Source organism: Furipterus horrens, unplaced genomic scaffold (assembly GCF_987537825.1).
Source record: "Furipterus horrens unplaced genomic scaffold, mFurHor1.1.pri manual_scaffold_11, whole genome shotgun sequence".
Lineage (NCBI taxonomy): Eukaryota > Metazoa > Chordata > Mammalia > Chiroptera > Furipteridae > Furipterus > Furipterus horrens.
The window spans coordinates 80,277,281-80,412,783 of record NW_028327181.1 but is presented as its reverse complement, the minus strand read 5'-3'; the positions used below and the strand labels follow the sequence as shown (position 1 = coordinate 80,412,783).

The window sequence follows — 135,503 nt, the reverse complement described above, 5'->3', positions numbered from 1 at the left end:
TTCTAGGACAATGCTGTATGCATTTTCCCAATGGAAGGCAAAGATCATATTTCCACTCACCCATTACTTCGGTCTGTTAACATTGTTTATTTCGCTAAATAAAATGGGCCAGGACACTGCTAGGCTGTGAGACAGCACTGCCTCAGAGCCTAGAAATATAATGTGAGTCACTCATGTAAGTTAAAATCTTCTAGTAGCCACATTAAAAAGTAAAATGGGTGAAATTAATTTTAATCATATTTAACTTAGTTTCTCCAAATATTATCGTTTCAACGTGTCATCAATATTTTAAAATATTAATGAGAGCATATGCATTCCTTTCTCATACCAAGTCTTTGAAATCCAGTAAGAATTTTACACTTCCTGCACATCTCAATTCTGAGGTGCCACAGTTGCAGTTCTGAATAGCTACATGTGGCTAGTAGCTCCTGTATTGAACAGCGCAGCTCTGGGAAATCAAAGGTAAACAGACTCAAGTTCTCTGGTCTCAGGGGGCTTAATACTGGGGAAAGTCATCAGAAAGTAAACTTACAGCATTATTACAAATTTTGATAAATGCTAGGAAACATGGCTGATACAGAGAATAGCAGGGATCTAGTTTAGATAGAGTGGCCAAGGAAGGCCTTTTAGAGGAAGTAACAATTACTCTGAGATCTGAAGGATGTAAAGGGGTTAGCTTGGGAAGAGTGAGCAGATGAGCCTTTGTGAGCGGATGAGCCTTCAAAGGTACAGGTGCAACCCAGGCAAATGCTTTGGGGAAGGAAAGAGATTGTCCTGTTGAAGAAATTGAAAGACTAGGGAGCTAGGGGTGAGAGTAGGAAGTGGGTTGGAGAGGTTTGTTAGGAAACGTTGGATTAAGTGCAAAGGCAGGTCATCTGATTTATATTTTGGGGTTTGGGGTCACTATTGCTGCTAAACATTTGTCCAGGGCAGGCCTCTGTACTAAGTGCAAGAGAAATGGGAATATGCAGTTAAATGCAGCGTGACTGAGTGTGGCCTTTGGAATCAGGGCGACCTGGCTTCAAATCCCACCTCAGCTCTTTACTAACTGTGATAGCTTGGTAAAATTACTGAAATGCTGAGTCTCAATTCCGTCATCTGTCAAGTGGAATTTTAGTCACTACTAATAAGTAATATGCAATGTGTAGGGTCGTTGTATTGGAAATCATATGCATTTAAAATGACTAGCACAGTGCCAGGACACAAGGCAGGCACTAGACACATAGTAGCCATTGTCAGATAAGCTGTCTGTTAGGGTTTAGCATGAAGAGGTTACTCTTTCAACTATGTAATTATCATCCCTGCTTTCAGACTCAAAGTCCTTTTCCACTTATTCAACACTATATACAACATAGCCTATACCACCCATCTTGCTTATTAACATCTGTTTCCCCCCTTTTTCCTCTGTTTTCTATTAACACTTGTTCCTAGTTAATGTGAATTCAGATCTGGAACTTCAGGAATGCTCTCCCAAATTAACTTCACCTTATTCTTAAGATTTTTATTTATTGATTTTTTTTTTAAGAGGAAGGAAGAGAGAGAGAGAAACATTGATTTGTTTTTCCACTTATTTATGCACTCGTTGGTTGCTGCTTATATGTGCCCTGCCCAGAGATCGAACCCGCAGCCTTGGTGTTTTGGGACAATGCTCTAATCAACTGAGTTACCTAGTCCAGGACCTCTTCACCTTATTCTAAGTATGCCATTACCCTGCCTTTTTACTTATTTATTTTTATTGTTGACACTATTATAGACGTCCCCCTTTACCCCAACTTTACCAGTTCCACCTAGCCCCCTCCTCCCTTACCTTACATTTCTTTCAGAATTTATAATTTCAGCTTGAAAACTTAATGTTTGTACTTGTTGAAATATGGCTTTGTTCTCAAATAATTGTGTTTTGTCTTCTAGTACGTTGTAAGAAGGCAAACACACATTCCCTCTTTATTTCCATGCCTTCTCCCTTTTCCAGATATTTTATGTAATACTCCACTCATTTATTCAGTGAACAGTTGTTGAGAACACTACTTTATTTACCAAACTCTATTCATTTCTGTGTGCTTATGAATCAAATATAATCACTGATGACTGGTCTCACTTTCAATTTCATGTTCACAAATCTCAAATGGGTGCACAGCACTGCCTGAGATCTTCCTACATGCTCCTGGCAAGTTTACTCTTCCACACTCCAAGTGACTGTCATACCTTCTTATCTCCCTAGACCTTCAGTATCCCTCTCCTGCTACCTCCAATTTATGGTCTTGGCTTATTCTTCACTGAGAAAACAAGTGAATGAGAGCTTCATCTTATCACCAAAGCTGTTAACCTGAAATTACTTTCTGTTTTTCCTCCTCGTTCATTGAAGGAAACATCTCTGTTCCCATCAAAAACCAACTCTTGTGCTTTGGAACTCATCCCCTTTCACTTTCTTGAGATCTATGCTTCAGTGATTATCTGTCTTTTTTCCTGTATTACACTTATCACATGGTAAATATCTCCCATTTTGAGAAAAATCCTCCCTTGTACTCAGATTCCTCTCCTGTGTTCTTTCTATTTCTGTGCTCTTATTTATGGCAAGACTTCTTGAGCAATATTATTGTCACTCTACTTCCTTGTCCCCCATTTACTCCAATCCACTCTAATCAAGATTTCCCATTCCACATTCTCACTGAGATAGTTCTTGCCTGGTTTCCAGTGACTTCCATGTTGACAGCACCTGTGGCCACCTCTCCATCTTACTTGAATCTCTCAATAGTACCCAACACCTATATGCTGATGGCCCTAAATGTATTTCTTTAGTCCTGACATCTGAGCTCCAGTTGTCTACTTGACATCACTGTTGGGTAGCTAATAGGTATCTCAAGCATAATGTGGCCAAACCAGTCATAGAGCTGCTATGACTCCCTGTCTTGGTAGCATGGTCCAATGTAGTAGATGTCCTTTAGGGTCCAGTGTCACAGCCTCCCATATCACCCAAGCTGGGTACTCTAGGTGTGTCCTTTGTGTGGGCTGAGTACACCCTCCTCTTGTAGTTGAGCCTGGGTTGCTGTTGGTAGGTCAATGGGAGGGATTTACCCATACCAGTCAGCTGTAAGGGCTGGCTGTGACCACTGACCACCAACCTCTGTCCTCCGTGGAGGATCAGCTGTGTGGGGGCAGGGTGGTGGTGCGCTGACATAGTCTGTAGCTGTCCACTGGGTGCGCAGGTCCTGGGGTTTCCTGGGTGGTGCGGGCCTAGGCCAGCTCCCTCCTCTGTTCTGCCTGGGACAACCTGCCTGAGCTACAAAGCAATCTGAGATGGCTGCTACTTGTATCGGGCTTGGAGATTCCCAGGCGAAGCCAACCTGTGAATCTAGGCTGGCTGCTGCTAGTGCCAGGCCTGGGGCCAGTTAGCAAGAAGTACAGGGTCTAGGGGCTCATTGAGGCCAGCTGTTGCTTGTTTGAGAGGATTTAGGAAGTTGTGAAGCACGAGTCAAGACCAGCCATTCATATGGAAAAGCAGCTTGGGTGGGCCCATTGGGTGGAAAACAATTGCTAATTTTAATAAAAAGATATGAAATAGCCATATTCTTCATCAGTAATCCCAATAGTGAGGCTTTAGCTTAAGGAAGCAGTCAGCTCTTTAGTGCAGCGTTATTGTAATTACCAAAACTGGAAGCAATGGAAATTTTCAGCAACATAGAATTATGTTGTTAGTGCACTTGATGTGATGTGGTGCAGCCATGACAATTACAAAAACTAGCAATGTGGAAAAATATTATGTATTGTTAAATTTTAAAAGCAGGATACAAAAATTGCAAATAAATATAAATACAACCATGTTAAAATACATAGGAAACTCATTTTAATGGAAAACAATAATTATGGAGTGGTGAGATTATGGGTAATTTCATGGCACTATTCCCCTAACTTCCTGTATTGTTATGTTATCTTTCTGTAAAAGTTTAATTTTGTTGTAAATTAACTATAGGCTTGCTGTTTAAAAAAAATAAAAGATCTAACAATGCAGTGTGTGAAGTAAAGTCTCTGTACCATTGTCCAGTGAAAAGACACTGCTTGCTGCATATCACTTCATATAACATAACGCCATATCATACAACATATCGTGTATTATTTTTTGTACAAACGGAATCATACCATGTATACTGCCTGTAACTTTTCTTGTTTCAATTGACAATCATCTCTTGCCTCGATTCATGCAAAAACCTTGTAACTGGTCTTCCTGCTTCCTCCATTTCCCATCTTCAGACTACTCTTAAAGTAGTCAACCAAGTTTACTTCATTCTTTTAAAAAATATATATTTTATTTATTTTTAGAGAGAAGGGAAGGGAGGGAGGGGGAGAGGGAGAGAAACATCAACCTGTGGCTGCCTCTTACATGCCCCCAACTGGGGATCTGGCCCACAACCCAGGCATGTGCCCTGACTGGGAACCGAATTGGCAGCCTTTGGCGTCACAGATGGGCACTCAATCCACTGAGCCACGCCAGCCAGGGATACTTCATTCTTTTTAATGGTTGCCTAGTCTCCTAAGTAAATAATACCATAATTTATTTAAACAATCCCCTATTATGAAGGACATTTAGCAGTGAAAATTCTTATACATATATATTTGATCACTTGCATATTAACAAAATTCCTAGAAAGAGACTTTTGAGCCAAAGACTATGAACACTTAAATTTTTGATACACAGTTCCAACTTGACCTCCAAAAGTATTACAGTATACTAATTTACACTCCCAGCCAACAGTATTCTTAAGTTCCCCAAATGATCATCAACAGTACATGTTATCAACTGGTTCACCCTTTACCAATCTCATAAATGAGGACTGCCTCACTGAAGTTTAATTTCTTTTGACTTACAAGTGAAATGAAAAATATTTTTATTTCTTTATCTTGTTTTTCTGTGAGCTGTGTTTTCATATTCTTTGCCCATTTCATACTGGTCTATTGGCATTTTTATTGATTGAATAGAGTTCTGTATATTAAGGAAATTCACCTTGTAGCTCACGAGCTGCAACTGTTTTCCACATTTTTCTTTTGTAATGTTTTTTTTACAGTGTCTTTGATGGTTACAAAAGTTTTCATTTCTAAAGAGTAAAATTCAACATTCCCCTTCTTGGCTTCTGATTTTCATGTCATGCTTAGACCTCCACTCCAGTGTTAATAAAAATATTCAAGCATGCTTTTCACCTAGTACTTTTAATCATTGTATTTTTGATGCTTGGAACTTCTTTTGGTGTAAGCAATTAAGTAGAAGAAGATTCAGCTCACCACTATAATAACGGCTCTTTGGCCCCATTTATCACTTACTAAGGAGTTCATTTCCCCACCAATTTGGAATACTACTTTATCACATACTAAATCCTCCTGTATACTTGAACTCTTTGTTTTTGAACTCTTTGTTTCATTGGTCTCTGTATTCCTGCATATCTTTATATATTCCCATATCTGAAATGCTCGACTTTCCCTAATAATCGAAATTTTATAATATAAAACACAAAGTTAACCTCCCTTCCAAGTGTGTCTACCACTCCCTCAGGGGCATTTGAAAGAAAGCCCAGCTCTCCCAAGAAGAAACTTTTAAAACTGATACTGCAGAAAGAATTGAAGTGGTTCCTCTCAAAAGTGGTAAATCTGAACAAAAGTCACTGAATTCGAGAATAGCGGAGATTCCTTGTTCTCGCTCACCTAGGTCCTCCACTTCTCGCAACCTTCGCCCACCCGCCAACGCCGGCGGCGTTTCCCGGCTGAGCCTCCAGGGGCCGCAGTTCGGCCCGAAATCCGGTGGACCAGGACAGACCTCACTGGCTCCTCCTGCAGCTGCAGCCGTCGTGGCGTCACGTCCGGTCAGGGCGGAAATCCTCCGCCGGCCGACCGGGAAGTAGCTGGAGACTGGGCGATGGCAGTTCTAGAGGCCTCGCTCCGGTGCAGACCCGAGGCCACGGTGCCCCCGCGGTAGACTGGACCAGGGTGGCGGGCTTCGGGCCCCGAGGTGAAGAGCGTCGAGGGCTGAACCGCGCGACCTTAGAAGGGAGCCTGGGAACTCTGAGGGCCCCTATTGAGTCCCTCCCTTACTTGGCTGTAAACTGCCTTTGCCGGGACTGCCCTGGAAGCAGGTCCACCTGATATCGTACCGGTGCTAGAGGGAACGGCGTGGGCGGGATTTCCCACCTTTACAACACCAGCAAGGCTGGTGGCAGCCCCGGAACAGGGGTTCAAGGGCGCCACTTCTTCCTATCATCGCCTCCTCTCCATCGCCTTAGGAATGGAGGGATCTAAGACGTCCAGCAACACCATGCAGGTGAGCTTCGTGTGCCAGCGCTGCAGCCAGCCCCTAAAACTGGACACGAGCTTCAAGATCCTGGACCGTGTCACCATCCAGGAGCTCACAGGTCAGCGAGACCCTTGCAAAGAGGGTGGTCAAAGTCGTTGAAAGAGGACAGCTTTGGAGATATAGGTCTTAAGGTGTGTCTATCCGTGTAGTCTGCCACAGACTCCCGTGTAGACCTAAGAAAGTCAATCTCTGGCTTCCTGTTTTCTCATCTGGAATGTAAAGGAGTTCTGACACTGTGCTTCGGAGAGCTTTCCATAGTAGCAGGGAAAGGTCCATAGTTTTTTACTCCTTCTGATTCAGAGTAAAGGAATATATTTTTATATATAGGCATTTTCTGAGAACTTACCATATACCAAGTGCATTACATGCATTTTGACTCAATATTTTCCTTGCCCTTAGCTCCGTTACTTGCCACAGCCCAGGTGAAATCAGGAGAGACCCAGGAGGAAGAGGCTAACTCAGGAGAGGTAGGAAACAGTGCCAACCGAGTTTCTGCAGGGTACTTGGTGCTTCTGTAGCCCACACACTTTTGGGATCCCTGGTTAATAAGAGACATCCTACATGATCAGACCACTGTGGATCATTGGAGGTACAGAAGTGCACCTGAGGTCACAGGGTTACTGAATGAGGCATCCATTAAAAAATGTGGGAAGTGGTTCTTTATCTGAAGCAGAATTGTAAGTTATTATAGGTGCGAGATGGGATGACCTATGTATCCAGGTCATCTAAGGGCATTCCTGGTTTACATCTGTTGTCTTAGGTAATTATTAATATCCAGTCCTCTCCATTCTCAAAAGTATCTTGGTTTGGGCAATGAATTATATGATTACTATAGCGAGAAGGGATTGTCAGTGTTGGAGAACTATGATAACTTCAGTGATCATTTTCATTGCCAAGGACAGATATCATACGTTTTTTTTTTGTTTTGTTTTTTAAGATTTTATTTATTTTTAGAGAGAGAAGAAGGAAGGGAGAAAGAGAAGGAGACAAACATTAGCATGAGGTTGGTTGCCTCACACTCCCCCTTCTGGAGACCTGGCCTGCAATCCAGGCTTGTGCCCTGACTTGGAATTGAACCAGCGGCCTTTTGATTCACAGCCCGGTGCTTAGTCCTCTGAGCCACACTGGCCAGGGCTATCATAAGTTTTTGATCACATTAAATTATTTCAAAGTATTGAAAACATGGAAATTACCTGCTTTTTTCTGTGCTACGGCACACTTCATTGTAGTCTGATCTGGCTTTTTTGTTGTGCCATGGTATTTAGGGCATCTCATCCCTACCCTTAAGTAAGTGAGAAAATGCATATTTAATTATCGTGCAATTCAGTAAACATACTTAGGAAATGATGTTCCCCACAAAAAATCAAATGGAACTTGGGGTGTGTCTATACTAGGGGTCCTTTCTTAGTATCCAAGGATTAGCTATATAATACTCATTTGTTAAGTCTCTGTGGTTTATCAAGTCTTGTGATTATCAGTCAAGGGTAAAGCCAAATAGTTCTGAAGCTGTTTGGGAAATAGACTTTACCTCTAAGCTGTCAGAATTCTAATGCCTTTTTATTTCCTTCCCAGGAGCCATTTGTTGAAACTCGCCAGGATGGTGTCTCTCGCAGATTCATCCCCCCAGCCAGGTGCCTACTATTCCTCAGCCCCCTGCTCCTTGCCAACGATTAGTAGAATTTTAACTGAACCCAGAATTGAGACCTGGTGATAGAGATGAATGATTACCTAGTCTTTTGGCTCTTCCAGAAAAGATGCATTCCCTTACACTAGCCCATCACCTTCCAGTACTAACTTTTTCCTGCAGCCGTTCACACATAGGAAGAGATAATAGCTCTCATGATAAGTAATTGGGATGAGTCAAGGGACTGATTGACTAATAAAAGAGATGGACTCCTTGAAAAGTTTAAAAGTAGCAAATGTTAGATGTTCAGATTCTTAGTTATTGATACATGTGAAGGTGGCTGGCAAGGGGTGTAATATTAAAAAATGGTCTTTCCAGATTCTCCTTCCTTTTCTGTTATAGACACACACAGATCAGTTTTTGATGCCCCCTCTCCCTCCTTAGTCCATCCAGGCCAATCTTCGTGCTGAGTGCCCCTGTGGAAGACCAGCATGGCCTTCCCTTGGGACAGAGGTACCCTTGGGAGGTCAGTCGGGCTAGAGTGGGTATGCACCTTGAGGCCCCTCAGCTGGTGCTTGAGAGTCTCTGCCACTGGCATGGCAGTAGGTGGAGGAGGCCTCTCTGCTCCCTCATGTGGCCCATGGGCGGGGGGCTGTCTGCAGGATGATGTCTACAGAAAGTGCCAACAGCTTCACTCTGATTGGGGAGGCATCTGATGGTGGAACCATGGAGAACCTCAGCCGAAGACTGAAGGCAAGTCGGCCTCATTCCAGCATCAGCTAGTGGGCATGGCTGGTAGAGGTGGGTGTCTGGGCAGGTAGCAAGGGGCAGGCCCTACCCTGACTCTCTCACACTTCCAGGTCACTGGGGACCTTTTTGACATCATGTCAGGCCAGACAGATGTGGATCACCCACTGTGTGAGGAATGCACAGATACTCTTTTAGACCAGCTGGACACTCAGCTCAATGTCACTGAAAATGAGTGTCAGAACTACAAGTGAGTGACTCCAGAGCCAGGGCCTGGGAAGTGACGTCTGGGTCTCAGAACTGTCACTGTTCTGAGACTGCCTGGCCCTTGCCCAAGAGCTATGCTCCACTCAGGTAAACAGAATAACAGGTTACTGCTGGTAAGCAGACTCTGTGTCCCTGGCAGACGCTGTCTGGAGATCTTAGAGCAAATGAATGAGGACGACAGTGAACAGCTACAGATGGAACTAAAGGAGCTGGCATTAGAGGAGGAGAGACTGATTCAGGAGTTGGAAGATGTGGAAAAGAACCGTAAGATAGTGTCAGAAGATCTCGAAAAGGTCCAGGCCGAGGCTGAGAGACTGGATCAGGAGGAGGCTCAGTGAGTGATCACCCTATTCTTCTATTTTCTGCCCTCAAATCTCCAGGAGGGGAAATGGCTTCTAGATGAATATATCTGATTAGTTTGTAAGCTGCAGCCAGCTCTCCTTCTGCAGCATGTTTGCTCTGGATTCTGCATATTGTTTCCAGGCCCTGTTTCTAGAGGTTTGTTTGAAGGATTATGTATGAAGGATCAGCATGATCAAATGGAAAAAGTGTGTTGATTAAGTAGAGTGAAGAGCCAGGGTTGTAGTAAGCTCTGTGCTGTATGGAACTGGGCTCATTTGGGTAAGTCAGCACTGCAACTGGCATTTTCCTCTGGAAAGATGAACATATTGGCCTACATTTGTTCTTTCTCAGCTCAGAAATTTCATTGGTGCTCTTGACCTGAGAGAACCCTCTGTATTTGGAGCAGACAGAGTGTCCACATTAACTGAAATGGGGGAAGTGAAGGACAGAACAAAAAGTTAATTTTTCATGGAGTGGTATAACAAGTTCCATTGGAAATGGTGTTTACTGACTATTTAAAGGACAATAAGTATATAGAGGTGAAGTTATAGAAGTTCAGTTATAGCCAATCCATGGAAGAAGCCACTCTTGACCCACTCACCTTGCTTCTGGAAAAGATCAGCCATCCAAAAGGTGTTTGGCTCTAGTTTGGAGAGTCATTTTTATCTCACTTTTTTGCATACGGGCAGCTGGAATTTGAGGCATTCCTGTCCTTCCCAGACAAAACAACTGGGGCAAGTATGTTCCTTTCAGTGGGATCTGTGCCAAATCTAAGAGATGCTATAACTAGATATAACTTTAATCACCAAGAATAAATCATTAAGGGGGGTGATAACAGAGAAATTTTAGCCCCCAAACTAACAGCCTTCAATGGCCATCTTGGCTGCTCACAGGTATCAGAGAGAATACAGTGAATTTAAACGACAACAGCTGGAACTGGATGATGAGCTGAAGAGTGTAGAAAACCAGATGCGCTATGCCCAGATGCAGCTGGACAAGCTGAAGAAAACCAACGTCTTTAATGCAACCTTCCACATTTGGTAATGAGGGCTGGAGGATGAGGAGCATCTGGGAAGCACTATCTGGACCTTAGCTGTTGACCACTAAGCCAGGGTGCCCACCTCCCACAAAGTAGGACTGTATATTATTTTCACCCCATCTAGGTTTCTTTCATTCCTTGTGATGGGCTAGGCACATTCAGGGGATTGGAATTCTAGAACTTAGTGCCATATACTTTTTCAAGGAAAGGGAAAGATCTGAGCCTTCCAGCCACATTAAATTCTGGTCCTCTGCCTGGAGCTGATTTCTTACCTTTAGGATCATTTATTTATTAATTTATTTGGCGTTTTCTCCATTTAACTAGTATCTGTTGAGCATCTGCTGTGTGGTAGGCACTATTCTAGGATGACAATAGCAAACCGTATGCATTTTACCTTATAGTTGCTTACAGTCTCATGGAAGAGATGGATAAGTAATAGGCAGTTGTAACACAGTGTGATAATGGTGACCAAGGGTGCTGTGGGAACACAGGGCATTTCACCCAATGTGGGGAGGTCACATGGAAAGTTCCCCTCAGAGGAGGTTGATGTTTAAGCTGAGATGTGAAGTAGAAGTCTGCAGAGGAAGGGGGGTTGTTCCTGGCAGAGAGAATGTCATGGGCAAAGAACTCAGAGAACTGAAAGGAACTTATTGCGACTGGAGAGTAAGTGTAAAGGGGAGATTGACAGGATATGAAACTGGAGAGTTACCAGTCCTTAAAGTATCTTGTAGGTGTCATGAAGGGATTTGGACTTTATCCAAAAGGCAGCGAGAGCCACTGAAGCATTCTAGGCAGGGAAGTGAATAATTATGTTCGCATTTGTGATAACTTGACCTGCAATGTGAGAAATGACTTGAGGGAAGGGGGCAGTATTTTTGTTAGTAGGAATCTACACAGGAAAATAGAGTAGTGGCATTGAGTTGGGGAGAAGTGGACAGATTGGAGAGATTTAGGAGGTAGAATCAAACAGTTTGGTGCTTTCTTGCAGGGAGCGAGCTGAGATAGAGCATTCAAGGTTGATGCCCAGGTTTCTGCTTTGGCATCTGAGCAGCAGGTGGAAAGATGACTCATGTTTTAGACATGTATTTAAAGTACCAAGTAGGTATAAGAATCTGGAGATAAGGAGAGAGATTTATCCTAGGTTTTAGGTGAGAGCAGGAAGTCTCAGAAGTTGCTAAGTTTTAAGTTCTCCCTTATTTTTCCCTGCCCTTTGCCTTCCTCTATAGGCACAGTGGACAATTTGGCACAATCAATAACTTCAGACTGGGTCGCTTGCCCAGTGTTCCTGTGGAATGGAATGAGATTAATGCTGCTTGGGGCCAGACAGTGTTGCTGCTCCATGCCCTGGCCAATAAGATGGGTCTGAAATTTCAGAGGTAAGAAATGTAGCCTTTTCTTAGGGTTCTGTTATGTCTTTGATATAATTTGCATCTCCATCCTCCTATTGCTTTCCACTATGGCTAAAACCCTTGCTCCCAACAGACTGGGAGTTGACTCTCTGTGGAGGTTGTCTGCTTCTGGTTTTCCTCTCACCATAGTGCTCTTCCTACTGATCAAGCAGCCCTTGACCTGCATGACCATGGCAGTGGTCCCCAACCCACTCCAGAACTTTAGTGTTCCTCAAGCTATTTTTAGTTTTTGTTTTTAAATCTAAACCAAAACATACATTTGTCCACAAAAGCCCCTAAATAATTACATAATAAGTGTACTTTGTTCGGTAAGCAAAATCTTAAACATGGAGCCTGTGGGGAGGTGTGAGAGAGGGGTGGGAATAATAAGAGAGGTAGGATGAACTCTGAAAATCATTGGGTTCTGATATCTCAGTAATCACTTTAGAAGGTGTCCTGTATCCATCTCTGTATGCATCTCCTTTTTAGGTATCGACTTGTTCCCTATGGAAACCATTCATACCTGGAGTCTCTGACAGACAAATCTAAGGTACTCTGGGAAGCTCCATTTTCACTGGAATACAGAATTCTTATACCTCGTAACAAAATGATTTACTTTTGATAATGGCATTATTCCGTTTCCTCGTCAGACTGAGATATTTCATGAAGAGCCAATGTCTTTTCTAGTTTAGGGTTAGCTCTTTGAGTCCTATAGAGAAAATTAGTTTTTTACAGTCTGTTGAGGAAGGTTATGGGTAGATCAAAGGAGAATGTGTGCTTTTGGATGGGGAAGGAATCACTGTGAGGTAGATGTTTAATACATTTCCATTGATAGTAAAACAGGTCTAGGTGCATTGTTATTTGCCCAGGGTTACTGTTTTTAGTGGAATACAGAAAGAACATGACTTGAAAGATTGACAGGATTGGGAACAATCTCTGACAGCCTGTCTTAGTGCCATACCCATAGCCATTTCTTCTTCTTGAGCAGGAACTGCCGTTATACTGTTCTGGGGGGTTGCGGTTTTTCTGGGACAACAAGTTTGACCATGCAATGGTGGCTTTCCTGGACTGTGTGCAGCAGTTCAAAGAAGAGGTTGAGAAAGGCGAGACACGCTTTTGTCTTCCTTACAGGTCAGTATCCCCCAATGCTGAATGAACGTAGAGCAGGACCAAATCAAGCAGAATTGAAGGGATAGTAAGAATGGAGGCAAAACATAGTGTAACTGGCGGGAAAGCAGATAATGGTGTAAAATCATATGACACTGATGGGCAAAGACTGATCAGCACTGCAAGTAGGACAGAATGTGACCACCTGGCTCCTAGAGAAAAAGACTGTCTCAGGTGGTTTGGGGGTTTTCTTGGCACAGAGCTCAAGCCTGCTCTCCAATTTCAGGAAGGTTTTTCCTTAAGCCCTTGGAAATATACAGCAATGCTTCCAGTGGTGGATGGGGACCTCAGTTCAAGAGAGTAAGGCTGAGCAGCTTCTATCACCCCAAAACAAAGCCTTTCTTTTCTTCTCCCTCCCTTCTCTCCCCATGAGTCCAGGGATGCCTAGGAAAACAGTGAGGAGTACTGTAACCCTCGCTTACCCTCTGCTCCAGGCTTGTCATCTGTTTGGGTGTGTGTCCTGTCCCTGTACTCCACACTGACAATGAGGCTCTTGTGACAGCCTTCTTGATTTTTGGCTTTCAAGCAAATCCAAAATACACTACCGTTGCTCGCCAAGAGTTCTTTAATAGATAAAATGACGTGAATGGTCCCATGATTAAGTCCCTGCCCATTTGCCTGAACTGACTTAACTCAGATCTCAGTTACTAATGAGCTCTGCATCTGCAGGATGGATGTGGAAAAAGGCAAGATTGAAGACACAGGAGGCAGCGGTGGCTCCTATTCCATCAAAACCCAGTTTAACTCTGAGGAACAGTGGACAAAAGCTCTCAAGTTCATGCTGACGAATCTTAAGTGGGGTCTGGCTTGGGTGTCCTCACAGTTTTATAATAAGTGACTTTCTTTTTTCCTTAGGGGGCTGTTTGCCTTAAAGGCTTTAAATTTTGTTTTGTTTGAAAAAAAGATTTTAAATTAAATTCGGGTACTATTAAACAGCACATGTTTACAATACCAAAAAAGAAAAAAAAAATCTACAAAAGCCACTTTAAAATATCATATGACAAATAGTTTCCAGAGCTACACATGCCATGTATAGCGACCAACCTTTGTTGTCATTTTGACTCTTAACCCCATGCCTTTCTTTCCCTCTGTCCCCTTAAAACAACTAATTTAAGTTGGCTTTTTTTTTTTTTTAACTGAGTTGAATTGAAATTGATGTGTTTTTCAGTGGATTTTATCTCTCTCAACTTCCTGCACTTAACGATATTAAATAGAAACTTTTGTCTCCAACGAGACGATGAGATGTATGAGACACACAATAGGATAACGTGAGAAAATGACATACAAGCTTTGGTCACCATATGATGCGATCAGAAGCTTGAAATTTAACACTTCTCACTTGGTTCTAGTACCGAATGCCTGCTCTGCTCTGTGTTAGAGACATAAAATGGTGTTTGATAGTGTTTGAGACCTTATGGAGAGATTTAATTATTTGTAATAAAAGATTTGCTGCAGTCTAATAACTGCCCAAGGTGCACTGTTGGGTTTTTCTTTAACTAAAATAGAGTACTTCATATTTTGGGAGAATTGAGCTCAAGTGCAAGTATGTGGAAATTCTGTTGAAACATGTTTAGGGATGGGTTAGTGTTACTTTTTCAAAAGACTAGTGGAGCCCTGACTGGTGTGGCTCAGTTGGCTGGGCGTCATCCTGCCAGGCGAAAGGTTGCTGGTTGGATTCCCAGTCAGGGCACATGCCTGGGTTGCAGATTGAATCCCTGGTTGGGGCGCATATGAGAGGCAACCAGTTGATGTTTCTGTCTCACATCAATGTTTCTCTCTCCCTCTAAAAATAAATAAAGTCTGGAAAAAAAAAAGGCTAGTGGAAATAGCTGTAGAGAAAGCTCTATTTGTGCAGATCTGAAAAACAGAACAGGGATGTTAAACTAAGGGATATATAGGCTGTCTTCTTGCTCAGTCAAAGTTACCCAGATGGTCTCAGTTTTTGAGCCCCTAGTTAATACTGATGTTCATGTCTGATGTTCTCTGTTAATGAACAGTTAAAGAAAAGGCATAAATATCTTGTTAAACAAAAGTGAATCAACTTTACTCATATTTCTATCTCTCCCAGCTTTTCACATTTCCAGTCTGATATGACAAAAAGCACATGTTTATCCACCTTAACTCTTTATGATGCAGAACAATAAGCATAAAGTTAGAATCCAAAACACAGTTCAAAAGATACTTGAAACTTTTGTATCCTGAGTATTAAAGTAAACAAAGGCAGAGATGAGTGCAGTGATGGAAGGCTGTTTATATTTGGCAGATTCAGTCTGTCTCATGTGTTGGAGGAAGCAGCAGCCCTCAGAGTTCTGGCCACCAGGTGGGGAGGAATTGGCTGCTGTCGCCCGGGAGTGTTGGCTCCTACACTGTGAGTCAGGATTGCGTAAGAGAAGGCAGCAATGCTCTCCAAGGCAATGCCAGTGATGCTCTGCAAATGCCCCACAACCTTCAAAAATAGAGACAGACTTTTTTATTACTAAGTCATCTCATGTTTTAGTGCATAGACAAATAACTGTTCTCTCAAACCAAAAATTATTTTTTCTTTTCTCTGGATTTACTGAGAAGATTAAATCCAGATCCCAGTGTTTACCAATAGCCAGATAACATTAGGATACCTTTGCCCTGATGGTGTTAGTGTGGAAAGTTTCTGCTAGACATTTCACTCAACTGGAGATAAGTTTTGTGAAATATGAGAGGGATATTTGAGCCTTGACATTTTCTCTATTTGGGAGGATATATTTATTAGACTTTCACGTGATAGTGAGATATCATGTGAAAGTCTAATAAAAGGAAATGAACATAAAGGGAAATGAACAAGCTGAACTTGGACCTCCATTTCCAATTTCATAAGAGGAAAACTGGAGAACATTTTTCAGTCCTAACCTAGTTTTCCCTTTCCCGAATCCTGCTGCTCATTCATTTTAACCTTGGGTCTTGGCACTTACGTTTTATAGGTTGTCTTCCGTTTTCCTTTAACAAATGGGAGAATGCTTTCTATTAAATGAATTCTGACCATGTTGGTCCTGCTCAGTGGTATGTACCTGGCTCCAACACTCATGGTTTTGGATGAAAGCACTTGCTGCAATGATTCCTACCGCCAATAGCATGAAGTCTTCCTTCACTGAAGCAAACTTTTCCCTGAATGATTAAAACCATTATTAATTTTGGAGCTAGAATGAAATTTGATCTTCCAAATCTTAGGATCATGGAACTTCAATTGTTTATGTTGTTCATTTGGATTTTTTAAATATGGAAAGAAATGGTCAAGTAATAGCTAATTGACCCTTCTCCCAGCACCCCTCCCCCAACCAGATCATCTGGGATTAAAACATGAGCCTCCTGTCTGAATGGTTTATAGGCCTTTTGTTGTTCCATCTGTCTCCCTAACAAATGTAACTGTGAGGCTTTTTACCATTCTGACTTGACAGTAATCAAACACTTTTGTCCAAGTTGCAACCTTGTGACTGGCTTTTTTCCCAAGTGCCTACAGAAACAGCCCAGTAATCTCAAATTATAAACAGCTATAAAGAAAGAACTAGGAAATAATTACTTGAAGTCATTTAAATTTAAAAGTAAAAGCATTTAGGGTTTTGCTGATTGGGCTCAGTCATCTGCATCCAAGCAACATACCAGATGTTAATTTGAACCAGATAACCTGTGGAGATTATCTGTGGACTGGATGCCTTGCTAGATCAATTCCATGACCATGTTCTCGTGCTGCCTTCTAGATTCCCTGTTTCTGGAAGGAGCCTGCACTAAAGGAGTTGCCTTACCCTTGCAACTGACTGGGTGTGGAATTCTCAATTGAAGCCCTCAGTAGGCTCTCGTATACGGGTTCATGCAGAAGATAGACGAGGTCAAGCAGGGTTAGGCAGGTTGGGTGCAGCTGTGTGGCTGGGACTAAACAGCCATTGTATCCTAGATGGAGTGTGAGCATGATAAAGAGCATTATTCGGGTCTTTTCTGATCATAATCACAGTTGTTAATGTAACATAAAACTGTTGAGCTGCTAATGTGCTTCCTGGTTGCATAGAAAATTTCTTTTGCAGAGGTCAATTTCAAAGGACAAAGGGAAAGGTAGAGAAATCGCCATACTGTATACAATCAGAGTGTATTTCTTCTTCCCCTCTTATCTCATGCCTCTCTATAAATTAACTCTTGATCCATTAAGAGATTACCTAGTGAGTCAAAACAGAAGCCAGGTGCTGAGACCTAAGTTTCTTTCCCTGACAGGTACCAGAGAGGGCCCTTTCCTCAGTCATTACAGGCTTCCTTCTGTTCCTCATTGGTGGGTTCTGCCCACTGCCCCCAAATTCCTGGGTACATCCTTACTGTCTTCCATGGAAGACTCCAACCCACAGTCCCCGACACACTTAAGTACCTAGAACCTCCAAGAGCATCTCCACGTATGCCAGGGGAGTAGGCAGATTGATTTGGAAGTTCAGAGACTTCAAAACATCAAGCTCTGACTCCAGCAGTTCTTCTTTAGTGTGTAGATATCCTAGAGCCTGGAGGAAATTCAGGACTGTAACGTTGCTGATTATCTGAGCAAGGAAAAACAAAACAGTGAGGGGGAGAAAAGTGTGTCAGAGTAAAAGTCATACGTCTTGGCATAGTATACAAAGCCCTTCCCAATCCAGCCCATGCCTTCATATCATCTTCTCTCAGTAATTCCCTCGTTGACTCAATGCTTGTCATACTGAACTTGCACTTCCCAGACCCACCATGCTCTGCAAGCCTCTCCACATGCTGTTTACTGTATCTGGATCTCCCTTTTCCCTCCCTTCTCTCTCTGCTTTCCTTAACCCCTCTCTTCCCTTAGGATCAACCCATTTTCCATACCCCACCCCCCTTCAAGAAGTAATTTTCTCTAAACACACTTCCTTCACTCTCCAAAACTGATAAAAGTACATTTATAGCCCTCTGTATTTACACTAATCAGAACACTTTCCCACATTATTTGCCTGTGTATCTTTTCTTATTGGATAATAAGTTCCTTGAGAATACAGACAATATTTTTACTGCTGCAGCCATGGCACCTAGTGCAGCATCCGGCCATAGAAGACAACAAATATTTGTTGAATGAATAATGCTTTGTTACACAGGCATTGGGTAATGAAGTGGAAAAGTTTTATCCTTTATAAATGTAATATTTGCCTTTAATACTGATAGGTATGTTGGCAATTCAGACATTTTATGTAAACTGTCCTTGAGTCCAAGGGGAGAAAAGGTGACCTGCATGAATAATGGCGTCTGTCCAGCAATTTTACTTTGGGAACAGAACTTCAGGCTACTTAATAACTGCCTCTGTGTGACTGTGTGTGTGCACATGCGCATGCATGTGTGCGTGCGTGGGAGGTATACTTTGGAAGCATAATTGCACTCTGGAATTTCCACATGAGTAGTATCACCTAGTCTAGCAGTAGGTTTCTCACAGTCACCTTCGGATGAACTGGTTTCTTTCTAACACTCAGGTGCCCATGAGCAACCCCAGCTCCTTACCTTGTGGTGGAAAGAAAGTTTGCTTGCCAGCTGAACACATGACACAAGACGCAGGATAAACTTGTTGAAAAGCTGCTCTTTCAGAGCCCTCCAATTCTGAGGTTCTGTCTTATCTCTTAGCTGGATTGTGGCTTGTCTGCAGATATTCTCCGCCTGCTTAACCATAAACCTATAAAGAAGGGAAGGGGAGAGTGAACAATCCACACTCATTCAAATTAAAAGCAGTTTCTGCTTCAAAGTATGCTAAATCTTATCCTCTCCAGTAGCAATTGCTAGCAATAAATTTACATTTGCAATAGAGAATGCAAAACCAGGTCTCGTGGTAAGGGACACCTAGTACTGTTTTTTATTTTAAGACTTGGGTACATTAGCCACTTTGAGAGGTACCACTTACAAAGGCCTTATGCACAGAGCTTTACCTTTCTAGGATTTCTACAGCCTGGTAGCTCACAGATTTCTCCAGACACCATTGTTCAGACAGGAGAAAAACAAACTCTGCCAAAACAGGAAAGAAGAACCTAATTCACAAGGTGCAACCAAAACCACTCTGTGAACTCTTGGCATTGTGTAAAAGCCACGATGGGGCTGAGGGAAGAGGGGCAGGAGGTGAGAAAGATGAGACTGAAACAACCCAAGCTGAGCTTCGTTCCTTTTGGTGCCAATAGGCAGATCAGAGGCATGAAAAGGAGGCTAACAGAGTGCCAAAGACTGGACTTACCAAGCCCCCTCAGTGACCCTGGAACCTTCCTGTGGGTCTCAGCTGATAAAAGGCTTAGCCAGCTACACACAAACATACCAGCTGGTTTCATTGGCCTCTACACCATGCTGGGAACCCCCAGCTTAAAGAGGGATTCTTGGATGAATAAAAACCCTAACCTCTATATTCTGTTAGCAGTGGAATGTTGGCAGGAACAGAAAGGTCCCTCCTGGGGCTTTAATATTCTTTATAATACTGTTTGTTTAGTAACCACCCTCTGGAGAACTCCCATTGCTTTACAAACACGATTCACCTTACAGCTGGACATCATCTCTCCACCGCCAGTTTGTTGGGTAAATGTGTGGTAGCTGAGCCTCTCCCCAGGAGCAAGTGTGTTACAGTGGAGTGGCTTGTTTTGAAAAAACATCATCCAAATCAGGGAACATAGCCCAATTTGGGCAGTGGGGAAGTCACTGGGAAGGTGGAAAGGGCAAGATACCTTGGCAAGACTTGAGACTGTCTGTTTCTCTTTGAAAGAACCACCCCAGATAGAATTTTATTTAGTTTGCAATATCATTAGAGGGTGGAAACAAGGGTAAATGTTAGTTCTCAATAAAGAAAGCTGCAGAACTGGGAACTTTTAGCACTGATCAGCAAAGAACTACATACGATCAAATTACAGTACGTCTTCAAAGAAAATTTGACTTCCTTAGAAAAAAACTATAAAAGTCAAGTTAGCACAAGATAACAATCTGCTTAACACACATTACACATAGGTATATGTACAAACTTTATCATTACAGAGACTAAATAAAGCCCTACTAGCAGTGTCCAGTGAAGAGGATTAGTTTAAGCAATTAAGCAAAGTACCCTGGAATAATTGTGTTATTAGCCAGTCCTTTCATTTGTGGAAGTTTAGGCTTTATTTTTATTTTTTATTTTTCTCTGCGTGTGTATAGTTATTTGGTTTGGTTTTGGTTTTGGTCTGAATTATTTAGGCAATCGTTTCTATTTTCCATTTTTATTTGCCAAGAAAACTGAGCTTGAGTTAGGTGGAATAGATGAGGGCATACCTTTTCCTTGCTGGCTCCACCTCCTGCACTTACAAACATACTCAGATTTACTTTTAACTAAAAGACCCTCCCCCTCTATCCTAAGTTAGGGCTTTATCTAATCTCTTGAAAACCTGGCTTACACCTACTGCTTCCACTTCATCATTCAATTCCTAATGTTCTACAATTTGGCTTTTACTTTATCCAACTTGTTGAAAGGATTGTCTCAAAGGTGAAAAAATATGTCCAAATTGGTAAATATCACGGCCTTTTTGCCATTCTCATTCCCATTGTTCATATCCCTGAAGCATCCGAAACTGCTGACCATCATCCTTCTTGAAACCTTTCCCTTGGCTTCCAAAGACCTCTTGGTTCTATTCCTATCTCCCAAACCACTCCTTTTATTCCCTCATGGGTCTTCTTCCTACTTCAATTTTTTGAACACAAAATGTTTCCCAAGGAATTGTCCTTGACCTTCTCTTTTCTCCTTCTAGTAGTTCATCCTCTGCCACAGTTTCAATAGTAACATTACAGAGATAATTCCCACATCTTTATCCCTAGTTCTGACCTCTGTTCTGATTTTTTAAATAGCCTGCTAGAAACCTTCCTCTGTTTTACAAGCACCTGAAACAGCAGATTCAAAACCAAAGCAATTATCCTTCCCAAACAAAAGTCACACTTCCTTTTGTTTTATTATTTTTAACGTATGTGTTTCCCTTAATGGCACCACTATATTCCCAGTCTCCTAGGCTCAACTCTTTGGCATAAACATCTTTGCCTTCTTCACTTCTTAAGTTCATCCATTGTGGAACCCTATATTTTACCTCTGAAATGTTTTAAGTCCATCCTCACTTTAACTCCCTCAGCCCTATTACCTAAACTACAAACACAGACTCTACTGGTCTATCTACCTTCCATCTCTCACTACTCTAATCCATCCTTTACATCACAGCCAAAATATTTTTTCTAAGGCAAAGGTTATAGTCATATCACACCCGTATTAAACTTTCAATGCCTTCTTGTTTTCCTATTAAGCCAAGTATAAACTCCTCCCCTTGGCATCGAAGTTCCACATTGAATGTCTCCAAACTACCTGTCTGATCTTGATTTCAACTACTTTCCCAAATGCTCTGGCCAACCTGGACTACATTTATCCTCGCTTATTCTAAGCATCCCTAGTTCCATAACTTTACTCATGTTAGAATTGCTGACTCCCTTTACTATCTATCAAACCAAAATGCCATCTTTCCTTCAAGGTCTACTTCTATTTCCATAGTTTTTCTCATGCTAGAAACGCTGACCACCGTTCCTCTTTTACCAAACAAAATGTCATCTTCAAGGTCTACTTCAAATGCCACAATGCCCAGAGGCTCCTTTAATTCTTCTTAACCCTACCTCACCCCATCGCTCCTTTCAATCCCCATAGTTTTATCTACTATATCATTTATTTAACCATACTTGTGCCTAAGTATTTGCAGGTTTGTCCTAATATTCTTCAAGGATTATACACGTGGTTTGAAAACAGGGACTAGATCTCTATTTCACCTTATCTTTATACATGTGGAAATCGAGGGTAGGGTACTGTTGTGGCACGCTCATCACTATATCCCCAGCACCTGGCACACAGTAACTTATTTGAATAAAGTAAACTGAATCACAAGGTCGATGCCTCAAAGACAGACGCCCAGGTCTCCCTTAAACCCGGCTCCCTGGCCCTGCGTTCACACCCACGATGCGGGTCTCCCTGAAGCTGCCCATCCATCCCGCAGACTCCTGCACTGCTTGCTCATTCTGCTGGGCCAAGTGGAGCAGGGCGTCTTCTATTGTCTCTGTAGCAACAGCTCCAAACTGAAACTCGCTGAGAGAGGCCAATCTTGGTCTCACAGGTCCGTTCATTTTCAGAAACCTTTTTGGACACCCAGATGGCTCACTGGATCCATAAACCGATCCCCTTAGCTTCTTTCCAGAGTCTTCTGCCACACTCTGGATACGTTCTTGCTTTCTGTGTGCTTGCTCTCGCCTCACGTCTGAGGAAAACCCAATTCCCACCACAGCCTCGAGCCCTCCAGTCTTTTCCCGCGCCAACGGCCGCGGGCCCCTCAGCCAATCAAAAAGCACGGCATCTTCCCGTCTCCCCCGCCCATCCCCTAAGGCCAAGAGCCGCGCTTTGTTGGTGGAAGAAAACGCGGACTACAGCTCCCAGGGGTCCCTGCGGCGGCCAAAGACCGCTATTCCCAGCAAACTCCGCGCCACGCTAGTGCGAAGAGTGGAGCGGCAATATGGCGGCCCCCGGACCTGGTGACCCTCTGGATGCTAAGAGTGGCCAGGCCCCTCTGGCCCAGCGCATCGACCCGACTCGGGAGAAGCTGACTCCCGCACAGTTGCAATTCATGCGGCAGGCTCAGCTTGCCCAGTGGCAAAAGACGCTGCCACAGCGGCGGACGCGGAACATCGTAACCGGCCTGGGCATCGGGGCCCTGGTGTTAGCTATTTGTATCCGTCTGGACTGTAGATTCAGGGAGACCGCATATGGAGGCGGGGAGCGGGCAGAGACGCGTAGTGGGCAGTGTTGGGGGGTGGTAGAAAGAAGCTGAGTTGTGAAAATCTGACGCTGAGCCAAACATTTAATGTACCTTACTTTGTGATTTTTAAGGTGCTCTTTTAATATAATTCATTAATAATAATGGAGTCGGGGTCAGGGCTCGGAAGAACAGAGGGCAGAAGATCAAATCACTGATTTGGGAGGGTGAGAGATTAACAAGTGTAGTGGAAGCAAGTCTAGGAAAAGGGAATGTGCCTTTTCCAAGTGGTTTCCCTAACCGACCTTCGCAGATGGTTACACCATCTACTCAGTGTCCCAGGAGCGTTTCCTAGATGAGCTGGAGGATGAGGCCAAAGCTGCGCGAGCTCGAGCTATGGCAAGGGCATCAGGACCCTGATCCAGCTGGGCATTGCACATCTCCAACCTACTGGGGACCCTTCACAAGATGGATGATGCCCCATGACCTTGCAGAAGTTGAAGCCAGCTCACAGCATTGCTGGCCACCTTATCTTGGACAATGATTCAGCCCAAGAAGCTACGGATTTATGCATTTGGCCATCGTCAAGGGGACATTGTCCACCTCACTCACTGTGTGGGGCAGCTTAGCCCTTGTAGTTTGGTTTTTCTTTTTTGAAAGGTATCAGCCTTGGCCTTTGCCCAGCTCTCTGACTTGATGGTTTATCCCCTTCAATTCCCAGAGGCTGGGAGGAAGGAGGACGAGAGGTGGGCTGTTATGAGAGTGGGTGTGGCAACTCTGCAGTACTGGATCCTATAGGAAAGATGGGGTCAAGTTGAAAATAAACAACTGAATGAGTCATCTCTCTTGGAGTCAGAGGAGTGTGTTGGGGCTGACACTTCATGCTGGAAAGCTCCACAGCCAGTAGCTGCGCAGTGGCATTGCCCCAGGGAGCCATAAATGTTTAACTAGAATTACTTTTTCCGTGAGATCTTTCCACCTGATTTAAGGGAGAGCTCATGGTGGGTCACTGGGCTCTTTGAGACTGAACCATATCTTCAGCTGGGGCTGGGGGGAGGGGCCGGTCACTCGTCTTCTGCCCTCAAGAGCAACACATTGTTCCAACTTTACTGCCTTTACCCACCCCTAGAGAGAAAAGTAGATGAAGGATGAGGGGAACACAGCTTTCATTTTTTTAATTTCCATTGGGGCCTGCCTGTGTAGACCTAAGGTGGGATCTAGATGGAATCTTAGTCTTGGTGAGGTGGATCATTAACCTTGCAGTTTACTCATGAACTGCTGGCAGGAAACCAGAAGGCTGGGAAGTTTCTACCCCTGCCTTCCATTGTGAGAGGAGTCCCTTCTAAGTCCTAACCTTCCTTATTTCACAAGCTTTTGCCCCGAGTTCTTAAGGCCCAACATACAAATTCAGAGTCCTGGTTTACAGCATTTTTATTGGCTGCTGCTAATTCTGTTGTGAGAACACTGTCCACTTGCATAGCTGCAAATATGCCCTCTGGAAGCATCTGCACTTGGGTGGGATTGCTTTAGTGGTTGACTCTTGGCTGGGGAGGTAGCAGGGATGAGGATGGCAGGCTGCAGAATTTATACCTCTACACACAGCAAATAGTTCTGACATGTCTGGCTCTTCCCTATAACGGAACAGCACTCTCCGTTGCCCCTTTGCCCTACTCCCTCAGTGCTGAGATCTTCCTTGCAGAGTTGCGTTGGTCAGTAGATTCTGAGAGCACAACCTCCATGGTGGTTCCTGGTGTAGGGGAGACACATGGCTTCTGTTCTGAATTCACTGGAGGGACAAGAAAAAGCACTGAAGAAACCTCCAGGGTGGGAAAAGGGTGAAGCTGCAGCCAGTTACCACTCCCTGGGCTCTCCCTCCCTTGGGCCTGCCCTCACCATCCTGCCAACATCCCCGGCGAATGTCACCCCCTTGCTTGCCCGCTGCTCCTGGGAGCCGGTGCTGCTTCCACTCAGAGAGTTCCTTCGTATGATGCCTGGGTGCAGGATGGGGAGGGAGAGCACTGAGTGAGGGAAGGGGCCATGGGGAAAGGGGGGCTAGTCCCCCCCAAACCAAGGGCAGACCCCCAGGGCCTGGAAGAAGGCTGCATCACTAGGGAAGGGGGCTTGGGAAAGATGGGAGCTTGGCAACTGCAGTCTCACCAGGGCCTGGAGGCTCGGAGCGCTGCAGGCTGTTGCGTCGGGAGGTGGGGAAGCTGCCCTTGGAGAGGCGGCGCTGGCGGCTGGACAACATAGCAGCGGGAGCCAGGATACCCGGTGGGGGCTGCTTCCCAAGCCTGCTGTACAAGTCCTCAATTTCCTTTTTCTGTAGTGTCTGTAGCGCCTCCACCTCCGACAAGTGCCTAAGAATGCACCAGGAGCATAAGAGGGCAAGCTACACACTGCTCTGCCAAGCCCTCATGTCCTCCATCCTCCCCAGACTCACTTCTGCCGAAGGCTCTGCAGCTCAGCCCAGAATTCCTCATCCTCCCCACTGCTCTCTGATTCCTCACTGCTCAGACACAGGCTGCTATAGGAGTAGTTCATCCACACTGGGCTGGGATGGCTCAGGGGTGGAGAGCTGTCCCCCATTTGGGGTTCCTTCCCACTGTCCCTTTCCTCCTCAACTCCGGCCCCCAAGCCCTTGGCTGCTCGGTCACTCTCCGCCAGAGCCTCCCTGGCCTCTGGCCCGCCTCCAGCACTATCCTCTGTGTCTGAGCTTTCTGAGGACAGCTGAGGGGTTGGAGTCTTCAGGGAACCAGAGAGAGTTGGGGATGTTGGCTGCAGGGGAAGAAGCTCAGCTGGTTCCTTGGATGAAGTCACTTGGAAACGCCCAACAAGCTGGGGCTTTCCCTCTGTAGAGAAACAAGGAGGGAGTCATGGAACGAGGGAGGGAAATCAGTGGCAGTGCATAAAGTAGATTGAGGATAATGGACAGGGGAAGGTGACTGGTCAGAGGCCTCACCTTCAGAGATGGGCGCCAGTCTGGCTTCACCCAGGAGTGGCCGAGCAGGATTTGGGGAGGCCTAAAAGTGTGGATCCATCAGATAAATTATTCAAAATGGAGCCCCCTTAATAATTCCTCTTGGTTTCCCACTCACCTCACTCTCCAAATCAGCTGCCAAAGATGAAGGCCTCTCCTGGCGACAAGGAGCAACAGGAGGGGAAGGGAGCAGGCTTGGTAAGGGACCAGGAGGGGCTGGAGGAGACTGGGAAAGGAGCACAGGTGAGGGGGACAGCAGGGACTGAGCCACAGTCATTACAGCCAGTGAGAAGGCACTAGCCAGAGAGAGGAGAGGAGCTGCTGTGGTGGAGGGCAGGGGAGATGCAGAGGAGCACGGAGAAAGGGAATGAGGCATAAGAGTAACCGGGGGACAACCAGGAGAGAAGGTAGGTGGAGAACTAGAAAGGCTAGAACTCTGGGGAAACTGAGAGGATGGGATTGGAAACTGGGATGCGCTGGGGGAGAATGGAAGTGGAGAGCTAGGGGGATGTGGAGAGAAACTTGAGACCTGGGAAGAAACTGGGGAGAATGGGGAGGGGCTGGGGTGACATGGGGAAGAAGTGATGGGGAAGATGGAACTTGGGAATACTGGGGTTCCAGGAGAAAAGGGCATTCCAGGAGACAAGGGGGTTCCAGAAGAAGATGGGGAGGTGGAGAAGGCTGTCCAGCTGCTATGCTCCAGGGAGGTATTACTCTGGAGCTCTGTTGGGGAGGAGGGTGTGTTGAAATTCCAATCCTCCATTTTCTGTGCCTTTCCCAGGAGCAACCCAAAGGTTGGGAACGGTAGGGACAGAACTCAGTACATACCACCAGATGGGTTGGGGAGGGGGCCCGGGAGGACAGGCAGCGGTACTGGCTCCTCCTGAGAGAGAGAAGGGGGCCCACAGTCACAGTGCAGAAGAGCCTAGTCTTAGATGGAAGGTTTCAGACCGAGGTTAAGCTAGAACTCATGGACTTCTAAGAGTTCACAAATGAATTCCAGGAATTCGAAAATGTATTGCTGAAATATTTAGAGGTAGAGGGGCATGATATCTGCAACTTACTCAAGTGATTCAGAAAAAGAAAATGTGCACACAAACATAAGGGGAAAAGAGAAAGAAATCTAATGTGCAAAACAACTGGCAAATCTAGGCTAAGAGTGTCTAGGATTTCTTTGTACAATTCTAGCAACTTCTCTGTAAGTCTGAAATTATTTCAAAGTAATATTTTAGAAGAAAAGTATGCACTGAACACATTTTTCTAAAACAAGGGTCCATCGCTTTCATTGGGGGCTAACAGCCACTGTTTTAGGTTCCCAGAGATGAAGAGGAGTTAGATCCAAGGCGACGGGTGAGGCAGAGAGTAATGAAGCCTGGAGCAGAGTCCGTTTGCCCCTGGAGGTGTCCGAGGGGTCTGACCTGAGGGCCCAGGGGTTCTTCAGCAGCCTCCACAGGGCCCGTATCTCTCTTCAACAGGGTCTCCACTCGCTGGATAATCTCCCGAATCCGGCTCAAGAATCCGGCTCGCTCCGAAGGCAGAATGAACTCATTATACACCTGGCAAAGGTCAGCAGGAAGGGGAGGGAGGGTTCAGTTATCCCGCTCACCTCTCTCCCCGCCCCAATCCTTAAACGCCAGCCCTTCACCACACTGCTTCTGCCAACCACCAACCTAAAACAAGTATTTAACACAGATCTGCTGTGTGTCAAGCATTGTGTGGTATTAGCTACTTTCATCTACAGCTTAGAGCAGTGATTTTCAGCTGCAAGAGGCACACTGGTGTGCCACAAGGATTTATGAAACATGTAATACCTGGTCATTTAGTCAGGGGCACTGACTTCTCTTCCCTTAGACTGTCAAATACAAAAGTGACAACAGCGAACACAATATATATGGCTGTCTGATGTGAATGAATCAAAATTATACTTATTTTTTTGTCAAATGGCAAAAAAATAACATATTTTTTGGTGTGCCACAGAATTTTAGTAATTAGTTTATGTGTGCCATGATATGAAAAAGGTTGAAAATCATTGGCTTAGAGGAAAGTAGCTCACATTCATAGGATGCATGTATATACCACAGGCTTTACATACCTTATCACATTTAACACCAACAATAGCATTCTGGAGTCTGTATTAACACCTCCATTATAGAGTTAAGATAATCAAAGCTCACACAGTTTAAGTTCAGTCTGCCTAAGATCGCAGGATTTGCACCCAGATCTGTCTACAGCCAAACTCTTTCCACTGTTGCTTTTGGACACAATTCCTGCTCTTATAGGGCTTATAAAGTACACCACACAGGTGTATTGCATGCGTATGCCTGCACACACATACACACTTAAATAAAAATAAGGCAATAAATGGTAAATACAACATTCAATTCCACAAACATTTGTTGAGCACATCCTGTGTGTCAGGCATTGTGCTAGGTACTGTGAAGAATACAAGGAAGCATAAAACAAGGTTTTGGTTTCAAAGAAGCCCAAAATCTAGTGGAAGAGACACATATATACAGAACTCAATACACTGCAAATCAGCCCATGGTAGTTATGATTGAGGGATAATAAAAATGCTACTCCAGGCAGGGTAAAGGGAGAGTTGTTGTTTAATGGGTATAGAGTTTCAGATTTGCAAGGTGAAAAAGTTCTTGAGATCTGTTTCACAACAGTGTGTATATATTTAATGCTTATGAACTGTATACTTAAAAAGGGTTAAAAGGGCAAATTTTATGTTACATGTTTTTTAACCACAATTTTCAAAAATGCTATTCCAAAGAGAAAGCAGGTTATACCACCTCGGGGAGGGGGGAGGTGGAACTGGGGGAGCTGGGATGGCATCCCAGAGCTGAATCTTGAAGGATGAGTAAGAAAAACCACCCTTTTTGAGCATCTATCATGTATGGAAACTTCTCATATATTATATTATATCATTTTCCTTCACATTTGTATTATATCACATCTCATAAATTATATCAGAACATCTTGCAGAATAGGTATTATCATCTACATTTTGTTGATAAGCAACTGAGGTTCAGAGAAGTGAAGAAACTTGCCCAAGATCACTGAATAACAGAGCTGTATTTGAAGTCAGGTCTTAGGTAAAAGCCTACCCTTTTCTCTGTTCCACACTGTTCATCAGGAAGAGAAGGGCAGGGTAGGAAGAGAGAACAGCAGGAGTAAGAGCTTTGAGGCATGAAAAGGCATGGTTCATTCACAAAATACTTAAGTATGGCTGAGAGTGTGGTGAACTTTTAAGGCCATGTTCCAGAATTTGGGCTTTACTCTGTAACCACAAATAGCCACCAAAGATTTGGGGACAAAAGCACAAGATCAGATTTAAGTCTCAGGAGAATTCTGCTGTAAGAGGAGTAGAGGATGGACTGGTAGGGAGAGAAAAGAGGGCAATGGATCCTGGGTTCAGGGGGCGGGGTCCCTGTGTCAGTATGAGATCTGTGTGGGCTTGAAAGCCCAGTAGAGAAGGCTTTCAGGCAAGAGATGAGAGACCCCTGGGCAGATGGAGCAGAAACAGAAATACACTCAGCCTCTTCAGGTGACCATTAAGAAACTTGGGTGACTGGAGGGAAGATTCTGGAAGGGTCAAGTAGTTTGATGGGAGGTGATAAGCTTGCATGCCAGGTGATATATTGTCTTTGGCCTGGACACAAGGTGAATGACATGACAGAGAAGTTTTTCAGAAGTGAGTGCCTGAAGCCTGAGGCCCATTCCCTGTCCTCCTTCACCCCAGAGGCTGACACCCACTGCCCTCACTCCACTGAAACTATTCTCCCACAAAGACCTTCTCCTGACAGAAGCCAGTGTGATACTGCCCTAGGCCTATGCCACCTCCTTGAAGTTGCATCCTCCACTCAGTTTTTACTAACATCTTTCATGCCTCCTCCTACCTCTCAGGCTCCATCTCTGTGTCCTTTAGGGTGTCTACTGAGACACACTCTCAGGTCTTCTATGCCTCTGGTTTGGCAGGCCCATCTCCCTTCCCTCTCAGTCTCTCTCTAGCCCTGCCTGACCACGTCCTGCTTCTATGGAGAATCTTACATTGCCTGTCCATCATTCAAGCTCATGGTGACCCCTAAAAAAAAGCCCACTTTCATTTCCAACTTTCCCTCTCCTTTGATGGTCTACTCCCAATAGCTCCTCTGCACTAAAAGTCACCCTTGATATCCCCTCTCCCTAACACCCTATCATATCAACTCAGCAAATATTTATCGAGCACCTACTATGTATATTGTACAAAGTCAATAAATTACTGTGTTACAGAGTAATTTATTTTCCTGACACCTCCTTCACCCTCCCATATAATCTATCCTTTCCAGTCCACACCTGACTTTTTGTACCCACCTGCCAACTATATTTCCTACCCTTAACCCACTCCCACATCCCGTGGCAGATTGGCTTTCTTATAACCTATTCTCACCATATTACTCTCTGCCTAACTCTTTTATTTTTAAAGAAACTGGATATTTTTAAATTCATTGATTTTTAGAGAGGGAAGGGAGAGGGAGAGGGGAAAGAGAGATAGATTTGTTGTTCCACCCATTTATGCATTCTTGTATGTGCCCTGACCAGCGGTTCAACCCACAACCTTGGCGTATCAGGACAATGTTCTAACCAACTGAGCTACCCAGCCAGAGCAACTGTGCCTAACTCTTAAGACCATCAATAATCCAGGCCCCTCTACATGCCCAACCTCACTTCCAGAGGGCTCCTATTGGAACCCTTAATTCCAGTAGTCTCTTGAAGAAGCCCTCCCATCACCATATTCTAGGTCACCACTACTTCCATGCCTTCACTTATGCTGTACACCCACTAGACATGCCCTTTGCCCCCTTCGCTGCCATTCTTACCCATCTGTCAGACCTTGCATAAGTCCTACGTCTTCCCCCTCCTGTCCCCAGCCCATCCCTTGCTTACAGCCACAGTATCATGTGTTTAGCAAGTACTTCATGGTAGCGCTTGCGTATACTCTGTGTTGGTCTCAAATTGCTCCAACTGAGTATCCAAACCTCACTGGATAAATAAATCTCCTCCAAAACAAAGAGATTTCTTCAGTGACATTGTGCTGAGTGCGAAACAGTGCTTAAAAACCCCTGCTGTTGGATGGTGGGGATGGAGGTGGAGTTCAGCACCAGGCCACTTCAGAAGGAACACTCTGGTCCCAGACCCAAAGACGCAGTCCTCATCTTTCTCCCCCTCACCATGGCAGCTGCAATCTCTTCTGGGCTGTCCCCATCCAGGTCGAATCGAAAGGTCACCATCTTGCTGTTGTGCGTCTGTAGCTGGCACTCAACCACTCTGTCATTCTGGTCTGAGACCTTCAGATTTAAATTCAGCAAAAGGGAGGAAGTCAAGCCTTCTGTCCTCATCACATGTTCCCAACCCTCTCCAACCAAGTGATATGGCTGGATTGGAATTGAAGAGAAGCAGACCTCGCTCCTGAAATCTGGTATTAAAACTGTCTGCCACTTGCGTACCAGTTACACACTGTTACTCCCCCTTTCTGGCTGACCTCCACATCCTCGTTACAGTTGCCTCGTGGCCCTGAAGGCTGTCCCCCATCTGCTGCACCTCTTCCTTACATTAGTGACCCGAAGTCGGGATCGAGGTCTGCGCCGGAGATTTCTCCCTGCAGGTCTCCTCATCCGTATCATCCCTTCACCCACGTCGCTAAGGCCTGATGCAGCATCTGAGGCACAGCTACCAAAAGAAAGGAGATAGATGGAGTGTCACGGTGGACACCGAAACCCCGGAGCTCCAAATGTCTCACCTTAGCACCCCAGCTCATACCAGAACTTACCTGTCTCCAAGGGAAAAGTCACTGCCAGGGCCAGAACGTGGAATAGATAGGGCAAAAGCCTGTAATAGGATATGGGTTCTTGAGGTCAGGGAAAGATCATTGTTGCAATCCAGGGAGATGGTTTCAAGGATGCTGAGGTACTAGGGAGATGGAATTAAGGAAGATGAGGACAAGAGTGGTGGATTTCCAGGGACATGGGGCCAAGTCATGCAGTTGGATTTCATAAGGAGGGAGCTAGATCACAGGCTTGGAATGGCTGGGAGCCCCCCATGTGACCCTCTCTCACCGAGGGCAGGCGGAGATGGGACTCAGCAGGGCTGGATGGCATCCCCCTAGGGGGCTGAAGGGCAGGGTCTGAGGCATCCAGGAAGCCGGAGGAGCTGAGGTAGCCATCAGTCTCGCAGTCCGCTGGTGCGGTAGGGGATCAAAAAAGAGGATATAAAGGAGAGTAGTGGCAAAGCAGGGGGGCTGCCTGAGCAAGGAGGGGCCTGGAGTTGTCCAGAAGGGACTCAGTGGCTAGATGTAGAAGGCAGGGTAAGTGACGGTGCTGCTGGTTTGAACTTCTAGGCGGGGGGCAGAGGCCAAGGGTTCTGGGCCTAGATCCCAAAGTCAAAGGTGACTTACAGGTGGTAGATGAGTAGCTGGCATGGCGGAAGAGAAACGGCTGGTGCTGGTCTGCCTCTGGCTCTTCAGGCTCAGGGGGGAAGGAACTGGGGAGACCAGCAGTTATGGGGACAGTTGCTGGTGGAGGTTCTGGCTCAGGGGGGAGGGCCTCCAACTCCCTAGCTTTGCGCAGCTTCTCACGCTTTCGTTGAATAGCAGCCACGCGTTCACGTACTGCACGGGCCACTGGCTGGTAATCAGCTTCGCAGACTAAGCCCAGGGCCACCTGGAATAGGAGGGTGAATAACACAGTTTTGGACCCCTTCCCCCTCAAAGACCCATCAGAACACGTTCTTGGGGCCTCCAGGATATGGGAGGAAGGGAACCAACATTTATTGGTTGCCTATTATACTCATTAACTGGCAACTCCTTACATTATCATCATTAAACCCTCCCAATAACCTCCTGAGCTAGGTCTTATCAACCCCATTTTAGAAAGAAGTGACCAGTTCATGGTTATACAGTAAGTCACTTGCTCTCATTTGGGGTGTGGTGGAACATTTGTCAAATTTGGAGAATTTTTTGTTGTCATAACTGCGGGTAGGTCCTACTGGCATCTAGTAAATAGAAGCCAGGGATTCTTCTCCACATCCTACAATGCACAGGACAGTCCCCAAACCAAAGATGTCAGTAGTATCAAGGTCGAGAACCCCTATTAGTAATGGGTCAGGATTTTATGTCAGGCCAGTGCTATGGAGACCTGTTCTTATGTCACATTTCAAGCATTTTCTCAGGTTCTTGACCCAGACCCACAATAAATGATTCCCTACCCTTTCAACTTGCATTTTTCTATTAAAAATATTATTCTCTCCCTTCCCCCTCAGGGCTTCCGAAACCAGCCCCCAAAGCCTCTTCCCCCACATCTTCTACCTCTCATGTATACCTCTTCTGGTCCGCCAGCTTCTGTTTATCATCTTTTTATTCATTTCAACAAGATTTGCTGGGCACGTAATGGAGGTAGGGCAGGGTGCTCTGAGTTAAAGGCTAAACAACCTGAGTTTAGATACAGCTCCACCATTTACTTGCTTGGCACCTTGGACAAGATATTCAACCTCTCTGACTTTCATTTTTTCATCAATAAATCAGGATAAAATCATTCCATGTAGGGGTAGTAACAATAATTAAATGCATGTGAAAATGCCCTAAGCCATGTACACATGTGAGCTATTAATGAGCTCCTACCATGTGTCAAGCACTGTGAAGATGGAAAAATCAATAACACACAGTCTCTGCCCTCCGGCAGTTTATATATAGTCTAGTAGAGAAGACAGAAACCTATTTGGGTGGAAAACAAGACCGATAGTGGAGGGCCCTTTAACTGAGGACCTGATGAAGTGAAAAGAAGCATTTAATTTTGGCTCTAGAAAGATTGGCTTCCTGAAATTGATAGTTCTGAGCATGGAGGAAGAAAGAGGAAAAAACAAAACAAAACAAGAGCTGGGGATATACAGAAAAAGAAATAAGTAAATAGGTCAATAAACTGGAGAGAAAGGCATTCCAGAAACATCATCAGCTCAGCATAAAGTAAAGCAGGGTGGGAGGAGGGCCCAGAGTCTGTTCCAGAAAAGAAAATCTTCAACGTGCTCAACACAGGATGAGTGTGTGGGTGTTAAGAAGGAAGGGCGGAGGAGGAAAGGAAAGGACAAGAAAAAAAGGGAAGGAAAGAAAGGGAAGGGGAAGGAAAGGAAAAGAAAAGAAAGGGAAAGGAAAGGAAAGAAAAAGGAAAGGGAAGGAGGAAGGGGAAGGGAAGGGAAAGGGAAGGAAAGGAAAAGAAAGGGAAGGGAAAGAAAGGAAAAGAAAGGGAAGGGAAGGAAAGGAAAGGGGAAGGGGAAAGGGAAGGGGAAATGAAAGGAAAGAAAGGGAAAGAAAAGGAGGAAGGGGAAGGGAAGAGAAAGAGACACTGGCAGGAGATGCTGAGAAGGGTGGGCTGGGCCACTTTCCCACCACCTCGGAGCCCCTGACAAGCCCACTGCAGGGCAGTCTGTCCTCTGCTCACCATCTCCTGCGCCACCTCCTCAGCAGCATCACGACCCAGCTGGAACAGGAACTCGATGGCCTGGTTGTCCCGTGGGCGCCCCCCGCGGCGCGCATCCTCCATGCGTAGCCATAGCTTGAGGTCGGGCTTTTCACCGTCGTCCTCCTCCGCTAGCTCCACGTGAACACCACGCTCCTCGCGGAAGAAGGCGTGAGCCAGAAGGTCCTGGATGGTGAACCTGGGCGGAGCAGCAGTGAGCAGAGCCTCCGCAGCCGCCCACTCTTGCGTCCCACCCCAACCCGGCTCCCTGCACCCCACCTCTCATTCTTATCCGTGCGGATGCAGCCTTCAATGATCTCCTTCACTTCGGGTATCTTCACCTTGTAGAAGCTGTTCGGCTTTGTGCCCTGGGGAACCGGCTGCATTAGCCTCTGGCTCTCTGTGCCTGACATGCCCGCACCTACCCACCCACACACGCTCCAAGGCAGCAACACTTGGCAGTCACAAAAGCTCCGTGACTCCTCCTAGAGATGTTGATTTCGAATCCCACCCCCCCCCCAACCCGCCCTGCACACCTATGGACAGTGTGACCTTAAACAAATCTGTCTCAAAGTCAGTTTTTTGTTTTTTGTTTTTTTTTTCCATTTGTAACACCCCGCGGGGCAGCTGGGAGGATTTGATGAGAGATTGAAAGTGGAATCATTTGTCAACTCTAGGGAGAGCTACACACACATCATTATTCTAAATAGCTTGTATTGGAGGGAGGGTGTGTGTGTGTGTGTGCATCCACTATCCTTCCATGTAAACCAGGGCATCTTTGTGCCTAGCCTGTTTTCATTAAGGGAGAGGGCATGGACCGCGGGCTGGTTGGGACAGGAAAATGGGAGGGGACCTGGAGTTCCCTCTCCTCCCTCTCTTCTCTCACCGAGGTGACCTTGCGGTAGATTTGTGCGGCATTCTGGCACTCTGAGTAAGGGTACTCAGAGGTAGCCATCTCCAGCATGCACATGCCAAATGCGTACACATCCACAGCCTCATCATACTTTTCCTCGTACATCTCTGGGGCCATGAACTCCGGGGTCCCTGTAGGATTCACAGAAGGAATAAGGCTGCAGGGTCTTCCTTCTGGCTTGTCCCTCCCCTTGGAGGTACAAAGGGTAGGCAGCCCTCCAGTTCTGGAGTGCAAGTGGCCGACCCTTCCCACCGTTGTAGCGGGGAGAGGGGATGCCATAGGTCTCCCCATTTTCCCTATGGTCTTCTAACTCTGTGGAATTCAAAGGACCCTGCTGGGAAGTAGGGAGACCCCAGGCTCTTTTCTGACATGGGAGAGGTAGGAGTGGGAAGGACCTTTCAGGAGGGACTCACCGATGACACTCTTGGCAAAGGAGGCACGCTTGAGCGTGGCCAGACCCAGGTCCCCGATCTTGACGGAGCCTGTAGGGCCGGTGATAAAGACGTTGTCACACTTGAGATCTCGGTGAAGGATGGGGGGTACCCGGGAGTGTAGGAAATGAAGCCCCCGGAGGATTTGTCGGCTCCAGCGCTGAAGGACTCGAGGCTTCATCTCACGGAACCGCCTCAGGTATCTGGGGAGGGTGCACAGCCGGGGTTGTGGCAGGGAAGGGAGCCCCCACTGGGAAGTTCCCCCCTAGTCCCACTCACACCATTGCCTATGCATCTTTTGCTAGCATCCCAGCCTAGGTCTGCCCCGGGATCCAGGGAGAAACAGTCACGAGGTGTGGTAGCTCCACATGAGGTTATAGGGCTGAGGTCAAGGTGCTGTGGAAGCACAAGAAAGGATGATTAACTGTCCCAGCGTGGGGGAGGGCTCTACAGAGGAAATAGCTTCTGTGTTGCATCCTGAAGGATGAGTAGGAGTTCAAGGGTGAAAAGGGGGAGGGATGGAGACTTTCCAGGCAGAGAGGACACTATGCTCAAAGGAAGAGAGACAGCAAGCCACAGAACAGGGTGGGAGGAGGTGCTGGGAATTCAATTTGTGTGGAATTTAGGCTGAAGATGAGGCTGGATCCTAAGGACTGTGAACAGGTTAAGAAGCGTGGGCTTCATCCTGAGGGCTGTGGGAGACCCTGAAGAGTTAAGAATGGGAATGATAAGGTCAGATTTGCAATGGAGAGAGATAACCCTAGACTGCAGGAAGATAGGATAGCTTGGAGGGAAGGGACAGAGTGGGGGAAGGCCCTTTTGGGGTGGGGGTAGGTGGCAGTGATGGAGGGATGTAGGTATGGCAGTGAAAGCCAAGGGGGGAGATACAAGGAGGAACTTGAAAATAGACTAATGGGGGAAGGAGGTGCACAGAGTGGACAGAGAGGAGGCTCTGGGAAAGGTCCTTCCCCCAGGCTCTGTCCCCCCTCCCCCTCCTCCCGTCTGAATCTGAAGCTACTAGCACAAACTTAAAGCCCACAGACGGGGTTCAGTGCCTTTGGTCTGGAAAGGGAGAGCCCAAGTTTTGGCTGCACTGCTGAGTGGATCTTGCTGGTCACCAAGGCAGGGACATAGGAGGGGCGGGTGAGAGATAGTGAGCCTGGTGCTGAACCTAGATACAGAGTTTGAGGAGCCTGAGAGAAGTTTCAGAAGCTATAGGACCTTCATCACCCACCCTCCCACCAACCACTACCACCAGGTGCAGAGCTCACGTCTTGAGTGTGCCGGAGGTCATGAGTTCGGTGACCAGCACGATGCAAACCTGGCCCCTCAGCACTGACTTCCATGAGTCATAGAAGCGGACAATGTTGGGGTGCTGCAACCCCTTGAGCATCTCCACCTCCTCTGAGAATCGCTGCCGCTCAGCTCGAGACAGTTTCCGAGTCTGTGGGGTAGGGGATGGGGATCAAGGTCAAGTCAGGCCCAAGAACCAAGGAGAGGGGGGCTGGGGGGAAGGTGAGGGTTGAAGCTGTGGGATGGGATTGGGTTGGTGGGATCACTTGTCTAACCGGCTGCAGACCCAGAATTCCAGGTCCAACCTCCTCAAGCTGCTCCAAGAACACACCTATCCTGGGCCTGGGGCCGCCCCCTGGACCCCCCTCCCTGGACACAGGCGTCTTTATGCGGTAAAGTCCAGGAGCGCTGAGCTCAATAGCGCCTTTGTGGCCACCCGGCCAGGCCGTGGGGCGGGAGGGGGCGCCCAGGGGCTGGCAGCAGGCTGGCAGCAGGCAGGCAGCAGGCAGACGTCAGGCAGAGAATTGGGGCTGGCAAGGGGGTTAGCCCCAGAAAATGAGAACTCTAGAACCAGAAAGGGGGCGGAGGGCTGCAGAGGGAGGTACAGAGAAAGAAAGGAAGGACCAAGGACCAGATGCCAGACTGCCCCCTGTCCCATGGCTGTCCCACCCCTGTCTCATCTCCCTCCCTCACACCCCTCCACCCCAGTTTGGCCACCTCTCCTAGCCTGGCCTAGAGCCTGGGGCACGGCACTGGCAGGAGCAAGGGGCAAGCCCAGAGCCAGGGCTCCGGGTAAGACCCTTCCCCCAGGCTCTGCCTACCATCCTGAATCTGAAGCTGAAGACCCAGACTTAAAGCTCATGGGGCTCAGTGCCTCTGGGTCTGGGAAGGGAGAGCCCAGGTGGGCAGTGGGATGAGGAGCAGGACTGGATTCAGGCCAGGGCCGGGGAGCTCCTTTTCTCCCTCAACCCTCAACTGTGGAGAAGTCCAGAAGTCTAAGTCCTCCAGAAGGGGCCTGGGAGGGCCCCATCCTGCCAAAACAGCCCTAATCTTATGGGAGTGGAGAGGACCCTGCCCCACCTCCTGGCTACCATCAGCCCAGCCTCCTGCAAAGATCCAGGTTGAAGGAACAGGAGGACCAGGGTCACGCTGAGGGGGAAAGTAATGAGGCCAGCCACTTTCTCATACCTGAACTGGCTCACTACCTAATTGCCCACTCTACCTTCTACTTCTCAAAGTTGAGTGTGGAAACTTTAAAGTGAGAATGTACAAACCCATAAGGGAGCCACCATACACCACCTGCCTGAGTTTCTCTTTCTGCAGCCCAGAGCACCAGATACATAGATCACCCGAGCAAGTGAGAGCAGGAGTATCTGGACATTTCATGGAAAAATGCATCCCTCTCTTGTTGCTGTCCCCTGGGTCTCCCACCCCAAGACCTTCAAAGGGTCCCATCCCAAGGTGCCACCCAAGGGGCACCCAGCCACACCTGCAGCTCACACCAGGCCACCTCCACCGTGGTGTCTGTATCTAGTCCTCGATACACCGTCTTGAAGGAGCCACGTCCAATCTCAATATCAAACTTGAGGTATCGGCCGTCCGGGGACGTTGCCACAGCCTGAGTCTCCATGTCCTCCTTTTCCTCCTGCTCCCGCCGCCGCTCCTGGGCCGAGGCTTCGGGGACCCTTGGCGGTTCCCAGGACCCTGGGCTTCCTGCGGAACACGCGAGCTCTGGACGCGCAGAGCCTGCAACCTTCACTGGGGCTCCCCCAATCCACGGGCCCTCGGGGGGCTCTTCAGAGCTAGGTAGTGGGCTCCTTGTGGGGTCGGGACCAGCAGAGTCCGGAGGACCCGGAGGATCTGGAACGGGTGAGGCTGGCTGGGACCAAGAGCTCAGCAGCCCCAAGTCGACTGAGCTTCGGCGGCTGAGACGGGAAGAACGTGGCCGGGGCTCAGCTTTCCCGGAGAAGCGGCGCGCCCGGCGAGGAAGGGGCCCGAGGCGGGGCGGCCCAGGGGCAGCGAGAGGGGGCGGGGGCTTCAGGGCCAGGTCAGCCTCAGCCTGGGACATGGGGACCGCAGTCTCTGGGGCCATGGGTGCCAGCATGAAGAAGGGTCAGACGCCGCAGGGCGGCTGGAGAGGAGGCGGCCTGACAGGCAGACTGGCTGGGTGCGCAGCACTGGGACTGAGCTACTGGGGCCCCGGCCCCTGGCTTGCCCGCCCCGGAGCCCCGCCCCCAGGCCCCGCCCCCCCAGCTGGAAGCCTTGTCGATTCTGGTGCACAGCCCTTCACCTCCTTCACGGCCCCGCCCCCCCGCCAATACCCCTCCCCCTCCCCCACCACACTCACCTCGCACCGCCTACAGGCTCATTCCTGAAAGCTGGTGCGAGGCCGTGAGGTGTCCTCCTGCTCTAAGAGTGCAGGAACCTGTTCGGGGCGGGGGCTGGATAAGGAAAGGAAACATGACCTCGGCTCCTCGGCCCTAGAAAGGGGGGGTGGCTAGGGGGAGGCTTCCACCCGCCTGTACGCCCCGGATAAGGTAGCGCCTTATTTCCTAGTTGTCCGTAGTAGCACTAGGGTGACAATACAGAGGTCAATGGAAAGGTTTGGTTTTCTCCAACGCCACCATCCCAGGCTACACAGGGATGGGTGTGTGCATCCTAGCACTAGCCTCACTCCCCAAACCAAGGACCCGGTCACCCATCCCTTCCTCCTCCCTACCTTGACCGCAGCTTGGCCCTGAGTAGTGGCTGTTTTTACTATGTGGGCTCTCCTTCCTCCCCCTTCTGTTTGCCAAAGTTTCCAATAAACCAAAGTCCACGTCCGGTTTACTCCCCCTCAGCTCTTCTTGGCCTCAACTACCTCACCCACACCAGATGGGTGGAGGGAGGGGCTTCAGAGTAGTTCAGGACTTTTTGGGGGGAGGTGAGGCAAGGGGAAGCCATTAAGTTACTCCAGTTCAGACACAGAAAGCAGTCTGTCCCCAAGCTGTGTTCCATCAGCACTCCCCCACACAGCCCACCCAGAAGATGAAAAACCACAGGCTCACTGGAGCCAGCCAGCACTGGAGGACCTTTTCATTTCCAAAGGCCATAGGCCTCTCTCCCCTCTTCTAAGCTTGGATTTGCTGGGGGGGTGGGGGAGGTAACACTTCACAGACCTCCCCAAGCCCATTCCAGTAGTAACATCAGAGGCAGGCAGTGGGGTTGAGCTTTTTAATATCGTAAATCACTGTCTGGCCCCGCCTCTCACTGCCCCAGCCCCTTCTTGGGCCTCCTATCTTCATATTGCCTGGAAGGCTGCCTGCAGCCAGGGCTTCCACCATCCCCTGGAAAGGATCCAGCACCAGCCTGAGAGGCGAGGCAACAGCAGCTGAAGGGGTGGGAGGGGGGAAGAGACAGAAGCTTGTATAGGCATGTGTGTGTGTACTTACATATGTGAACACATGTAAAGTGCTGGATTTACAGACCCTGACTCAGGGACAATCTAGGACAGAAGGAGGTAGGGTCAGGAGAAGCATATCTTTTCTCAGTGGCACCTCCGCCTCTCCCTATCCCAGGGACAAACACATGGGGTAAGTGGGAAACCCATCCCTGGACTGAAGCCCTTTTGAGTCTGGTGGAGTCACAGATCCAGTCTGTGGGGACACTGGGTCTGCCTCCTTTTGAAAGCCCTGGAAGGGTGGGAGGTAAGGCGTAAAGAAAAACAGGTCTCTGCTAGAAGAACTTGACGCCCCGGCCATCGCTGATGGTGATGATCTCCGCCTTGTGCTCCTGCTGTAGGGCCTGCAGAGCCCGCAGTAGGGTTGCATCATCCAGCCCATGGAACTCTGGACAGGGAGATAGGAGCAGTCAAGGACACTCAGTGCCTTGGGGCTCCAGGCCTCTGAGAAGAGCAGTCTAGCTGGAAGCTGAGACCTGTGAGGCCAGGATATACATGTGCCATCTACACTGTGGCAGCTGCAACCCACCCTTCCTGGGTACTACCTAAGAGTAAGGGTGGAATGCCCTGACCAGGTAGCTCAGTTAGTTAAGAGTGTCATCCTGATACGCCAGGGTTGTGGATTCAATCTCCAGTCAGGGCACATACAAGAAGCAAGCAATGAATGCTTAAATAAGTGAAACAACAAATCAATGTCTCTCTCTCTCTCTCTCCCATATCAATTAAAAAAAAAAAATAAGGGTAAGGGGTAGAAATAAGCTTTAGTTAGCATATGAGTATTTATGCTTATTTCCCCCTTCTTGATTCTTCTGTCAGACTCAGTCCCCATGTACACCCCAATTAGTGTCTGCTGCATAAGAGTGATACTGTTTGCTCTTGGGCCAGAGGGCCTTGACAATCAAGCCTAGGGAGGTCAAGGCCCTTGTCACTGGACACTGACCCTAGTTGCACATCTGTACCCATCATGAGAACCTGCCCTAACACTAACAAGTATAGCCATACGACTGGCCAGGAGATTGTTAAGGTCCAGTACAGATATCTGCCCTTTCCTAGTTCAAAGGAACCAGGCTGGGAGCCAAGGGCCAGCTGAGTGTCTGGAGATATGACAATACACTGCAGGGAGATGAGCGATACAGGAGGCAAGCCCTAACAGGCTTGCATACCTTTTCCCCTGCGGGGGCCCAGCTCTCGAGTCAGGAAGCTTGCTTTCTGAGGAAGCCTCCAGCTTTGCCCAGCCTGAGTGGTGGGCTAGGCAAGGCTGCAGCACTGAAGTCATAGGTGATGGTGGGAGTAGCAAGCAGAGGCCTGCAGAGCAGGAGGGAAGAGCCAAGAGCTATAAATTCTGCTGGGGCAGTCAGGTCCTCGCAGAAAGGGGAGGCACCCTCCTTTCCCCAGCTATGATTGGAACTTTGGGTAATCCTAGGGATCAAAATGTAAAGGCAAAAATAAAAGAGCTAAGAGAATAGTCATACTATGTAAAAATCAAATAGTATGCAAATCATTGCCTTGCCAGAAAACAAAGTATTTAAAAGGGCTGAGGGTGTTGGCCCAATCCCTTCAGCTAATGCCCACAAATCTTGAACCCTCTATAAGAATAAAGGGTGAAAGAAAACCTGAGCCAGCAAGGAATGAGATTTCAGGCTTAATCTTCTGCCCTGGTTCCTCATTCGGTGTCTACACTCCTAATTCTTAACTTTTCATGGATCACAGATGCCCTTGAAAATCTGATAATATGGACTCTATCCCTAGAAAAATACCATATATCCCCACAAACAAAATTTAGGGTTTTCTTTTTATGTGTATCCAGGTGGTTTATGAAAATAATGGAGATGAGTTAAGAACCCTTATATTATGTAGTATTTGGAATTCAGAGGCAGAGAAATAGAAGTCTGAATATCAATTGAACAAGGACTGGAGAGAGGATTCAGATGATAAAACTGGGGGAAGAGGAAGGCATTACCCTCATCCTCCGTGTCTTCTCCATTGGTCAGTTCATACAGGGTGAACACAGAGTTGTTCTGGCCACTCCTGGAAACCTATGGACAAGAAAACAGAGATTGAATAAGGATCAGAAATCTAGGAGAACTGGCCCGCTCCACCTCTCTGACCCAGGAATGGTACCTAGTCCCAAACCAGGGCTGTCACCTCTGCAGAGAAGTGGCTAAAACCCACAAACCCTACCAGTGCTATATTTATATGTGTACACACACATTCGGAACCACTAAACCACAGGTCTTCACGTGTCTGAGAAGTGACCTCTCATTCTGGTTGTTTTCCTGTTCAGGAATGGGTGGTATGTGTTTGTTACATTTGGGTTGTTGATGCTTCTTCCCCTCCTTTCTCTCTTGGAAATGTTTAAAGCTGGTGGTGGCTGGGAATTTAGGGAACAGAGTCTGTCCCCACACCCACAATGGTTCAGAAGGTCAACTTCATATTGTGGACAGCCCCATAAGGGTATGGTGGGGGAGGGGCCCCATGGTTTTTTTTTTTTCTTCCTTTCCTCATTTATCTTCTGTGGCCAGAGGCTCCAGCCAACAATAGTACTGGTGGTTCCCAATACTGCATTCTCTAAACATAGCCTCATGTAGCCTCTGGTCTCCTACAGGCAAAGAAAGGGAACTTCTGTACAGCCATGGAAATTGAGTCACTGAAAGAATCTTGCCTGGAATACCCATACTTCCTCTTTCTGCCCCCTCCTCCTTTGCTCAGCCTGGATCTGGGAACACCAGGTATCTGCTGAACACAGATACAATTCTCCTTTGCCATGCATCTGTCATTGCAGCAGAATAGTCTCACCCACTGATAGATGAGTTTCCCCCATTCTTCTGGTCTCCGCCACATGATCAGGAAGCTAGACTTGTTCTTATCCAACCACTCGAGGTTCCCTGCAAAACAGATACTTATGAAAGCATCATGACCTAACAAGGGACAAAAAGGCAAAAACCAAGGTGGAATAGAAGAGACTCAAAATTTGTTTTACTACTGCTGTCTGTGAGGCACTACTTCCCCTCCTACATCTCTTCAGGTCTTAGGTCACACAGGGAAAGACTTTAACTTTGTATACCAATGGAAGAAAGGACCTGGGGAATTGGGCTGTCTACTGTACAGAGAACTCTGAGCTTCAAGCCAGGGGAGGGAAAATGTTAAAAAAAAGTGTTAATCTGCCCTCAGAAAAACCCAAGTAGGAGGAAAAATAAGGAATCTGGGGAACTGAACCCACCTTTCTTCCTCAGTTCCTCTAATACAATCTGGATTGATTCCATAGGGAGCTTCCCTGGCTTAAGGTTAAAGAAATGGCATTAATGGAATAAATTGGGTCGGATAAAAATTCTCACAGCCAAGGTTAGGGACAGAAGAAGGATCAAGCAAAAAAGAAAAAGAAGAGAAAGAGAACTCATGGACACAGGCAACAGTGTGGTGACTGCAGGGACGGAGGGAGATGGGTAGAGGTGGAAGAGGGTATGGAGGGATAAATGGTAATGGATTAAAATTTTAAAAAATCACAGAACCAGTCTCATGCTGAGAACCACCTGCCCCCTACCTCTCCCTCCCACATACATATATGTGCAATTCCCAGTGGGATATAAATTGGCATTTCCTGGATACTGGGGCGTGGGGGATAAACTAATCCAATTAAAAAGGAGAGCTTTACAAAATGAAAGGGAACTTTGTTTTCTCATCCTCTGTCCTCTCTCCTTCCTGCACAGATATTTTAGGTATGAATCAGGCAGCAAAAACAAATTACCCTTACTTCCTGGGAAGAGGAGAGTAGGTGGAACAAATGACTAAAGGTAGTACCTGAGATTGAGCCTCACAATGACCAGGACTGGAAATTCAGTCAAAAGGGCTCAGTTTGAAAAGTTTGGAACTTGGCTTCAGGGCAGAGGTTCTAAGACCATCACTGTCTAGGATAAGAGGGTCTGGTTCTGCATTTGGGTTTGGGGGGTAAAATGGATGCCCGATCCATATACCTGCTCTTTCCCAAGACCAGTTTGGATGGGAACCTGACTGCTGTGGGTGAACGGGTGTGTGTGAAGTCTGGGCATGTGGCCAATTGTGGAAGTGCATGTGTGTGGGCTGTGGACGAGCCTGAGGGAGGATACGCTGTAGCTTCACGTTGTTGAAGAGCGGGCTCTCCTGAGCTTCCATCACCGTCATGCTGGACTGTTTGTGCAGGCGGCAGAAGGACAGGACCAGCGAGCACCAGGCGGCCAGCTGCTTCTGCCGAGTGTCCACGTTCGGCTGTAACCTGTCGGGTGAAGGAGGAGGGTTGCAGAATTACAAGGAGTGGGAGGGAGAGAGGAAGCACTTGCCGGAGGCGCGTTTGGGGAAGAAAGTGAGGGGCTGAGAGTGGAGGCGCCTGGGTCCTTTCTCCCCCTCCCCATGCGAAGGATCAGGGCTGAGCCCGGGGTCCGGTGAGGGAAGGGAGGCACATTGGGGCTTCTCGGGGTCTAAGCCTCACGTAAAGAAGGGCGGGAAGCGATACTGCCACGGCCACTCGAAACTCATCGCCATCGTAGTAGCCCAGGAAACCCGGAACCTCCGGGCAAAGGACTTCCGGTCTCCGCTTCCGCACCTCCGGGTAGAAAGCGCAGCAGAAAGGTTCCGGACCCTTTTCGAGAGAGGGGGACCAACCTAGAGGAAATTATCTTCCTTTTCAGCCAGTCTCTTAATGTTATCATATAAATACCATTTAGAGCAGAAAGGGCCCTGTGAAGTCTGATTCAAATCCAGAGAAGGGCAATGAATTCTTCACAGGAGCACAATTTGTTAATAGAACTGCAGGTAGAGCCCCTGGTCTCCAGACGCTAGTCTAGGCTTTTGTCCACTATGCTAGGCTTATTTCAATATTAACATTTAAATCAAACGCTTCACAATTCCCCAATCTCTTCAATTCCTATGACCTTCAACTCCACCATTCCTCAGTTTCCTGTAGCACCCGTGGGAGCGCATTTGTAACTTTTATCAGTAGAAACAATCCTGCTTCCATGATTCAGAGCTACCATTTTTAACCACAGCCATCCCTCTCTCATCTCAAGCCCTCACCTTCCTAGCCTCAATTCCAAGACCCCTTTCGGTCTATCTGACTCCTTAACCAGGCGAGACTACTCAATTCTGTCCCCTTGCCTACATACCTGCTGCTGGTCAGTTTCCAAAAGAGGACTGTTGCTCCCTGCCCATCTACACCCCCCTTTCTTGTCATTCCTTGGCAGGGGAATATTTTTTAAAAATAAAATCACTGGAACATGCTGACTGAGCCCCAGATTCCTTAACTAACCTCACTGCCGGGCTCTCAGTGCAGTCAGTGATCCTTTGTCTTTTTTAATTTTTTAAAGTTTATTTGAGTTTATTTGAACCAAACTGACAACATATGCCAGGGAGCAAGATCTCAAATGCTCCCGACTCTTTGTCTTTTATTAACTACTTGTCACATCCTTCAAGGTAACTCTTCAAACTTTTCCACAGTCATCAAGCCATTCCACATGTCTCCATCAACACCCCCCCCCCTGCAGAATTCCCTTTAATTGTATTTTATGAGATTGAGGCCATGCATCTTTCCCTCTTCATCTGTCATCACACTCGATTCATCCCTCAAAAATTCATCTTCATTTTTACTCCTTCCTTCTGTACTCAAAGGAAGAAGTGTTGCTCTTCCTTTCCAAGGCCAACCCCTTGTCATATTTCCTTGCCTCACCTTTTCAACTTCCTCCAGGACTTCTCTGTGCATCATCTTCCCTCCTTTTCTTTCCCCTACCTCCTCTCTCCTAGTCTACAAATATGTGGAGGTCATCCCTATGTGAAAATACATAGTTAGTGTCCTTCTAATCTAAAAGAATTGATGCACCCCTTTGTTCATCGCAGTGTTATTTACATAGCAAAGATATGGAAACAGTCCAAGTGCTCATAAGTAGATGAATGGGTTAAAAAAACTGTGGTACAGCTCTGGCTGAGTAGCTTGGTTGGTTAGAATGCAGTCCTGATATGCCAAGGTTGTGGGTTAAATTCCCAGTAAGGGCCCAAACAAGAATCAACCAACCAATGAATGCATAAGTGGGTGGAACAACAAATTGATGTTTCTCTCGCTCAAAATCAATAAATAAATTTTAAAAAGCTGTGGTATAAGTTGTGGGAGAGGTTAGGGGATAGAGGGATTGAGCAGAAAGGAAAAAGAACTCATGGACATGGACAACACTGTGGTGATTGCAGGGGGACATAAGGGGACTAAGGGGTAATGGAAAAAATACAGTTCAAAAAAGCTGTGGTACATATACACAATGAAATACTACTCAGCCATAAAAAAGGAAATCTTACCTTTTGCAACAGCATAGATGGACCAGAAGTTTATTATGCTAACTGAAATAAGCCAAAGAAAAGCAAATGCCATATGATCTTACTTATATGTGGAATCTAATGAACAAAATAAACTGACAAACAAAATAGAAACAGAGGCATGAATACATGGAACAGACTGACAGCTGTCAGAAGGGAGGGAGGGTGGGTAACTGGATGAAATAAGGTGAAGGGATTAACCAAAAGACATATATATGTAACACAGAGACACAGACAATAGTGTGGTGATAGAGGGGAAGGGGAGGGGGAGGGGGAGGTGGGCAAAAGGGGGACAGGGGGCTCAGAATGAGACTTTGCTTGAGGTGATGGGCACATGAGGCAGTGTGCAGATGATGTTTTATTGAGTTGTACACTTGAAACCTGTATGTTTTGGTGAACCAATGTCACCCCAATAAATTCAATTTATTTTTTAAAAATATTTTATTTATTTATTTTTAGAGAAAGGGGAAGGGCAGGAGAAAGAGAGGGAGAGAAACATCAATGTGTGATTGCCTCTCATATGCTCCAAATTGGGGACCTGACCACAACCTAGGCATGTGCTCTGACTGGGAATCAAACCAGTGACCCTTTGGTTCACAGGCTAGCACTCAAGCCACACCAGCCAGAGCTAAATTTGATTTTTTCTTTAAAGAAAATATGTAGTGTCCTTGACTTTAACACTCTCTCAATTTCCTGTCTGCTCTCTAAAACTTCATGGTGCACAGAATGCACAACAAATATTTGTTGAATGAATGAATGAACCATTCAGTTGCTAACATTCATTCAAAGGGCACCATCTCCTTTGCTTCCAAAGCACTGTTTTATCCTTGTTCTCCTACTGTCTCTTTAATCTTTCCCTTTGTCTCCTTTTTTTCCCTCATTCTTTAAATGTGGGTTTTTCCTAAGTACTTAACCTCAGTTTCTTCTTTTCAATACTCTTTCACTCTTAGAACTCTCATCTCTCTCATGGCTACACATGGCATTTCTGTGCAGAATACTCCTCTTGCCACTGCCAGCCCATTTCTAACGCACTGTGAGATATAACAGCTTGTTCCATTCTCACCTCATATGGCATATCCCTTTCTTCAGGCTACCACCTCCTGTTAAAGTCCCTTTTCTATTATGACTTCCATTACTGTCCGAGTAACTGAGGTTCAAAGCCTGAGTCAGCTCTAATCTCCCCTCTTTGTCACCTGCTTCATATCCAAATCCTGTTCATTCCCTCCCATTTTTAACCATCTCTCCTACTTTTAAATTATTTTTCATTTCCCCATTCACCACGCTTTTGGTTCATGTCCTCCTTTTCTCAAGTCTGTATTATTACAGTTGTTCCCTAACTCATCTCCCTTTCTACTCTCCCCACCAAGGGAATGCACTCTATCTAAGGCCTACTCATGTAGAAGTTCCACAATCACCCTCCTGTGATCTTACCTTCTGTGATCACACCTCTGCTAGATGTGGCCATTCCTTCCTTTGCACTCATACAAACATTTGTTTCCTATTCCCTCATCACACACTCCATTGTTTTTGTTTATTTGTGCACATCAGCTCCCCTAGTAGATGAAAGCCACTGAGAGCAGAAATCAAGCCTTATCTAACTTATCTGTCCAACATAATATACCATACAGTGTCTTATACCAGCATGCCTTTGATGTACATTAGTAAGATTCATGAAGGCAAATATGGACCAAGAAAAACATAGATGTATCCTTGGATAAGACATATGCACTCATGGGAACAGAAAAGATTTATCTCAGTTGAAAAAAGGTGTGTCTCTAGACAGACAGATATGTCCCAAGAGGAGAAGTGTGTCTCAGAGAATGAACAGATACATTCCAGGAAGCACATGAGTATACATCTATGGAATAGACAGGCATTTCTAGAATATGTGTATGCATATACTCATGGAGGCAGATATTTCAATAAGGAGGAGAGTTCCTGAAGAGACTCTAGGTGCCACAAGGAATAAACAGGTGCCCTTATGGAGAACAAAGTTGTTCTCTAGATTTTCTTAAAAGATTTATTTATTTATTTATTTTAGAGCGAGGGGAAGGCAGGGAGAAAAAGAGGGAGAGAAACCTTGAGGCAGGAGAGAAACATCCGTCAGCTGGCTCCCCTATGCACCCCCGACCAGGGACCAAGCCTGCAACCCAGGCATGTGCAGGGAATCAAACTGGCGACTTTTCACCTGGTGGAACAACACCCAACCAACTGAGCCACACTGGTCAAGGCTCTCTAGATATTCTTGATGGCCTGGTAAGTTTGTCCAAAGGAGAACTAGTGAGAACTGAGCCTTACTGTCCAGGGACCTACAAGAGTGTCCTTATACTAAAATGGTGAGTCACAGAGACTAGGTATGTCCCCAGAAAGTGGTGTGGATGAGAAAAGGGAGCTGTGATAAATCATAAATTCCTAACTGGGCAGGTCATGGTGGGTAGTCACGCCCCAGGCATATAAATTTTTAGTAGAAGGTTTATTTTTGCCTTAAGCAAGCTCTGTCCGTTGCTTCTGTGTATCTAGGTTAGCACACCTTTGAAATGCCTGTTTTCAAACCCCTATTTCTAAGATATAACCATTCTCAAGACAGCAAATGATCTTAACTATCCTATAATCCAATCCCCACCTTGCTTTCTCCCACCGTCACACAATCTTCCTATGTCCCCTTCTTAATTTCAAGTGCATAAAAGAAACTGCGAAACTGTAATTCTTCAGAACATTTGAGAGCTTGCTGCTGGAATATGATGTCAATTTTGGCTCAAATAAACTTTTATAAAAATTCTCCACATGTTTGGACATTTCTTATGTCAACAGTGGGGAAGTATCTTAAGGGAGCATAAGTATGACTCAGGAAGCTGATAGAAGAGTCCAGTTAAGAAATAGTGTTTGCTATGGAGATGACAGGTCTCCAAACTCAGGATCCAATCTTCTGTTTTGAGCTTCTTCCACCACCACACATCCATCTTCTGTTTGTTTGTTTTTTGCTTTAGTGGACACCAGGGGGCAGTAGAGCTGTAAGCCACACCCCCCGGGGTCTAGACCAATGTAAGATGAGGGCCAGGAACTTGGAGGGGGGAGTCCTGTGGTGAACCTAGCAAAGGGAGCCTCCACTTTCTTTGTCCTTAATCTTGAGGTCCTTAGGGGTGGACTCCAATTCCTACTCCCAGTCTCTAGGAGTGAACATGAATGAGGGGAAAATTCAGAGCTCTTGGGCAGCCCCCTTCCTTCTCGCAGGAACCACAGCTGGAGTCCTCTCTCCCCCACCTCCCCCACAGGTCCCCAGCAGTTGTCCAGAACGGAAGGGAGTCTCTTCCTGCATGTTTCCTGAAGCTGAGTTTGGATAAGAGCAGGAAAGGCCCCACCTTGGGAGGAAGGAACATAGGAGTGTGGCTTTGTGTGTGTGTGTGTGTGGTGGTGGTGGGTGGGACTGTGAGGGGCAGGTAAGTGAACAAAACAGTGGGGCTATCCATATTGTTCCAGCTCTGCAGCCTAGAGCTTAGGGCCTGTGGGAATATCAGACTCTGGGAAGGACACAAGCCCCACAGGAATGGGGAAGACAGTGTACAAAAGAAACCTTTTATTTAGAAGATTACAGAATGTGTGCCATGACCCCACCCAGCTCCATTTCCACCAATCTAAGGCTCTGTGTGGGGTGAGAGAGAAAGAGGTAGGGAGACAGGGAGAGAGACTGGTGGTGGCAGGGGAAAGGAGTAGGATGGGTGCTGAGAAACTCATGCCACCTTAGGTTTGGGCTTCACTGTCTTTACTCCTCCACACCACAAGGGTGACCAGAAATGGGATGAGGCAGATGGGGGCTATGATCATGGCCAGAAGCACATCCTCTGGGGGGTCTGAGAAGGTGGGTTGCACCAAGGAGCAGTTGGCAAAGTGGATATGGTGAGTCTCCAAGATGACCTCTTCCGCCATGGAATTGGGGAAGCCCAGGCCAAAGTGCTCTGCAGTCTGTTCCAAACATTCTTGCAGGCTGCTATAAGGCCTGGGGGCAAGAAAGGGCTAGAGTGAGGGAGGGGTTGGGCCCATAGAGAGGACTGCCCCACATTTACTAAGGTCCACCCACAATGAGCAAGCCCCACCCCTGGCCCAAACCACCCCCCAGCACTGCCCCTACCTGCTAATTATGGTCCAGTTGCACCAGTCTCCTTCAATAGAGTTCATATAAATCACATAGTTGTGCCAGCAATGACCAATTTTCTCATCATACTCATCCATCATTTTCCCTGTGGGCATTAATACAGCACGTTGACGCCACCCCTCCCCTCCCTCCAAGCCCTCTGGTTCAGGTACTTCCATCCAAGAGCCACTGTCCTTGTCTTTAAACATAGGAACTGCCAGGACAGCCTCAGAAAGTTTCCCAAGCAACACACTATGGCTGAGGAGAGAATCCCAACTCAGGAAAGTGTTAATGCCTTCCATGTACACACAGCACTTCCCAGACTAACAAGAGTTTCCACATATACTTTTTCTAGGGTCTTCTAATCCACCTGTGAGGTGGGCCAGCTTAGAGGCCTGCCTTGTAGGAAAAAAATCCTCCCCACTGACTTGCCTTTTTTCTTGCCCCAGGCCACCTTCCCTCTGCTGCTGGCTACTCACCATCTGACTCCAAGCTGCTTGGGGTGGTAAGAAGCTGAGCCTTGGACTCCTGGGGCTTCCCGATCGCTGTGGGCAAAATGGGATTTCTACATATACTTTTTTGGGGGTTTTCCAACCCACGTGTGAGGAGGGCCAGCTTAGGAGTCTGTCTTGTGGGAAAGGGACCCTCCCCACTGACTTACCTCTCCTCTTGCCCCAGGCCACCTTCACACAGCTGCTGGCTACTCACCTTTTGACTCCAAGCTGCCTGGGACGGTAAGAAGCTGAGCTACGGAAACCTGGGGCTTCAGGATAACTGTGGGCAGAAAAGGGAAAGGAGATGGAATAGCTGGGATCTGGGCAGTGGAGCCTGGAGGATGGGTGTAAGTTGGAGGCTTAGACCCTTGAAAGTCAGAGCTACTCTCAGAAAAGAAGGAGGAATAATTCACTCACGGGGTACATCAGTGCCCAGAAGAGAGGGGCTAGTACCAGCTCCTTCCCACTCACATTCAGACCCAAACCTCCTCGCTCCTCGCCAGCCCCAGACCTCCTAAGATCTCTTCGCGGGGCCCCCGTTCAGGTTTTCCCCAAGTGCTAATCAGTTTGCGCGGCGCCCTTACCGAGGTGGGGCCCGGGACAGTCCTAAGGACAGCGCTGTCCGCACCATAGCCCGGGGGCCGTTCCGGACTCAACCCGCCAGCCCCCTCCCCTCCAGGGCCTCCCGCGCTTCCCACCCGCGCCCCGGGGCGCTGCGCTCACCGCCCAGCAGAAGGAGGAGGCGGAGCGCTGAGGGTCGCCCCGCGCGGGTCGACAGGATCCACGGGCCGCCTGCGGCACTCTCTGCCCGGATCGGGGCCATCGCGCGCGGCAAGCAGGCGAGGAGGGGCGGCGGCGCGGCGCGGAGCCCGAGCGGGGGCGCCTATATCCCCGGCCCCAGCCGCAGGAAGCCGCGCCGCTTCCTCGCAGGGGCTGGGACAGCGGCGGCCACGTGGGGGGCGGGGGCGACGCCCGGAGCCGGCGGGCTGGAGGGGCAGTCACAGCCCCACCCGGCCCTGGCGCCCGCCGCTGCCTCCTTCTCGCCAGCGAAGGCCCACCCTTTCTTCCAGCTCACCCTGCGGGGCTGGACAGCTCCCCTCGTAACCCCAGAACCCGGATCCATTTCCTGGTCTCGGCCGCGTGGCTACCAGGACTCGCCCGAGTCTCCCAACATCCGCTCCCGGGACTCTGGTTGTCCCTTCTTTTTCGATGGGAGGCGGACAGGGGCGGAGGTTGGTTGGGGAGCGAGCCGCCCTCCAAGAGACTTGGAGAACGGGAGCTCAAGGGGCCTCTCGACGCCGCAGAATCTAAGGCAGGGGGTTCAGGCTGACCCTGGCCGAGGGGTAAGGCTACCTGGAGCTAGGCTCCGTGTTCCCAGTTTCCCTGGGAACGCCCACTGATGTCAGCCCGCCTGCCAAAACCAGGGAGGAGAAGAGAGCTGGCCCTCTGGAGTCGGTAGAAGGCCCGGGGGTAGAGGTTGAGGGAAAACCTAAGTCCTAATACCTCCCTTCGAGGGACCTTCTGGAGCTTAGACCCACAAACAGGATTGGGGAGAAGGGCAAAAATAAGATGACTATTCCCAGATGGAAGGTGGCCCCAACTTTTCAGGACCAAGGTTGTGAGAAGGGAGGTGTTTAGAACCTACAATGTGTGACTTCATTCATGAGATGGGTACATTACTATCCCCATTGCAGAGGGAAATAAACAAAAGCTGAGGGGAAAGAGCCCAGAACCTGGAGTTCAGAAGCTCTGAGTCCTAATTCCATCTTTCCACTCTCCTGGAATGACCCAGTTACCTTCATAAATTCTTAGTGTCCTCCCATGTAAAATAGCGACATGACCCTCTTCACTAAACGGTAGTGAGGATGACCTATGGGAAAAGGCATTGCATTCGCTCAGTAGATGCTAGCCTCCTTTCCTCCTTCCCTAAGGCCTCACATAAGATCATACTGCTGGCAAGTAGCATGGGGATCCTGGGGCCCCAGGGGCCCTGTCTTTGGCCATGCACAACTGTCTTTGTGTCCTGAGCCAGAGCTTCATTAGCTTGAAACATCGGAGGAGCCCAGAAGCTGGCTCAGCCATGACATTTCAACTTCAGACACAGCTGTCAGCACCGGACTTTCCTAAATTACTCCCAGACACTGACCCCTGAACTCAGCTGCTGCTGTTGTCCAAGTTTACTGATCCCCGCCCACCACGAATTATCTTTCATGATCTCTCTGCAAAATCTTCATCTCAGGGTCTTAGGCTCTTGAATCATAGCCACTGATAACCTGTGGCCCTCCTCCATAGCTAGGGTCAAGAAGTTGCTTTAGAAAGACATCCACAGGGACAAGGGAGGTGGCTCACGTGGCACACCCCAAAGCCCTCCTGCAGGGAGTCATCTTTTACAATGTGCAGAAAAGAGCCAGGCACCTCCAAGCCACTTCAGGCCAGGGAGGAAATCCATCCCTTCCCTTCCACCTGTGATTGCCCATTAAAAGAAAAAGAAAAAAGAAAACATGGCCAAGAGGAAAATTCTAGGATGGAAAGGAGGAAGCAAGGAAGGACAGAAAGCAAAACCAGCCATTTCCACTGGGCTGGGGTCAGAAGCACTTGAGCCCACTGTGGTTAGGACTGGGGTTGGGGTCAAGATTAAAATTGACAAGGTTTCAAATAGGGCAGTGTAGTAAAATGGATAAAAACAAACATGGTTAGGATTCTGAAAGCAAGTTCTGCCTCTGCCTTGCTGTGTAACCTTGGGCAGGCCATTTCATGTGTTTGGAGCTCAACATTTTCATCTGCAAAATGATCTCAATACACAGGTGGCTTGGTAGAAAGTGTGGTATTTAGCCTAGAGTTGGGGTTAAGCTTGCATCAGGATTGGAGACCTCCAAAGGAGAGCTTGTTGTAGTCATCCCTGAATGTGGAAGTCCATACTCTCCTGTTGCAAATTCTGGAAATTTTCTCTTCTGATTTTCCTCTTCGTACTTTTTCTTAACAATTAGATGTTTGGATGTTTTCACTGACCCCTGGGAGTGTTCTGCTAACTTGTGGTCAACTATGGGGACCCTGTGGAGCTGAACAGGTACTGGAGGCCACACCTTCTTCCAAGTTGCCATAGGAGATAGTCCTACATTCTGCAGCAAAGGGACAGAGAGGGACTTCACTAGGGACAGGTTCTTTCATGGGAAGTCCCATTTTCCTCCCTGGGAGCCCTTAGATTCCTTTTCTAAGCCCACTCATGCTTTAAACTGTATCATTTTTGCTATAAAAATATACTTTTTAATTGCAAGTACATGCATAATTATATACTTGTGGCATAATGTATTTTTTCTTTCAAATCACTTAAATAACCTGTCAGTGAGTCAAAATATAAAAAGAAGATTCAAACTTTCTCCCTTTAAGGGGGATGCTCCGATGATTTCCTCACACAAGCGTAACCAAAGGCAATAATGACACTGGATACCAAAAAGCAAGGCTGGTTAAGAAAACTTAAGGGCTCACAGATTAAAGAGCTTGGTTTTGGAAAGTCTCAGAGGGGTAGCAGGGGACAGGAGATACATGAAATTTAAGGGAGCATCAGAAGACAGGACAGAATTTCTGAGTCATCAACACCTTGAAATGTTTCTTGACGTGATTCGTGATTTGGTGTGGAGAGTATTTGTCTTCTGGGGAGAACCGAGGAGAGTGGGCTGAGTAGGTCCATTGTCCAATAGGGTCAAATTTCTTCAGGGTATAGACCCAGTGTCCCTATTGTTGAGGTAATATTGGAAAAATATGACCACACTGAAGCCAGAGTTTCCAATTCTGTCTGCAGTTCAGTCTCTGCTGCAAAATATTTAAACGCAGAAAAGTTTACAGCCCCATTCCTTTCTCACTCACCTCCCCACATATTTTGCACTTAATAAAAAAGTGTAAGTGTGATTTAATATCTGTGTTGTTCAGTGATTTCTTTTTTTACTTAATAACATGACTTAGATATCTTTCCATGATACCATATACAGATATGCCACTTTCCTTTTAACTGATGCATGATATTGTTTTTAGTCTCTTTTTTTTTCTTATATCCACTGGAGTCTGGTCTTTATGTTTTCTATACACTCCCTTATCCCTCTGTCCCTGTCCCACTTCCACCCCTAGTGTTTGGGAAGAGAACAATATGGTTCTGGTCCAATTGAACATTGACCTGAGATTTCTGGCTCCAACCTAGATTGAGTTCCATGTGTAGGGATCCTACAGTCATGTAAATTTCCCTTATTACAGGCTAAGGGCCAGCCTGCTGAGAGCAGTGGGAGAGATTTAGAAGTGCCATTTCTAGTCCTCAGCCTACCCCCTGCATACACACACGCACGCACACACACACACACACACACACACACACAAGTCCAGAACATAATGGGAAGTAAAAAGCACTAGGGGCCTCCTGCACAACGAAATTACATGTTGAACATCCTGGAATTAGTGTCTCTACCGTGGCGTAGAGACATTCACACATGCTGACCTCTTCCCCAGCTGTCTGCAAAGTAAAGAGAGAAGCACAGGAGGAGATGTGGGGGAGAGTCAGTGTCAGGGAAGCCAGAAGTTCTGGCTGGGTGGGGCTGATCTTTCCAAGCTGGAGAGAGGAGACAGACATCTTCAGAGGGCAGAGAGACAGCAAGGAGAACCAGGAGGGCTACAGCCAGGGAGCCAGCTGGCTAAGGAGGGGAAAACAAATGGATAGGACACAATTACTCATCTCTCCCCAGCCTCCTCATCTCCAGAATGATGGCACATGCAGTATTAGGAGCATGAAGACCTCTCAGAGGGAAAATGGTTATCAAGAAAACTTTGGCTCTTGGATTGGTAAAAAGCATTGAAAATGGTCAAGGGATATTTCCTGTTAACTGCTGAGGACTTAATAGTAGCTACCATTTATTGAACAATTACTATGTGTTGTCCAGTGTGTTCTCTGTCACACGTGCTAAATGCTTTGCACAAATTCCTCAAAATTTTACCACTGTAACACCAGAATTATCTCGTCCATAGGTGAACTGAGAAAACAGGAGTGGTTTGCCCAAAGTCTCAGAGGTAGTACTTGGAAGAGCCAAGATTTGAACCCAGAACTGTTTGATGCTAAGATTCACATCTTAATCATTATGATTTATCACTTTCCTATCACTCTAAATCAGAATATTGATTCTCTCTTGGGTCTTGAAAGGAAGGGAGAAGGATAGAGTTTCTCCCAAGACTAGATTGACCTGTCCAGAAATAAGATCCTCACACAACTTACTCCCCTCCTTCCGTGACCCAGGCTGGACCATGACATCACATGTGGAGGCTGTTTTTTGAAAAGAACCCAGGCCAGATTTACAAGAACAGTGTAAACTGTTCAGACAGTGTGACTGAAGAGGACCGTGGCCAAGGACCACAGCACACGCCCAGCAGGGCTGAGAACACTGCTGGTCCCTCAGCACTTGAGGCTGACTCATGTTTGCTGTCAGGACCAAATGTCAGATACCAGGATCGCTTTCACCCTTCCTCCATTCCTGGACTGTCCTATGACACCATCCCCAGGGACGCATCTACCCTCTCCAAACACTCCAGGAGGCTGGATGTCGTGTAACGTGAGGATGCCCTAAGGATGCCAGGCAGTGTGCTTAATGTCTCACACAAAATGTCTCATTTAAAACTCACAACTCTGTTAAATAGCAATGCACTTTACAGATGAGGAAACTGAGGCTCAGAAAGGTTAAGTAACTTGTCTAAGGTCATACAACTAATATTGATACACAGGTCTTCTTAATCCTGAAGGCTGGCACTTCACCTCTGCTCCGCAATACCTGATAGAAGTCTACCTGCTGGCCAACTTGTTAGACAGAGCCAAACAGGAAGGGATGATGAGAAGTGGCCAGACAGGTAACCAGACAGGGCTCTTCATGCCACAAAGGGCCTTCCCCACTCAGTACAACCCCTCTCCTTCTTCACCTACAGATAGTAGCTTTTCACGTCCTTTCCCTCAAGACCTTCATGCATTAGATCAGTGATTTTCAACCAGTGTTCTGCAAGAATTTTTAAAACATGCGGGGGCCCTGCACTCATTCTTCATCTAGCTGTGACCAATTGAGGTGGTGCAGTGGCACAGGGATGGTGGCCTCACGTGATTGGTATGTCCATATAATCCAAAAAAATGGAAACTGAACAGCTAGAGGAAACCATCCTCAACATCGAAACCAATGGTGGCCCTGGCTGGTGTCACTCAGTGGATTTAGCGTCAGTCTGTGAATCAAGGGGTCGCTGGTTCGATTCCCAGTCAGGATACGTGCCTGGGTTGTATGCCAGATCTCCATTTAGGGGTGTGCAGGAGTCGACCACACATTGATGTTTCTTTCCCTCTCTTTCTCCCTCCCTTTAAAAATAAATAAAAAAAATATTTTTAAAAAACAATGGTAGCCCTGGCTGGTGTGACTCAGTGGATTGAGCACTGACCTGTGAACCAAAGGGTTGCTGGTTTGATTCCCAGTCAGGACACATGCTTGGGTTGCAGGCCAGGTCCCTAGTTGGGGGGTGCATGAGAGGCAACCACACATTGATGTTGCTCTCCCTCTCTTTCTCCTTCCCTTCTCCTCTCTCTAAAAATAAATAAAGTCTTAAAAAAAAAAAAACTGGTGAATTTGGTAAAAACCCTGCAGAAGATATGGAAGAAGAACTAGCTTTTAAAAGATCTAGAAACACTGATGAGATGATTGAATTTCACATTCTGCTTCAGAGCAAGAATGCTGGGGCAGTGATTGGAAATGGAGGGAAGAATATTAAGGCTCTGCATACAGACTACAATGCCAGTGTTTGTCCCAGACAGCATTGGCCCTGAGCACATATTCAGTATCAGTGTTGATATTGAAACAATTGGAGAAATACTGAAGAAAATCATCCCTACCTTGGAAGAGGGCCTGCAGTTGCCGCCAGCCAGCTGCCATTTGAATCTGATGCTGTGGAATGCTTAAATTACCAACGCTATAAAGGAAGCGGTTTTGACTGCGAATCGAGACTGTTGATTTATCAGAGTCTGGCAGGAGGAATTATTGGGGTCAAAGGTGCTAAAATCAAAGAACTTAGAAAGAAAACTCAGACAACAATAAAGCTTTTCCAGGAAAGCTGTCCTCATTCCATTGACAGAGTCGTTCTTGTTGGAGGAAAACCTGATAGGGTTGTAGAGTGCATAAAGATCATCCTTAATCTTGTATCTGAGTCTCCCATCAAAGGATGAGCACAACCTATGATCCCACTTTTTACAATGAAACTTATGATTATGGTGGCTTTACAAAGATGTTTGATCACTGCTGTGGATGTCCTGTGAGATTTCCCATGTGGGGAAGAGGTGGTTTTAACAGAATGCCTCCTGGTTGGAGTGGGCATCTGATACCTCAATTTAGAAGAGATTATGATGATATGAGCCCTCAGCTAGGACCTCGTCCCCCTTCTCCTGGATGAGGTGGCCAGGGTGATAGCAGTGTGGAATCTTCCTCTTCCTCCACCACTACCACCTGGAGGAGGAGATCTAATGGCCTATGACAGAAAAGGAATACCTGGGGACTGTTATGAGGGTATGGTTGGTTTCAGTACTGACAAAACTTGGGACTCTGCAATAGATACAAGGAGCCTGCCATAATGGCAGATGGCTTATGAACCACAGGGTGGCTCCAGATATGATTATTCCTATTCAGGGGGTCATGGCTCATACAGTGATCTTGGTAAGCCTATTATTAGTTACATAAGTAACTATTACCAAAGATTTAGCTAGATCTATTATTGGCAAAGGTGGTCAGAGGATTAAACAAATTCGTCACGAATCAGGAGCTTCAGTAAAAATTGATGAGTCTTTAGACAGGTCAGAAGATTGGATCATTACCATTACAGGAACCCAGGACCAGGTACAAAGAGCACACAGTATTTGCTGCAGAACAGTGTGAAGCAGTATTCTGGAAAGTTTTTCTAAGACTAGTGAAGAACTGAAGAACTCCTGCATTTTTGTTGTTGTTGTTGTTGTTTGTTTTAAAATCTGTTTCTATTTTAAAAAAACAGCATTCCACCCTCACTGATGTGGCTCAGTGTATTGAGTGCCAGCCTGTGAACCAAAGGGTCACCGGGTCAATTCCAGTCAGGGCACATGCCTGGGTTGCAGGCCAGGTCCACACTTGGGGGCGTGCGAGAGGCAACCACACAGTGATGTTTTTCTCCCTCTCTTTCTGACTCCCTTCCCCTCTCTCTAGAAATAAAAAAAATTTAAAAAACAAAACAAAAGAGCATTCCTCTGCCTCATAGATGTTCTGCATTTGAGGTGTAGCGAAACCTTTGCTATTCACCGAATGTGACACACTGTGTGTGTGTATGCAAACACTAACATTGAAATACTGAAACAGCAGCAGAGTGAGTGAATTTTACCTTTTCTTCATTGTTGGCAGTTAACAGGGAAAATTCTCCTTATGTAATTATTTGTTCCTTTGTTTCTTTCTTCTTTTCTAATTCTTTTTTTCTTTTTCCCCCCCATATGTAATTATTGTGAATACTTTGCTTTGTGGACACTACTATAACATTTGAGGACAGGGGTTGGGACAGGGAGGAACAGTAACCATAGTCCATATGTCCCTGGCATCTATTCAGAGTAGTGTGCAGAATATAATGTTCTTTCATAAAAAATACTTTATGATTTTTAAAATAAATTTAGTGAACCTAAAAGATTATTATTATTTTTAAAAATTATTTATTTATTTATTTGTTTGCTTATTTATTTTTAGAGAGACAGGAAAGGAGACAGAGAGGGAGAGAAGCATCACTGTGTGGTTGCCTCTCACTTGCACCCCCAAATGGGGATCTGGCATGCAAACTAGTCATGTGCTCTGACTGGGAACCCAACTAGTGACACTTGGCTTGCAGGCCGACGCTCAAGCCACTGAGCCACAGCAGCCAGAGTTAAAAGATTATTTTTTTAAGAATTTTTAAAACATGCAGTCCTGGCTAGTGTGGCTCAGTGGATTGAGTTCCAGCCTGTGACCCTATAGGTCGCCGCTTCAGTACCCAGTCAGAGCACATGCCTGGGTTGTGAGCCAGGTTCTCAGTTGGGAGCATGTGAGTGGGAGACACAACTGATGATGTTTCTCTCCTTCTCTTTCTTCCTCCTTTCCTCTCTTTCTAAAAATAAATAAATAAAATATTTTTGAAAAATGACAACAGCCAACACAACCATAGCCAACTGGTATGAATGCCCTGTCTTGAACCATAAATATACAGGTCATATAGTCATATAATAGAGTTGCAACTTATTGGTCATGTCTCATAATAAGTGTGCATGTGATTGGTTACCTCTTGGTACCAGGAATCCTTATATACCACTGTAGACACCTGATTTTTTAAAAAGTCACTTTGGAGCCCTGACCAGTGTGACTTATTTGGTTGGGCATCATCCCGCAAAGCAAAAGGTCATCAGTTTGATTCCTGGTCAGGACACATGCCTGGGTTGTGGGTTTGGTCCCCTACTGGGAGACAACTGAGAAGCAACCACTGGTTTCTCTCTCACATTGATGTTTCTTTCCATCTCTTTCTCCCCTCCTTCCCCTCTATCTAAAAATAAATAAATAAATAAATAAATAAATAAATAAATAAATAAATTTTTAGTTACTTTGGAGCAAAAAGGGTAGGTAATTACTATATTTTTGTAAATCATTTTAAATTATACCTATTTAAAAATCAGATTAGCAAAATAAGTTTGCTTTGGTGTGCTGCAGAATTTTAGTAATTAGTTTAAGTGTGCCATGCGATGAAAAAAGGTTGAAAATCACTGCCTTAGGTGGACAACGAAAAAAGCTAGGGACATTATGAAATAAATCATTTTCCTAGATAATAACAAGGATCCAATATATGCTAAGCAGATATGACACTAATAGTGTATATGTGTTTTAGTATGTGTAGTGTTTGTAATGTGTGCTTAAGAAGTATTTTAAAAGGCAATATTTTCCTCATCTGTAAAAGCCTTATACATTATAAGGCTTAAAGCACTGAGAGCAGTACTTGGCCATAGTTAATGTATATTATTATTATTTCTATTGCCTTAGTGGTTAAGAGCATACACTTTGGAGTCAAGCTAACTTGAGTTTGAATCCCAGCATCATCACTGATTTAGCTGTATGTGACCTTATGCAATTACTTAACTGCTATTGTTTTTCCCTTATCTGTAAAAATGAGGTTACTAGCATATACCTCACTGAGCAGTAGTGATAATGCATGTAAAGCATTTGGTCCAATGCCTGGAGCTAGTAAGCACATGATAAATGGTAGTTAACTAGTCCAATACCTGGAGCTAGTAAGCTCATGATAAATGGTAGTTAACTATTACCATCGGTTAATTGGCTGACTTTTGGCACCAATTCAACACCAACAGAAATCTCCAATTTGTGGTGTAGTGAAAAAGGAAACTATTTGATACAAATGGCTCAATGATAATACAGCACAGCTGTGAAAAGAGTACAGCAGTGAGCCTGTCCCTGGGGCAGGCGGCCCCTCTTAACCGAGGTAGCTCCCTCCGCTCTGTGATGGCCTGCTCCAGTGAGATATCTTCACCCGGGGAAACTGTAATCTTGAGACTTCAATGGTAAATCTGCCCTCCAACTCAGAAGAGAGCTAGCTTATATAGACAGAAGTCCCTTCCCCTGGTCCTCATTGGTGTGTCTTCATGCAAATAAGGATGCCAAATTCTTGCAGTTTGATTGGTCCAAAGGCACCTTGTCTAGTCAGAATAGAGCCACTCTGATTGGTTGGAGCTCCGCAGATCCAACTGGATGGAGGAAGCATTAGTCCTATTGGTTGGAACAGGACTCCAGGAAACCTTTATAAGGGCCAGCTCAGCTGGCATTAACCACGAAGGAAGGCACCCTAGGGGTGCAGAAGCCGGCAGTCTAGTGCAGTGGCTTCTCCCAAAGTGCAGGTTGCCTCTTGCACACACTGCAACCCAGGCATGTGCCCTAACTGAGAATTGAACTGGCAACCTTTTTGTTTGCCCAACACACTGAGGACACCAGTCAGGGCAATGCCCAACCCGCTGAGCCACACCAGTCAGGGCAGACTCTGTTTTTTTTTTTAAATTTGCGCCCAGTTAGCCATCAGGAGCCCTTCTTAGTAGATGTCCTTTTCTTCACCTTTCTTCTTCTCAAGGTTCATACTATCATAATTTGTAACAAATATAGTCATGACAACTATATTTCCAAGATATTCTGAGATCCTTCCTGTTTCATAATTTTGTTCTTTTCATTTCATAACATTCCTTTTATTGAAAAGAATACAGACTTTTCAGTCTAACGGACCTAGCCTGGGTTTGAATTCCTGCCTTCCTATTTTTCAACCATGTGGCCATGGTCAATGTTGTCAATCTCCCTGAGCTCAATGTCCTTCTCTGTAAAATGGGAATAACAATAGCCACCAGCATCTTTCAAGGACAACACAAGATGATGTAGGTTCACATCCAATCCAATATTTAGTGATTATGTGAATGCTAAAGGCAATCTGTTAAAGATAAATAAATGTGATTTATTTTTGTCTCTTTACGTACAGTGTCATGGATATAATCTGTAGATAGATGTATATACTTTTCCAGCTCCAAAGGGTTTCTGTAGCCTGCTATCCCATCCGAGCCACAGTGAAGTTCAAAGGGCCATATCATCAGAAGTGTGAAATCCTGATGATAGCCAGGGAAGAGAGAAGGGGAAGTCACAGAACCAAGAGGCACTCCCCTTTCCTCTTTGGCTATGATTTGTTTGTCTTCCACACAGGCTGTTCCCTGCTGATACGAAGTGTTCAGCCTTGATTGGCATCTCTAGTACAGAGGAAGTAAAGAGCCTCCTGTCTTTTAGGAGTTGCTTTTCTCTGGACTTGCAGAGTAGAGTCCCAAACACATTTCACTTTCTGGGGCCACTGGTGAGAGCAGAAAGCCATGGAGAGATTCCAGAATCATGATGTCAGAGCTAGAAGACCTCAGAGAAAGGAAGAGGTAGAGTGGAGTTATTCAGAGCATGAGTTTAGGAGTCAGAATGACTGGGCTCAAATCCTGACCACACCACTTACCAGAGAGGTGATTTGGGGCAAGTTCCAAAATTCCTTTAAGCCCTATGTTCCTCAGATGTTACAAATGAAGATAAGGCTATTATTGACTTTATATGAAATGAGGTGGCCCATTGTAAAAAGAACTTAGTACACTGCCAGGGACATAATGAGTGGTCAGTATTTGAAGGCTATTATTGTGTTTCTAGTTCTGCAATTTTACAGCTGAGGAGCCTGATGGCCAGAAAGGAAGCACAACTCATTAACTGTCCACCAATCAGGGCTACTTCCCAGGCACTGCTTTGCCAAAGGTGTGTCCTGTGGGTTCAAGGCCCTATATTAACTGTGCTGAGAGAGTGAGAATAGGCAGCATGACCCTAGATGTGGGATTGGAGCTTTCTGAATGTGTACAAAGCAAGACATAGATCCCACCCAAGTAATCCCCCATAGAGAAAGTTCCTTCCTACCAGAGTAATTTATTTTTTGTGTGGGTTTTTGTGCATGTGTGTGTGTGTTTAGAGAGAGAGAGGAGAGAGAGAAACATTGAACTGTAGATCCACTTATTTATGAATTAATTGGTTGATTCTTGTATATACCCTGACTGGACATCAAACCTGAAGCCTTGGCGTATCAGGATGGTATTCTAACCAACTGACCTACCCAGCCAGCACTGGAATAATTTATTTTGTAATTAACAAAGGCTAAGAAGGCCCTTTCTAATATTTTGGCTTTGAGGCTCAGAGCTTAAACTTCTAACAGCCATGGACAAGAGTTTATTGTGGATCTGTTCTTACTTGCTAAATTGAATGCATTATTATGATCCCGAAGCAACTAGGGGTCAGGAGCTAAGTACCTGGGGGTGGAAAGCTGGGTTTTTTTAGACCAGAGGACAAAGTGTCCAGGAGAGGAGAGGCTTCAAAAATTGAGCCTTGTTTCCAGGCTCAGTAATGTTTAGGCATCAACTTGCTTTGGAGTTGCCTTTGCCTCTAAGTGTTCAGGGAGGGCTCTGGCACTTGAGCTGGCCCCATGAAGGCCTGGGCAGCAGCCCCAGTTTCTAGTGACCCTCATGTAGGCTTTTAGGTTGTGCTTTGCTTTGTTTTGTTGTTTGTTTCCTCACAGCAGGGTGGCCTTCCCCTGCTTCTGGGTGGGAACTGGGGGAGGAAAGAGGTTAGCTCCCATCTCCACAGCTGTGTTTACACTTCCCTGTCAGACACTGTCTGGGGCCCAACCTTTCCTTAGTCCGTTGTGTCCCTTCAGAGAAATGCTATTTGATATCCCTGTGCTCTTTACAAGGGAGGGGCAGGATGAGTCAAGGGGTCACCATCTAAGGGGGGCTGGAAGGAAGGAAGGAAATATTTCGAGGGAGGAAGGAATAGTGCAGAAAGCTCTGTTTGAATTCTGGGAAGCATCATCTTCTTCCCTTTCTCTCAGTGGCCTGAAGACCAGCAGTGGACAAAAGTACACTTAGATCCTGCCTGCCCCAGAAGGAACAGAACGTGACACGTCATTTCTAATCATTGGGTAGAACAAAATCTTGCTTTGTGATGGGGATGATGTGAGCACATACACAGAACAGAGCAGTCTTCCCTAAGGCTTCATTGGTGCCAGTAGTCAGAGTTACCACATGTTAAAGCCTATAAGATCATGCTAAAATACACATAAATTAAAAAGGATTTAAGAAAATGGTCAAGTAAATAATGCACTCCTTCTCCAGGGAGCAAGCTGAGCTGGTATTAATCAGGATAGCAGTGTTGCTGGACTCTCAGCCAAGTCCAGGAGAATGGCTGCCAAGGCAAATCAGGCATCAGGTTTCAGAAATTAAACACATAATTTTATTTTTCCGCAATAGGGAACTTTCAGGAAAAGAACCAGCTCTATTAGGCTACTCAGTACACTTTGTTCAGTTTCTTTCAGCCCCAAAGGCCTCCAATTTAAGAGCGAGATGAGCAACTGGAAGCCAGAAGTGACACAGTTATTCCTTTCTCCTGTTGACTGCCTGGGGGTGGGGCTGGGAGGAGTGGGGCAGGGGTAATGGTACTGTTTTTCAAAGGACCAGTTGCTGACCACTAGCCAACAGTTTTTCTACGAATTTATAGGACAAAGACCTGAAGGGTTGGAAAAGAAAAAGTTGTAGAGGAAGAGCTGGCCAAACAAAGACTGGCTGATAGTTTTACAAGAACCACAGTCAGCAAAGAAAGAGGCTGGTCTCAGAAAAAATTCTCTCCCATCACCATGAGGAGGAACCAGTGGGCAGACAAAATTTCCCCAAGAACCCCATGCTTATTGGTGATGTAGAAAGTTATTTTTATAATTCTCCAGTGAAAAAGGATCACTAAACGCTCGTTTAGACCTATGCCAAGTGTTGTTGTGGATATCAAAAAGGTATACAATGAGGTAGTGAGTGTAAGGAGTTGCAGCAGGAGAGACCCAGGAGGGCGGGAAAGCTTAATGAGGAGGTAGAGCTTGACCTGGGCTGCAGAACTCTGATCTACAACTTTGACATAAATGCCCTCACCTTCCTTCTTTTTCATGTCAAGATATTTCTGTAATCATATTTTCTTTATTATTGCAAGATTTCTTTGTGTCTCTCCTCTTGTCACTCAGCATACTCTCCTAAAGCAATGTCCACTCCCATGATGTTAGTTATCATCCCATATGTTGATGGTTCCCAAATTTCTCTCCAGTCTCATTCCTGACCATCAGATCTTCTGAACATCTCTCCTTAGATAACTCACATTTTTTTTTCAACAATTATTTATGTAGTTTAATGGTTCTCAAACTTGGTCACAGAGTGGAATCACCTGGGATGCTCTTAGAACTTGTGAAGCCCAGGGCATACCCCAGAGCAATTGATCAGACTCTCTGGAGGTGGGAGGCAAGCTACAGTTGTTAAAGTTCCCCAGTTTTCATTTCAATGTGAGCCAAGTTTGAGAATCACTGATCTAGATGGGATTGGGAATGGAAAGGAACATCAATGAAAATCACCCACTATGAAGGAATTTTGTTTTTATTTGATAGTTAATTGGATAGAAATAAGAGGAAAACAGCAAAGCCAAAGTTCTGATAAAAGGAAAAGAACACTAAATCAGGACCCCAAGACTTTAGTTTAAGACCTGACAGAGCAATTTTTCATCTCTGTAAGGCAAGTCTTTTAACTCCTTTATGCAAAATAGCCTTGTGTTTAAAACTGAAATCCTCCCTACCTACTTCAGTTATTGTGAAGATTATTTGAAAAATAAACATTATAGGCTTTTATAGTTATACACTTGGAGACAATTTTTTAAAAGATTTTATTTTCATTTATTTTTAGAGAGAAAGGGACGGGACGGAGAAAGAGAGGGAGAGAAACGTCAATGTGTGGTTGCCTGAAGCGCCCCCAAGTGGGAACCTGACCTGCAACCCAGGGATGTGCCCTGGCTGGGACTCAAACCTGCGACCTTTCAGTTCGCAGGCAGCGCTCAATCCACTGAGCCACACCAGCCAGGGCTGGAGACAAATTTAAGGTAATGTTATTTTGTATTTTAAGTTTTAATTTTTACCTTTATATTTTCAAGTCATTTTAGATTTATAAGAGTTGCAAATGGTAGAGATTTCCTGTATACCCTTTAGTCGTCTTCCTCAAATGCTGAGGAAGTACAATTGCTAAAGCCAAGAACTAAGATTAAGAAGATACTGCTCTAGCTGGTATGGCTCAGTTGGTTGGGAGTCATCCCACAAACCAAAAGACCGTGGGGTCAATTCCCAGTCAAGGTATGTGCCTGGGTTTTAGGTTCTAACCCCAGTCAGGATGCATGCAGGAGGCAAACAATCAGTGTTTCTCTCCCTTTCTGCTTCCCTTCCCCTCTCTCTAGAATCAATACTTTTAAAATATTAATAAAATACTATTATCTAGCCTGTGGACTATATTCTAATTTCATTATCCCACTGGTGTGCTGGTGTCCTTTTTCTGGCCCAGGACTTAAACCAGGATCATGCATTAAATTTTGTCGTCATGTCTCCTCAATCTCCTCCAATCTGGCACAGCTCCTCACCTTTTCTTTCTTTCATGACTTTGACATTTTTTAAAGGTCCTGGCCAGTTATTCTGTATATTTCCTCTGATTTTAGACTTGTCTAATGCCTCCTCATGATTTAATTAAGTTTATACATTTTTAAAGAACATTGCAGATGTGATTTTGTGCCCTTCTCATTGCATCATATTGAGAGTACCTAATCTAATAAAAATATGTTAATTTTAATCATTTGGTTAAGGTGATGTCTGCCAAATTTCTCTCCTGTAAAGTTACCTTTGTAACTTAAAGGTACCTTCTGAGGAGATACTTTTTGATACAGGCTAATTTGTACATAAGTGACTGGGAAAACTGTTGACAAAAAGAGTAGGGTGTAGGACTTCCACTCAAGATGGTGGCATAGGTAAACACAACTCGTGTCCACATCAGAATTACAACTGAAATATAGAATAACTAGCACTGAAAAACGTCAGAAATTGTGTTGAATAGAAGTCTGACAACTACAGAATTAAACAAATCACATCCACTCAGACTGGTAGGAGTGGGAGAGACGCAGAAGTGGCTGGTCCCACATCCACGTGTGGTGGATAAAAACTCAGGAGGGATATCTCAGAAGCAAGGAGTCCCAGCCTCACACCAGGCCCTCCAGCCCAAGGTTCCAATGCCAGGAAGATAAGTACCCATAACTTCTGGCTGCAAAAACCAGTTGCGATTGGGTCAGGGAAGAGACTTCTGGAGTCCCAAGCAGTTCCTCTTAAAGAACCCACACACGGACTTACTCAGATTCACTCTCTCTGAGCTCCAGCACAAGGGTAGCAGCTTAAAAGTCACAAGTGGCATACAGGGAGAAACTGAAGTGTCTGGCATCAATGCAAGAGGTGGGGGACAGCTCTCTCCCAGACAGAAAGGCAGGCAGAGGCCATTGTTCCTTTTCTGAACTCTCCCCCCACAGAGCCACAGAGCCAGCAGGCTGATGCCGTATCTGAGACTCCATCAACCTGGCTAACACTGTTTGCCTTACCCTGGAGATCCCTAGAGACTCCATGCCACCCAATTTATGGGCCCACCCAAGCTGCTTGGCTCGTGCTTCACAACTTCCTAAATCCTCTCAAACAAGTGACAGCTGGCCTCAATGGGCCCCTAGCTCCTGTACCTCTTGCTAACTGGCCCAAGACCCAGCACTAGCAGCAGCCAGCTTAGATGCATAGCTTGGCTTCTGCTGGGAATCTCCAAGCCCAGTACAAGTAGCAGCCATCTCAGATTGCTTTATAGTTCAGGCAAGTGGCCCTGGGACAGAACACAGGAGGGAACTAACCACGGCCCACACCACCAGAAAAACCCCAGAACCTGAGCACCCAGTGGACAGCTACAGACCACATCAGAGCACCACCACCCTGCTCCTGCACAGCTGATCCTCCATGAAGGACAGAGGTTGATGGTCAGTGGTCACAGCCAGTCCTTGCAGCTGACTGGCCTAGGTAAATTCCTCCCATTGATCTGCCAAAAGCAACCAAAGCTCAACTAGAGGAGGGTGTACTCAGCCCACACAAAGGGTGCACCTCGAGTACCCAGCTTGCATGATAGGAGGCTATGCCACTGGACCCTACAGGACACCTACTACATTAGGCCATGCTACCAAGACAGGGAGTCATAGCAGCTCTACCTACTTGAGAGAGACTCTGGGTCCCCCAGAGTGAATGAAGAAACTACTCAGACACTCACCATCTGAGGAAGGAAGGGAGGGGGTTTTCTCGGAGGAAAATCACCCCCCGTTTCTTTATTAGCCAGGGTTCTTATCTACTTCCTACATGGGAAATGCATAAGGAAAAACATGCAGACCCTCACCAAAGGGTTGGGAGTAATAACAAAGGGAAATGAAAATCAATACAGGGTTGAGGCACCCAGGTATTTTACACAAGTTCAAAACATTTACTCTTGCTCAGTCATTCTGTTTTTTCACATCCTACTGACAAGAATTTGGGGCTGTTTAGAGAAAAACAGAGCAGGTTCCCTTTTCTTTAAAAGCCACTTTGTATTTCTATTCTATCTTTAAAATCTCCTGGAGGGTGGGGTTCAGAGCAAGCCTGGAAGACAACCTGCCGGCTAAGGGCCCAGTGGTGGGCGGCTCTGCACAGTGGTCAAAGTCTTTTAAACCAAGCCTGTCTGTTTCCCACATCTCCCCATGCCTGTCTGTCCCCCACACCTACTACATAGAAATAAACACAGGGAGGCTGCCAAAATGAGGAAACAAAAAAAAATGCTCCAAATGAAAGAACAGATCAAAAAACAGAAAAAGAACTAAACAAAATTGAGATAAGCCATCTGTCAGATGTAAAGTTCAAAACACTGGTTATAAGGATGCTCATGGAACTAAGTGAGGACCTCAACAAGATCCAGTCAGAAATGAAGGATATGCTAATTGAAACAAAGAACAATTTACAGGGAAAAAAACAGTAGAGTGGATGAGGCTGAGAATCAAATCAATGATTTGGAACATAAGGAAGCAAAAAACAAGCAATCAGAACAAGAAGAAGAAAAAAGAATCCAAAAAATGAGGGTAGTGTAAGCAGCCTCTGAGACATCTTCAAGTATTCCAACATTCACATCATAGGGGTGCCAGAAGGAGAAGAAAAAGAGCAAGAAATCAGAAATCTATTTGAAAAAAATAATGACAGAAAACTTCCCTAATTTGGTAAAGGAAATAGACATGCAAATCCAGGAAACACAGAGTCCCAAACAAGATAAATACAAAGAGGCCCACTCCATGACACATCATAATTAAAAGGTTAAAGGTTGAAGATAAAGAGAGAATCTTAAAAGCAGCAAGAGAAGAGCAGTTAGTTACCTACAGGAGAATTTCCATAAGACTATCAGCTGATTTCTCAAAATCAGCTTTGCAGGCTAGAAGGGATTGGCAAGAAATATTCAAAGTCATGAAAATCAGGGACCCACAGCTAAGATGGGCCTATCCAGCAAAGCTAGCATTTAGAATGGAAGGGCAGATAAAGAGCTTTCCAGACAAGACAAAGCTAAATAAGTTCATCATCACCAAACAATTATTATATGAAATGTTAAAGGGACTTAGTTAAGAAAAAAAAAGGTCAAAACTGTGAACAATAAAATGGCAAAAAGTTACCTATTTATCAACAATTGAATCTAAAAAGCAAACTAAGTAAACAAGAAAAACAGAATCATGGATACAGAGAGCACGTTCATGGTTGCCAGATGGGAAAGGGGTTTGGGAGAATGAGTAAAGAGATGAGGAGATTAAGAAGTACAAATAAGTAGTTACAGAATAGCCATGGGGATGTAAAGTACAGTATAGGAAATGGGAGTACCCAAAGAAACTATACCGCATGACCCATAAACATGACCAATAAGGAGCCTAGGATTGTCTGAGGGAGTGGAGGTTGCAGGGTGGAGGGGGGCAAATGGGGAAAAATTGGGACAACTGTAATAGCATAATCAATAAAATATAATATGAAATAAATAGCGTCAGGTGGAAATAAAGCAAGTATGAATGGGGGAGTTTGGGGGTGTTGGTGTGTAAGGGATCGGTATGCAGGAGTTTCAGGTTGGCTTCAAATGCTAAAGAGAGATGTGGGGATGGTGCAAACGCTGGATAAGGTCTTCAAGTAGATATCACTGGCTCCTCCAGGTTTCCCAAGAAAACTGTCCCTCGACAGCGCCGCCTAGGAAACTTTGGGGCTGGAGCTGTACCCCGCCGACTCCTGCGTACATGGAGTTGGCGCAACACGTCAGACGCTTTTAGGAGAAAGCCCAGGTGACCCGACCTGCAGGCCGGGCTGCGAAGTGCGCACGCGCCAGAGGAGGCGCGGGGCGGGGCCACGGCGCAGGGGGCGGGGCCGTGGTGCGCAGGCGTCCTAGAGGAGGGTGCCTGCGGCTCCGGATGGAGGGTGCGTGAGTAAACAAGCCCGGGCCGGGTGGTGGGGCTGGGCCTGGGCACATCGCCACCCTAGGCCTAAGAGGGAGAGGAGAAGGGGTCAGGGAATTGGGAGGGAACGGAGGGGCACACTGCCTGTTTACGGGGAGTAGCAGGGCGCCCGTTCCCGGTTCCGAGGGCTGGGTGGAAGGGGGCGACGGGGCGAGCGAACCCCCGGCGAGGACCTCGTCTGAGGAGGGGAGGGCGTTGTGTCCGGGAGGTGGAGCGGTGGGGGCGGGCCCGGAGACGGGGAATCCCGTTGGAGGGCGGGTTGGGTCGGGTGGGCGGGAGCCCCAGAGTAGGGAGGACGCGGGTGGGCGGTGGTACCTGTGGGGCCCTTAGCCAGGTGGGTTCCCTGGGACCTGGGGCAGGGGTGAGGCGAGTGAGGTCGTAAGTTGCAAAATACAAGGGGGCGCTCTCTCGGGGCGGAGTCGGTGCAGACGCCTCCTCAGGTTTTGGGCGCCTCTCTCCCTCTCTCCAGATTTATTCTCCGCCCATCCTTGCCCACCCAAGAATTTTCCTGGGGATCAAACGATAGAAGGGAAAGAGCCTTAAAGAAAAATGGCAAGGCGCTGTATTTGGGACGTGCCTGTTAGGGAATGTGGGACAAACTTATTTCGGTAAAAAGTGACTACTGAGAAATTGTTTCGTGGGCGAAGAGCGGAAAATGATATGGAAGGGTGTCAGTGCAGCCGATAGAATATTGAGAGCAGGTTTTTATAGGTGAAATATAAGGTCGTAAATGTATAGCGTAGGTGTGGAGCCTAGCGTTAGAGGGATGAAAAGAGCCCAGGTGGACGCGCTACTGCATGCGTACGAGGGCCGCATTGAAAGGGTGGTCTGTTCCTCCACGTTTGCTGCCATGACGTCTTCGAAAAGAAAAATCTCCCACCAGGTGCTTTTTAGTTTAGGAAGGCGGCATTGAATGAAGTTTCCAGCCTCAGAAGGTGCTGTCAGAGGTTCTGTGAGAGCTTGTCTATTTTAAGCTTGGAATCCCCAGTACTGGGATGGTGTGGCATTGATAAAAGAGGTTACTCACATAGAAGTAAGTGTATGTTTGGAGATAGGTACTTTTTTGTAACCACAATTATAATAGAGGAAAGGATTATCTATAAAAATGTAATAATATTATTGTCAAGGTTTATGTTGAGTGTGTGTATCGCAGTGTGAATTAACTTCCAGGGCAGGGATGTTTGTCTGTTGTTGTTTTTTTTTTAAATCCTCACCTGAGGACATTTTTTCCTTGCTATTAGAGAGAGAGGGAGCGAGGGAGGAAGGGAAACATCAATCAATCAATCAATCGCCTCTGGTTAAGCACCCAGCCCAGGGATTGAACCGCAGGGTAGGTGTATGCCCTGACCGGGAATCCAACGGGCAGCCCTTGGGTTAGAAGACTTTGCTGCAGCCAACTGAACCACACTGGCCAGGGCCTGTCTGTTTGTTTTATTCACTGATGTACCCTAAGCATCTAAAACAGTGCCAGGCACACAGTAGGTGCTCCGTGCATATTTGTGGAATACATAAATAGGCAGATCTTCTGGGTCTGGCAGCTGGAGGTCAGGATCCTAATTCTGCTACTAATTGGCAGAGCACTTTAGTCCAATCATGGAACTTGATACCAAGACCCAAGACACAGCTTTAAAACTGAGGTGGAAATGACTTCTTCATTATGGTGTTATTTGAATTCTCTTTGAAACAGCACTAGATTTCCCATTAATTTGCTGCTCTAGTCTTTTCAGTGACATGAGCAGTTATACGCATGGGATACAGTATTATTGGGCCACTGTGAATGGAGATGGAATAACCAGTTCGTCTCACGTGCATGGTCTAGACATTGTTAAAAAAAAAAAGAAACAGCACTAGAATAAGGAGCCTAGGATTAAAAAAAATGAAATTTTACTCCCAAGACCACTTCTGTGAGAAGGGAAAAGGTGAGAAAATGTAGTTTCTCTTATTTTACTTGCCCTTGAATTAGCATGCCTTTTAAAAAACTAGTTAAAGTACTGATTTTGTCTGTTTAATTTTTGATATCTGAAATCTGGCTTCCTTAGTCCTGTGGGTAACAAGCACCCTTAATGGGTGCTTTATGTGAAACACATAACAATTCATTCATTAAGTAGTATATCTTTTTCCTGTTTTAGAATAAGTTTTAAAAGTTTCTGCTTTGGCCCCGACTGGTGTGGCTCAGTTGGTTGGGCATCGTCCTGCAAAGTGAAAGATAGCCAGTTTCACTTAGGTCAGGGCACACGCCTGGGGTTCAGGTTTGGTCCCTGGTTGGGTGTGTACGAGAGGCAGTCAGTCCATGTTCCTCTCTCACATTGATGTTTCCCCCTCTTTTTCCCTCTCTCTAAAAATAAATAAATGTTTGTTTTTAACTAAAAGTTTCTACTTTGTTAACTAGCAATTTATCAAAAGAAGTTTGAGGCAGCAACACTACAAATACGTTGTATTTGTACATAGGGTAGTTTAAATTAATGAAGAATAAAAGGCATGTGGACATAGGTGAAGAGAATGATACCAGTTACATTAGGATTAAGGGGGAGGATTTTAAAAGGAAAAACAACTCTTAAGGAATACCCCCATTCTAGAAATTCCCAGCTTTTTTTCTTTTTAAATGTGTTAAAATTGTGTTTTAGGCTCTTTCCTATCTCTTTAGTCCCTCAGCCTGTCAGTTGGGACTCTAGTGCTTCAAACCTTTCAAGTGAAGAATTACTTAATGGATAGTTAGAGTTAAGTGCCTCTGGTATGTTGTGTTCTCTTGACACACTTGCCCTGATTGATTCAAATTGAATAACTAAAAAGTCTTATTTTTATTGAATGATAATGAGCAGTCACTAAATATTAAACTTTATGCTAGTGTAGTACAGAATCAGCCAAGATAGCTTTTAGGAGATTGCTTTAACTACTCTAAATCATTGTTGTATACCCTAAGAGCCAGTGTTTGCCTTTTGGTCTCATAGAAATCAATATTGCCTTGATTTTTATCACCATTGTCTCCAGTGCAAATTATCTTATTCTCTTAACAAAGCAACACTAGGAAATATTAGTGCTATAATTTTATTTTACATAGAATTCAGGATCACAGCTTCCTGTTAGGTTTTTTTTCTCTGTTTATAGTGCCCCAACCTCAAACTAATGACAAACATAAATGTCTTGAAGAAGTGGCAGAGTATAAATTAAAGATGTGTTTAATAGATCCTACTTGAAAGATCTGTTGTTAGGTACCTAGCGATGGAATTGATTTTAACATGAATGTTGATGAAATTGGTGATTACCACAGTAACTCAGCTGTGTGTTACTAGAGCTGTTTGCAGAGGTAGGTTCACTCCTACTGTTTATATTTCAACTCCACCATGAACTAACTGAAAAGCAAGGAATGAGATGGAAAATTAAAAAATCTACAGTGCCATCCACCCAGGCATTACTTAGCCTGCTGCTTAATAAAATTGTTATAAAAGAGAAAGACAAGCTTCTGCAAGGGAACACCTCTATGTAGATAAAAGAATTTCATAGTTTAGAACTTTTATATTCTGATTTCAGTCTAAGTTTAAGAATATTGTTCCTTAAATGTTTTATCTCCAAACATTTCAAAAATGTTTTCCCCATTCCAGCTAGTGGCAAACTACATTTTGGTTTTAGCCTTTGAAACAAATTGAGATCTGATTTTCTAGGGAAAGATTTCCAAATTTGTATAGCTTTCTTTTCCTGCAAAGATTTTAATTGCAAATAAGGCAGATATTATTTCCAATTATCAATATTTTTAAAAAGAAACTTTACTTTTTAAAATAGTTTTATATTTGCAAAAAAAAAATTGTAAAGATAGTACAGAGAATTTCCAAAACCCCACATTCAGTTTCCCCTAATATTAACATCTTACCTTAGTATGCATGTAACATTTTTTACAGTTAATGAACCAATATTGTTCATTCTATTATTCATTCTGAAGTCACTGAAGAATTTTTTTAAAGGTGAAATTGCCTACTATTTTTAATAGTAAGTCTCTAGGAAGACGTATTTTTCTTTACTCCACTTTACTAAGGTAAAAATTTACATGCAATAAATTAATCATTTTATGTATATAGTTAGGAAGTTTTCATAAAAGTACATAATCAAATAACCATCATTATAACAAAGGTATAGAACATTTTTATCATCCAAAAAAAGTACCTTTACACTCCTTTCCTTTTAATTGCTTTCTCCAACCCCAGCTCCTGACAACCCCTAATCTTTCTGTCACTGTAGAATTGCCCTTCCTAGAATTTTTGTAGTAGAATGTGATGTAAGTGGAGTCATATAGTTTGTCATGTTTTTGTGTCTGACTTCTTTCACTTAAGCAGAGTGCCTTTGAGATGTGTTGTGCCTGTATAGGAACTGCTCATTCCTTTTTATTGCTGCTTAGTAGTATTCCATTGTATGTATGTACTGTGCTTTATATCAATTCACAAATCCGTAAATATTTGTCTTGTTTGCACTTCTTGGCTCTTATGAAGAAAGATACTATGAACATTTGTGTATAGGATATATATTTTCATTTCTCTTGGATAATTAGAAATTGTATGTCAGGTTTTATGGTAAGTATTTAACTTTATTTATTTATTTTTTAAACTGGCCAACTGTTTTCCAAAGTGGCTGTACCATTTTGCATTTCTACCACCACCATATGAGGATTCCTCACATCCTTACCATCAATTGATATTATAATTTTTAAAAAATTTTTAGCCATTTTAGTGGGTTGTAATAGTACATCCTGGTGGGTTTTTTTTCTTTTCAATTTTTTTTATTGTTGTTCTATTACAGTGGTCCCATTTTCCCCCATTGCTCTTCCCTGCCCCCCCACCTCCCCCGTCTCCCACAGTCAATCCCCACCCTGTTGTCCATGTCCATGGGTCTTTCATACTAGTGCCTCGACTAGTTCCTTCCCCTTCTTTCCCCCCTTCTCCCCCAGCCCCTTCTGGTCACTATCAGTCTGTTCCCTGTTTCCATGCCTCTGGCTCTGTTGTGCTTGTTTATTTTGTTCATTAGGTTCCTGTATTAGGTGAGATCATACAGTATTTTTCTTTCACCACCTGGCTTATTTCACTAAGCATAATACTCTCCAATTCCATCTGTTGCCGCAGATGGTAAGAGTGCCTTCTTTCTTCCTGCTGCATAGTACTCCATCATGTAAATGTACCATAGCTTTTTGATCCATTCATCCATTGATGGGCACTTAGGCTGTTTCCAGCATTTGGCTATTGTAAACAGTGCTGCTATGAACATAGGGGTGCATAAGTTCTTTTGAACTGGGGTTTCAGAATTCTTCAGGTATAATCCTAGGAGTGGAATCACTGGATCAAAAGGCAGTTCCATTTTTAGGTTTTTGAGGAAATTCCATACTATTTTCCACAGTGGCTGTATCAGTCTGCTTTCCCACCAACAGTGCACTGGGGTTCCCTTTTCTCCACATCCTCGCCAGCACTTGTTGTTTGTTAATTTGTTAACAATGGCCATTCTGACTGGTGTAAAGTGGTATCTCACTGTGGTTTTAATTTGCATCTCTCTGATGGCTAGTGATGTTGAGCATCCTTTCATATGCCTATGGGCGCTCTGTATGGCCTTCTTGGAGAAGTGTCTGTTCATTTCCTTTGCCCATTTTTTAATTGGATTGTCTGCTTGGTGTTGAGTCATATAAGTTCTTTATATATTTGGGAGATCAATCCCTTGTCTGAGGTATCATTGACAAGTATGTTTTCCCATATGGTCAGTTCCCTTTTCATCTTGCTGATGTTTTCTTTAATAGAGAAGAAACTTTTTAGTTTGATATAGTTCCATTTGTTTATTCTTTCCTTTATTTCCCTTGCCCTGGTAGATATATCAGTAAAAATGTTGCGCTTGGGCATCCTTGTGGTTTTGATTTGCATTTCCCTAATGACTAATAGTACCGAGCAGACTAATAGTACTGAGCATCTTTTTGTGCACATTTTTGCCAGTTCTATATATTTTTTGTGAAGAGTCTGTTCAGATTTTTTTTTTTTTTTGCCTTTTTTGAGTTGTTTATTGAGCTTTGGAGTTATTTATATAAAGACTTATTTTAAAACTTCTTGACCAAAACAGCATGTTTTGGAGTTTTTATTCAAGCTTTTATTTATTTTTAGAGAGAGGGTAAGAGAGAGAAAGAACGGAGAGAAACCTTGATATGAGAGAGAGAGAAACATCGATTGGTTGCCTCTGCACAAGCCCCAACTGGGATCGAACCCACAACCCAGGCATGTGTCCTGACTAGAAACCAAACCAGCTACCTGTCACTTTGCAGGATGACGCCCAAACAACTGAGCCACACCAGATAGGGCGCATGTTTTGAAGTTTATTTTCAATGTATAAGTGAACTAAGTGAACATAATGAAAAGCTCAGAAGTAATAGCGTAGTACTTAACTGAAACATAAATGCTGTTTTGCATGTCTAAGAACTAAAGAGCAGATCTAATAGAAATATAAAGTATATTTTTATGTGCCATTCCCATTGCCCAAGATGAACGAATCCATTTCTCCAAATCTGCTGTAGCGAATGTTGAGTGTTTGTTTGCTTTAAAAAAAAATTTAAGTGATAGTTGTTGGTGTCCAGATGCTATGAGAACCAATCTTAATGGCTGTTTATTTTAATCATACATATCTGTTCCAAATAGTGTGTCTCATCTTCCTCATATACTCTGGGCATTGGCTAACTGCCAAATAAACTTTTAGAGACATTGAAGACCCATTAAAAGACAAAGCAAAATAAATACTGCCTCATTGGTCACATGAAATTCAAATACCATTTTTTTACAATTTATAGGTGTTCTATTACAGTTGTGCCGTTTTCCCCCATTGCTCTCCTCTGCCACCCCCCCACCTCCCTCTCTCCCACAGTCAATCCCTGCCCTGTTGTCCATGTCCATGGGTCATTTATATTAGTTTCTTGACTAAATCCTTCCCCTTCATTCCCCCCTTCTCCCTTTCCCCCCTCAAATACAATTTTTTATTTTAAAAGCAGGAAGTGTGGCTAATTTTAGAGTATGATTGGTTAGAACAATGGCATTTTTGTATACATGGGTATATTTCTCTAGCCAAATAAAGTACTTGAGTAAAATTAGAAATAGTGCCATTAATTACTGGACTATTTTGGTGTATTTACTGTCACCTCTTTACAGACTGGGAGATCACATTTCAGTTACAACTCCTTTCTTTAATACAAACATTGATATTTTTCTGTAGCCATCTACTCTAAGAAATCTACACACACACACACACACACACACACACACACACACACACACACACACACACACACACACACACACACACACACCCCCCCCCCCGCTAGCAGCTTTGGATTGTGTTCTTTTCCATTACTTGATATCCAGTTTTAAATGGATGCAGCAAACTGTGCTAAGCTTACTTATTTCAAAAAGGGAAATGAGTTTCAAAAAGAATGGGAAAGAGATTGCCATTAAAACCCATTTTTGAAGGAGGCTATGATGACTCACCGAATTGCGATCTGCAATATTTGGGTCATTTGCGTCTCAATAAGGGTAAGTTAAGGTTTCTTAAGGAGACAGTTTTGTCTTACATTTGAACCATCTTTTCATTTTCTGCAGTCGACTGTTAATCTTGTTCTACAGAAATATGAACAACTACTCAATATGCAAGTGTGGTGTATGTTCATAGTTTTATCAGTCAAAGAGTCCCTCTTTTGCCCCCATTCCATAGAGGAATGAGAAATATTTAAAAGATGTAAGAGGAAGAGAGGTGGTGTAATTTGTAGGAGAGAAATTCAGGTCAGCCTAATTTTTTTATAACCCAACATTTTGGCACTCTGGGATTCAAATTCTTAGATTATGTTGTTTCATTTCCTTGTTCCAGAGAGATAATATTTAACTCACAGGGAATTCTGGTTTTAAGAGCTTAAATCGCTTGATTAAGTTACAGTAAACACAGTGAATCTGCTGCGTTTTTGCTATTCCTTCCATCCTTTATTTATCCTCTAAATTCCTAATAGCATTATACCAATCTATTAGGTTCATCAAATGAAACAAAGTCCGTGTTCATGAGATTTAATAATCATGGATTGTGGCATATGGTGACAGTGGGTTAAATTTTGCTGTTTTCTTGTCTGTGCTGTCAATTCTTATGGGAAAAAGCAAGTAATTTTAAAATTATTCTTTAGAAGAAATATAATAGTAAACTCAAAAATATTTTTTAAGGAATTTTAAGAAACAAGGTCTGAAACTTTAGTTTCTGTTTCAAACTTTGGCTCTTCATAGCTCCTTATAATATTTTCAGAAACTTAAAGTATAAGATTAAATGAGTCGAACTAGTTCTCTAGAAAGCTAAATAGTTAATATAGAGTAAAAACATAGTCCTGTAGATTTTGTTGAATTTGTAAGTGTACATAATATTTGTTCTTTCGCTAAAATAATTGATGGGCCTGCAGGCTGAGCCTAGATTGGTTCAGAAAAGCAGAATAGCAAGCTTGGTAATTGTGAGAATATGTTTGTACACATGACTGAAACGAAAGAATTTAATAAAATGATGGACTCTTCCCAATGGCATCAAGTATTATTGGGACCTGACCTGATTTGCATGCAGAAATAGTGGTAGCAGAAACCTCAAACCCTTCAGAGTTATGGGGGAGTCCCCTACTGGGTGTATCAGGGTCTAAATATACTTCACTGACTTAAAAACCACTGTCTATTCTCTTTTGAGAAGCCAAACATTGTTTTACTTTATGTCTTACCATTCCTCTGAAGAACAGAAGGCACATTATAAAACCCAACACTTCCCCTTGCATTCTGTGAGGTAGGTAGAGTGTGTTATGTATAATAAGTACTTCTGTAAAACTGTGACTCTTAATTCTAACACACACAAAAAGTTATTTGCAGTGTTATGTATTTCTATGTCTTGCTCTTGGCTTGGATATGAAATTATGCTGTTGTCATATCCCCCCTTTATTGCTAAGGGTATGGTACAGTTAGACAGTTCGGCATGTACAGTTTTACAGTGTGGATCTTTCCATGAATCCCATTGATACTGACTTTGATTCTTGCTGAGCATTTCTCTTAAGCAAAGTAGGCTTCAAAATTTCCAAGTAATCCAAGCTCCTAAATATCTGTGAGAGAACTTCTTGGCTGCTAAATTAAAAACAAGGTATCACAGGAGGACAAAGGGTAAATTTTTGGTAATAAGACCAGGAATAGCTGACACGAAATCTTCTTTTAATTGGAACTTTTTGTTAAACTCATAGATTTGGGTTCTTTAAGTGTCTGTCTTTTATCAATAAATATAATGGGAATGAAAGTATAACTGACCGTGTTTGAGTAAAATGCTATTTCTCATCCCCGTCTCTGTTAGGTTACAGCAAAATGGATATACCAAATGCCCCGACTTCCAAATGTATCACTTACTGGAAAAGAAAAGTTAAGTCTGAGTATATGAGACTTCGACAGCTTAAGCGGCTTCAGGCAAATATGGGTGCAAAGGTAAAAAATGATTCCCAAGTGAATGTGGAGGGGGTGAATTTTTTTGACTCTTAAAATTCTAACAACTTTTTTCTTGGCTTTGTTAGGCTCTGTATGTAGCAAATTTTGCAAAGGTTCAAGAAAAAACCCAGATTCTCAATGAAGAATGGAAGAAGCTTCGTGTTCAACCTGTCCAGTTGATGAAGCCTGTGAGTGGGCATCCTTTTCTCAAAAAGGTACTTCTGGGTGTCTAAGCTCAGCCTTCCTCTCTTCCTTGTATTTGTGATTAGAAAATGAGTAAGGATAATACAGTTATTATAGTCAACTTTGAATAACTAGGATGGTAAATGTGTAGCTTAGAGAAGAACCCTTTGCCTATTGTTCTTCTCAGTTAATGAGCATAATCATGAAATTTTCATGGAAAAAACAACCTTTGCTGTCTACGTTCTTGGGTTCTATGTTAGGCACCTTCAGCACTTTGAGACTTGAAAAAGGAATGCCCTAGATAATGGACGGGAGTGTATTGATCAAAGAGATATCCTTCATTGTAAATTTATAAATTATTGTAGTTCCTTAAAGAGATAATTTTTTAAAATATAGAAAGCAGGTAGTGTATTGAGAGTAATTTTATTTCCCAAAGTAGAATGTGACTATAATTCCTTTTGCTTTCCCCTGAACTGCCCCCATCACCCGTGCAGCTAAGTCGATGTCTGCTGTGTTAAAGTTTAGGTCTTTAGGAAAACTTCCTCATCTTCCTCCTCATCTCTTAGGACTTTCAGAGGCCTTTTGTTGTTATTTACAGGCCAAGGAGCCCAACAGTTTTAGATTGAAATAAACATCAAGTGTGGGATTTGAAATAATCATTGAGTATGGGAGGCACTGCGCTAGGTTGGAAAGAGAATAAGAGATAGTCCCTGCTTTCGGCAGGTTTACAGTGCAGTGGTTCCTTTTAGGAGCTGACTGTTCCAAAACACTCAGCTTATTAATTTGAAAGAATTAGAAGGCTACTAGGATCATTTTAGAAGGAAACTCCAATTCTCTCTCGGGTTGTGTGCTTACCTTTCCCTTTCCATGTCATTGTTTATATTTCAGTGTACCATAGAGAGCATTTTCCCAGGATTTGCAAGCCAACATATGTTAATGAGGTCTCTGAACACAGTTGCATTGGTTCCCATCATGTATTCGTGGTCCCCTCTCCAGCAGAATTTTATGGTATGTATTGAAAGCACTGGTAATTGTTTAAACTCCATTATTTTTTATTGTTGGTGTGCTGGCACTCAAGGTAAATATTGTCAGAGTGTACTTAACAAAGCTTGGACATGCAGGGCAGAGTGTTTTTGTAATTTATGTACTCTGCAAAGTATATTGCAAGTTGTTCTAACTTGGTAGATGTGCTCTCTGAAGTGTACTTACGTATCGATGCTGGTTTGTTTTTGAATGAGTGAGACTGGGCAAGACTCCAGTTTTTCCTTACTGCCTTGGCCCAATTTTGTAACGTGCAGTTAAATGCAGTCTAAATCAGACACTTGAGGCGTAAGCAGGTTGACAACTCCCTGCTGATAGCTCAGTCCTTTCTGAATCCCGTAAAGGCAAGATGCTATGAAAGCAACTGAGATAAATGAGGTGCATAGGGATCCAGTCCTTTCATCAGGGCCTTTATGCTGACTCCTACTAGGACACTAGGATTTTTTATGGTCCCGATAATCAGTTCTCTCTTAATACTGCCATTGCTTATCATCTGCCTGGTGACAGATGATAATTCTGCTGACTGGAGTAGGATGTAGGTTTATAGAAGGGAATCCCTCTCTTAGAATAAAACTTCAGAGTAATTTTACTTTGATACTTGAGGATAGTTTTTCTTTTTATTGATACTTGAGGATTTAAGAATGACTGTGTTCTCTGCCGAACAAAGGAAAAAAAAAAAGAAAAACTCCATTAGTATTGCATATTGCCAGAAAATATTTATAGTTCATACTGCGGTTGATTTTAGGTTCCCACTAAGTAGTGTATATTTTCATTTTTAATTGATTTTAGAGGAGGAAGGGGGAAAAGAGGGAGATAAAGAGAAAGAGACAGAGACATTGATTTGTTGCTTCATTTACTTATGCATTCATTGGTTGTTTCTTGTATGTGCCCAGATTAGAGATGAACCTGCAACCTTGATGAAACAGGATGACACTAACCAACTGAGCTACCCAGCCAGGGCTAAAATCATATTTTTTATTATGATTATGGGAGGTTAGTCTTAGTGTATATAACAGAATATCCAAAAAATTTATGGTTGCCCAGTTTCTATTCTAAATATTCTAGCCATATTGCAGATTATACTTTTGGAAGTCCTTCTCATTTAATTTCTCTCTACATAGGAGAAGAATTAAAATTGAAGACTTTTTAGACTGTTGCTTAGGTAATATATCTATTTCACAACGATGTGCAGTGGATAAAATGAGATAATAGATAATGGAATCACTGTGAAAAATAAGTGGGCTGTCAAATTTTAGGTGTAGTATCCTTGTTAGTGAAAGTATCCTTGTTAGTATCATGCTAAACATTTGGTAGTTAATATCCTTATGTAGTTAAGCTGACATTTTTTTCTAAAAATAGCATTACCCTCTTACATTTGAGGTTTTGTTGACAAAACAAAATGGCCAGTTTTTATCTTATTTTAAATTCATTTTTAAAATTTATTTATTGGTTTTAGAGAGAGGAGAAGAGGGAGGGAGGGAGAGAGAGAGTGTGAGTGAGAGAGACAGAGACAGAAAGAGAGAAAGAAATATCGATTTGTTGTTCCGCTTATTTATGCATTCATTTGTTGCTTCTCATATATGCCCTGACTGGAGATAGAACTTGTAGCCTTGGTGTATCAGGATGATGCTGTAACCGACTGAGCTACCTGGCCAAGGCAAATGGCCAGTTTTTAAAATGCAGGCAACTGTGACCACAGTCATTTTTAGGAGATTCAAGCAGCAAAAAAAGCTCAGCAAAGATTTAATTAAACAGAAAAGAGGAGATGCATAGTGGATTCATGGAACGAATCACATCTGGTTTGATTTCAGGTCGAAGATGAGACAGTTTTGTGCAATATTCCCTACATGGGAGATGAGGTGAAAGAAGAAGATGAAACTTTCATTGAAGAGCTGATCAATAACTATGATGGGAAAGTCCATGGTGAAGAAGGTAGTGGTGCTGGGCTTTTTGGGAGAAAACTTTGTTAGAATGGTGCCTCTTCTTTGGTCCATCTTCATCTTCCTTTTATCTGCTGCCTCATGATCTACACACTGAAGAATATTTCAGTGTAATCACATGGCTGAGAGTAGAAATTTTATATTAAAAATATTCCAGTTAAATTTTAAAAGGAGTTGGGACATAAAAGCATTATATAGTAATCAGTGATGGGAGGGAAAGTTCAATGTATAAGTAAGTTTTACTTTAGAAGTTTTTAATAAATCCATCCAAGGCCATTGATTGATTCTTCATTTTCCTTTCTCTGAGGATAGCAATGAGCAGAATCTCTGTCTTATGACTTTGATCTAAATGTCCCCTAAATCTCTCAAAAGTTGTTATAATATCCTGACTTTCCCAATAGAAAGTCATTTGGATTTAGCATTTCTAGAAAAGACTCTAAGAAGTGGGAAGATGGGGAGACTCCCCATGGATTTGCAAACCAATAGCCTCACCTGCTCTTCTGACAATTATAGGTGCTGTTATGATGCTGTTGAAATACATTTGTCCACTACGCCCCCTAGTGTTCAAAGACTTTCTCCTAAGGTGTAGTATAACCCCATGTAGTATGATTTTAGGAAAAAATGCTGTCTTTATTCAAAGAAGTCATTACTGACCAATTAGCAGTAAAACCAGGTACATTGTCACTATATTATTCTTTTTTTTTTTTGGTCCCACTTATATTATTTGCATATTTCTATGAGATTTTAGACCATAAATACAGGTTGACCTATGACTGTAGAAGTGAAGTACCCCAGTAAGAATAAAGCCTGTAACTGGATTTCCCACTCCAGTCAGCCAAACTGTTGCAGTTGTAAGAGCTTATCAAATTATTGTAATTCCCTAGTTGTCTATATAAAAATGTACACATGTTACCTACCCGGTCCTCAGGCGTGAATACAAGAAAACCTTCCCAGAAGACTGATGAATGTGAAACAACCATTGCTCATCCATTTAATCCTTATGTTTCAGAGATGATCCCTGGATCTGTCCTCATTAGTGATGCTGTTTTCCTGGAGCTGGTAGATGCCCTGAATCAGTACTCAGATGAGGAGGAAGAAGGGCACAATGACACCTCAGATGGAAAGCAAGATGACAGCAAAGAAGATCTGCCAGTGACAAGAAAGAGAAAACGACATGCTATCGAAGGTAAACAGCACCACTTCCTTATTCCACTTTAAAAGTAATGGGGAGGGAAGAAGGAAAAAAGAGAAAGGTTGACTGCTGTCATTGGTTCACTTAAAATGAAAAAAATGATCATTGACTAATAACTCAAGATAACTGGGACCTAGCTGAGAAGAAAGTAGAACTTACAGAATAATAATTTTTCACTTCTAATTATAAAAGTGGTGTATTCAGAAAATATGAGAAGTTATAAAGAGCAAAGTAAAATTACCTTATAATCCTGCTGCCTAGGAATAACCAGAATTAATATTTTCTTCTAGACCTAAAAAAATGTAAAATGTATATATATAAAACTAATACAATGTTATATGTCAAATAGATCTCATTTTTTAAATACGTATATAAGTCAACCTGTTTATGTGTATTATGTGAAATTGGTATTATGCCATGTGTATGCATACACACATTATGATTTATATCCTTTTTTAATTTAATCTTATGAGCATTTTCCATATTGTTAATATTTAACTATTAAAATGTTTAATTATATTCTGTGTTGTTGTACTATATGTCCAGGGACATAGTGTCTCTTTTGTTATAACAAAGTTATAATACAATATCAGTCTTGTTTTTTCAGCATCAGCATTATGATAGGATTCTTCTGTATTCAGGTCTCTCTGTAAAAACTGGTTTCCACCTCCAGAGTCTATCTTGGGCAGTGGATTTTGTTGTTAATATGTAAATGACTGATTTCCTTATTTCTGATAGACTATTAGATAAGTCCAAGTACCCTTGACTTTCTTTATATATTTCTAAACAGCTAATGGTTAGATTAACAAACCAGCTCTAATCAAAATGCTGTGATAAAAGGAAAAATGATTAAACAACTTTGTTTGCATATTCTAATTATAGACAGCACTTAGGAGCTTTTCATCTTTTCTAATTCAGGCAACAAAAAGAGTTCCAAGAAGCAATTCCCAAATGACATGATCTTCAGTGCAATTGCCTCAATGTTTCCTGAGAATGGTGTCCCAGATGACATGAAGGAGAGGTAGGGAAAGCTTTCCCCCTCAGGCCACATAGAGTGAGCGGGCAAAATTTTTATTCAAGCCTGTATTTGGTTAATAAGAAGCCTTGTTTATGGTAAGTGTGTTAGGATTTTCCCACACTTCTCATTATTACCTTACCCCTGAATACCCATTCCCATATTAAGGGTCATTGTTTGCTGGCTTTTGAATAAGTCTGGGCAGAGAACTTTTATAATTCTGCCATTTTTCTTTAGAGTTAATCCAGCACCATACTTATCAAATATTTCCTTCCCCTTACTTTTAGACATATGCCCAGCCCATCATAATTACAGTGGTGTACCAACTTAGTTACACACCATTCCATCATCAACAAGACTCATAAAAAATCCCATGCTCTCTTGGCTGACTGCACCAGATAACTGTTAGTACTCAATCTGTATTTTCTCAGTGAATAGTCCCTTGGAAGGAACTCTTATTTCTCTTTCCTTAAATAGGTATCGAGAGCTAACAGAGATGTCAGACCCCAATGCACTTCCCCCTCAGTGCACACCCAACATCGATGGCCCCAATGCCAAGTCTGTGCAGCGGGAGCAGTCTCTGCACTCCTTCCACACACTTTTTTGCCGACGCTGCTTCAAATACGACTGCTTCCTTCACCGTGAGTGGGCTACTCTGAAATGCTCTCCTGTTTTCCATTCCTAGCCCCTATTTCCTTCTCTAGTTTATCATATAGAGATCCTGGCTTCTGATCTGGTGATGGTTTTACTAAGGACCAGTCTATTTTTATTCATTAAGTTATAGTGCAATGTGCTTTGCATGGTCAGGACAGAATCACCAGCAACGTGATTGCTTCCCAGTACATACTAGCTTTGAAATGATTGTGTTGATATCAGAAATGATTAAATTTTGTGCACCTTGACGGTAGCTATTTATATCCAAATTCTCCTACACTAGCTCCCTAATTCAATTTTGTTCCTCCCTATCCTGTCAAGTGGAATGAATCATTGGAAACAGGACAGTGTTGTGTTTTCCAGCTTTTCATGCTACCCCTAATGTATATAAACGCAAGAACAAAGAAATCAAGATTGAACCAGAACCATGTGGCACAGACTGCTTCCTTTTGCTGGTATGTTCTTAAGCTGTTCTACCATTGTTAACTTTGTTGAAAACTGAGCAGGAAATGCTTCTTTGGCTTTCTGCCCCTGGGAACACAAACCAAGTGAGACAGTACAAAGCACTCAGGGGTCGTAAAGTACAAATGAAACATGATTTCTGCTCTTAAGGAACTCCCAGGTACTGAGGCAGTAGGACTGTGAAGTTAGTCTTCTGGAGTGAGGTTTGAAGAGCATTGATGGTTTTCCTGCTCTAAATATAATTTATTCAGATTTCAGAGTCTGAAACTATATTGTTTGAATTGAGCTGTGTGTTTATGTGTTTATATTTAACTTACGGAAATGTATATGCACAGGTTTTCTTTTATTTCTTTTTAGAAATCAGTACAAATTCAAATGCTAGACTATTTTTCCCTAAACTTTTTATTAAGAAAATTTTTAATCATGCAGAGAAATTGGAAGATATCTTTTTCCTCAATTTAATAACATTTTTTCCATATTTGCTTTATTCCTATGTTTGTGTGTATGTATTTTTTGCTGAGCCATTTGAAAATAAGTGCAGACATTGTGATGCTTGTTTGCCGAGTATTTCAGCATGCATTTCCTAAAAATAAAGACATTTTCTTAGATATTACAGCTAAGAAAATTAACAAGAATTCCATAGTATTATCTCTCCATTCCTATTCAAATTTTTTTTTTAGTGGTACCAGGAACAGCTAGTTGTTTTTGTTCAAACCAAGATGATATAGTCCATATATCATATTTGGTTATTATGTCTTTTCAGTTTCTTTTATTTTTTAAAATGTATTTATTGATTTGAGAGAGAAACATCAGTTTGTTATTCCATCGATTTATGCATTCACTGGTTACTTCTTGTATGTGCCCTGCCTGAGAATCGAACCTGTAACCTTGGTGTATTGGGATGATGCTCCAACCAACTGAGCTACCCAGCCTGGGTTCCTCAGTCTCTTTTAATTTCAAATAATCACACCATTTATTTTTTCCTTTTGAAAAGTTCAGGCTGGTTGTCTTGTAGGATGTCCCATATTCTGGATTTTTCTTTTATTTCCTCCTGGTGTCATTTAACTTTTCACTTTGTCCCTTATTTCTCATAAGCTAGAATTAGCTCTGGAGGCTTAATTATACTTATGTTAAACATTTTGAGTAAGAGTATGTTATAAGTGATACTGGGTGTGTCACATCTCAGCATAGGCACATAATGCTAGATTCATTGAATTCAAACTTTTCTTTCAGAATTTCCTTTAGGGCCTATAATATATTGCTGTGAATATTTTTATTAATGATAAATCTTTATCCTTTACATGTAGATTTAGTTTTCAGAAACAGAAGTCTTTGGGAACCAGATCTGATAAGAAGATAGATAATCAAGCTGTATGATAGTTATTTGGTATTTAAAAAAAGAAGAAAGAAAGAAAGAAAAGCAGACCTGGCCAGTGTAGCTCAATTGGTTGGAGCATCGTCCATAACCAAAAGGTTGTGGGTTCAATTCCCAGTCAGGACACATACCTAGGTTGCTGGTCTGATGCTGGGTCTGGGCACATACAGGAGGCAACCAGTTGTTTCTCTCTCACATTGATATATCTCTCTCTCCCTTCCTCTCTCTCTAAAAGTAATGGGGAAAAAAATGTCCTTGGCTGGGGATTTTTAAAAAAACATAGCTATAAAATAGTGAAAAGTTATTCTTCCAAATTTAATATACTGATTTGGAGGTACATTCCAAAATTAAGTAGTAATATTATACAAACTGAGTGATTACACTTTTTTTTTGATTATACATTTTATTGAAACAGAGTCAGAGCAATAGAATGTAAAGAGCAGTAGACTTCCAGTCAAGATGGAGGTGCAGGTAGACATCTTTCGCCTCCTTGCACAACCATTGAAAGAATTACAAAAAGAAATAACCTGAACCATCAGAAAATTAACCTATGTAGAAGTTCAGCAGCCAAAGATTTAAAGAACCCACATTCATCCAGATAGCAGAGCAGTGGAGGCGGGGTGGAGAGGCGGTGTGGCTTGGACAGGTGGCGGCAGAACGGACGGTCCCACATTCACGTGTGGTGGATGAAAATTGGGAGGGGTACCCTGGGAGTGAGCGATCCCAGCCCCAGGCCAGACCACACAACCCAGGGTTCCAGTACCAGGAAGATAAACCCCCATTACCTCTAACCGTAAAAACCAGTGGGGCTTAGGACAGTGGAAGAAACTGCCGGACTTTCACTGCTTAAAGGGCCCACATGGTCTTAGAACATACGCAAACTCCAGAGCGGCAACTGGAACGGTGCCTATTGCATATGGGAAGTGGGTAAAGTGACTTGAAATTGTGTGAGTGCCAGGCAAATCACCAGAATCCAGGCAGCAGGCAGCATTGTCCCCTCTCCAAGCCCCCTGCCACAAACAGAGCCACAAAATGGTGAAGCGGGTGGCCCCACTCTGGTAATTACCTAAGGCTTCACCACACATAATTGCTACATACGCCACGCTACTAAGACAGGGAGTAAAAGCAGCTCTACATAATACACGGAAACAAACACAGGGAGGCTGCCAAATTGAGGAGGCAAAGAAATATGGCCCAAATGAAAGAACAGAATAAAACCCCAGAAAAAGAACTAAATGAAACAGAGATATCCAACCTGTCAGATACAGAGTTAAAAACACTGGTGATAAGGATGCTCAGAGAACTCATAGAGTACAACAAAAATATAAAGGAAAAGATGAAGGTTACACAAAGTGAAATGAAGAAAAATATACAGGGAACCAACAGTAAAGGGAAGGAAGCTGGGATTCAAATGAACAATTTGGAACAAAAGGAAAAAATAAACATTCAATCAGAACAGAAAGAAGAATACAAAAAATGAGGAGAGGCTTGGGAACTTCTGGGACAACTTTAAACATACCAACATCTGAATCATAGGGGTGCCAGAAGAAGAGGAAGAACAAGAAATTAAAAACTTACTTGAAAAAATAATAAAAGAAAACTTCCCTAATTTGGCGAAGAAAATAGACATGCAAGTCCAGGAAGCACAGAGTCCCAAACAAGCTGGACCCAAAGAGGACCACACCAAGAGATGATATAATTAAAATGCCAAAGGTTCAAGATAAAGAGAATTTTAAAAGCAGCAAGAGAAAAGAAGAGAGCTACCTACAAAGGAGTGTCCATAAGACTGTCAACTGATTTCTCAAATTTTGCAGGCAAGAAGGGGCTGGCAAGAAGTATTCGAAGTGATGAAAAGCAAGGACCTACAACCTAGATTACTCTATCCAGCAAAGCTATCATTTAGAATGGAAGGACAGATAAAGTGCTTCCCAGACAAGGTAAAGCTAAAGGAGTCCATCATCACCACGTCATTATTACAGGAAATGTTCAAGGGACTTATTTAAGAGAAAGAAGAAGAGCAAAACTATGAACATTGAAACAACAACAGAGTCACATCAACAACTGGATCTAAAAAACAAAAACGAAAACTAAGCAAAGAACCAGAACAAGAACAGAATCATAGGTATGGAGATCATTTGGAGGGTTATCAGCTGGGAGGGGGAAGGGGGAGAACTGGAGAACAGGTGCAGGGATTAAGAAGCATAATTAATAGGAACAAAATAGGTGGGGATGTTAAGAATAGTATAGGAAAAGGAGAAGCCAAAGAACTTACATGTATGACCCATGGACATGAACTGGGGGGGCATTGCTGGAGGAAAGGGGGGTACCTGGCAGAGGGGGCAAAGGGAAAAATTGGGACAACTGTAAGCATAATCAATAAAATATACTTAAAAAATAAAAAGTGAAAAGAATGTAAAGAGCAATGTGGTCTGGGGACAAGGAGCCCTGATCCTTGTAACTACTCTGGAAAAATTAGCTGTATATTCTTAGGCAGGTTCCTTCTCCTCTCTCAACCTTATTACCTCATCTGCAGCAGAATGTGTTCACAAATTCCAAACAATTAATATGTAAATGAATTTAAGATACAACTCACTGGGAAGTTGAAGATGCATAGATGCATAGGTTATATCTTTCAGATTGCTTTATAGACTAGCTCTTTTATGAAGAGGTATATATAAGAAAGGAGTTGCTCAGAGAAGCATCAAGACGCAGCGAACAGGAAAAAAGTTTATTGAGGGAATTAGCAAGCAGGGAGGGAGCCATGCCACAAACGGCTCTGACTCAAGCCTCCTAAGGGGGAAGTGCCTTGCTTTATAGGAGGAAGAAAAAAGAAGCTATTGAATTTAGTCCTTTATCTTGCAGCTGGCTGATCAAGGCCGAACGCGGTTCAGTTTGTCCCAGACAGCTGCAGGAGGGCGGGGGGACAGGGGAGGCATGGGAACCAAGGCTGTCAGTGTAAGTTACTAAGTTTCAGAATGTTTGCTAAGTGGCTGTTATGTGGTCATATTTATATGGGACAAAGCAAACAAATGAAAAAAGACAGTATCATTGCATATAAGCACAGATGTTGAAGAAAATGCTTTGTGAAGTTGGGATGAATATGGTGACTCTGAGCCTCTTCCAGTTTTCTATCTGTAACGTGTCGATTGCAGGAAGGAGCGAAGGAATACGCCATGCTCCACAACCCTCGCTCCAAGTGCTCTGGTCGGCGCCGGCGAAGGCACCACATGGTCAGTGCTTCCTGCTCCAACACTTCAGCCTCTGCTGTGGCTGAGACTAAAGAAGGGGACAGTGACAGGGACACAGGCAATGACTGGGCCTCAAGTTCTTCAGGTACTGTGAACAGAGAATGATCTTTTCCCGCACAAGGACTCTAATAAACCCAGGATCACCTCCTAACACTTAACATTACCGTGTTTTATAAAATGGTTAATTTTTTACACAGGTTTACCTATAAGCAGTGGAGGCGGGAAATATTTTTGTTCCTACCTATGCTGCCTTTTAAATAAAGTATAGAGTTTGTAGCCAACAACTGATGATAGCTGCATTCCTCCTTTTGTTTCTCTTATTTTTTCCTCTCTTAGAGGCTAACTCTCGCTGTCAGACCCCCACAAAACAGAAGGCTAGTCCGGCCCCACCTCAGCTCTGTGTCGTGGAAGCACCCTCGGAGCCTGTGGAATGGACTGGGGCTGAAGAATCTCTTTTTCGAGTCTTTCATGGCACCTACTTCAACAACTTCTGTTCAATAGCGAGGCTCCTGGGGACTAAGACGTGCAAGCAGGTACTGTCTGAAAGTAGCAGGAACATGCTTGGGCCCTCCTTTCACGCGCTGCTCTCTGTCAGCTCTTTGCCGTCTCATAAGCCTGCCGGTCTAGAGAGAATCTGTCTCAGGCTCAGTCCCTCATGAGCCTGTGCTTCTAGGCCATGAAATGGTCTCCAAACATGGGTCCTCCTGCAAAGGCCAGGCCTAGCAATGCTTGGGGATCTGCTGTCCTTGCTGGATTCTTATTTCTGTCTAACTCTTCTAGATGTTTCAGCACACTTTTAGTTTCTTTTTTTGTTCCTGCCTTTTCTTCTAAATGTGTATCTCTTTCCTAGAGGGGACTCCCAGGTATTTCTGGGGATGTTCTTACCTAGCGTACTCCTCCTCAGCCATAACTGCTGCTCTCTCCCATCAGTCTCCTCATTGCTTTATTCTACAAATGTCCTATCACAAGATTTTCTAGTCACTACCCCCAAAAGCTAGGCCTGGACCTTGCCCTTCTCACTCATGCTGTCACTAGAATCACAGCTTCATAGTATCCACTGATGCTCTGGAGGCAGGACAAGACTGCAGTGAGAAGACTCTGTAGAACAGGGACCAGGAATCAGGTGTTAGGGCCAATCTGTCCAACAAGAAAGGAACACCAGAGCTTGAGCCCTAACTTCTGGAGGAGTCTCTGTGGCCTCTTCATGCTCCCTTTACTTAGAACAAGCAATAGAACTGTGAGTTGAAGTGCCCATTGTTTTCATTGTGGAGCTTAGACCTATTTCCCTGAGACACAGGTTCTTAACCTAAAGAGCTATCAAATTGGGTGCAAAACAACTTTTGTGCATATTTTCCTGAGAGGAAGATTGATACTTCTCGTAGACTCTCAAAAGGGCCTATAACCAAAAAAGGAAAAAAGAGCGAGAGAGCGAGAGCCAGAGCTACAAATGAATGCTGTAAAGGAAGAAGCACAGTGAAAGGGAACCTGCCTTCCTAGAATGCTTTCCTACTGAAGCAGTCAAGGCAGTGACAATTTACACCAGCAGAGGGAACCAGTGCTGGTATACGAGGGAGTGTATTTGTTCTTAACGTGTTTAAATTTCAGTCACCTTCAAAGTGCTCTCCATCTGATGCAGCACACCTATTGAGACATTTTTTCCACTGCTCAAACAGTTTTGAACTCATTGATTTTGATGCCTTTTAGTGCTTTTGCCATTTTTCGTTTCACGTCTTCCACATCAGCAAACATTTCATTTTGAGGACTTTTTTCATCCAGGGGAAAAAAAAAAAAAAGTCACATGGGGTGAGATCGGGTGAATAAGGAGGGTGGGGCATGGGGGTCATGCCATTTCTGGTCAAAAACTGCTGAACACTCAGCATGGTGTGGGCAGGTGTGCTGGTAAATCACCCATCATGAAATGGGCAAACACGTTGAAAGTCTTCAAAAAAATTTCACTGAAGCCAAACACAGACTCACAACAATGCCAGCTGGTGCACTGATACAGATGGGTTCCTAGAGCATTGACCTAGCAGGGGAAGCCTGTACCACAAGGGGCCTGCCTTCCAGAAGAACATTTTGTTTTTTTTTGGGGGGGGGGGGCCTCGTATGTCAGGTCTTACACTCAGTTACACAAGGTACACAAGTTGCCCTTTTTAAGACGAGACAGATAGTGTTGTGACGAATCAGCCCACATGCAGAGCTTAGTAGGCAGAGCGTTTGGTGAAAGCTCTTAACCAGGAAAGCTATGGCTGTGTTCAGTATTTCTCCTTTCTCAAGTCAGGATAAATGCTTAAGAATTAACTTCAGAGCCACCATCACTCTGTCTCCCCCTGACTGAAGGGATGCCCAGTCAGCTGCCCAGAGCTCTCTAGGACCCACATAAGCCCAGCACCTGGCTGGGTCACTTATGTGACCACCTAGCTCAAGGAGTGACAGGTCCTGTTGGATTTCTTTTCCAGGTCTTTCAGTTTGCAGTCAAAGAATCTCTTATCCTGAAGCTGCCAACAGATGAGCTCATGAACCCCTCGCAGAAGAAGAAAAGAAAGCACAGGCAAGGGTGGGACAAAGGGCTTTCTGTGGACAAGCTGTTCCCTGTGCTCTGACCTCCCCCTGGACTTCCCATCTGCCTTGCTCTTTAGCCACTGCCCATCCGTTTGGCATTGCACAACTGAGGGCCAGCCGGCTCAGCGCTCCCTGTGGGGTCTGTGCCTTGGGCCAGCTTGTTGCCTGTCCCTAGATGCTGTGGCTTATGAGATAACTGTTTGGTTTTTCGTTTAAGCTCCTGGCCAGTAGAACAAGAGCTGGCCTCATTGCTCCACCATGAGGCCATTCTCCTCACCGGGTGACTAGTTAACCACTGTAGCCACTTCTCAACCCTGACCAGAGTTATTTTGCTTTCTTTTTGGCACTTGTATTGTTTTTCTAAGTTATAACACTGCTTCTAGCTAGCCTTTGCTTAGGGTTGAAAGTTGTTGTTTTTTTAATTGACATTCTGCCTGGCTTGGTTCCTCAATGACTGTCACCTGTTGAAGGAAGGAACTGACACTGATTTTATATTTAGAAGGAAGTCCCTGTGGTTGCCCCTTTCAGTTCCTTCACTCGGAGCATATTCCTGAAAAGCCTTCTTACCTCCCCATCTTGAAACTCCCCCACATTTTACTTCCCCAAAGGCCAAGGAGAGGGAGAGCAATAGTATTATAATAGATATAGAGGGCTGGATTTAGGTTTTTGCCTTGCTTGTTTGTTTTATGTACGTTTGTTCGTTGAGGGGGGACGTCATTTGTGTTTAAATCTTGAGGCATAGGCCTGCTGGATTTGGGATGGACTCTAGCTTCCCTGTACCAGAACAGAGGCCTCCTGTGAAGGGGTTTGGGAAAACACTTCCCAGTTATCAAACCACAGTCCCTCAGAGCAGGTCACATTGTCCTTTACTTGCATCTGCAGAGTTCCCCAGGACCATGACCCAGACCCATCCTGTCTCTTTCTTTCAGGTTGTGGGCTGCACACTGCAGGAAAATTCAGCTGAAGAAAGGTAGGTTCACCCCAAGGTCTCACCCTTGTGGTCATCCTCCGCCCCACCTGGAACTGTACTTGTTGACCCTCCACCGCTTCTGCAGGTTGCGGTTTTTCTGCAGCAGCTTCTCACAGCTCAGCTTGTCACTGCAGGTGTAAAGACCTCTTAGGAGGTAGCATTATGGGTCTTGTGGTCTCCGGCATTCATAATATGCCACTTTCTAGGTCCTAGACTTCATTTAATGTTCAAAATAACTGCACTGTAATCCTGGACTATTTCCACACTTTGCCTACAAAACAAATCACCCCACACTATAGCTTGTGAACAACCATCATCTAGGATTGCCTCTCACTTCAGGTGCTAAATATGTGTCCAAGGTTATGGTTAGAACAAGCCTTCTCTGAACTCGCACCATTGGACACCTGGGAGGGAGGGCAGCTAGGGAGCATGGGCACAGCAGTGTCCTGGTCTTGTCTTTTCTCTCCTAGATAACTCTTCCACTCAAGTGTACAACTACCAACCCTGCGACCACCCAGACCGCCCCTGTGACAGCACCTGCCCCTGCATCATGACTCAGAATTTCTGTGAGAAGTTCTGCCAGTGCAACCCAGACTGTAAGGGTTCCTCATTTGACTGTCGTCTACCAAAACAGTTGACCTCGGCACATCCCAGGTTTCCCTCACCTCCTGCACCTTTTGCTGCTTATGGGCCTTCTTATGTTCTTTTTGCTGTGCTTTAAGCATTCTACAAGAAACTGAAGATCTGGAAAAGTCATTGTTTTTAAAGCCGTATCTATATGATTCTAAAAGCAACAATTATAGAGAAATCAGATGCTTTCCCAAGTTCACATTTCAGGGAAGAATTAAGAAACATAGGAATCTTTTTTCTTATGGAGCAGTCACAGCTTCTCTTTCCAGAATGTTTTATAACATATACAGGTTACAGTTCTGTGTGTGTCTATTTTAATTTAATATTTGGAGTCTTAATATCAGGCCGGTCTGATTGCTAGCAGATGGTAGAATAAAGATTAAAAGGACTTCTATCACTTCTTATCCCACCATGCCCTTCCCCCCTCAAGGCAGTTTGATGGCAGCCTTCAGAGCTTGCAGAACTTGGTGCCCAGGCAGTTGTGCTGGAAATACCTCCCAGCCCATGGCAGATATCAATCTTAACCACAACAGATGGGCGCTTGTACTGGGGAGGGCAGTGGGTGGAGAAGGGTGGCATAGAACGGATATATTCTGGTCTCAAAATGACTTTTGTTTTTGATGTTGAATATTTACCAGTAAAAAACACTGATTTCATTTTCTTTGGGGCATATCCACCTCCCTTCCAAATTCCACCAACAGGAAGGAGGGAGAGCATTGTTAGGGAATGTAGGAACTACATCTCCATAATCAAACCTGCTTTTTTGACTCTCAGGCATGAATGTTGGGAGGTGCTCCATTTTCATTGGGAAAAAAGTTGAGTATATGATTATTGGGAAGGGAACTTCTCTCCTATTTTGCCAAGTACTCTTGAACACATAACATTGGCTTCTCTGCTGTCCCTTGAGTCAAACCTGACCCAGCATTAGCCAGCTTCTCTTCCTGACCTTACCTGTTGTCCCACCCAGGTCAGAATCGTTTCCCTGGCTGTCGCTGTAAGACCCAGTGTAATACCAAGCAGTGTCCTTGCTATCTGGCAGTGCGAGAGTGTGACCCCGACTTGTGTCTCACCTGTGGGGCCTCAGAGCACTGGGACTGCAAAGTGGTTTCCTGTAAAAACTGCAGCATCCAGCGGGGCCTCAAGAAGGTGAGGGCTTTTCTCAGGATTCTGTGCTTGATAATGGAGTGGGAAAGACTGAACAGACCCCATCAGCCTGTTTCTACCGATTCCTTAGAGGGTTTGTACATGAAAGTGCCTGGTAAATCCTAAAAGACATATATTTACTGAATCAATAAAGTTTTCTGTCCCAGTGATGGATTAGAAAAGTTGCACCCTGAACTGGCCAGCTGGAAAGGAGCAGAGAGGACGGACTGGTCGTTGATGTTGTCTGTTTTACTGGACACATAGCAGTGAAGTCCCATAGACTCAGGTCTAGAAGGTCCCCATGTTTCCTTTCACCGCCTCCCTTTTTTTGTTTTTCCTCACACTAGAGTGGCTTAAACCTTTTTCTGTTTTCAGATCCTCTTAACAGTTGCTAGCTCTTTCCACCCTGCCGCCCCCCGCCCTGCCCCATACACATGCCCATCTAACACAGGTACCCCCCTTGTCAACACACACCCTGTAGTCTGACCTTTGCCTCCTTCTTCCCCAGCACCTGCTGCTGGCCCCCTCAGATGTGGCCGGATGGGGCACCTTCATTAAGGAGTCTGTGCAGAAGAACGAGTTCATTTCTGAATACTGCGGGGAGGTGAGTGCTATCTGTTTGGCCCACATTCTTATCTGGGGACATACTGTTGAGAAACCCTGATTTTCTGTGGTCCAGACTTCTGTGAATTAATCTCGAAATAACTCAGTTGAGTTCTCATGTGGCCTCTCAGGGGATCCCACACAACTGCAATCCTGAAACAAACTGCTCCTCTTTGTCTCTTTGGCTGCTCAGGCCACACAAGAGGGGCTGGTGGGGGACTCTCTTCAGCCTTAACTCTGGCCAGCCTAGGTAGGGAGTGAAACAAAATGACCCAAGCTCAATATGTTGTCGTCATGATACTCAGTAAGCACCTATATGTGACACTGCCCCTTCCCACTCCTGTCTAGGGTCAAGGTACCATGCTCTAAGCAGACAGCCTGATCCCCTTGTTTGATCCTTTACTGTCTCTGCAGCTCATCTCTCAGGATGAGGCTGATCGACGAGGGAAGGTCTATGACAAATACATGTCCAGCTTCCTCTTCAACCTCAACAATGGTATGGAGTCTCTCTCATCTCAAGGTGGTCTTGAGCAGGTCTTCCTACCAGATGTACCTTGTTATGGTCCAGGTTCAGATCAGCTCTGAATCTTCCAACAGATGCACAGAGCAAGGTGGTGAGATTGAACTCAGAGACACCATGAGCCACAGTTCGCTTGCTTTGGGAGAACTTCCATTTCCAGGTTGTGTTTGTAATCGGAGCACTGAGCACTTACACCTCAGAACTCTCCCTTCCTAGATGAGAAAAGGAGATCCATAATTCCAGCAGAAGTGGGGGGGATCCAAAGGGAGTATTCCCGCATGAAGCTGCATTCTTATGCTGCCTGCTTTCCCAGCTCCTACTAGTACACTGGGCTTCACGATTCCCACTGGATTGTCTTGTTTCTGTTATTGTTGATTGACTTTAAATTCAGGCTCAAGAAGCTGTGGAGTTACCTGGTGAACTCATGGTCTTCCTTGGTTTACTTTATACAGATTTTGTAGTGGATGCAACCCGGAAAGGAAACAAAATTCGATTTGCAAACCATTCAGTGAACCCCAATTGTTATGCCAAAGGTGAGTTCCCAGTGACCTGGGAGGTGGCTGGGGGGATATATGCTTCACTTACTGTGATCTCTATCCATTATTTACTCTTTTTAGCTGAGTTATTTTTTTGTCCAGAGATAATCATTATTAATGTCTGGTATCATTTTGAGCCTCTGTCTTACAGTTTTATTTTTTTTCACTGAATACGTTATAAACATTTCCCCACAAATACAAGTCTTTTAAAGATAATTCTTTTCCCATGTCAGTAGCCAGCAAAAGAGATCTAAAAGCATAGAGGCAACTTTATTGACTGCTTTCTGACTCCACTTCATTTATGTTTTCACTGGAAATTTGTAGAAAATCAGCCCAGAATCACTACTGATTGTTAACTTGTGGTTGACTAGGAACCTAGCCCTGGGTTTATCCTCTTTGCAGTGGTCATGGTGAATGGGGATCATCGGATTGGGATCTTTGCCAAGAGGGCAATTCAAGCTGGCGAAGAGCTTTTCTTTGATTACAGGTAAAGCAGCCTAGAATGGTCCTAGAGAGGTGGCCCTAGAGGTGGAAAGGGTGGCTGTTGAAATTGATTTGGGGGCTTAAGGTGGGTGATACAGATGAAGGAAAGGAACTTATGGTGGTCAAGACTTTTTCTTCTGATCTCTGGTGCTTTGCCTCCGAAGGGGGAGCACTGTAACCTGTTGTTAAGAAGTGAGAGGGGAAGTGAAACAGGAGGGGACTCCATCTTTTTAATAACAAAAGCCTTGATAGTAATCTCATTCCTCCTCCTGCTCTGGGACAGGTACAGCCAAGCTGATGCCCTCAAGTACGTGGGGATCGAGAGGGAGACTGATGTCCTTTAGCCCTCCTGGGCCCCATGCCAGCGCTTGTGGTAGCAGCACTGTCTTTGCTTCCGTGCACACACCGCTGCTGCTCAAGTCTCCTGCACTCTGTCTCCCACACCAAGGAACCCCCACCCACTCCCTCTGTAGTGAGGCCTCTGCTGTGTCTGGTGGGAACAAAACTGTCTCAGTGAGAGGGGAGACAGAGGCAGCTAAGGCTTGGGCTCCCAGGAACGGGTGCTGCAGGAATTGGAGACTGCGTCTAGACCTCAGAGAGAGAGAACACAGGCTGGGGGTGGATGCTGTATGCTTGATTTCTTGTCACCCAGGCTGTGGGCCTCAGGAATCAACTTGGGAAATTCCTAATAAGCATTAGCCTATAATTCTAACTTTCCAAATCAAGGGCGGCCAGCATGTCTCTGTGGTCTAAGGCCTGGAGAGGACAGGCCTTAGACCACAGTGAAGTTTAGGACCTGGAACTTATGAGTGAGTGGTCTGGGTTAAAGGAGGGTCTGGCAGGCAGCACAGACTGCATTCAGAGGGGAGATGGGTCACCTCACTACCTCTTTTTTCCTGGCAGTGTTAAAACTGAAAGAGTGGGTCCCAATGCTGGGAAAAAGAACGCTAAGCTAAGGGCTATCCTTCCATGGACAGAGTGAGAATCAGCCTGATGATAGTTAAAAGTGCTAAGCTTGGGGCCCATCAGGCTTTGAGAAACCTCTGTATATTCTGGAGATGGATGTTTTCAGATGCCCTGGAGCAAGTGCCAGTGCCCTGTTAGCTCCTTCCGAAGTTCTAGCTTAGCAACTGCAGGCAGGCATTATGCTGCTACTGAAGAAGCATGAAGGAGTGTGCCAGGCTGGGTGTGAACACTCTGGCTTCCTGGCTCTGTAGTTGTTTTCAGGCCTTTCATTCCCCTTAGAGGCCAGGCCCACAGAGCCACTGTTACTTACCTCTTCCGTGTAGATGGGTGCAGGCCTGGACTAGGGTGGAGGTGGTTGTGTGACTGACCTTCCTGTCGTAGCACCTGCTGTTGGAAAGAGTGAGTTGACAGTACATGTTGGAGGTCGGTGAGGGGCTCCCAAATTGCACGTGTTTAGTTAGGATGGCATCCTGTGTGTGCACTGCAGACTGGCAGAGGGTATTGAAGCGTTGAGAAGACTACTTGTGCCAGTCTGTGGTGCCATTCTCTCTGGGATTCATGCAGAGCAAAGCACTTTATTTCTTGTAGAAGGTCTGTAGATTGGGGTAGAGTTTGAGCTAAGGTCCCTGGGGTCCTTGCCCAAATCCCATTCCTGAAGGAGGGGAAGGAGAGAGGTGGAAGATTTTCCTCCAGTTCTGTCTCGATGCCTGGTGGAGGTAGGAGGAGCTGCCTTGACACAGAAGACTTCTGAGAAAAGGCCTGGTGTCTATGGCTGGTGTGCTGAGCTGGCAGGGAATAAGGAGCATTGTATTGGGTGAAAAGGACATGGGCAGGTACAGACTGGCCTAAGGAATATTAGAATAGGGAGCAGGCTTCCCTTTTCTCTCTGGGGAATCAGAGCTTCTCTTTCCTAGTCTATGCTGATCACTCCCTTCCTCCAACCCCGCTGGCTGTCCTGTGAAGCAGTCAATGAGTGCGATTCCCTCTGGCTAAGCAGCTGTCCAGGGATTTTGTGGGGCATGCACACACACACACACTCTCACTCCCCATGCTTGTGGGCACATGTACTCGGAGCACATGCCAACAGCACCTGGCAGAAGCCTCTTCCCGCCTGATTGGGGCAGCCCCTGCCATTATTCTGAAATGTGCATCTGCTGTGGTTTGTAGTGACTGTGTAGTGGGGACACCTTCTAGCGGAACTGTGGGTTCTGAATTCCTCATAAATTACAGGAAAAAACCAGAGACAGGTGAAGAAGGAGGAGTTAAGTCTGTCTGAAATGCCAGGGGCTGGCCATGAGGAATAGGTGGGGAAAAATTACATCCAGCCTTTGAGAGGCTAGATCGACCCCACCCTCCCCTCGGTGTGCAGAGTCACTGCAGTCACCCCACCACCCCCAGTTTCAGACCACTAATACTGTTTCTCCAGCGTTCCCATCCTTTTTCCCTGCTGTCCCAACCTTTAATGACGGGTGTTAACCCCTCCCCCCAGACATGTAATGAATGAATGGAGCAAGGAGGGGATGGGGTAGGGGGAGGCTGGTATATGTGCGGCTTTATTGCCAGTGAATTTCACGCACTTTAAAGTCCTGTGGCTTGTGACCTCTTATATGAATAAAGTGGCAGAATCCATTTTGGCAAGTTGTGTACTGTGTGCTTTGGGGCTGGAAGGATCCAGGGTTGGCGGTACAGGGACAGCTCGGGCTGAAGCTTTGGCATTCTGATCCCCACTTGTCCACTGAGATCTTGGGGCTGGAGGAGGGAAGAGGGTTGGCAAGAACCAGTCAGGCTCCTGGTAGGTGATGTGAGGATTCTGGGGGCTCCCCTTAGAAATTCCCAAGCCCTCAGATTAGTTCCCTTAAAACCATTCCACTTACCCACCCCCTCACCCCCACACACAGCCAACTGTGACACCAGCCACCACACACGGACTGGGGCTGTGCCACTCTGCTTTATTAGAACGGCTCTGAGTCTAAAAGCACAGCTTCAGAGTGGAGGCTGGATCAGGCTGGGTGAGTGACCAGCTGACCCCATGGGACTTCTAACACAAGAGAAGCAAACCACAGACCGGGGCCACAGCACAGGACAGGACAACCGATTGATTTTTTTTTCCCTTTTATATATAAACTGGTCATTTAAAAATTAGAATAATATATAGTGGTTCTCTAGCGAGAGACTTTGCAACAAAAAATATATATAAACAGTATGACCTGGGCAAAGGAAGAAGCATCTCTGAGCGGAGGAAAGAGGGTTCCTCATGCATTGGAGAGGGGGCCAAGCCTTTGGACAGGCAGCAAGGCTATTGCATACCTTGGAAGAGGGAGGAAGAGTAAAGGGCTGGCTAGTCAGTGTGTCTGCATTATTTTCTCTATGTTGCAAGTTTTTATGGCTTTGGCTAAAGCATTTGAAGCAGTGGAGGTACTAAAGTGCTAAACTGAGACCTCTCAGTCTCTGTTAAAAAACAAAAAAGGAGGAGGGTGGGGGCCAGTGATGAAGCCCTCCCTAACCCTCAACTGAGTGGACACAGATGGAAGACATTCTGCAGGACAGGGGGAAGACTGGGGGATATGATTTAGCAACCTCCTCCCCCATACCTCGCGCATCCCTGCAGTGCCACACATCTGTCCCTGCTGAGATTGAATGTTTGAAGAGAGACAGTTAATCTCCCCCTGTACTCTGTTAATCCCTAGCAGCAACTGGGACAGGGATGGCAGGAAGGGCCTGTCTCAACCCCTTGAGGCTTCTCCTTTGGGGCAAACAACCAGGAGCCTGGGAAACGGAAATGGGCAAGGCATTGGTTTAGGCAGTGAGGCTCGGCCGCTCCCTTTGGTCCCATCTGTAGCTCTGCCCACTAAACTTGGCAGGAAGGGCATCCTCTGTGTGAGCAGAACCAGCTAAGGGGAGCCAGATGTCCCTGACAGGGTTGGATAGAGGCAGGTACTGGGGAACTCAGACAGAATGGACTTGGTCCCTGAAGCCCTTCTGATTCATTCAGATCTGGACTCCTCCAGGATCTGGGGTAGGTTTTGGTCCCGGGGACCTGGGGCTGGGGCTGGGGCTGGGGCTGGGGCTGGAACTTGGGTGGAAGCTGGTGCAGGGGCTGGGGCCTGGGCAGAGCCTGATGTAGGTATGGGAGGTTTGCCACCCGGGTGATCGTGGGTGACTTTGGGTTCATTGGTGTGGTAGGAACCCTTGTAGCGATGACTTTGCAGATAGAAGAGCACCAACATTCCCACCAGTCCCAGCAGCAGGAAGGCCACCAAAACTGAAAGGGAAAAAACAATTTAAGGCAGATCTTAGGGATTTCACCTATAATAGACACATATATATGCTTTTGACTAAAAGCATACATCTGCAACCATATTGGGCTTTCTTAAGTGTCTGGTAGGTGTGAATTCCTGGCTTATCGCCTGCTGTCTTCTATTTCTAATGTTCTTTTTTCATATCCCTGGTAAGTTAACTGAGATTTCTTATCTCTAAATGTTACTATATCCCCATTTCCTCATTCCTTACCCATAGCCCCTTAATATTTCAGTTAAAAGTGTAGCATCCTCAAGCACTTAAAAATCTCCAGCTCAATTATATACTGCCTTCAGCATAAACTGTCTCGTCCTTCTTTGCACCACCATGTACCTAGTGCCTTCACCAACCCTCAGCTCTGGGAATACAGGGCAGGAAGGGAATGCTGACTCAGGAGGTCAGGTCACACTACTCACAGCCTAAAAGTATGGCAACCCATCCATCATCATGGTAGTACGGGAAGTCTGAGGAGGAGAAAGCACCAGTTAAGAGAAGCCTCCTGCATGGTAAAAGTCATTTTCTTTCCCCGTCACCCCTCTTCTTTGTCCTGGGGGACTTACCTGGGGGCAGATACCAGGGATCCAGCTCAGGTGGCACCTCTGAGACAAGACGTGGCATGGCTCCACAGTTAGATTCAGACAGTTCTCCCTGAACTCGAAGGGCCTCAGCTAGCTCAGCAGTCATGGGTCGAGGGGTTCGGAAGTGGGTCTTAAGCGGAGCCACATTGTTGAATCGAACACCAGACAGGCAGCCTGAGAAACCTGGTGTGTTGTAGCGCTGGATCTCTGGGTCAATTACTCCTGTCTCTGGGTTGGGGGGGGAGGGGGGCAGAAAGAGGAGTCTTGGACCACCAATAGCCCTGTCCCCTCTCACCAGCCATAGGTTTCCCACTCATCCCGCCTTCATTGCAATTCCCAGTTCCTTCACTCTCTTCTAGGTTCCAGGAACTTCATCCACAATTTCTTGCCCACAACTTACCCATGACACGCCCTAGATACAAGGCCTTGGGTGAGTCCAACTGGCTGTCCACCAACAGTGAGAATTTCTGTTCTGTCAGTGGGAAGTAGTCCACCTGACGCAGGAGGGGGAAGAAATGAGGGAGAAGCAGAGGCAGATGCAGCTGCAGTCATGCAGGAACTCTTACCTCTGTCCAAACTGGCGGTGAGTCCTAGCTTTGTCCTAGAGGGTTGACCCCTGGACCCAGATGTAGGATTTGGTATTGAAAACACAACAACCTGGTTTTGAGCCCTGTTTTTTTTCAGCTTCTGAGTGGTTTAACATTGGGAAAAACACTTGACTTTCTGAGTCCATTTAATGATGTGTAAAATGGAGAGGTAAGAACACCTTAGCGTAGCTGAACTACCTTGACACCTGTTGTGAGAGTCACATGAGGTATAAATGTAAAAATTCTCTGTAAATTGGAATGTACTCTACAAATGCTAAATACTTGACATTTTCCTGGGTGCCATAACCAAGATCATGAGGTTATTATCTGAACGGGTCCACCTCCCTCTACACACACCTGGATGAAGAGGCTGCGGTAGACCCGGGTGATATTGACACTGTGGGGCTGGCCATCAGTAACTGGTCGGGTGGTTAGTTGGTACACGTAGGGACTGGTACCCAGCTGATATCGCAGCTGTAGAGTCCCTGTGGGGTGGGGAGGAGAAAACAAGTTTCCTCTCAGGTCTCACAATCCCCATTTTCTAAGAGCACTTGGGTTCTTCTGTATATTAGTGAATCAATAATTGTGAGAATGAAGGGTGCCATGGAGGAATCTGGAGTTGAGGGAGAGAGAGCCTGTCAGGAACTTACCATCCTCCTTGATGAGCACAGCCATGTAGTCACGCACAAAGGAGCTGACGTAGAGCAGGACAGCAGGGGCGGAGTGGGTGCTGAAGCTGAAGGACACCTCCTCTCCAGTAACGTTGTAGACAGGACCCCGGTAACCCGGCACAGGGCGGCCAGGCTGCGGGTAGTCAGGCAGACGGTAGCCAGGGCCATGGTAGCCAGGCACATAGCCAGGAGTGTCATATCCAGGGATGTAGCCTGGCTCGTAACCTGGTGCCGGCCGGCTCAACATGTGGGCGAACTCCCGGGCTGCAGAGCGCAGTGCTGACTGCAGGTTATAGCGCATCCAGGTGCCAGGCTCAAAGAAACCACCGATATCTGAAGGCAGAGGGAATGGGGTCAGGGCTTCCATTCCCCACATTAAGAAATTATATATGTCATCCACACACACACACCCCTGGGACTTGCCTTCAGTTTCTGCCACTAGCCACATTTTCATTTCATCCAACCCCTGCATTTTAAGGTGGGGAAACTAAGGCTCAGATGGGTAGTGACTTGCTTAAGAATACACAGTAAGTGGAGAGTCGAGATTAGAATCGAGACAGCATGACCCCATCCAGTACAGTCACCACTACTCACACTTCCAGACCAATACCAAAAGGTCTTCTACTGGCCCCTAAGTTCCTGTACTTCCCTAGCTCCACCAGACTTCCCATCAATAATGCACCTGCTCTCACATCCTCCTAAACCAGCCTTTGGGAGGATGCAGTCTGGGTATATGTGCAGAGATCTTGCTGTGGTGAATGACAAGGTTCTCCTTAACCAAGAACCAGGTTGTAGACAGGTTTTAGGAGTGCAGCAATTGTCAAATAGGAAATGGCATAGAAGGGCATCATGCAGCCTGAGGTGGATATGCTTGCAAGGGGGGTAACCTGTGTGACCTTGGTGACCTTGGTGCTGGGGAAGATGGGGAAGTTATTCGCTTGTTGCTTTTGAGTTATTTTACTACCAGTTAGCTGTACCAGCCCTTTCTTGCCCCATGCTATGCCTTTGGAGTCCCCAGCATCTTCAGCTGCCTGATGACCCCAGCTCAGAGCTCAGGAACTCAAGAACTACTCCAGTTTTTTCTGGTGCTGACTTTATACCCTTCTTCCTGTCTTCCCTGCCATCCCTACATCTCATTACACCCTATGGCTCCCTGTCCTCCCATCACCAGCAGCACTGACCATGGTTGCAATATGGTCCATCAAAGGCCGTGAGGTCACAGTCACACGTGTAGTAGCTGTAGCGTTCCACACAGCGGCCTCCATGGAAACAGGGGAACCGAGGGTGGGCACAGTGGCCTGTGCAGTTGGGTGAAGTACCCTCAGAGGCATTGGCACGGCCTTCCAGGTTCAGCGTCACTCCATTCAGACGCATAGCCCTTAGGCAGCCCACGAAGGGGCGCCTCTTAAACTCTGCAGATCCTGGGAATGGTGGGCAGGTCAAGAAATGGATTTAGAGCAAGAAACAGGGATAAGTAGTAGAGTTGGGAAAGGAGCCAGGAGGGCCAGAAGAATGGAATAGAGCCAGGGACTGGAGAGGAAAGATGGGCCTTTGGCTCACTGAAGCAGAAGGGATTGGGAACTAAGACCATGGGGTTCCTGGAAACAAGGAGAGCAGCCTTGAGAGGGTGGGAAGGTTAAGGAGGCTTCAGACCTGCCTCTGGGTTGTTGCTCACCAACGTAGAGGGGTTGGTCATACTCCAGCCAGATGTAGGTCTGCAGGGGCATAGGCCGCACCACCCAGGGCCGGTGGTCCACACGGAGCCGGGCCTGCTTCACGTTGATTTCAGCCCGGACCAGATGCCACTCATCATCATTGAACTCAAAGTCATTTGAGTGTACTGTAAGGTTCTCATCTCCATTCCCCACATCGAAGGCAAAGACCACATCCCGGGATGCTAGACAATGTGGGGGTGAGAGGTGAGGACTTAGACCTCCAAGATCCCTCACAGATTCCTTGCCCAGTACAACCTCTCTTCTTCACTCTTGGGAGCTCCTAGTATGTCCCTCCAGTTCATCTACAGCTTGGGACAAAACCCATAAACTGCTTAAAAACTCACACCCCAGGTCTCCCAAATGTACAGGTCCTTGGAGCCAGCTTTCCAGCCCCACTTCTCAAGTTAGAAGCATAGCTAGTCAGCTAGGAGATACCCCAGGAGTCCAGCTCCCTTATTCACAAATAAGGGGCCTAGAGCCTAGAGGGGTGAACTGGGTGCCCCAGGTCACAAAGCCAGCTTTCAAGACAGGGCTAGGCCTAGAGCCCAGGGTCATCAAAAGCCCACTCCATCCTGCCCCTCAAAAGGGCATCTGCCCTTGTCTCTTGCCCCAGCCTCTACCTACCCCATTTCTCCCCAGAGAACATCATCTACCCCTTGTCTCTCCCAGTGTGCCTGCTCACTGTTTAGTTCCACCCGCACGTAAGGCCGGCACCACTGGTAGTAAAGACCCCTCTTATTCTCTAGGAAGACTCCTGAGGGAGCTGAGGTCCTGAAGTAGAAGGAGACATCAAGACTGTGGTTGGCCTGGATTGGAGGAAAGCGTAGTGTAGTCCCAGTATGGAAGGAGATAGTGTTCCAGGAATTTCCTACAAAACAAGACGGAAGAAGGCCTTATCAGGGAGGTTGGGGGGTGGGGGAGTAAGGGAGCCTCAGGTGAGTGGGGGAAGGAAAGGCAAAGGTGACAGCTAGGGGTAACCAAGGGGAGAGCAAAGAGTATAATGAAAGTGAAGAAGGTTGCAGAGGAGCAACACAGGTGGGAGTCATATCAGAGCAGGACCTGGGATGTCTAGCGTGTCCTGGAGGCATCCAGTGGGTCAGGTGCCCTAGATTTTGGAAACTGGGAAGCCAATCCTGAAGGGTACACAAAAGGGGCCTGCTACTCACGATCGCCATAGCAGCGCAGGGGCCTCAAGAAGAACTGGGCCTCAGAAGTGGAACGGTTTGTATCCCCCACCACCACCTGAGTGACAGGCAAATGGTCTACAAAGGTCAGCAGTCCCTTGTCAGTTCTCCTGTGGGGGCAAGATGCAGTGACTCAGCGCCTGCCTTTCACCTGCCCCGGAATCCTGGAAGCCCTGACCCTTTGCCACCCTCACCACTGGGGCTGGTCAGCGTCACAGTTACAGTGCAGGGCAGGGTCCACGCAGCTCCGGTCCAGGCCACAGGCACAGCGCTGGATCCCAGGCTGTGAGCCTCCCCAGTAGAAGTGCTGCTCCTCATTTCGGCCAATCCAGAAGCTGTACGGGTAGCCTCCTGGGGAAGAGATGCAGGTAGTTCCTATGCCCTGTCCCTCAACTAGTCCCTGCGCTCCCCTCTCACCCTTCTAACCAGCCCAGACTCTTGAATCTTCTAGCCCAGGGCTCTAGCTTAACCACCTGGTGTCTTTTTCCCAGGCCCCCCACTGGCCTCTTCTCCAGTTCTCCACCTCATTCTCCTGCACCCCAGCCCCAACCTGCAGTGTTGAGCAGCCGGGAATTGTAGCAGGAGAATTCGATCCACTGTTCGCAGTGCTGGGAAGCATTGGCCAGGGCACTGACTTCCTCCCAGGATGCATTCCAGTACTGGACAGCCCCCAGGAATGGCCGCTCCATGCTAGAACCTGTCACCCGAGTTGTCCACAGCCTGTCATGCCGTACAACTGTCCATGCCCGGTTCTCTGGGGGAGGGGAAGAGACAGAGCTTACGCTAGAGCTGGGCATTCTCCACCCATCTCCCTGCCTACCTCTACCACCACTGCTGCAACCCAGAGCCAATAAAAGTGGCCAGCAGCTCCATTCCAGCCCACCTCTGGGCTGGACATGAGACAGCTGAAATGGATCAGGAAGCTGGAATTGATCTGCAAGGCTGGATTACAGATTTTGGAGTGTCCCTTTTTCCTTCTGCCCTCCTGTAGCCCCACCACAGTTTAATCTTTCTGGTGCCTGTCCACCCTTCACTCCTTCCTTGTTTCCCCCACATTCCAGCATAGCCTCGTCGGCTGCCCCTTCACCGCCTATCAGAGCCACTTACCTCGGATGTCACAGTACACTACAAATGGCTTCAGGGGGCCACTGCCATCAGGATCAATGGTGAAGTTGCCAGAAGTTTTCCCACTAAGCCGATAAGCCTCACAAGACTCCTTATACAAAGCTGGTAGGTGGTAGGATGGGGAAAAGGCAATTATAGGTTCAGAGGGCTAGGAGAGCCAGCCCCACCATTTCTAGCAGCCTCATGATCCCCAGCAACTTTCTCCTGACACCCCTGCCCCTGACTCTCCCCCATATCCCAGATGGCTTACGTTCGTGGCAGGTCACCCCCTTGTAGCCGGTCAGTTCACAATAGCAGATGAAGTCATCCCAAGACTGGTAGCAGCGTCCATCATGCTCACACAAGTTAGGGCTGCACCTAAGGAAGGAGTCAGCACCGAGGGAAGAAGCCTTATTGGGAGCTTGAGAGTGGGATCTGATGCCTACGGGCTCCACTCCCAGCTCCTGAGAGCACCAGAACCCCATGAGACACACCTCACCTAACTAGCCAGTTATGAGCCTAAATGCTAGAGCCTTAGGCAGGCCTCAGGGCTCAACTACTTTCCCCTTCCCTAAAAGAACAACGAATGCTTTGTACCCTCCCCGCCAAAATCCTTCTAGGACCAAAAAAATGGATTCTTCATTTCCATTCTGAGCATATGTCACTTTAAGGGAAGAAACAGGAGGTGAAAGGTCAAGGAGGAATCATCTCCAGGCGGGAGACTGAGGAGCTGGGACCAGGAGAAGAAAGATTATTGAAAAAGGCCACTCCCTTTGGGAGATCATGGAAGAGGGCTTTGAAGGGGGTCACTTCTTGCAGGGAGAGGAGCTTCTGGATACCTATCGGTGATGCCACATGTGTCAAAGAGGACCTCAGCAAAGTATCCCAGCCGCCGGCCCTCCACCAGAGTCAGGTTGACCAGTTGACCATCCACCTTGAACAGCTCCATACAGCCATGGAACGCCGTCTGGTTGGAGTGGCAGTCCCATCGACTGGTTGGCTTGGGACAACCTGGAGCAACCACCCCTGTGAGGCCCTCCCCAGGGGAGACCCCAGAGACCCTCCCCCAGGGAGATGCCAAGGGAGAGCCAGGCTTAAAAGGAGGGAGGCAATAGATAATAGCAGTGACTTTCCAGTTCCCAAGGCCCCAGAGTGGAAAGAGGGAGTTAGCCCTACAATGCCCTTCATGCAGTACCATCTGGGTGGACTTAAGTGGCAGCCTTCCCTCCCAGGGACAGGGGTCTGGCCAGGTTAGCCACCACTTACCCCCAAAGAAGTATGAAGTCCCTGTACGGATCTGCAGTGGGTATGAGACCCTGACCTCTGCTCCCTCCACATCATCAATGCTGATGACTGCATGGTTTTCCTGTGCTGCAAAATTCACCTCATGCCAAAAGCCATCATTCAGGCGGTACCCTGGGCAGGAAAAGAGGATGCTGTGGGTGGGAAAAGCACCTGGCCCCTAGGAGAAACGTCTTTCGTGGGGAAGCAGCAACCCCCTCTGTGTCCCAACAGCAGCCTGTGTTCCCCCTCCCATTGTTACACATCACACTGGTGATATCTGAGTGTCTCTCTTCACTATCCATAACCCCAGCAGCTTATATAGAGCCTGCAAAGTTATAAATGAATAGCAAACACCTCCAGAGACTCCTTGGAACTGGAGAATACCAGGACTCTCAGCCTTCCTGCTTCTCCCAGCACACTTAGCTCCTAGGCTCTGCCCCTAGCCCCAGGTGCCTCCATCCACTCCCACCTTTTCCCAGGGCCCTGGGATCTCCTGCTCTGCTCCCCTCACTCCCTCATCCCTCTCCAATACACAAAGCCTCACTCCCTGCCTACAACCTCCCCAACTCCCCTCTGCCTTTCTCTAGCCTCCTAGTGCCCCGCGTCCCCATCCACCCCTCACCAGCAGCGAACTGAAGCTTCTTGCGGCCAGTCTGCGCAATGGACACGTTGACCTGCCCATCACTGAGCATCAGCTCCACGTGGCCCAGCCTGTCCTCCAGGCTGGAGTAAAGTAGCAGTCCCGTGAGGTCCCAGGTGCGGAAGCGAAAGGAGACTGCGAGGCGGCCGCGGCGCGGGTAGCCAGGCACTTGCACGAAGTTGTGAGGACCTCCGAAGTTGACCGGGTGAGGAACTGGGTCCAGGCAGCGGAAAGCCACCTTACCCTGGGGGCGAAAGTGAGGATCCATCAGTAGCCAAAAGCACCCGCCTTTGCTGGGAATTCCACTTTCATACTGGTCTAAGATCTTTGTCACAGCACTCCCTGGGTGTGGGAGCGTAAGGGTAAGACCTTCAACCCTGACCATTCCCACCCCTCTAAGAAACAGGTCCAGCTGTAGAGGGGAGTTTCCACTTCCTCGCTGTCAGTGATCTACATGGTCTTCAGGGTGATCGCCTCCCTCCTTCCAAAGTTCAGAGGCGATTTCCTGCCGGTTTTAGGGGAGCCGGCAGCCATGCTGAATTAACGCGTTCCTGAGCTGAGGTAGGGAAATCACAGCAAAACAACCCTGAGTTCAAGTTCCTAGTAAGCCGCTGCACAGCTGCGTGGCTCCTGGCCAGGCCACTCCAGGCCTCTGCACCTTATTTTCCTCATCTATTAATTGAGGAGGTGGATGGACCAGACCACAGCTTCTTAACTGGGAGATAGAAGAGTGAACTTTACACTTCCTGTGATTCCTTGGTGCCCCCCACTTGAGCATCTGGCTGGGGAGAGAGAGGTCCTGGGCTTTTATCTGATTCTCAAGATCTCGTCCCGCTCCACCTCTTTGCTTTCCAAGCGGCTCTGATGTCCCATTCTCCCAGATCCCCTGCCCACTGGCCTCGAAGGTGATCCGCGAATTGCGCCGTACAGCCAGGTCCGCGATGTTGACTCGGTTGAAGATTACGTTTTCCATGCAGCCACGGAAATTATGCCGATAGGCGAGGTTTTTCTGTGCGGCTCCGATCAGACCCCCGATGAACATCTGCGGATGGTGTAGGGAGTGAGGTTCCCTGGGTGCGGGAGCGCGCGCACTTTCCTTTCGCTCCCTGCCATACAGGTTTGTAAAAGACTTGAAATGCACATTTCCCCAATATCGGTATTAAAGCTATAAGCTTTCTGGGCCTCCTGAGGTTTGGGTTCTAGTCTTGATCCACCACAGAGTGGCTGCAAACCCTTGGGTAAGTCAATAAAACTTTCCGGGATTCTTTATATGCACATCGAGGCCAAGGTCTTTACCAACGCCCAGAGTTGGGCAATCCAAGGGGGCAATTTTCTCATCTTGCCCAATCCCCCAAATCCAGATTTCCCAATGGCCTCTCAGTAGTTCTGAGGTGGTGCCTGGGAGACTGCATGCTAACAGCAACAACGACAAAACCCAAGCCCTTCGTGTGAGCTACAAGTTTGCCAAAAGTTGCTAGGATATTCAGAGACCGGAAAGCAAGGTCTTACCTTTGATGGAGAGAAGTGCTGTCCTCCACCGACCCACCCAGTACCCCACTCAATCCAATGAGCCTCCTACTCTGCTCACCTCGGCGTCCAGGTTCAGCCTCTCGAAGTCACCATTGAGAATAAAACGCTGCTCATATCCGTCCAGGGTGAGATTTGCTTGGCGGCCAAATCGGTCCACACGCACATAATGCCAGTGCTGGTCATTGAGGACCCCACCAGCACTCACTGTTGTGTGTCCAGGCCTTGGTTGGATGGGGCTGCTACCTGAGGGGGAATGGAGCTAGGTCAGCCCTGGAACCTGGAGAACCCCAGTGAGCCCCCGAGGTGAAGCAGCAGCCAGGGAGGGTGGGCATACAGAGATTGGACCCCCAGGAGTCTGGGATGGAGCATTGGTCCTTAGCAAGGATATGACTTAGGGTGAGACAGTTAACCTCTTTGAGCCTCTGTTATCCTATCAGCAAAACTTGAGACATGATAGCCGCTTCTACCTCATCGTGTGGATGTTATGAAAAACTAATTAGATATAAAAATAATAACGTGTGTGTGTGTGTGTGTGTGTGTGTGTGTGTGATGTTTTTGCAATAAGGAGACTGGGACTGGAGAAATGCCTTGTCCAAGGTCACACTGCTAGAAGGTAGTAGAACTGAGATTAGAATCCAATTCTGCTAACTTGGAGTCCAGTGTTTTGCTAGCACCAAATTCTACACGCAAAGGGCGGGTTGGTTGGTCCATAGAAAAGACGGCTTCAGGAGTGGGCGCGGCTTCGCGGAGAAGATGCAGCAAAGGGCCAAGCAACAGCGCCTCACCAGTCGCACCCTGGTCGCTCACCCAGGCTCATGTGCAGCAGCAAATGCGCCCCCTTAAGCTCGAGTGTCACGTAGTCGCCCTGGACGCCCTCAGCGTGCAGCAGGAGCCCCTCCTTCTCTTCGGTCTTGAAGCTGAAGGCGATCACATCCCACAAGCTTCGGGTGCCCTCTCGCGGAAGGCGGTATGAGATGGCATCATTGCCGTCGAAATAGAGCACGTCTGACTCTGCGCAAACGACCGTAGGTGGGCCGGGGGCCCGGGGAGACTGTCTCCCCGGGCCCCCGCCCAACCTCCGCACACTTACGGTAAGGGCAGCCGTAGAGGCCCAGCCTCAGGCCAATCTTGCCGCGCGGGTTCCAGGCCAAGGGCACGATGCGGATGTAACGCGCGGTGAAGTGGTAGTGCAGGTCGTGGCGCACCACTGCCGAATCGTTCATGTTACCGAAGAAGGTCTGAGGGGGAAGAGGAGAGGAGTGACCAGGTCCCTACCCTGGGCTTGTTCCTTAACAGCCTCCCAGCCCGCAGTTGTCACAACCAGCCAATCTCCACTTCCTGAAAGCAAACACTCCTTGATCTCCAGTCTTCAGGACTTTATGTAAACACAGTTCTCCTAGCTTAGGGTGTCCTCTCCCACTATCTTATAATTTCCTCAAAGCTCAACTCAGGTGTCACCTCCTTCAAGAAGCTCTCCGAGATTTTACCCTAAGGTTGTTAAACCCTGTCATCTGGGAGTGTCTTGCACCCATGGTGAGCTTACAGTCCCTCTGGACTGAGTCTCCAGAGTGGAAGGCACTGTGCCCTCACCGCTGTCTCCTCCCCTTCCCCACAAGCTAATACCCAGCCCATGTTGCAAAGCTGAGGATGTTCCCCAAGTACCGCATTGTGCCCTTGCTGGTAGAATGGTGTCCAGCTGTCCACTCGGTCCCCATAGAGAACAGTGTAACGTGTGACCCAGTCCCAAGAATTAAAGGAGCCCTGTGTGGCCACAGCCCGTATCCGGTGCTTCTTCATTAAGTCGATCTGGAGCCAGGGATTTGGGTCCCCAATCCGGGGAGACCACCCGCTTATGCCTATAGAAGGGACAAGGGCTTTCACTACTGGCTCCCCCTTTACCCCCAGCCCTCCAGACTCCACCACCCCTCTATGGGGCCGTGTGCTCACCGTGGAGCCGGGCAAAGCGCGGTGCAGTAAAGAGCCCATAGTAGGAGGAGGCACCCAGGGAGCGGGCATACAGGGGCCCGACCAGCTCCTCATCACAGCCATCTGGGTTGGGGGAACAGACATATTGGTCAGGACAACCCCTTCAGGGTCTTGCCAAAGGCCTGGGCCACTCACTGATCAACTAGAGCTCTTCCTTCTCAGTTCCACAGAGGCAGACCCAGCCCTAACTTAAGCCATCTCACCAACCCAGGTTGAAGGAACAGCTGCACACTCAGGGGAAGCTACCTTCTTTGGGGGAGTCTTTAGGCCAGACCCTCCCTAGCCCTGTTTCTGCCTTGATATCAACCGGACTCAGTACTCCCCATAACACAATCTAAAACTCAGCATCTTTCAGAACCTGAGTCAGCCCGACACCAATCCAGTCCCAGCGCGAGCATCACTTCCACTTATCAGCATCCCCAAACCTGCACCAATTCCCAATCCAGGCCTTGATCCCAACCCGAGCCGGTTCTGTCACCATCACGAGCTCCATGTCCAACCTTAGCATCAATCAGGCACCAACTCCGGCTTGGATTTCAGCCCCAAAGTCCAGTCCTCAAACCCAGACCCTAGCCCCTGGGTCAGTTCCAAGCCCAACCCCAGCCCCTGGCAAAACCTTAATCCTAGCCCGGGTCACCAGTAACACCTTTATCCCCAACCCTCAAACCCAGGCACCAGCTTCGGCTGGGATCGTAGGGCCAAATCGCTGCCGGGGCCGACTCTAACCTCGGCTCGGAGCCCAGCCCCAGCCCGGGGCGCGCGCGCCAACCTCCGAGCTGCATTGCGGAGCGCGGGGGAGAGGCAGGAAAGGATGAAAGCGAGCGAACGAGCGCGCGCCAGCAAGGGAGGGACCCACGACCACCCAGCCGCAATGCGGTTCGGGACCCGCCCTGCAGGCTTTGAAGTCCTGGGCCCAACCCTGCCGGCCTCTGAGCCCCGCACTCACAGTAGCCCCAGCCCTGAGCTCTTGAGACCGCGGCAAACAGGATACAGAAGAGCCGGAGATGCATCCTGCAGGGTTCACGGGTCTCCGCGGCTGCCTCCCAATGCCCTGCTCGAGCTAAGGCTCCGGTTCCAGCTCTGGCTCCCAGCTCTCTTGGGGTTCGCAACGGATCACTGTCCCTCTTCCCTACCCACTCTCTCTCTTTCCTTTCTCCCCCAACCCTTCTCACCCCGCCCCCCTCTCTCAGTCGTTCCTGGTTCTCCGCTGTTCTCTCTCTTCTTTCTACCCTCTCTCCTCTCACCTCCCCCCTTCCCCAGCTTCTCTTTTCTGGCACGCGCTGCTTTCCCAGACCCCGCGCAAGCGCGTGCCTCAGCCTTGCTGCTCAAGGGCGGGGGTAGAGAGCCTCCAGCCACCGCTGAGTACCCTGAATAACCCGAGGCTGGCAAGTACTGTGGTCGCAGGGGTGGAAAGGGGAGGTCGTGAAAAATCCAAGGGTGGAGTGCCTGTAGATGGGGGGAAGAATAAGTAAAAGATTCTAACATTTTTCCAAAGGCAAATTACAAGTATGTCCCAAGCACCCTTACTAGGCATCCTCATAACCCTGTGAATTCAGCATTTTTACCTTTCACTCCACTTTGGAAATGAAAATCCCGAGGCTCAGAGAAGTAAAAAAAACTTACAGTCACACAAGTAGCTAGCAAATGAGGATATTCCAAAAACCCATTCTCTTTCTACTGAGACAAATTGTTTTTTAGGGGGTGGAATGGGAAAGTCAGGTATGAGGGCCCACAGACCCTAATACCCATCGTCCTCTTGATCCTTCTCTCTCCGCCCCTTCCTTCCTGTCCCACTAATTTAACTTCTCTCCCCAGTGGCTATACCTCAGAAACCTGTGTAGCCAGAGATGGGGACCGAGCCCACAGAACAGGTGGGAGTGGGGGCAGGGAGGGAAGGATTACTGAGAGGGAGGGAACGGTGAAGGGATGGGATTCCACACCTGGCAACAGGCCTCTGCCTAGCTGTGATCTATCCAGGATGCCTGGAGTCATTTGGGATCAGGGGCCCCCAGATAAATGAGGCGGTTGATGTGGGACTGGAGCTGAAGGGAAGTGTGAGCTAAAAGTAGAGGTCTCAGGCGCCAACGGAAAAACTAAGCCCCAACTCCTGTGACCCGCTTGTCATTAATAGTTCTGTGCACCTGTACTGGCGGTAGAGGTGGGGGGTTGGGGAGGGGAAAAGGCCAACGGGTCTGAGGCAAAGCCTGCACGTGGGCGTTCTTCCAGGAGAGGGCGCTGCAAGCGGAACGGAAGCTCCAATGTTTATTAATAATACAAATCCTTGGCCTATGAAGAGTACAGATGCTTCACATGCGTTATCTTCCTATTTCAAACAATGCTTATTTCAAACAACCCTGGCAGGTGGGGGCTGGTCAGAATTTCTAATCTTGACATTATGTACTGGGCAACTGAGATCCAGAAAGAGCAAGTGGCTTGCTCAAGGTCACCCAGAAAGCTGGATGCAGAGGCAGGAGGGGTGCAAGCGAAGCCAAGGCCAGTTCCTGGGGAGTTTGGAAAAGAGTTTGTGTCTTCTCCTCGCTGAGAAGGCGTGGAGGGAGGGGGCAGTGAGTGGGAAGAGAAAGATTCATAGTCTCTTCTCTCATTTTGCCCTCCCCAGGTCTCCTGGGGCCCCTATTCTGGGGATGATGAGGAGGCATACTCAGCTGAGCCGTTGCCAGAGCTTTGCTACAAGGCGGATGTCCAGGCTTTCAGTCGAGCCTTCCAATCCAGTGTCTCCCTGACGGTGGCTGCCTTGGGTCTGGCAGGCAATGGCCTGGTCCTGGCCACCCACCTGGCAGCCCGACGTGCTACCCGCTCACCCACCTCCGCCCACCTGCTCCAGCTGGCCCTGGCCGACCTTCTGCTGGTCCTGACCCTGCCCTTTGCCGCAGCGGGGGCTCTGCAGGGCTGGAGTCTGGGAAGTGTCACTTGCCGTGCCATCTCGGGCCTCTACTCGGCCTCCTTCCACGCAGGCTTCCTCTTCCTGGCCTGTATTAGCGCTGACCGCTATGTGGCCATTACGCGAGCCCTCCCAACCGGACCTAGGCCCTCCGGGCCGGGCCGAGCACACTTGGTCTCAGTCATCGTGTGGCTGCTGTCGCTGCTCCTGGCACTGCCTGCTCTCCTTTTCAGCCAGGACAGGCAGCGGGAAGGCCAGCGGCGCTGCCGTCTCATCTTCCCTGAAGGCCTCACTCAGACAGTGAAAGGGGCCAGCGCGGTGGCGCAGGTCGTCCTGGGCTTCGCGCTGCCGCTGGGCGTCATGGCGGCCTGCTATGCACTTCTGGGCCGCACGCTGCTGGCCGCCAGGGGGCCGGAGCGCCGGCGCGCGCTGCGTGTCGTGGTGGCTCTGGTGGCGGCCTTCGTGGTGCTGCAGCTTCCTTATAGTCTCGCCCTACTGTTGGATACGGCCGACCTACTGGCCGCCCGTGAGCGGAGCTGCCTTGCCAGTAAGCGCAAGGACCTGGCATTGCTGGTGACCGGGAGCTTGGCTCTCGCCCGCTGCGGCCTCAACCCCATTCTCTACGCCTTTCTGGGCCTGCGCTTCCGCCAGGACCTTCGGAGGCTGCTCCGGAGTGGGAGCTGCAGCTCAGTGCCTCATCCCGGCGCCCGCTGCCCCCGTCGGCCCCGCCTTTCTTCCTGCTCGGCTCCCACTGAGACCCACAGTGTTTCCTTCTGGGACAACCAGGGCTGCGAATCAAGAGGAGAGTGCGAGCTGAGGAAATGAATCTCGGAGGGTAGTGGGAAAGGGGAATCAGTGGCGGAACACTGAAGAAGAGGTAGAGACCTACAGGAATTGCTTCTGTACTTTGCCACATTAAATTGATAACATGGAAATGAGATACAACCCAACAACTGTTGCAACTGTTACTGACTTGGAAGGAATTTGTAGCAGGGCAGAGCCATGGGTCCCCCCCCCCCCACCGCCCCACACGACCCCGCCCCACATCCACCTACAGGTCGCTGGGTTCTGAGTGGAAGGTGAGGAGAGCCTGAGTGGGAGTAGGGGGCTGCTGAGCCTGCTAAAGCTCCAGACACTGACAGCTTCACCGCTCTCTGCCTGCAGAGGTGAGGTGGGAAAGTGTCCAAGCGAGGAGGGGCGGGGGTTCCTCTTGAAATAGCTAAGGGAGAGCTTTCGAACAACCAGAGTGCTATCCAGTAATGGCTGCCTTAGCAAGTACTTCTGGAATGTTCAGGCTGAGTCTGTCGGGGACTGTGTGTGCCTGTGTGCGGTACGGGGATAGGGACGGGGCAGGAAATTCCCACTTGGAGTGGGCTTTTGGATTAGATTACCATTTTATAGTCTCTTCTAAGGTTCTGTGGTGGAAAAGAAAAAGGAAGGAAAAAGTTGAGTCGGAGTTTTTTCACCTTGGAGAAAAATCAAGAGAATTCCAATTCACAAATTTCCAAAGAGTCATTATCATGGGCGTGGTGGGGGTGGAGGTGACTGCTGTTCTCTGTCTTCCCTGGGGAAAGGGTCAGAGGAAATGCACTGAACCTGCCATAAAGAGAGAGGTTAGACACCGGGAAGAACTTCTCTGCAACAAGAGCCTGGGATCCAGACAGGGAAGAGAGTATATCGTTGTGGGGTTTCCACGTCCAGGAAACCTTAGTGCAGGCCACTTTCATCTGGGGCCAGGGCCAGGGCAAGATAGTCTGTAGAGACGGTCGCATTGATTCCTGGTCTTTGTTTTACACAGTCAGGACAGACAGGATGGTGTTCACGTGCGACAACTCTCGCAGTTTAATATCCGGTCAGCAAAGCTGCCCGACAACTCCAGCCAGCAGTCTGGGGACCTGGGGGAAGAAGGGCGTGGCGTGGCAGGGAGGTCCCCAGGGAGGCGGTGGCCTGACGTCCCTGCCCTGTCCCACCCCTCCCAGTTCGGACTATCCTTCCATCCCAGAGCCTCTAGCGGCTGAAATCGAAGCACTGCATCCAGGGACCTTGAACCTCGGAAGGCGCGGAAATGGCACCGATCCTCAAAATGCCCCACTTACTAGCCATTGGGGGTCAACCTGGAACCCTCCACCGGTCGACCAAGGGAATCGCCGCTGAGTCAGCAACTCACGCGCGCGCCCGTTGTCGCCCCGCCCCTGGTTAACCCCTTTCTACACAGAACCGTAGGATATTCACCCCGAGAGGCCTCCACTGTATCCGAAAACAGCAGAATTCCCTAGAATCCCAAGTCACTTTCCATACCGGAGTTCAGTGAGCTGTGCGCTCTGAAGTAGATTTCTTCACTTCAAAAAGGAGGTGACTCATGTCGAGGAACTGGATTTCATCCAGGGACGGAGAGCCACCTCCAGAGCTGTGCCTGGCGCAGGTAGCTAAGGCTCTTTCTTTTCTCAGGGAATCTGAGAACTTACAGGGGTTCAGAGGGCAGCGGTCGGGGCCTGCCTCAATGCCCTATGCCCTTCATCCTCCACAGTTGCCTCCTCCAAAGCTGCTTCTCAGGAGGGTTTTTAATCTTTAGGTTGGTGAGCCAAGAGTTAAAACAAGAGCTTGAAGGCGGGCTTCCATGACGTCATTAGCACTTCGCGTCGAACCTCGGAGTCGGGGGCGTGACTAACATCGCACCGCCCCTCCCTCTCTTTTCCCTTGCCCCTCCCCGCTGTCACCGAGCCACGGGCACATGATGCCACCCGCCGCCGTTTTCGGTAGCTTGATTGGTGGCCGCGCCCGGCGCCAGGCACAGGGATTGGCCAGAGGAGGCTGTGACGAAAATTGGACCCTGCCCAGTAAAGAAGGGAGGAGAGAAAGAAGAGGGGTGGGGCTAGAAGGGAGGGGATTTGGGAGGCGGGGTCCCGTCGCTGTGCTCGCGCCCCTAGCGCGCCAGTCCCGGGGCTGCAGGGAGCGCAGCGCGCGCGACCCGGGCCCCGGCCACCGGACGCTCTACCGGACACGACCCTCCCTGAAGCTTGGACAGCTGCCCACCTTGGACACTGCACTGGACACTGCCCCACACAAGGCTGGACACTACAACGGACACTACTTCCCAGCTCCGGACATTGCTCTCTCCTCCCCCCTGGGCCCTGGAAGCTTTTCCCCCTCCCCCTTCGGGGGCCCAGACACTGAGCCCCCCGCAGGCTCCAGCTACCAACCCTTGCACCCCAGCGCCAGACACTGCCTCCTTCCTGTCCCCTTCTCCCTTCCCCTCCACCCGCCTTGTCTTTACCCCGTTTGGGTCGGAGCCCCGCCAGCTTCTCCGACCCCCTGCAGCTTGGCCCCGGCTGCCCAAGCCCCCATCCCCCGGCTGCTCGCCCGGATGCCTCTCCCCGGAGGATTGTGGTGGCTCCTCTGCTGCCGTCGAGGCTTTACTCTTCTGCACCGGGACTACGGGGACGGCGAGCTTAGCGGGGACGGGGACGAGGACGAGGACACCTTTGAGCTACGGACCCCGAGTCCAGCGGGCGGCGGTAGAGTAAGTCCCGGGGGTTTGGACCCTTGTCTCAATCCCTCTCACTTCCACCGGCCGTCACGCCTGATCCTGCTCCAGGCTCCAGCCAAACGCCCAGCTCTTGGCAGGCTGGAGACGTGGGAGAGGTTTTTGCCTGGGGACCAGAAGCCCCCGAGAGCTCAAGGAGCAGCCCCACTTGGATGTGCCTGGGGCCTCGCGCCGCACGCTGGGCGCTGTCCACCTGCTGGGGGCCCTGAGGCAGGGAGGCGTCACGCGTGGCCCGACCTGGCCCTGCCTCACCCTTCCCCGCCGGGCTCGCGTCCCATCCCATCTGCTTCCGCCTCCGCCAGCGCCGAGGAATGTGGCGAGGCCGGCTGGGCGGCTCGGACGCCTGGGTCCGCTCCGTTCCCAGATCGTGAGCGCTGAGTGCTAGGGCCAGATGCGGGAGTTCCCGCCTCAGGGACCGGGGCAAGGGGGAGAAGGCATACTCAGATTGGGGTCCGTGGCGGGGACCCCATGGAGAGGGAGCTGGGAGCCACAACTCTTCGAGGACCCCTCGTCATTACTCTCAGGACAGAACTCTTGGCGCTCCCTGGTGAGCCTCCTGGGGAATCCCAGAGGGGATGGTTTGGGACACTCGTCTCCCCGGTTTTATCGAACCTCCTCGTGGGGAAACTGAAGTACTTTTGGGGTGGGAGACCTCCATCTTCTGAGGTCCCCTCTCTGATTCCGGGGAAGACCGGCAACCAGATTCCCCAGGTCTGTGGTCTGGGTCCGGCTCCCATCCCCCGTTCAGGGGTCCCCAGCAGGCCTGGTGGCTCCATGCCCGGGTAGGGCGGGCTGCACCGCTGGGGCTGGCGCCAGCACCTGGCGGAGGCGGAGGGCGGATAAATATAGAGGGGGTGGGAGGGAGGGAGGGAAGCAGGGGACTGCCATTAGGGGAGCTGGTCTAAGAGTGGTCAGCACCTGCCCTCTGTGGTGGTGTGGCCAAGAACCCCTTTCAGATCCTCTAGAAAATAGGTGGATCTTTGCCTTAAGAATGCACAGGACCCAGGCGTCCCCAAGCTTCCAGGCTGGGCAGGGTCGGTTCCGTGAACCAAGCCGTTGCCTCCCTCTTGCTCCACCTCCACCCCCCTCCTCGAGCTTGGGGACAGGTGTCCCTGGCCCCCCTCCCCCTCTCCTCCCTCCTGGCTTTAGCAGTCTGCCCGCAATGGGATGATGGCACAGTTTCTGCCTGACCTGGCTCCTGGACGGGTTTGTGGCCTCTCTCAGACCCCAGTCTACAGTTGAAGTTCTAGGGCAAGGGGGAGCAAAATCCCCTACAGCATCTCCCCCTGAGATGGTATGCCATTCCTCCGCCTGGCCAGCCCTTCCTGAGCCCCAGCAAAGGGGCAGAGTCTCTGTTTACACTGAGTCTTTGGGGTGTCTTTGGGAGGGCATAAGAAAGCCCTATACCAAAGGGGTCCCTCTCCCCTTCACTCATCTCTGTACCCACCTCCCGCTTGCCTATTAGGCAACAAAGGGAAAACCAGGGGGAGGGGGCTACTTTGAACCTGCCAGAGCAAGAAGGGACTCCATCCACCTCTCCCTTTCCAAAGATCAGGAAGCTAAGGCCCAAAGACCGAAGGGGACTTGCAAGCTTCCTCTCCTACTTCCCTGGGCAGTTAGTGTTGGAGCTGGTGTTAGAACCCAGGTCTCCTGACTCCCTGCCCAGTGCTCTTTCCACCCTACCAAACCCCTGATTGCATCTTTGAAGGTTAACAAAGGGTAACAGAGAGAAGGCTTCTTAGCTTTGACATTTCAGTAGAGACTGATGGGAGGGGCGTGCCCAGGGTTTCAGCTTACTCCATCACAGTCACGACCCCACTACTTGATTCCTCAATCCTCTGAGCGGGCGGCGCTGTCCTAGGGGCAGAAGCCACGGGCATCCCTGAGGGAGGGCTCTCTGATCCTGAGCCTGTTTCTCCAGGGCCCATTGGAGGTGACGCTGACTCAACCTGTGAGGAGTGGGCCCATCTCAGACAGGTGAGCTTCACTGCCTGCCGTGGTCTGGAGACCCCAGCCCATTCCAGGACCCCCATCCTTGCCGCCTTCCCTCTCACGATTGTGCAATAAGGGAGAGTCCTTACGCCGGACGCTGTGGTTTGGCTAGGGTCCCGAGGGGGCGGTCCGGCTGGGGGCGCCAGGAGGAAGGCGGGGGGGGGGGGGGTCCGGGCTATTTTTGGTGCGAGGTCAGACGGCCCAGCGGTTCCCACAGCCTGGGGGAGGGGTGCCTAGCCCGGAAGCAGGCACCCCTCACAGTCTGGGGAACCCCTATTGAGGAGCCCCCTGGAGGCGGGGTGTAGGACCGGCAGCCTCGCCCAAACCTTGCTACCCTCTGGCCCAGGCTGCAGAGCTGGGAGGAGACCCGGAGCCTCATCCCGGAGAAGGGGCTGCTGGAGGACGACACGGATGTCGTTATGAAAGGTGAGGACCCACCTTAGGCATTTTGTATGCCCCCCAGTCCCAAGCCTTTAGGGAATAATGTCATTGCCTGATGATCCTTTCTCCCCAGGTTGGCTGTACCGCGAACCCCGCGGACGAGGGGCGCGGCCCTGGTTACCCCCGCGCCGGGCCTGGTTTGTGCTCACCCGGGACTCCCTGGACCAGTTCAGCAGCAGTGGGAAGGGGGCGCGGCGCCTCGGGAGCCTCGTGCTCACCAGCCTGTGCTCTGTGGCTGGCCCGGAGCGCAGGCCCAAGGAGACCGGTGAGACCTTGTGGGGACTCCCCTACCTCCTTGCGCAGCAGCCCCAGCCAGTCCTGATTGCCCCCCACGCCCTCTCTTTCCCGCAGGTCTGTGGTCAGTAACCGTGTCTGGCCGGAAGCACAGCGTTCGACTCTGTTCCCCGCGTCAGGCGGAAGCAGAGCGCTGGGTGGTGGCGCTGCGCAAAGTGATCACCTCCAAGGCGCCACTGGAGACCCCTACCCAGCTGCTCCTCAGGGACATTCAGGTACTTGAGAGGGGACTCCATTGAGAAAGAGGAGGGTTGTGGGCCCAGCAGCTTTCTGGATTTATGGGGAGCCCTCTTCTCCATCACCTTGACCCTTTCTCTGGCCTCTAGGAGAGTTGCGGGGACCCAGAGGCCGTGGCCCTCATTTACCGACGGAACCCAATTCTGCGGCACACCAATGGAGCCTTGTATGCCCCACTCCTGCCCCTGCCCTATGGAGTCAGCCCTCCAGGTGAGTGGCCTAATCCCTTGAATCGTGGATCTGAATGCCTGACCCTACAGAGACCTAGGAGTCCTCAGGGGACCTACCCAACCCCTTACTGTTTAAAGGATGATGCTGAAACCAGAAGATGACCAGACTGATATGTGGGGTGGTGCGGTAGAGAGTCAACACACATTTTTAAAAAAATGTTCCCCTTTGACCTCTTTTTTGACTACTGGTGTTCCTTAATGAGTTTTTACCCTGTCTTCTATTCTTTTATTATACTCTTAAGACCATGCCATACTACCTTTACAAGTGGTGGGAAAGCCACCAATTTGGTGCTGGCCTCATTGAACTACATTTCTTCCCAAATGGGATTATTGACTGGCCCAGGTCCTAAAGCTAGAGATGAATGGGAGCTGGAAGAACCCTGGTTTTCTGGCTCCAACTCCCCCCTGTTTTCTGCCCTGTAGTGGGCTCTCCGTACCCAGTTACAGAATCTGGGTTTGAACCTATGTCCTTTAGTCTGTCCCTTTGCCTGACTAACTCAAAGTGCAGCTTTAGCAGATCCAGAGGGGGAGATTCATGGGAGGCAGGGGTTGAGAGTTTGGCTCTGTGGGGACCATTGCTTTCCCTTCACTCTTCCTGTCATTCGTACTCTCCCCTCCTTGCCACCCTCTGTCCCCTTATACTCCCTCTGACCTCCCCTGGTTCATGCCTTCCACCCAGGGCCCAGCTCCGTGTCCCCTCTCCAAACCGTCCCTCCGCCCCCACCCTCCCGCAGGTCCTGGCTACGCACCCTTGCGCGAGGAGGCGGTACGGCTGTTTCTGGCGCTACAGGCCTTGGAGGGGGCGCGGCGCCCCGGGCCCCTGATGCAGGGTGTACTTCAGACCTGCCGGGACCTGCCCGCGCTTCGTGACGAACTCTTCCTGCAGCTGGCTAAGCAGACATCGGGCCCCGCGGGGCCTCCCGGGTTCCCCGCTACCCAAGACCCCGCGGCCCTACGGTACTGGCAGCTCCTCACCTGCATGAGCTGCACCTTCCGGCCTGGGGGAGCTGTACGGGGTCACCTTCTGGGACACCTGGAGAGGTGAGAGGACTAGGGTGAGGTAAGACCAAGGTAAGGGAGCCATAGAGCTGGGAGAGAAGGATGGGCTTTTGAAAAACGTTTGGCAGATGGAGAACTTAGATCCAGAGAAAGAAAGGGGCTTGCCCAAGGTCAGGGCCGCTGCTAAGATGTACGATGCCTTTGTAGGAATTATAGGATCGTATCTCACTTGCCCTCGGAGGAATTACAAAAAGGCGCCCCCTTTGGACAGAGGAATGATCAAAAGGGTGCTTTTCCTTGAGGCTGAGGCAGTCCAGCGTCAGGGCTTTTAGACTGGAAAGCGGCAGGCGGCTGGATTTTGGATTTCAACCCGAAGGAGGATCTTGGAGACTTTGAGAATTGGGAGGGGCAGTTAGGAGAGAGCTGCCAGGAGCCTTAGAAAGTAATTCAGCTCCATACAGAGCGCCAGGGGTAGATTTAGAAGAGCCTCTTGCGGCCTTCAAGTTGGAGGGAAGGGAATCGACGAGATGAAATAAGAATGTGAGAGGGAGGGGGAGAAGGAAGCCCCTCTGAGCACTGATCTTCGGGTTCTCCCTAACCCAGGACGGAGCAGGCGCTCCCGGGATCGGAACTGGCCGAATATGCTCGCTTCATCCGCAAAGCACTGGGCCGGACGCGCGGCCGAGACCTAGTGCCCTCGCTGGCAGAGATTTCCGCGCTGAGCCGAAGGCAGGAGCTGTTGTGTACAGTTCACTGTCCAGGGGCTGGTGCCTGCCCTGTGGCCATAGACTCCCACACCACAGCGGCGGAGGTAATAAGGCTAGAGAAAGAGTCCTGAAACTTCAACCCTTTCCTCTCAGGTTCCCACGCCCGGCTCTCCTGGTGCACGGGCCGAGGTTTACTCGGGTCTGAGATTCGTCATTTGAGTGAGGGGTGTGTGTGGCAGGACTAAGAGACCTGAAAGACCCCTCCAGTTGTATCAGCCCCTCCAGAAGTCCTGACTCTTCCCCTCACCGCTCTTTCCCCTCCAGGTTGCTCGAGAGCTGGTGGGGCGGCTGGGCTTGGCCCGAAGCCGCAACGCTTTCGCGCTGTACGAGCAGCGAGGGGCCCAGGAGCGAGCCCTCGCTGGAGGGACTCTCGTGGCCGACGTACTCACCAGGTTTGAGAAGTAAATGTCCAGCCCCAGCCCTGCTCTCCGTTTAGCCCAACATCCTCAGCTTCGATCAGTCCCTAAGCAAACATTTATGAGCGTTTGCCACTGGCCCTGAATAGTGACGTTTGCTGGTTCCGAGATGGACTACTGCCCACCAGCGATTTGCAGTCGAGTTTCAAGGCTCATCTCTGAGGTCCACTCAGCCCTGGCCCCGCCCCCAACATCTGGCCCCTTCCCGCCCCAGCTCTGGGGGATGGGGGCTGCCTGTGTCGCTGAGCGCCGGGTTCTCTAATGCAGATCGGCCGCGGAGGAAGCCGGGCTGGAGGACTCACCGGACTCCGGTTGGAGACTGTGTCTGCGTCTTCACGGACCCCTGCACCCCGAGGGGCTGTCCCCTGACAGCCACGAACTGCCTTTCCTCTTTGAGCAGGTGAGGATCTCCAGCATTCACGCCTCACCCCCGAAAGACCCCCGAGCCTGAATACCCTTGCTGGCCAATCGCATTTCAGCGTTTTGTGGCAACCCCGTGGGTGGCTTTACTCGAAATCAGACCGCAGATTTCTCGCCCCGAGTTGTTTGCACGACCGTACAGCCGACGCTGCCTCGTTGACTCCCGGTGCCTCTTCTATAGGCTCACGCTCTGCTGCTTCGCGGCAGGCCTACCCCGCCGGACGACACGCTGCGCGCCCTTGCGGCGTTGCGCCTGCAGAGCCTGCACCGAGACTTCTCCCCGCGGGCGCCCCTGCCACGCCTGGACCGCTTGCTGCCGTCTCCGACCCCGCCGCGTGAAGACCCGCCCCGCCCGATCCCGGGACCTCCCCCATCTGCCGCCCTGCTGGCCAGGGCAATCTGGAGCTCGGGCCTGGCCAAGCGGCGAGCGGAGCGGACCCAGCCCGGCGGGGCAGGCCGCACAGCGGGAAGCATGGCCCGGCAGGGAGGAGGTGGCGCCGGCATGGCGGCTGCTGTGCTGGGCGGCTGGAAGCGGCTACAGGGCATGGGCCGAGCCGAGGCCATGGCTGCCTACCTGGCTCTGGCTGCACAGTGTCCAGGGTTCGGCGCTGCTCGGTATGAAGTTCTGGAGCTGAGCACGGTGAGGGGGAAAAGGGAGAAGGGGACTCTGGTGGCCCAAGCCCCACACCTTTGCCCCAGAGCCAGAAGCCCCCACTGTGGGTCAGTTCACTCCCTGCATCCACCAGAGCTGCCCATCTCAGACCCTAGGAGTCACTGGCCCTTGGGTTCCCATGTCTCTGGAGCCTTAGCACCCCCTCCACACAGGCAATGTGCATCATTAAGGGGACTGGAAAGTTCCTGCTCTCAGCCATCTCTTCCCGCCAAAAATGCTGCTGCAGGGTTCCCTTTTACACCCTCACTCTGCCTGTCTGTCCCCAGGAAGCTGGTGGGGGTGCTCCACAGAAGCTATGCCTGGGCCTGGGAGCCAAGGCCATGTCTCTCTCCCGTCCCGGTGAGACGGAGCCCATCCACAGTGTCAGCTATGGTCATGTGGCTGCCTGCCAGCTAATGGGCCCCCATACCCTGGCACTGAGGGTGGGAGAGAGCCAGCTCCTCCTGCAGAGTCCCCAGGTGAGTGGAAAGAGGAGAGTGGAAGGAGGAAGGAAGGGAAAGGATGTCAAGAAACATTTATTAAACACTGAGCATGGGCTAGGTACAGCTGTAGGCACAGTGATCAAAGAAGCTCAAGAGGCTTAATGCTACAAAGGAAAGTGTAGTGTGACAGGAGGTGGCTATAGCATTAGGTAGGATGGTCAGAAAAATATACCCAAAGAAGGTGATATTTAAACTAGCCTTGGGCAGTTCTGGAGGAACAGCATGCCAGGTAGAGGGAACTGCAAGTGCAAAGGCCCTGGATGAGAATAAACTTAGCTTATTACAGGAGCACAAATAAGGAAGTGACTGGCACGTAGTAAGTGAGGAAGTGATGTTGAGAAAGGAAACGTTGTAGGAGGCAGCTCATGTAAGGCCTTTGGAAGGAGCCTGGGTGGCGGATGAGACAGGAGAACCCAGTGGCCCCTGTTGCCTCCTGACCTCTGCCTTCTCTTAGGTGGAAGAGATCATGCAGCTGGTGAATGCTTACTTGGCTAACCCCTCCTCTGAGAGGCCCTGTAGCAGTCCTTCTCCATGCCAAGACCTTCCAGACACCTCCTCTCCCAGCCAGCACCCGGGCCTGGACGAGCCCCAGGGACAGTCTGGCTGTTTGGGACAGCTGCAGAAATGAGCCTGCCAAGAGGTCATGACCTCCCTTCCATCTCCAGCCTGGACCTGGATTGCTCTGAGATTTGAGGGAAACATGGACCCTTTTGGCCCTGCAGGGACAGGGCACACCCCATACCCAAGGGCTGCAATGGTTGCAGACAATTTTCTAGTTTGTTTCTTAATTTATTTGTAGAAGAGAAGTGAAAAAAAAAAAAAAAACTTATTTACACAAACCCTTCCTGTGGGAGTGTTGTCAGTGGTACAAGTTGGATCCCCATAGGTCAGAGCTCCACCCCTGGGACGCCCACACTCTGGGCTTTCACCAGCACTGAGGGGAGTCTGGACACCGCAGGGCTCCACCCTCCTTGACTGTCTGGATTTAACCTCCTGGCCAGAATGCTGCCATTGGGTGGTGGGTGGGGTAGATAAGAGGGCAGTTGTGGAGGCTGGCAATTACTTACCCTCTCTTCCCCATTGAGTGACATAGAGTTGGCTGCCTAGTGTCCCTGAGGCTGGAGACCAGTGAGTCATCAGGACTAGCACTGTCCAGTTTCTACTCTGGTATCTAGCTTGTAGGTCCCATCTTTGGTGTGCCTACTGCCTCGGTCCTGGAATGGAGAGGAGCCTGGGGCAGGAATAGATGCAGAAACTTCTCTGGCATAGTTAAAGAGCTTGCCAGGATGGGCTCAGCCCTGCTCCTGAGTTCTGTTCCTGCTTTATCAGGTTGGATTCAATGGGGTTGAATTCCTGAGGATCTATACCCTTGGGCACTGGGAATCCAGAGTCCCAGCTTTCCTGACCTGCTTAGAATTCTCATCCTTCAGTAGTCCTCAAGCCTCATCTGGGAGTAGAGGAGGCTGGGGCAATATCGATCTACCCAGGGGTAGGAACTTAGGCACGGAGGAGGTAGCAGACCTCAGTAATCAATCCTCTGTAGTCTCGAGAGTAGGGCTAACTCCAGTGAAACAGCCTAGTTCTAGGCAAGGGATGTCAATGGAAACAGTAGACACACTAAGACCTGAACTAAGTGGCCACTCTACCACCACATGTCTGGGCACTGGGAAGGATCATGAAGGGCCTTTCATCATCCCCATAGTCACAGATCAAATCCTATTATATTCACAACCAAGCTTTATTATTTTATTAGAGGTAAACAAGCACATCAAGGGTTAGGGCATGAAAGGAAGGGAGCATGGGTAGCTCCAGGGTTGGAGATGAACCTAAAAGAGTTGCTGGTGAGGGGAATTTAGGTTAGAGGAAGCGGGCATGATGGGAATAGTGTTTATTGTCCAGGGGGAGTAGCGGGGAGGAAGTCACTGCTCCTGGGTGCCCCAGGAGATGTAGTCTGGCCGTGTGGCTGCATGGTACTCATCAATGAGTTCCTGTACAACCTCCCTGGACCTGTCCAGCTCATCAAAGTTCTCCTTGAAGATGTCCTCCTTGCGGAATTGCTCCAGGAAGGCCTCCCGCTTCCGCAGCTTGTCGTATTGCTGGCAGGAACTTTCAAAGAGCTGAAAGACAAATCTCTGTGATGGGAGCCAGTGCAGGATAGGGGGCATTGGAATAGACTGCGGGAGAATGATGAAGGGGCAAGTGGAATAGAGTGGCCAAAGAAGACCAGGACTAGCCTCACCGAGGAGATGCTGGTGTGGTTGGCCATCATGAGCCCACTGACCCGGTGGGCAGAGGGCAGGTAGGGAGACTTCCTCGACAGGGCTACCTGGATGCTGGCTGGGCCCCAGGGGATGAAGTTGGCCAACTTCCGTTCCCGGATCCTCTGCAGGCTCTTGTGGACCTGGGGTGGGCACAGGGGTGGTGGTGGTCGCCTCTCCTCTACCCCTGCAGGTTCCAGGGGTGGAACGAAGGGGTCTCACCTACCTGAGTGGGGTCCACCTCCCCCTGGATGATGTTGAGGATGGCAATGTAGCAGTGGTTGGTCTGGCGATCCCGGCCAGTGGACACCATCACGTTCTTGGGTTGCAGCAGCCGCCTCATGACATCCAGGACCGTGGTCTTCCTCACGCTGGCTACCTGAGGGGAGAGTGGGCCACAGGGACCAGGTCAGCACTCAGGGTACAGTCCAGAGATGCATGGATAGAAAAGAGCAGGCAACACATGTCCCCCACCAGACTTGGGGCTGTATGGTCTCTTTGGGTAGTGTCTTTACTGAGCCTCTGCTGTGGGATCAGCAATCTTAGCCATCCTCAGCTCAGCAAACTCATGCCCCGGGGCGGGAGCATGAGTAGATCCCATACAGCCCAGGCCCTGCAGGGAGCCAAAGGCAGGGGAGAAAGGAGAGACAGTCAGCAAGGAAGTCGTATAGTGTGTGCCAGTCCCTGCGCACAGAGCCTCCTGGGCCAGCAGGTTGAAGAGGAAGGCTAGATCGGGCCTTCTGGGCTCAGGGGCAGTGGGGCCTGGGACACTGGGGGCTCTTCTTACCGACTGGTCCGTGGTGAGGGGGGTGTAACCAGTCATGAGGAAATGGAGCCGTGGTGTGGGAATGAGCGAGGCGATGAGGCCGATGAGGTCGTTGTTCATGTAGCCAGGGTAGCGCAGGGTGGTGGTGCTGGCTGACATGATGGTGGACACCTGAGGACAGGGATGCCATGTCATGGTTCTTGCCTAGGGGACCTCCCTTCCTCAGATGGCGCTCCAGCAAGAATGGGTTCCAGTCCAAAGGAGTCTAGGAGTGATGACTCACCAGCTGGTTGATCTGGGAGAAGGATGGGTTCTGGATGTGCAGGCGGTCTGTGGCGATCCGGTTCAGGGCTGTGTTGTCCAGCACCACCTGGGGGGACAGAAGATGGTCACAGCACCTTTTTGAGGAGAAAGGGAGCAGAAAAATAAGTTATTAGCTTAGCCCCCTTCTAAACTCCAAAACCAGGAAATGAGTGTGTTAATTTAAAAGAAAAGTACTATGTCTGGGGCATCATGAGACACTTTTCTACCATCCAGTGCAGTAAACAAATATATGACTACCCCATGTGCCTTGCCCTGTGCCTGGCTCTGGAGAGATAAAAGAGAGTGAAGAGGCATGGTCTGCCCCCTCACCAGGTCTTGTGGAGGGAGAGTGACATTAAATATAAAGCTACAGAAAAGTATAGTTACAGCCGGAAATATGTACAAAGGCATTTGATTTTGACTTGAGTGGTCAGGAAGGTTTATGCTAAGAAAGTAACCCCTGGGCTGAAAATTTAAGCATGAGTAGGTATTAAACAGACTAAATGGGGACACATGGGGGACTGTAAGCAACTTGGGATCGGGTAGGTACTTATTTCATAATTTGGGCCACCAGGTATGGCTTTGTTGGTCCTCTTGTTTCCTTGGCTGGGCCTTAGGAAGGGCAGGTATAATTGTCTCACTGGTTTGGAGAGGTGGACCCAAGTGCCCCACTTCCTACTCTATGCTCACCACACAGTCTGCATTCTGGGTCAGCCTCTTGAGTGTGAGCAATGAGTTGTAGGGCTGGACCACCACATCGCTCATCTCATCCTGGTTGGGAAACACTGAGTATGTCTGCACCAGCTTCTTGGGGTATCTGGAAGTAAAGAAGAGGGAAAAGGTAAGGTAGCACAGTGAACTGAAGGACTCCCATCACTTCATCTCTGTCTTCTCTAGGGATAACAGGGGCCATTCCTTTCCAAGTGCCACCAAACTCTTATATTACAAAAGGGTTTGTATAAGAGGGCAGAACTGAGTCTTCTGAGCACAGGAGCCAAAAAGGATAAGCCTAAAGCATCAAACCCTGTAGGTCCCATCCTCTCCCTGGGTAAACCCCCCTCCCAGGAACTACAACTTCCAAGATGTTCCCTAGGTGGTAGGCTCTGCTCCTACCTATGACTCAAAGGGCTAGTTGCAGGCCTTCCAATCCAAGAGGGAAAAAAGTGACAAAAAAACAAAAACATTACCCAGGGAACCAGGGCTAATACCCTCTTCCCAAACACAGGCTTACCTGTCATTCAGTCGCTCCAGGAGGTAAGAGCCCAGGCCAGAACCCGTCCCCCCAGCGATAGAGTGACACAGCACGAAGCCCTGCATGGGGGAGGGATGGAGAGGCAGTCTCCAGGGATCCGGGGAGAGGCTTCAGGCTTGTGTCATTCCCCACTCCCAACACTCATGTCTCAAGCCTTCCTCTGTGTCCATCCAGGCTGAGGCTCCTTGGGAAGAATGACCCTTATCTAAGCAGCAGATGCCATCCAGATTAGGATCTCCTTGAAGACAAGGACTGTACCTTATTTACCTCAATATCTCACATCTGATGCTGACTCAATAAGTGAGTTTTGACCTGAATTGTCCCCATTACACCACCTGACCTTTCCCCAGCACTTTTCAGCCTTTTTGTTTTTTTCTTTTTTCAGTGGGGCAGAACGTCACCTCTAGGCTGTCACTTCCATCTGCTTCTCGGTCTATGATGTCAAAAATATCTTCATGGATTTTCTCACCCTGCATAGAGACATGGGGAGGGAGGATCAGGACTAAGGTTCTGGAGAGCATCTCTTTTCAGCACCAATGACTACCCATGGACACTACTGCCATGTTCAATGAGAGCCTCAGCTGTGGCCCTCAACCCAGAAAAGCTACTTTGCAAATGATTTGCAGTTTGCATAAACCTCTCTCCCTGGTTGTCCCTCTTGTTAGGGTATACATTTGTCTCCTATTTATTGTTAGTTGGATCTAGTTAAGAGTCCCAGGCTGCTTGAGCCTGCCTTGCCTAGGGGTGAGAACATCAAGGGTCTCTGAGATGGGCACCTGAATACCTGGGAGAATCCACTGGCCCAGTTGTTGCCAGCCCCTCCTCCATGCTCTGACAGGTAGATGTTCTCTGGGTTGTAGAGCTTCGCATAGGGGGAGTTGAGGATGGAGTGGATCACCCGGGGCTCTAGGTCCAGCAGCACAGCCCTGGGGATGTAGTGCTCATCGTCTGCCTGTCAGCGGGAGTCCAGGAGGGGGCCCACTCAGCTAAGGCCAAGTCCTCCATCCCCCCAACTCTGGCTCCTGCCTGCCCTCCCTCCTCAAGCCAGCCACCCTGGCTCCTCTGCCCAGAGGGGTTTCCCAGTACCAGGCCATTGCCCTTCCCTTCAAGGCCCCTGGCCAAGTCACTGGGAGCACCTGGTAGAAAAAGACGTCCTTTCGGTCAGTGCCCTCGGTGGCGAATTCCTCCACTATGCCCTCGGGGCTGATACCATGCTCAGCGCACAATTGTTTCCAGAACTCGAACCCAACTGGGGGATGGGGAGAGATGCCTGGGTCTGTTAGAGTCATAGGGCCCCAGAAGCCCAGGGTTAGGCTCACAGGCTGTCACACTCAGAGGCTGGATCAGGGACCCGAGACAGCCCTGGGCTGGAGGCGCAGCTTTGGGTTTGGGACTGGCTCATCATGCGCAGTAGGGCAGGGGGTCATGGGAGGGAAAGGGGAACTGGAGGATGCCAAGCACTAGTGTGGGACCCGAAAGGGCAGAACCAGGGACTGGAGGGCCCCGGGCGCACGCTCGCTCACTTTGGTTGCCGCACTGGCCCAGCTGCAGGGTGATGATCTCCCGGGGCATCGCTCTTCAGACGCTGGCGTTCCAGCCCGGCCCGGCGGGAGTCACGACACAGACGAAAGCCTGACAGCCGGACGCGCAGGACGTGGGGAGCGCGCTCTCTCTTCGTCTTTTGACGTGGGCGCTCCGTCTGCGCGTGTGCAGTGCAGGTCTCCCGGCGGCCGGCTGGCCGGGATGCCCAGGTTGCGCATCATTTCCCCCAAAACACTTGCAGCTGGAATTCGGCACAGGCGCAGAGTGAGGCCACGCCCCCTCCTGCCCAACCACACTAGCTCCGCGCCTGCGCGGTGAGACTAGCTGGGGCTGCAAGGTAGCTACTCCGGTGTAGGGGAGGCGAGTGGAGGGGCTAGGAGGGGCTAGGAGGGGGACCCAGATGTGTGGAGTCAGCTGTGCTGTTGTAGATAGGTGAGTGGCTCTGCTAGATGGAAGGGCTGGATTCAAATCAATTATTTTTTATTTTAAAATTAAATATACCTAACAAATTTACCATCTTAATTATTTTTAAATCTGTCATTCTACGGCATAAAGTACACTCACGTTATTCTGCAACCGTCACTAACATTCATGCCCAGAACTTTGTCATCTTTCCAAACTGAAACTCTGTACGCACAAACAAGAATTCCCCATCACCATTCTACTTTGTCTCCATGATTTTAACTACTCTAGGTATCTCATATAAGTGGGATCATACAGTATTTGTCCTTTTGTGTCTGGCTTATTTAATTTACCATAATGTCTTCGGGGTTACTTCATGTTGTAGCTAGTGTCAAATTTTCGTTCATTTTTAAGGCTGTATAATATTCCATTAAATATATATATGACATTTTGTGTTTATCCATTCATCTGTCAATAAACACTCGGGATGCTTCCACATATTAGCTATTGTGAATAATTCTGCTATGAACATGGGTGTACAAATATCTGAGTCCCTGCTTTCAATTCTTCTGGGTCTATACACAGAAGTAAAATTGCTGGATCATGTGGTAATTTCATGATTAATTTTTTGAGGAATTGCCATACTATTTTCCACAGTGCTGCACCATTTTACATTCCCACCAGCAATGCAGAAGGGTCCAATTTCTCCACATCCTTGCCAACGTTTGCTACTTCTGTTTGTTTTTTAAATAATAGTCATCCTAATGAGTGTGAAGTGGTATCTCATTTTGGTTTTTATTTTATTTTAAATTACAAAAGGTTT

General features: G+C 47.4%; 11 protein-coding genes, 1 non-coding gene and 1 pseudogene across 22 annotated transcripts; 7 read left to right on the top strand and 6 right to left on the bottom strand.

Annotated features, from left to right (window-relative positions):
• Positions 1 to 5,842: 5,842 nt before the first annotated feature.
• Positions 5,843 to 14,374, top strand: BECN1 (beclin 1). Its single transcript, XM_090291254.1, has 13 exons — positions 5,843 to 5,992; positions 6,264 to 6,392; positions 6,734 to 6,801; positions 7,907 to 7,965; positions 8,403 to 8,471; positions 8,621 to 8,711; positions 8,819 to 8,955; positions 9,112 to 9,306; positions 10,208 to 10,354; positions 11,580 to 11,729; positions 12,231 to 12,291; positions 12,730 to 12,872; positions 13,578 to 14,374. The coding sequence occupies exons 2-13, from the start codon at positions 6,266 to 6,268 to the stop codon at positions 13,744 to 13,746; spliced, it is 1,416 nt and encodes a 471-aa protein (XP_090147380.1). The 5' UTR covers positions 5,843 to 5,992; positions 6,264 to 6,265; the 3' UTR covers positions 13,747 to 14,374.
• A 739-nt stretch (positions 14,375 to 15,113) lies between these two features.
• Positions 15,114 to 22,055, bottom strand: CNTD1 (cyclin N-terminal domain containing 1). Its single transcript, XM_090292355.1, has 7 exons — positions 21,887 to 22,055; positions 18,830 to 18,905; positions 18,411 to 18,579; positions 17,290 to 17,452; positions 16,682 to 16,826; positions 15,950 to 16,046; positions 15,114 to 15,354 (listed from the first exon to the last, which is right to left on the bottom strand). Exons 1-7 carry the CDS (start codon positions 22,053 to 22,055, stop codon positions 15,184 to 15,186), a joined length of 990 nt encoding a protein of 329 aa, XP_090148481.1. The 3' UTR covers positions 15,114 to 15,183.
• Positions 22,056 to 22,398: 343 nt separating this feature from the next.
• On the top strand, positions 22,399 to 23,520 carry COA3 (cytochrome c oxidase assembly factor 3). Its single transcript, XM_090291386.1, has 2 exons — positions 22,399 to 22,652; positions 22,992 to 23,520. Exons 1-2 carry the CDS (start codon positions 22,439 to 22,441, stop codon positions 23,096 to 23,098), a joined length of 321 nt encoding a protein of 106 aa, XP_090147512.1. The 5' UTR covers positions 22,399 to 22,438; the 3' UTR covers positions 23,099 to 23,520.
• A 571-nt stretch (positions 23,521 to 24,091) lies between these two features.
• Positions 24,092 to 39,268, bottom strand: WNK4 (WNK lysine deficient protein kinase 4). 3 transcript variants are annotated; one of them, XM_090291000.1, is made up of 19 exons: positions 39,129 to 39,268; positions 38,271 to 38,494; positions 36,760 to 36,932; positions 35,471 to 35,691; positions 35,031 to 35,188; positions 34,424 to 34,512; positions 34,127 to 34,343; positions 32,092 to 32,356; positions 31,754 to 31,875; positions 31,468 to 31,526; positions 31,250 to 31,367; positions 30,869 to 30,985; positions 27,074 to 27,211; positions 26,484 to 26,538; positions 25,774 to 26,378; positions 25,638 to 25,698; positions 25,119 to 25,527; positions 24,836 to 25,035; positions 24,092 to 24,464 (listed from the first exon to the last, which is right to left on the bottom strand). In XM_090291000.1, the coding sequence occupies exons 2-19, from the start codon at positions 38,409 to 38,411 to the stop codon at positions 24,346 to 24,348; spliced, it is 3,267 nt and encodes a 1,088-aa protein (XP_090147126.1). In that variant the 5' UTR covers positions 38,412 to 38,494; positions 39,129 to 39,268; the 3' UTR covers positions 24,092 to 24,345. The 3 variants fall into 3 exon arrangements, with proteins under 3 accessions (XP_090147126.1, XP_090147124.1, XP_090147125.1); XM_090290999.1 differs by lacking the exon at positions 39,129 to 39,268 and adding an exon at positions 24,572 to 24,669 and having other exon boundaries at positions 24,402 to 24,464; positions 38,271 to 38,949; XM_090290998.1 differs by lacking the exon at positions 39,129 to 39,268 and having other exon boundaries at positions 38,271 to 38,949.
• Positions 39,269 to 39,938: 670 nt separating this feature from the next.
• On the bottom strand, positions 39,939 to 44,775 carry VPS25 (vacuolar protein sorting 25 homolog). 3 transcript variants are annotated; one of them, XM_090292330.1, is made up of 7 exons: positions 44,683 to 44,774; positions 44,324 to 44,469; positions 43,441 to 43,494; positions 43,017 to 43,105; positions 42,181 to 42,256; positions 41,384 to 41,525; positions 40,519 to 40,608 (listed from the first exon to the last, which is right to left on the bottom strand). In XM_090292330.1, the coding sequence occupies exons 1-7, from the start codon at positions 44,733 to 44,735 to the stop codon at positions 40,590 to 40,592; spliced, it is 579 nt and encodes a 192-aa protein (XP_090148456.1). In that variant the 5' UTR covers positions 44,736 to 44,774; the 3' UTR covers positions 40,519 to 40,589. The 3 variants fall into 3 exon arrangements, with proteins under 3 accessions (XP_090148455.1, XP_090148457.1, XP_090148456.1); XM_090292329.1 differs by lacking the exons at positions 40,519 to 40,608; positions 41,384 to 41,525 and adding an exon at positions 39,939 to 40,151; XM_090292331.1 differs by lacking the exon at positions 41,384 to 41,525 and having other exon boundaries at positions 39,981 to 40,608; positions 44,683 to 44,775.
• Positions 44,776 to 50,109: 5,334 nt separating this feature from the next.
• On the bottom strand, positions 50,110 to 52,087 carry RAMP2 (receptor activity modifying protein 2). Its single transcript, XM_090291162.1, has 4 exons — positions 51,897 to 52,087; positions 51,388 to 51,453; positions 50,677 to 50,785; positions 50,110 to 50,544 (listed from the first exon to the last, which is right to left on the bottom strand). The coding sequence occupies exons 1-4, from the start codon at positions 51,994 to 51,996 to the stop codon at positions 50,289 to 50,291; spliced, it is 531 nt and encodes a 176-aa protein (XP_090147288.1). The 5' UTR covers positions 51,997 to 52,087; the 3' UTR covers positions 50,110 to 50,288.
• A 5,234-nt stretch (positions 52,088 to 57,321) lies between these two features.
• On the top strand, positions 57,322 to 59,127 carry LOC149998510 (heterogeneous nuclear ribonucleoprotein K-like; annotated as a pseudogene).
• Positions 59,128 to 72,876: 13,749 nt separating this feature from the next.
• On the top strand, positions 72,877 to 73,007 carry LOC149998509 (small nucleolar RNA SNORA20). The gene has a single exon (XR_016507340.1). It is a non-coding gene; the product is annotated as a small nucleolar RNA SNORA20 (small nucleolar RNA).
• Positions 73,008 to 80,535: 7,528 nt separating this feature from the next.
• Positions 80,536 to 101,821, top strand: EZH1 (enhancer of zeste 1 polycomb repressive complex 2 subunit). 4 transcript variants are annotated; one of them, XM_090257846.1, is made up of 19 exons: positions 80,536 to 80,664; positions 80,751 to 80,879; positions 81,736 to 81,855; positions 83,700 to 83,820; positions 84,838 to 85,014; positions 85,939 to 86,041; positions 86,513 to 86,676; positions 87,053 to 87,144; positions 91,679 to 91,859; positions 92,111 to 92,307; positions 94,234 to 94,325; positions 95,266 to 95,306; positions 95,777 to 95,902; positions 96,904 to 97,082; positions 97,588 to 97,683; positions 98,097 to 98,178; positions 98,655 to 98,735; positions 99,141 to 99,225; positions 99,505 to 101,821. In XM_090257846.1, the coding sequence occupies exons 1-19, from the start codon at positions 80,548 to 80,550 to the stop codon at positions 99,563 to 99,565; spliced, it is 2,244 nt and encodes a 747-aa protein (XP_090113972.1). In that variant the 5' UTR covers positions 80,536 to 80,547; the 3' UTR covers positions 99,566 to 101,821. The 4 variants fall into 4 exon arrangements, with proteins under 4 accessions (XP_090113972.1, XP_090113971.1, XP_090113970.1 ...); XM_090257845.1 differs by having other exon boundaries at positions 80,541 to 80,664; positions 80,751 to 80,852; XM_090257844.1 differs by having other exon boundaries at positions 80,541 to 80,664; positions 80,751 to 80,852; positions 94,234 to 94,331.
• Positions 101,822 to 102,282: 461 nt separating this feature from the next.
• Positions 102,283 to 116,180, bottom strand: CNTNAP1 (contactin associated protein 1). The gene is made up of 24 exons (XM_090291409.1): positions 115,710 to 116,180; positions 114,725 to 114,826; positions 114,440 to 114,633; positions 113,868 to 114,015; positions 113,585 to 113,788; positions 112,836 to 113,020; positions 112,146 to 112,289; positions 111,230 to 111,491; positions 110,590 to 110,739; positions 110,163 to 110,334; positions 109,595 to 109,701; positions 109,327 to 109,446; positions 108,770 to 108,973; positions 108,414 to 108,570; positions 108,202 to 108,329; positions 107,718 to 107,903; positions 106,996 to 107,217; positions 106,502 to 106,741; positions 105,300 to 105,653; positions 105,007 to 105,134; positions 104,463 to 104,556; positions 104,045 to 104,290; positions 103,901 to 103,948; positions 102,283 to 103,449 (listed from the first exon to the last, which is right to left on the bottom strand). The coding sequence occupies exons 1-24, from the start codon at positions 115,771 to 115,773 to the stop codon at positions 103,172 to 103,174; spliced, it is 4,137 nt and encodes a 1,378-aa protein (XP_090147535.1). The 5' UTR covers positions 115,774 to 116,180; the 3' UTR covers positions 102,283 to 103,171.
• A 396-nt stretch (positions 116,181 to 116,576) lies between these two features.
• On the top strand, positions 116,577 to 118,605 carry CCR10 (C-C motif chemokine receptor 10). Its single transcript, XM_090291355.1, has 2 exons — positions 116,577 to 116,634; positions 117,381 to 118,605. The coding sequence occupies exons 1-2, from the start codon at positions 116,611 to 116,613 to the stop codon at positions 118,485 to 118,487; spliced, it is 1,131 nt and encodes a 376-aa protein (XP_090147481.1). The 5' UTR covers positions 116,577 to 116,610; the 3' UTR covers positions 118,488 to 118,605.
• Positions 118,606 to 120,569: 1,964 nt separating this feature from the next.
• Positions 120,570 to 128,987, top strand: PLEKHH3 (pleckstrin homology, MyTH4 and FERM domain containing H3). Of its 3 annotated transcripts, none has more exons than XM_090291843.1 (13): positions 120,571 to 121,182; positions 123,128 to 123,183; positions 123,545 to 123,624; positions 123,713 to 123,904; positions 123,991 to 124,148; positions 124,260 to 124,380; positions 125,135 to 125,441; positions 126,003 to 126,210; positions 126,431 to 126,558; positions 126,850 to 126,982; positions 127,184 to 127,642; positions 127,942 to 128,133; positions 128,612 to 128,987. In XM_090291843.1, exons 1-13 carry the CDS (start codon positions 121,027 to 121,029, stop codon positions 128,783 to 128,785), a joined length of 2,364 nt encoding a protein of 787 aa, XP_090147969.1. In that variant the 5' UTR covers positions 120,571 to 121,026; the 3' UTR covers positions 128,786 to 128,987. The 3 variants fall into 3 exon arrangements, with proteins under 3 accessions (XP_090147970.1, XP_090147969.1, XP_090147968.1); XM_090291842.1 differs by having other exon boundaries at positions 126,431 to 126,567; XM_090291844.1 differs by lacking the exon at positions 128,612 to 128,987 and having other exon boundaries at positions 120,570 to 121,182; positions 126,431 to 126,567; positions 127,184 to 127,617; positions 127,942 to 128,129.
• Positions 128,988 to 129,876: 889 nt separating this feature from the next.
• LOC149998504 (tubulin gamma-2 chain) lies at positions 129,877 to 134,534 on the bottom strand. 2 transcript variants are annotated; one of them, XM_090291130.1, is made up of 11 exons: positions 134,260 to 134,534; positions 133,873 to 133,985; positions 133,521 to 133,688; positions 133,138 to 133,206; positions 132,716 to 132,795; positions 132,175 to 132,301; positions 131,465 to 131,551; positions 131,203 to 131,352; positions 130,642 to 130,794; positions 130,397 to 130,558; positions 129,877 to 130,289 (listed from the first exon to the last, which is right to left on the bottom strand). In XM_090291130.1, exons 1-11 carry the CDS (start codon positions 134,306 to 134,308, stop codon positions 130,077 to 130,079), a joined length of 1,371 nt encoding a protein of 456 aa, XP_090147256.1. In that variant the 5' UTR covers positions 134,309 to 134,534; the 3' UTR covers positions 129,877 to 130,076. The 2 variants fall into 2 exon arrangements, with proteins under 2 accessions (XP_090147256.1, XP_090147257.1); XM_090291131.1 differs by having other exon boundaries at positions 129,877 to 130,274; positions 134,260 to 134,533.
• Positions 134,535 to 135,503: the final 969 nt, after the last annotated feature.

Coding starts and splice junctions, on each gene's coding strand:
- BECN1 (XM_090291254.1), top strand. CDS start 6,266: ATGGAGGGATCTAAGACGTCCAGCAACACCATGCAGGTGAGCTTCGTG. Junction 6,802..7,906: donor AAGAGGCTAACTCAGGAGAG/GTAGGAAACAGT, acceptor TTTCCTTCCCAG/GAGCCATTTGTTGAAACTCG. Junction 9,307..10,207: donor CTGGATCAGGAGGAGGCTCA/GTGAGTGATCAC, acceptor GGCTGCTCACAG/GTATCAGAGAGAATACAGTG.
- CNTD1 (XM_090292355.1), bottom strand. CDS start 22,055: ATGAACGGACCTGTGAGACCAAGATTGGCCTCTCTCAGCGAGTTTCAG. Junction 18,906..21,886: donor CAGGGAGACCCGCATCGTGG/GTGTGAACGCAG, acceptor CTGTTTTGGCAG/AGTTTGTTTTTCTCCTGTCT. Junction 16,047..16,681: donor ACACCCAGTCAGTTGCAAGG/GTAAGGCAACTC, acceptor TTAATCATTCAG/GGAAAAGTTTGCTTCAGTGA.
- COA3 (XM_090291386.1), top strand. CDS start 22,439: ATGGCGGCCCCCGGACCTGGTGACCCTCTGGATGCTAAGAGTGGCCAG. Junction 22,653..22,991: donor GGCCCTGGTGTTAGCTATTT/GTATCCGTCTGG, acceptor CGACCTTCGCAG/ATGGTTACACCATCTACTCA.
- WNK4 (XM_090290998.1), bottom strand. CDS start 38,885: ATGCTGGCACCCATGGCCCCAGAGACTGCGGTCCCCATGTCCCAGGCT. Junction 34,513..35,030: donor TCTACCGCAAGGTCACCTCG/GTGAGAGAAGAG, acceptor CCGGTTCCCCAG/GGCACAAAGCCGAACAGCTT. Junction 26,539..27,073: donor AAGAACCCCTGGGCCCTCAG/GTCAGACCCCTC, acceptor TCTCTCTCTCAG/GAGGAGCCAGTACCGCTGCC.
- VPS25 (XM_090292329.1), bottom strand. CDS start 44,735: ATGGCGATGAGTTTCGAGTGGCCGTGGCAGTATCGCTTCCCGCCCTTC. Junction 44,470..44,682: donor CGCTTCCCGCCCTTCTTTAC/GTGAGGCTTAGA, acceptor TTCACCCGACAG/GTTACAGCCGAACGTGGACA. Junction 42,257..43,016: donor GGAAACTCATCTATCAGTGG/GTGAGACTATTC, acceptor TCTTGTCCATAG/GTTTCCAGGAGTGGCCAGAA.
- RAMP2 (XM_090291162.1), bottom strand. CDS start 51,996: ATGGCCCCGATCCGGGCAGAGAGTGCCGCAGGCGGCCCGTGGATCCTG. Junction 51,454..51,896: donor CCTCCTCCTTCTGCTGGGCG/GTGAGCGCAGCG, acceptor TTCTGCCCACAG/TTATCCTGAAGCCCCAGGTT. Junction 50,545..50,676: donor AACTGGACCATAATTAGCAG/GTAGGGGCAGTG, acceptor TCTTGCCCCCAG/GCCTTATAGCAGCCTGCAAG.
- EZH1 (XM_090257843.1), top strand. CDS start 80,548: ATGGATATACCAAATGCCCCGACTTCCAAATGTATCACTTACTGGAAA. Junction 81,856..83,699: donor CTCTCCAGCAGAATTTTATG/GTATGTATTGAA, acceptor GTTTGATTTCAG/GTCGAAGATGAGACAGTTTT. Junction 92,308..94,233: donor GGACTAAGACGTGCAAGCAG/GTACTGTCTGAA, acceptor TTTCTTTTCCAG/GTCTTTCAGTTTGCAGTCAA.
- CNTNAP1 (XM_090291409.1), bottom strand. CDS start 115,773: ATGCATCTCCGGCTCTTCTGTATCCTGTTTGCCGCGGTCTCAAGAGCT. Junction 114,827..115,709: donor AGCTCAGGGCTGGGGCTACT/GTGAGTGCGGGG, acceptor CCCCCAACCCAG/ATGGCTGTGATGAGGAGCTG. Junction 106,742..106,995: donor TGACCAACCCCTCTACGTTG/GTGAGCAACAAC, acceptor CACCATTCCCAG/GATCTGCAGAGTTTAAGAGG.
- CCR10 (XM_090291355.1), top strand. CDS start 116,611: ATGGGGACCGAGCCCACAGAACAG. Junction 116,635..117,380: donor GGACCGAGCCCACAGAACAG/GTGGGAGTGGGG, acceptor TGCCCTCCCCAG/GTCTCCTGGGGCCCCTATTC.
- PLEKHH3 (XM_090291842.1), top strand. CDS start 121,027: ATGCCTCTCCCCGGAGGATTGTGGTGGCTCCTCTGCTGCCGTCGAGGC. Junction 123,625..123,712: donor CACGGATGTCGTTATGAAAG/GTGAGGACCCAC, acceptor CTTTCTCCCCAG/GTTGGCTGTACCGCGAACCC. Junction 128,134..128,611: donor TCCTCCTGCAGAGTCCCCAG/GTGAGTGGAAAG, acceptor GCCTTCTCTTAG/GTGGAAGAGATCATGCAGCT.
- LOC149998504 (XM_090291130.1), bottom strand. CDS start 134,308: ATGCCCCGGGAGATCATCACCCTGCAGCTGGGCCAGTGCGGCAACCAA. Junction 131,353..131,464: donor TCTCCCAGATCAACCAGCTG/GTGAGTCATCAC, acceptor CCCTGTCCTCAG/GTGTCCACCATCATGTCAGC. Junction 130,290..130,396: donor ACCACACCAGCATCTCCTCG/GTGAGGCTAGTC, acceptor CTCCCATCACAG/AGATTTGTCTTTCAGCTCTT.